General features: G+C 45.5%; 2 protein-coding genes across 8 annotated transcripts in view; both read right to left on the minus strand.

Annotated features, from left to right (window-relative positions):
* The window catches only part of NEIL2 (nei like DNA glycosylase 2), a 15,576-nt gene extending 3,654 nt beyond the window's left edge, over positions 1–11,922 (minus strand). Inside the window, exons 1-3 of one of the 4 annotated variants that reach the window (XM_060653733.3) lie at positions 11,532–11,922; positions 9,703–9,842; positions 4,092–4,444 (exon numbers count right to left, since the gene is read on the minus strand). In XM_060653733.3, coding sequence (XP_060509716.1) covers positions 4,092–4,444; positions 9,703–9,840 — 491 coding nt within the window. In that variant the 5' untranslated portion in view covers positions 9,841–9,842; positions 11,532–11,922. Of the gene's footprint in view, positions 1–4,091; positions 4,445–8,086; positions 8,411–9,702; positions 9,843–11,107; positions 11,197–11,531 lie in introns of those variants that run through there. The other 3 variants (XM_060653732.3, XM_078445594.2, XM_060653736.3) reach the window with 3 other exon arrangements.
* Positions 11,923–20,853: 8,931 nt separating this feature from the next.
* Positions 20,854–100,837, minus strand: GATA4 (GATA binding protein 4). 4 transcript variants are annotated; one of them, XM_060653728.3, is made up of 7 exons: positions 100,679–100,837; positions 69,246–70,370; positions 31,070–31,239; positions 29,207–29,332; positions 25,949–26,036; positions 23,928–24,076; positions 20,854–22,691 (listed from the first exon to the last, which is right to left on the minus strand). In XM_060653728.3, the coding sequence occupies exons 2-7, from the start codon at positions 69,859–69,861 to the stop codon at positions 22,509–22,511; spliced, it is 1,332 nt and encodes a 443-aa protein (XP_060509711.1). In that variant the 5' UTR covers positions 69,862–70,370; positions 100,679–100,837; the 3' UTR covers positions 20,854–22,508. The 4 variants fall into 4 exon arrangements, with proteins under 4 accessions (XP_060509711.1, XP_060509713.1, XP_060509714.1 ...); XM_060653730.3 differs by lacking the exon at positions 100,679–100,837 and adding an exon at positions 74,714–74,877; XM_060653731.3 differs by lacking the exon at positions 100,679–100,837 and adding an exon at positions 74,058–74,208 and having other exon boundaries at positions 31,070–31,236.
* Positions 100,838–144,179: the final 43,342 nt, after the last annotated feature.

Raw genomic sequence — 144,179 nt, forward strand, 5'->3', positions numbered from 1 at the left:
CATGTTCACTGAAGACAATGTGGAACACACAGAAAAGTCTTAAAGCCCAGCAGGTGTGGCTACCTGCACAAAACACAGTTCGTTAAGAAGGACAGAAATGAATGCTAAAGAGGTACCACTCCCAGTCCAGGCAAGATTTACTGAGAAATCCATACCCACACGTACTCCCAGGGGCTTCCTGAATTCCAAGGACAGAGGAGAAACTTTAGGAACTCTGATAAAGAAACAATGGGTTACTTTGTGAGGGCAGATAATCAGACGCAACCGGACTCCACATCTGAAAGGGAATATCCACATATCTGACGTAGCTGGCACCTTATGTGGAAGTAAAGGGACAACTTCAGAGGAAGAGGACTCAGAGACACATCTACCATAGCAACTGAGGTTAACTACTCAAGGAAGACTAACTGTCCAATGGGATGAGAGCAGCAGGGACCTCAAGCCAAGGGGAGATGAAAAGGGGAGGTCATAAGGGTCAGCAGTGGGTTGTGTAATATTTATTGTGAGATCTAAGCGGACACTACAGTAGCACACCGGAGAATTGTAATGTGTTAGGAAGGCATTCTTGAATCAGAAGATACCCATGTTCATGTGTTTTTAATATTAATTTACCTACACATAATTAATACTATTATATAGTTAACAATCTGGAACTAAGGTTCTAAACGATCTCAGCAAACGCAGGAGATAGGGTGGATATGACAGAAAAGCAGCAGTGAAGTAGAAACATTTTAAAGGTCTCCTCTCAGAAGGATGAAGGAGAGTGAGCAAAAAACCAGTTTCAATAATAAGGGACAGGTGTCATTCACTTAATGTTATTAAAAATGCAGTCATTATTAGCTAAGAAAAAACACAGGCCTAATTTAAAGTCAAGATTATTAGCAATAGAAAGGAGATGAACAGAAGCACTTACAAATTAACAGGAGTTAAAAAGAGGAAAAAAAAAACCTTGAAAAATCCAACAGAAGGAAAGAAACAAGATAAAATAAAATGGCAAATGGAAGAAATCCAAATACTGCAGCTACCCCATTCCAAAACACAGTTTCGGTTTGACTTTAAAGAGATACCAAAGCCGGGGCACCTGGGTGGCTCAGTCAGTTGAACATCTGATTCTTGGTTTTGGTTCAGGTCATGATCTCGTGGTTCGTGGGTTGGAGCCCCGTGTCGGGCTCTGGGCTGCTGGGGTGTGGAGCCTGCTTGGGATTCTCTCTCCTTCTCTCTCTCTGCCCCTCCCCTGCATGCTCTCTCTCTCTCAAAATAAATAAGTCAACTTAAAAAGAAATAGATACGAAAGCCAGATGTTCACTGTTTATAAGAAACATACCTAACATCAATGAAAAAGCATGCCTATAACTAAGTGGAAAAAGACCAAATGGGGGGCCAACCAGAGTAGCATTATTCACATCAGGAAAGGCAGAATTCAAGATTAAAGGCAAATAGAATGTATGTTATTATTTAATAATAAAGCTGCAAAGAACCTATGAGAGTCAGAGACTTTGATGCCTTGAACAACAGGGCAGCAAACACATAAACACACTAGAAAGACAAGGAGAAACTTTATAAAACCACAATCACCCTAGAGGATTTTAACACTCTTCTTCCCACATTTGGCATATTAAATAAAAAAAATAAGCAAGGATAGAGAAAATTTGAGTTTTCAAAGCAATAACCTGTTCTTAACAGTTTCATAATGTTTTACTTTGATCTTCATTTATGTACATAAAAATGTAAGCAAAGATCAATGATGTGTTTGGCTACAGATCTTAACAGATGCCTAAAGTAGAAAATTTACAGGCTGACTGTCCTGATCAGAATCCAGTAATAAAATGACAACAAAATGATGACCCCACTCAAACATTTGGAAAATGAGTAGACACTCTTCCCTTATAGAGTATATAAAACTAGTATTATTTATTTGAAAGATGAACAAAGTTGATAAAACTCTGGTAAGCCTAATTAAGAAAAAGAGTAGGGTGGGGGACAAAGGAAAATATAAAACATGAAGAATAAAAAAAACAGATATAACTTGGCAAGAGAAGATTTAAAGAAAAGACCCCTGGGGTGCTGGTGGCTCAGTCAGTTAAGCATCTGACTCTTGATTTTACCTCAGGTCATGGTCTCATGGTTTGTGGGATCGAGCCCCGTGTTCAGGCTCTGTGCTGACAGCATTGGAGCCTGCTTGGGATTCTCTCTCTCCCTCTCTCTGACCCTCCCCTGTGCACAATCTCAATCTATCTCTCAAAATAAATAAATAAAAAGACCCCGAATAGCCAAAGTAATGTTGAAAAAGAAAACCAAAGCTTGGAGGCATCACAATTCCGACTTCAAGCTGTATTACAAAAAGCTGTAATCATCAAGACTATGTACTGGCACAAAAGCAAATATGTTTATTAATGGAACAGAATAGAGAATCCAAAAATGGACCCACAAATGTATGGCCAACTCATCTTCAACAAAGCAGGAAAGAATATCCAATGGAAAAAAGACAGCCTCTTTAGCAAATGGTGTTGGGAAAACTGGGTAGCAACATGCAGAAGAATGAAACTGAACCACTTTCTTACACCATACACAAAAATAAACTCAAAATGGGTGAAAGACCTAAATGTGAGACAGGAAACCATCAAAATCCTAGAGGAGAACACAGGCAGCAACCTCTTTGACCTCAGCTGCAGCAACTTCTTACTTGACATGTCTCCAGAGGCAAGGGAAGCAAAAGCAAAAATGAACTATTGGGACCTCATCAAGATAAAAAACTTCTGCACAGTGAAGGAAACAATCAGCAAAACTAAAAGGTAACCAATGGAATGGGAGAAGGTATTTGCAAATGACATAACAGATAAAGGGTTGTATCCAAATTCTATAAAGAATTTATCAAACTCAACCCCCCCACACACACACACACACAAAAATAATCCAGTGAAGAAATGGGCAGGAGTCATGAATAGACCCTTTTCCAAAGAAGACATCTAGATGGCAAACAGACACATGAAATCTTTTGTTGCGAATTTATTTAGTGGCATTATTTTCCCCGCCATTATCTGCGATTGTGCACATACTGTGTGGCTTAAAATATTGAGACTTGTATAAAGTAAGGGCATCATAATAAGAGTAAACTTAATCTTCACTATCTGTCTTCTGAGAGTGCACAGGGGCTTCAGCCTCAGCCTCAGGACTACCTGGTTGTCCCTTCCCACAGTGCTGAGATGTGCATTCTGATTTGTAAGTTTTCTTTTTTTCTTTTTAAAATTTCTTTGTTTTTAGCGTGTATTTATTTTTGAGACAGAGAGAGACAGAGCATGAACGGGGGAAGGACAGAAAGAGAGGGAGACACAGAATCGGAAGCAGGCTCCAGGCTCTGAGCCATCAGCCCAGAGCCCGACGCGGGGCTTGAACTCACGGACCGTGAGATCGTGACCTGAGCTGAAGTCGGACGCTTAACCAACTGAGCCACCCAGGCACCCCTGATTTGTAAGTTTTCAAGGTCTCAGGACAAATTATCCATTAAACTCTGACCAACATATTTTACCCCCATGGAAAAAAATGTATAATATATACATGCTATATCTATAGATCATATCTACAGATCTATATATCTATAAGCTTTATATATACATATACACATATATATAAATATAAAAGAATCCAGCCAAGTGTGAGCACTTCTGCAAGGCCATGAGAATGTGTGTTCTCCGTGACCAGCAAAGACTCCTTTGGGAATCTGTACTAAGGAAATAATCCTGGAAATGGACAGAGACTTACACACCAAGGCACTGCTCTCACAGTGCACTAGTCAAGCCATAAAATGTCCTTCAGAGCCATCCAGCTTCAGGAGCCACGCCTGTGGGGAAAGTTCTTCCTTTTTTCTAAGCTGCCCCAGTATGTTTCCTCCGCTCTCTGAGTACAGACCACAGACTGCTGTCTACTATGGGTAGACACAGAAGTGTCTTCTCTCTCCTAGGAAGTGTGCAGCTGGAGAGCAGGGAGGATAGCCATGTGAGTGAGCCCACAGAGCCTAACCCCAAGCCTGCACGGGGGCGTTGTGTTAAACACTGCAGAGCCACAGCCCACAGCCCATTCAACCGCTCCATTACCTTGGAATGGGGTCCCTCCAGTCACCCCTCTTGTTTGCTTTCTTCGCTCTGGAGAACTCGTTCATCCAAATGCTGCCAAATAAACCAAAGCTGACCTGCAGCCACCTCTCAGCACCTTCTGCGGGAGTGTCTCCCCGCAAACACTCCAAACCGTTGTCTCCACTGGGAACAACACACTCCAGGGACTGAGAGGACCGGTTGATTTCCCGGCTGCTGGGCCCCAAGGCCTGCTTTTGGTCCTCAGCCTCTTCCTTCTTCTCTCCTTCCTGCAGAGGCTCCGGTAGTGAGTTGTTGCCAAGGGACCCAAGTTCTTCATCTGGATCAAATCTAAGGAATAATTTCTTTCCATGGACCTGAAAAAAATGAAAGTGATCTAAGCCTTTGCTATGGAGTTGTGTTCTCCCCACATTTGTACAGTCAAACTTAACCCACAGTGTGAGGGTATCTGGAAGTGAGGCCTCTGGGAGATAATTAGGTCATGAGAGTGAAGTCTTCATGAATGGGATTAGTGCCCTTAAAAGAGACCCCAGAGAGCTCCCATACCCCTTCCACCAGGTGAGGACAGCAAGAAGGTGGCGGTCTATGAACCAGGAAGCAGGCCCTCGCCAGACACCCAAGCCGCCAGGCTGTCTGATCTTGGATTTCCAGCCTCTGGAACTGTGAGAGATGAATTTCTGTGGTTGATAAGTCACCTCATCTGTGGTATTCTGCTAAAGTAGTCTGAATGGACTGGGACAGGCTTACAGCCCCAAAGAAGGGAAGACGAGAAAAGGGGTATGCAGGTATCTCTCTGAATGCAAATTTATCCCTTTTTGCCTCTTCCATGAAGCTCTCCCAAGTTGAATGTTTTGTACTTGCCTTTTGCTCTCCACTCAAGTGGTGTGGGCAGTTAGCACACAGTTTTCAAAGTGATTGAAAGCAGAAGACTTAGATTAGCAACGACACAGATCCATGCTATACAGCAGGACCACCCTAGAATTCCTGAGGGGAAATGCTTTCACAGATTGGCTAAGAAGTAAATGCAAACTGTCATTCTTGTATTTAATTAATACCTTTCTTTGTTAGAAATAACCAGCACACACACCACACAAATTGACAGCAGCTAAAGTATTGTGTACACTCTAAATATACAATGTATTTTACACATTGTAAAAATTGGTACTTCTCAGCTCACTGAAATTGGATTCAGAAGAAACCACAAGAGAACTCACAATAAAAAACTATAATCAATAAAAATTGAGTATCGATCAACAAAAACTGATCCATGAATCAAACCATAAAATGTATATAAAATGTAATAAGAATTCACCTCATCCCAATGAAAATGATTTCAGTAAAAGAGGAGAAAGGGAAACGTATGTAAAAGAATGTTCCAGCTGCTTCGTATTCTATTTTCATATTGCTAGCCCTAGTATGTGATATGCATGTCCAGATTCCAGGATGAGCCAGATCTGCATGATTTGAAATTCAGGCAAAACCAAAACACCTGGCATCAATAATGGAATCGCCTATGTCGCTTTTTCAGCCACCCAAAGTACGTACTTAGAGATCACACAGTTCTGATGTCACCTCCAATTTGTCAGTGAGTATACACATTATAACTGTAGTTCTTCGAAATCCTCTCCCTAAAAGAGGGCATTACCTTTCTAAATAATTCCAGAATAACTCATCTGCAAGTCTGAGCACGGCAGTTTGCTGCCACATATTAGAAACAGCTTTAACTGAGCTACATAAAAAAGTGAGCAAGAATTAAGTGGGCAAAAACAGGCTTTGTTCCAGAAAACACCCTCTTGATGAAAATTCACCAATGTTGGTATAATGCTGTATCTGTGAAATGCCCCTGAGGATCAAAACATTCATCAGGTCAAAAAATGCCTAGGTCAAGACACTGTTGGCAATTTCTACTGTCCCTCTTTTAAATTCCTGTGAAATTGTTGTTACTTCAATTAACTGACCATTAATTGAACTTATACAATGTGCCAGGCAGTGCGCTAGGCTCTGAGGGGCATACAGATGAGTAAGTCTCCACTCTTTCCCTCTGGAAACTCATTATTTCAAAAGGAAATTCTTTTTTTTTTTTTTTTCAACGTTTTTTATTTATTTTTGAGACAGAGAGAGACAGAGCATGAATGGGGGAGGGGCAGAGAGAGAGGGAGACACAGAATTGGAAACAGGCTCCAGGCTCCGAGCCATCAGCCCAGAGCCTGACGCGGGGCTCGAACTCACGGACCGTGAGATCGTGACCTGGCTGAAGTCGGACGCTTAACCGACTGCGCCACCCAGGCGCCCCTTCAAAAGGAAATTCTTGACACATGCTACAACATGGATGAACCTTGAAAACATTATGCTCAGTAAAAGCAGTCACAAAAGAATACATGTTGCATGATTCCAAATATGTGAAATGTTTAAAAAAAAGGAAACAGAGAATAGATTAATGGTTGTTTAGGGCTAGGGGTGGAAAGTTGGGGTGAAATGGGGAGTGACTGCTAACAGGCACAGGGTTTCTTCCTGGGGAGATGATAATGTTCTCAAATCAATTGTGGTGATGGCTGTAAAACTATGTGAAGATACTAAACACTACCAAATTGCACATTTTAAATGGCTGAATTGTATGTTATGTCAATTATATCTCAGTAAGGCTGCTACAGATTTTTTTTTAATTAGAGGATTGGTTAAAAGTCTAAGTATGTAAGGGGGTTGGATTAGATCTCCCACTCCACCCAAAAAGGATGGAATAGAAACATTAACAGCCATGTAAGGACTCAATACTTATCCCCCATGCACTCTTTCTCAGGCAGCTCCTGGAGTGTGTGCTTTGCAAAATGAGAGGGAAAAACAAAGAAGATACGGAACCTGGTGTAGGGAGACTGTTGACTGCCTCCCAAGCTCCCTCTCTCCTCTTCCCTACTGACAAACCTGCTGAATTATGGGAACCTCAATATTCTCAGCTAAAAATCTGTCTCCCAGACTCCCTTAGAGATGGGGCAGCCAGTGATACACAAGCAGGAGTGGTCAAATGTGGTTTCCAGAAAAGCTCTTTAAATCAGGAGAACCATGGAGAGCCTGGGTGTCTCAGTCAGTTAAATGTCTGACTCTTGGTTTCAGCTAAGGTCATGATCTCACAGTTTGTGGGATGGAGCCCTGCATCAGGCACCGCACTGTTAGTGAGGGGGCCTGCTTGGGATCTCTCTCTCCTCTCTCTGCCCCTCCCCCACTCTCTCTCTCAAAACAAATAAACTTAAAAAAAAATAGTAAAATAAAACAGGTGAACAAGCAGCTTTCAGGTCCCTTCTGCCCTATTCCTTTCTTCCTGCCTAGAATGTAATGGCTGGAATTCCAGCAGCCATGTTATCATCATGAGGATGAGGGTCACACCCCAGGGAGGGGAAGGCAGAGAACCTGATGCCTAATGATCTTGTGTTGTTCCCATACCACTCTGGACTGCCTCCTCTAGACTTCCCATTATGTCAAGGAAGTGAAGGGGGAAGCGGGGGGCGGGGGGTGGCAGGGAGAAACCTCCAGACATGAATAAGCTGTTCTTCTGAATCTGTCATGAGTCATCAAACACAATTCCAGATATAGAAACTGGAGAACAAACAAGGAAAGACAGGGAAAGTGACATGCCAGAAAAACAGGTGGCACAGAGTGGGGCCAATCTTTTCCCTGCTTCATCAGCCCACTGTGCTCATTCCTGTCTGTAACTGCTTCAGAAACCTGAAATGTCCTTCTTTTCCTTTTGGTCCATCAAAATTCCTACATCCTTCAAGGTCCAACTCAAATCCCACCTCCTTCATGAAGTCTTTTACTCTAGGCCCCAAGGACTTCTTCTCTGTTGAGGCCCTCAAATGGGGCTTAATCATATGCTCTTCTCCTTCCTGTTCACTGTTACCTAACAGTTTCCTCTGTTGTCCATCCAGGTCTTACTTTCCAAATTCGACTCCTGGACCCTTAGGAGGGAGACGTGCAGAGAAGGAAGTGCAGTGATGAGAACTTACCACCCACATGCCAGGCTGTTCCCCAAGGCCATGTCCCGCAGGGTTCTCAGGCTTCCACAACACCCAATTTCTACCTTGGTTTTCTAGGAAACTGGCTCCCAGCTCCGTCTCAAGATTTCCTTTTCCACACATTCTTCAGTCCACTCAGCCATTTCATATATATTCTCGGAGAGCTAGTTCTGTGGCGGGCACAGGCTAAGTGCTAGTGATCCAGAGGTGAAAGGATATAATCCTGCCCCTGCAAACCTTGCAGTGTAGCATCTGGTCAAAGAGTCCAAAGGCTCCCGTGGGAGGAGCACAGACCTGGAAGTCAGGGGACCTGGCTTCCAGGTAGCTATGTCAACTTGGGTTGAGAGTTCTACCTCTCTGAGCCCCCATCTCCAAACGTTGAAAATATACATGAAGCTCTAGAAGACCTCTTTCAGTTCTAACCAAGAATGGTTTTATAACCTGAGGGGGGTGTGTGAAGGGTAAGGTGGAAAAAAGAGAATTAGCATTTATGGAACACCTATCTGTGCCAGGCATAAAGTCGGTTTAAAACAATTTTAACTGGTAAGTGATTTATCCCCATTTTACGATTGCAGAAACTAGAGCTAAGAGATTAAGCAATTTGCTTAGGAGCACACAGCTAAACACCAGAGCTAATTTATTTTTTCTATAGGTAATTACCATATATATGCCTCCTAAGAGCAGGCACTCAGCTTAGTGCTAGGCATACAATACTGACGAGGGCACAGGCCCTGACCTACTTATCTGTCGCCTCTATTCAACAAGTAAAACAAATTTAATTGGAGGACCCCCCACCTCCCCCCCCCCCCCCCCGCCTTTCAGGGTGGGGGGGCCTGGAAGCACAGAGAAGTCTCTCCCCAGCTTTAGAGCAGGCAGGCCAGGCTTCTCAGAGGATGTGATGGCAAGGCTGAATCCTGAAAATAAGGAATTACCATGGTCACATGAAGGGATAGGAATGGGACAGATTTGGGGAAAAAAGGAAGACTTGCCCAAGCAGGGGAGCAGCATGTCAAAACCCTGAGCAAGAAGGATTGGTAGAGGAGCTCCAGATAGTTCAATATGATTGGAAGTGAGATTTATGGCAGGGTAAGAAGCAGGCCTAGAGGAAGAGCCACGAGTCAGACCACAGGAGCCCTGGGACCCTCCTTGAGGCAATTCTGACTTATGCTCAGGGCAAGGATGAGCCAACCGGAATCTAGATCAGAAGGCCATGCTCTTTCAGAGGAGAGGCTGCATGGGGTCTTAGCGTGGCTGTCTTGGGCTCAAGGAAGCGACAGCAAGTCTGGAGATAAATTCTTTTTTTTTTTTTTTTTTTTTTAATGTTTATTTATTTTCGACAGAGAGAGAGAGACAGGCATGAGCAGGGGAGGGGCAGAGAGAGAGGCGGAGAGAGAGAATGGGAAGCAGGCTCCAGGCTCCTAGATGTCAGCGCAGAGCCTGACGTGGGGCTCGGACTCACAGACCGCGAGATCATAACCTGAGCCGAAGTCGGACACACAACCAACTGAGCCACCCAGGTGCTCCTAGAGATAAATTCTATGGGAGTCACAGGACATGCTGATGGAGCCAGCCCATGTATGTGAGGTATCAAGCCCAAATCAACTCACCTGGTTGTCTAGGAGCCACAGGGACTGAAAGCTGGCAGGGTTTAGCTTCTTACTGCTGCCCCCTGTCTTGACCACCTGCTGCCCCACAAAGGGGGAGACCAAGTGGTGGAACTTCCTCACAGATGGTCCTTCTGGCATCCCTGCAGGCAGAAGTGGGGAAAAGAAGCTAGCTTTTCTCTAGCATTTTTTATGGGTGCCAAGTTCCAAGCAGCTGTGTTTTGCCATCAGCTTGAAGAGTATAGATGGCCAAAAAGAGAGTGTGGCTGAGAAGAAGGGTCAGATCAAAGAGAAGGACAAGCTGTGCCAGGGTGTGGGCCAGTTCCCCAGTAATGGCCCAGTTTCCTTCTCCAGCCCCTCTCACCTTTCTTCATGCAACAAACTTGTTTACACACCAACAGCATGCTAGGCATCACGTCATGGGAGCCTCCACTTTGCTCCTGTGGCGGCTTGGACGGGAGCTGGCCCTAGGTAATTTGCCTGCACTGTGGGCCCCAGACTCCTCTCCACACTTTCCCTGTCCTCCCCCTTCAGCAAAACCAATTATTCCAACCCACTGCTGCTTTCTCTCCCCACTTTTAGGGGAGAAATGGTGATGGAAGAGAAAGCTGTAAGGGACACAGAGACACAGATGTGGATGTGGTCTTCCCAGGACCACCCCACTAGTAGGGGTTCTGTGTGTTTGTGATGACAAATACAGAGCTCAGAACCATGACAAGTGCAGACAGGGGGTCATGTTCGTTCCGAGCAGGGAGAGGCCACATCCAGCTTAACTACAGATAATTATTCCTGGTAACTGCAAACAGCTGGGGTTGTCTTAACCCTGATCCATGGTTATCTGTGACCCCCATCTCTCTCTGCCCCCAATCACCCAAGTTCACTCAGAGTTTACGTATAAGCATTCAGATGTTTGAGTCTGAGTGGCCTGTACCCAGGCTTCCTGCAACTAGGAGTCCCTCCCCACCCCACCCCTCCCCTTAACCAGGGCACACTACTTAACCATCCATTTCCTCACCTGCACAAGACTGTAAGTTATGACAAAACCCCAAAGAACTACGTAGGTACCTGGCATGGTGGGAGCTATCGTATTTCAGCAGTTCTAAAAAACATTTAAAGTTTTCCAAAATGGGGATGCCTCTTACTATATGCACACTTTCTCATAGTTTAATTAGCAGCACGTTCAATAATGTGTATTTTAAATTTGATGGTGCTTTAGATTCGCTAAAAAGTAGTGCTATTTCCCTTAATCAGCCTTCAAGATACTGGAGAGGCTTTACTGACAAAAAGTTCTGGATTGCAAGGAGACCTGCCAGACTGGAGCGGACCTAAACCAAAACCAGCTCTCTGTACCCAGGCCATCTCCAACGGAGGAAGTTTCTGGAAAAGCGTCCATCTGAAATGCACTTACCCTTTGAAATTTCTTGACACAGGGGCGTATTTCTTTTAGGTATACTTATGGAGATGTAAAACTGGGCAGCAAGTTACCTCTGCCATAGCCTGAAGGGACCAGAAGGGGAAAGGACAAAGATTTGATGGGGACATCTTGCCTACTCTCAAGGCCCCTCCTTAGAGAGGCTAACCGCCGTTAGGCTGGTTAATGGCTTCGTAGTGGCCACGCCGAAATCGGCAGAGGAGAGGGGCTTCAGGGCGTCCTCCCTTCTTGAGGTAAACCACTCACTCCCCGAGGGTGGCTCTAAAATGGCTACTTTTCCCTAAGTCTCCCAGGGTGAGGCAGGGAGACGGGCAGCCGCAGAGACAGTGCTGAAGAGCACGGGGGGGAGGGGAACCTCCCAGGGGTAAATGCAGGGACTCACAGCGGTAAACAAACCAACCAAAAAATTGGGCCGCGGGTGCGGATTCCGGAAAGGATGCTTCTAAAACTGTCGGTCACTGCGTCGTCGCGCAAGTAGCTGGTGACGACCCCGCGCAGGCCGCGGGAAAACCGGGCACTCCGGCCGCAGGAGCTCCGCGCACCGCTGCGCAGGGGGCCTGCGCCGTCCCGGCCTGCTCCTCCCTCCCCGCAGGCGCGGGCCACGGCGGGGGCGGCCGGCGGAACTCACCGGCTGCGGCCCACACCCCTCAGCCCGCCCCAGGACCGCGGCGCCGCTTCCGAGCACAGGACAGAGAGGACGCGGAGGCAGGCGTGCGCCCAGCTCTACCCGCGGAACAGCCCCGGGAGAAGCAGGTCCAGATCCCGAGGCGGGGAGGGGCCGGGTAGCGCCAGGCTCCTCCCCCAGGGGGCAGGGCTCCGGTGTTCGGCCGGGGCGTGGGGTGGAGCGGGACTCCGCCCCCGAGAGTGGGGTGGGTGGAGAGCGCAGGGGGCGGGGCCCTGCTCTGGCTGGAGAGGGCGCGAGGCTCCTCCCCTGAGGGGGTGGTCGCGTGTTGGGCGTAAAGGGCGGGAGAAAGGGAGAGAAGGGCCCAGAGAGGCAGAGATTGAGCACCTGGTGGAGACCAGAAAACCGCGTTTGGGAACGTTTATTGTCTAATGGAGACAGGCAACTATAGTGAAAAGTTAAATTCCTGAATAGGAGAACTTTGGGTGGTTCGGGCAAAACCTTTTTTGAGTTGATTTCGCACGGCGTCCAAGCTTAGCTCATTTTGGAAAGGAAACAAGTTTCAAGAAAGTCTCATGAAATTTTTAAAGGGTGGGATCTTTCACTTTATATTATTTGAATATTATTATTTAATTTTTGCCCTAAGCAAATTTTGCTTTAAAATTAATATTTAAATTTTTATTTCAGAGAGTAATAAAGATAAAATGGTAGATTATTTAAAAATGAATGTTCCTTTGTTAGTTCTCCAAAGGGGATGGGGAGCCAGCACTTTCCAAGAAGACAGCAGGGAAGTTTGGGGAAGAGCCAGAGCAGGTGTTCTGGAAACTATCCAGGATAGCAGGCACCACAGACCCTGGCCAAAAGGATCCTGAGGAGGACTTGGCCAGCACAGGAGACAGGCCCAGTCCCTTACCAGATGGTGTCTTTCTGACTGAGAGGGAATGGAACAGGTGGCCTTCTACTAAAGGGGATGAGGCAGGAAGTGAGGAGAGGAGGGGTAGGGAGGCTTGGGATACTGAAGTTCCTCAGCATGGAGGGACCCTGGAGACGGGATGAGGTTTACAGGTGCTGAATTTCCAGGTTGGAAACTGGGATCCCCTGAGAACCTTCTAGTCTCCCTCTTTGTATATCTGGCCTCTTCTGGAGAACAGCCTCACCATCAGGATGCCCCCTGCTATAGGATCTGGACAAACAGTAGCTTCTGGAGCCCCTAAATCCCCATTCTCTAGACTCTGGCTGAGTTAGGAAGGAAGACAGAATGCAATCATTGCCTCAGCTCTTGGAATGAATGGTGCCTAAGAAGGCTCTGCTGAGGCCAAAGGGCTATAGAGTTAAGAAACCAGGAGCACCTGGCTGACTCAGTTGAGCTTTGTATCAGGTCATGATGTCACGGTTCATGAGTTCAAGCCCCACATCGGGTCACTGCTGTCAGTGCAGAGCCTGCTTTGGATCCTCTGTCCATCCCCCACTTGCACTCTCTCGAAAGTAAATAAACATTAAAAAAAAAAAGAAACCAAATGTTTCACAGCTTGACTATCATTTATAATAGCTATTTGTTGAGCGGATACTATATGTGAGATACTGTTGTAAGCTCTTTACATTATATTGCCTTGTTATTAGCTACGGGAAGACAAGCAAGTCACAATAGATCTTTGAATCTTTAATTTAAGTGAGATATATATGGCTTTATTATGGACAGGGTTTCTCAAACTTTAATATGCCTATGAATCACCTAAGAATCTTGTTTACATGAAGATTCTGACTCTGGTTTCTAGCAGGGCCCAAGACTGCCTTTCCAGCAGCTCCCTCCTGCTGGACCAGGGACCACACCTGGGGTAGCAAGGGCTTAGAACGTAGTGGTTGGCAGTTGGTAGGCACTCAATAATAAATATTCTTTGAATGATTAAATGAGATATTAGATGCAAAACACTCATGAACTGTAAAGCGCTGTGCAAGGGTATGTAACCATCATTCCAAGAGAGTAAGGCTGGGGAAGGACAAACCCCTAGAAGTGCAGCTCTGTAGAATAGCAGCAAAGAACACTATTTCTGTAACTGACTACCTGGGTCCAGATCTCGCCACTCAGTGGGCAGAGCTTGGGCAAGTAATTTACCTTTCTGTACCTCAGTTTCTTCATCTATGGAATGAAATGAAATGCCTACCTCCCTGGGATACTGTGGGATTTATTGAGACGATTTCCCTACATCTCTGAGCACTGGGCCCGGCTCCATATGTTTAGTTATTATTATTTGTCTCCTGGATTGGGGGCAACCCCAAAGCTCACAGGAGCCTGGGCCTCAGCACCTAGCTTTCTAAGGGCCATCGAGCCAATTCCTCCTTCTTCCTTTGTGGCCCTGATTTCTCCAACAGCATTAAAGTTACAGTGCACATGAAAATCAGTTAGAATACAATCAGTTAGAATATAGAATAGAATAGTTAGAATATAGTTAGAATAGAATCAGAAAATCAGTTAGAATATAGAATAGAATAGTTAGAATATAGTTAGAATAGAATCAGTTAGAAAATCAGTTAGAATACAGCCACCTCAAAGATAGCAAGAAAGGACATGAAGGAGAAAAGCAGAAGGATCTGGTGAGGAATCAAACTGCCAGTGAAAGAGTATGGGATTCTGAACCACCCTGAGAAGGTTCAGAATATGCCTGGAGGCATATTCATTCTGTGACCTACAGTGGGTTACTTAAAATCCATGGGCAGTATCTTCCTGGTGTTCAAAACATGATTGTGAGGATATAGACATGTTTTATGTAGATATATAAAGCTACTAGCGGCGTCCTACGTGCAGAAATGCTCAATAAGCAGTAGGCACTTTTTTTAGCAGAAGTTCTGGGCTGACCTCAGATTGCTTGAAAATCAGGCTTTTTTATATTCCGGTGGCCACAAGAGAGTAGGAGGATGCTGGTGCCCCCATATGGTGAGTGCATTAACTGCAAGGATGGTACTTTTATGCCAATTTCTGAGCCTTCCTTGAGGTTAGGTGCTAAGTGTGGCTCCAGGTCAGCTCCATGGCTTTGGGCAGGTTCCCTCAACAATGGCGGGAGACAAGAGGGTTTGGACCAGATGATCTCTGAGACCCTTCATGATCTGTAAATGAATCAGGCATGGTCTCTCAATCCAGGTATCTATCCTTTGTTCCTAGCAGGGTTCAGTTTTCTTTCTGTTCGACTCTCCTGGTCGAACAGTGGTTGGCAGTTGGTAGGCACTCAATAATAAATATTCTTTGAATGATTAAATGTTGAGCGGATCTTAATGTTGAGGCCCGCTATCGGAAACCTTAGCAATGTTAACTTCCCCAAATCCTTAGCAGCTTGTGTCCTGTAACCCCATCGCGTTCCCACGACTCCAGACCCATACCATCCTGTAAGGTTGAACTACCCGGAATTCCTCGGCCCTGTCCTTGTGCAAACAGCTGGATTTTAGGCTGCAGGGCCTCCTGGGAGTCTAGAGCAGCACCAGGGCCCCTGGGATTGATAGATTGCTTGACTTCATAGCTAAATAGGAAGGTTTACTCTGAGCCAACGTGTCCTACCAAGTGCCAGGACACCCTAGATGGAGCTGACCTGGCCTTGCAGCACTGGACCAAACCAGAGCCTGAGAGCAGGAGTTCTTAACCTGGGTTATATGGAGAAGTTTCCAGAGTCCGTGAAACCCCTAAAATGATGAATAGCGGGTAAAATCTCAGGGTGTGGGTACCTTTCTGGGCAAGTAGACCTGGCTTTTATTATATTTTCAGAATACTTACTTAGAATGTTCTAAATAAGTAATGTTCTAAGTAAGTAATGTTCCTCTGGAAACCTCAGACCAGAATTAGCGCATAGCATGCTTTCTCTGCAGTGTGGCGTCCATAGAAGACCCGAAAATGTCCCCCATTTCCCCTGCTTTCTTTGCTGGGAGTAACTTTCAGAGTCTATAGAACATTCCTCAATAGCTCTTCATTTGATGACAAATTCCTATCCTTTAAAGAGGCAGTTAGAAAGGACTGGTGACAAAATTTGGTCAGGTGATGTAATTCTATTTGGGGCCCCACACTGAATGTGGCTAGGAAGCAATGAGCAATAAGCCTGGTTCTCTTAGGTTGACATGAGCAGATTCTGGAGAGTGTCTAAAGGGAATTCCAACATATATCTCTGCAATGGCTGCAGCATTAAAATAAGTAGTTTCCAAGGTGGGTACTTTGTGAGACAATACTTGCTGGATGTATAGCTTCTGAAACTTTTTTTTTTAAGTGCATTACTTAGAACACAAAAAAGGTATGCGTTTCCATTCGAAGAACATCAGTCTGGAGTCTCTAGACTCCAGGCCCTGAGGTTTCATCTTTACTGACGAGAGTATATAAGACTGAGAGAGAGGTAAGCCACTTTCTTGTAGTTTCAGAGCTGTTGGTCCGAAGTCCTGGATGGTAGATCTAATTCAGTGGGTCTCTGGGGAATAATTTTTCTGTCCTTTCCTGATCATCCTCACAACACGATGGAGTACCAAACAGGAACGGTAGCATGCACTCCTCGTATGATACCAGACGTGGCAAGGATAATTTCAGATTATGGCAGCTGTCACAACTACTTAGAACTCACAGGGGCCTTAAAGATCTGCTGGATCCAAAACATTTTACAGATAAAGATGCTGAGGTGAAGAGCAGTTTGGTAAACTGCCCCAACTCGTGCAGCCAGACAATGGCCAGACCTGGACTACAATTTCTGAACCCTCAAATTCCATTTTTTTTTTAGTTTTTTATGTTTATTTTTCAGAGAGAGAGAGTGAGCAGGAAAGAGGCAGAGAGAGAGAGGGAGACACAGAATCCGAAGCAGGCTCCAGGCTCCGAGCTGTCAGCACAGAGCCCGATGAGGGGCTCAAACCCACAAACCATGAGATCATGACCTAAGCCGTAGTTGGATGCTCCACCGACTGAGCCACCCAGGTGCCCCAAATTCCATTTTTTACTCTTTCCAGTGGACTCTCTCTCCAAGGTTGTGGGATTGAGCTCCTGCACGGACAGTGAGGAGCCTGCTTGGGATTGTCTCTCTCTCCCTCTCTCTCTGTCCCTCCCTCCACTCATGTGTGTGTGCTCTCAGAATAAATAAACTTAAAAAAAATAAACTTCCATTTTTAACTCTTTCTGGCCCTCTCCCTTTTTTGAGGAAGCAGAAGCATGAATGGAGTTGGACACAGAATCCATTCCACGAGTGTGTATATGCCAGCGGCCCCCTTCTAGAGACCCTGAGATTCACCCAACAGGAACCCACAAGTAATTTTTAAATCGTCAAAAAGTCCCAAGGTAACCATCCTCCTAATTGCTTTACCAAGACTGTAAAGCAGACTAAAAATCTGCCTTGAGTGGGAACTCAGTCACTTCAGTGTATCAACTATCTGGTACTTGGTAGCAGAGATTGGCAGTTATGTTTTTGTTCTTTTTAAAATTGAGGTGTAATTTACACATGGTTGTGTTTTTGATCTATGAAAAACGAGGAAAGGCCTAGATTATTATGTAAATAGAACAATTTCAAAACATGCGAATTAACGCAGGGGTGGGCGGGGTAAAGGGGACTCGGGCTGTGGTTAAGGCTGGAAGCCACGTGGAGGAAATCTGCAAGGTGAGCTACACCATGAAGCTACTGTCAAGGATGTCAGAGAGACAGGGAGAAAACAGGTGGATTCCTAAAAGTGTTTCTAACCCCCATCACTACAGCAGTGCTGGGGGGTGCTTGGAATAATACAGCAATGCCTTTAGGATGAAAAGCGTACGAAACGGCATTGCCTATCACTTTGGCAGAGAGTCCTGCTTGTATGCCTGTTTACAATTCTCTTATGTCAGTCTTTTCTTACTACATCTGTGCCCCAACTCAAATGTCTCAGGTTATCAAGAACCCTAGGAATAACAGATATTTCAATTTTTTATTTGCGTTCTAAGGAAAAGAACAAGGGAGGAATGGCTAATCTAAGTGTTTTCACATCTCTAATTACAATCCATTTCATTTGAGCAAATCCATCTTAAAGAGGCAGCACAAGAGACAAGTCATTGTAAGAGGGGTCTACTAGAGTTATCCACTAGTACTGTTTACTACTACTGAGCTGCTTCTGAACCGCTTGCAATCAGAAATTCACTGCTTAGAAACCTCCACTGCTCAGTGATGAGAAGAGCAGGTGCATCTGTTTAAAAAAACCTCTTCTAAACCCAGGGTGGAGGAAGTCACATCTTTGTTTCTCAGGTGAACCAGGGCGACCACAGCTGTACAAGAGAAGACAATCACCAGAGAGCAGGGAGGGGTTGGAGCGTGCGTGATGGGAGTCATGTGCAGGGTGCAGGGGTGGGGGGTGGGGGGACATCTCATTTATCACCCTTCACTCAGGAGGAAAAGCTCCCTGTTCGCATCCATCTGAAGACCTCCCCATTTGGAGCCTGCAATCACTTCTACAGCCTGGGCCCAGGAGCTGTGGGTGCCTTGCAGGCTTTTTCGGATTCCTCTGTTCCTGGTAACCCATAACACAGCTATCGATCACCTCTGTAAATCTCCCAGGCTTCAGCCAGAAGAGTGAACAAGCAACACACAGACTAAAAGAAAACTGACTTTGAAAAACCAGGTCTGTTTTAATGTCACCTTTGCTTGGATTATTTAGTTCTCCTTGTTACAGACTAGTCTGTTTGCAAATGCCATGCCACAGCCACTGGAGGGGAGATAAGAATCACACTCGGGCCAGCAGTTTCCAGGAGGCCAAGAGTGAAATGAAAGCAAGTGCCCAGGAGGCGGGGAGAGCTGGACAAGACTGATTCCACTTCCCAGGCTAAACCCTGAAGCTCTGAGGCTGATCCTTGGTTATGGGATGATTTAAACCTGTGTTGTTATGACATGGCATTTTGGTGGTCTAGCTTCAAGCAAGCCAAGGATACAATCTGAAGATTAGCCTCCAATGTCAGAAAATGATTAAAAAGCCAAAAAACAGTCACCTCCACTCCAAAAGCAGCTTTCCAAATGGCTATTTCTCATGCAGTCGGTATTCATGTATGTCAAGTTCTGGGGGCTCGAGGGGTAGGAGGCTCATCCAAATAACTTCTACCCCAGCTCCATTAGGTGCATCTTCAGGGACTATAAATGTATTCTCACTATTGTCAACTGAAGTCAAGTATAATCACAGATAAATGTGCTACCAATCATTCCCCTAAAGGAATTCAAAAGTCAAACATTAAGGGAGCGCCTGGGTGGCTCAGTTGGTTAAACATTCAACTCTTGATGTTGGCTCAGGTCATGATCTCAGGGGCGTGAGACTGAGCCCCACATCAGGCTCTGTGCTGAGCATGGAGCTTGCTTGAGATTTTCTCTCTCCCTCTACCCCTGCTCACACTCTCTCTCAAAAAAAAATTTTTAAGTCAAATATTAAGGATTAATGCTCTCCCACCATTAATTTAAACTGTGCTTCAAAAGGTTTTATCCTAAGGCCCCCTGGGTGGCTCAGTGGGTCAAACATTTAACCCTTGATTTCGGCTCAGGGTGTGATCCCAGAGTCATGGGATTGAGCCCCATGTTGGGCTCTGAGCTGGCAGTGTGGAGCCTGCTTGGGATTCTCTCTCTTGCTTCCTCTCTCTCTGCCCATCCTCCATTCACGTGCATACACACTCTCTCTCAAAATAAATACACTTAAAAAATAATAACATAAAAAATAATTAAAAATTACAAGACTGTTTTGTCATAGCAAGAGGTGAGACTCTAGGGGAATGTGAAGGATTTTGTAACCTGGACACATGCATTGTTGCTTCACTCACCACGTCAGGCCAGACACTTATTCTAATGACACCATCGTTGCTAGTGACCAACCCCCCGCCCCCCACCCACCCCAATCCTTCCACACCAGCCATTTTCCGACCCTCTGGGAATTGCATCCTTTAGAATATCCTGATTGGTAGTAACTTGACCTCCTCTGAGAATGGATTTCATTTGGGGAAGCAACCAAGTCCAGTGAGCAAGGAAGCTGAATCTAGCTTGATTATACCAACTAGGATGAAGCCCAAGTTATGACTATACAAGGAATGAGGTTGATCCGGTGTTGTATATAATTCTGTTCTGAAAGCCATTCCTAAAGAGAAGTGGCAAATGTCTTCAACAGAGACTTCATCGTCAGAAAACATGTGCTTCCCAGCATAAATCCTGGTAGGTTTTATTTATGGTTTTGAATCTCTTTTGTTACTCTTAATTGTTAGTTATCTGCTCCTTGTCTTTCTGAATGGTAGCTACACTTAATAGGTTTGGCTATTCCTTAGCAAATTTAAGAGCTTTTCTGATTTTATGTAAAATAATGGTTGTTTCCATTTTTTTCTTACCTGCTCAAAAATAACAGGGGTGCTGTGAAAGGTCAAAGGCCACCAGTTGCCCAGTGGGTTTGGCATAAGCCAGTTGAGAGAAGGCAGAAGGCACCATGAACAGTTCTGAATGCGGGCAGGTTTGCTTGTCTGGGTCCCATTCCACAGGTACTGCGTCAGAGGGTGGCCTCAGGACCACTGCCCCCACTCCCACCCTGCTTTTAAGATGAAGCAATGAAACAATTCTGTAGCTGAAGATGGTGAAGAAATGGAAAAAGGAGAAGATTTCCTCTCCTCTCTAGAAGCTTGCCTGGATCAAACCATAAAGGAGAAGTGGAAGATGGCAAGAACAACTCAGGTTGACCCCCCAGGACATGTCTTAAACCAGGTGGGCTGGACAGACCACTGCCCTGCACTCTGCTCTATGCCCCAGCCCCTGCTGGCCCTGAGGAAAGCCCTAGAAATGGCTCCCTTCATTGGGCAACAACTGTTGGGCCATAGGAACTTTAATTATTGAGGGCTGGTTGGCCCAACCCTCTCTTGGGAAACCAAAGCCTAGAGGTTACCTGTCAAAGTCGCAAACTAGTCAGTAGCAGGGCTGGGATGAGTGTTCTTTTCACTAGCCACCATCACATACAGAGGAAGTCTTGGCCAACTGCCATAAATGACTGAAGGGAGAAAACGATTTTATGCGGCCTGTGAGCAGATCAGCGAAGGGGCCTCCGTGGCTCAAGATTGCCTGGCAAAGGGCAGCATCGAACCTCCCAGTAATGACTTCTGAGGGAGGAGAAGGAAAAGAGGAGTACAGATAAATTTATTAGTTAAATACTGATTTTACAGCCATTTCACCTTAAGACAATGTTAACAGGTTTGTGGGTCAGGGAAGGTATATGAGGGTGGCCTTCATGGAAGAAAGCAACGTAATGATGATTAAAACAGAATCTTGGTTTAAAAATATTCTCTGCTACAGCCAGTAGGATTTTGGGGTTGGGAGCTGGGGATTTGGGGGAAAGATGTGGTAAGGCCACAGTCAGCTACAGGTCTGTTGACGATGAGGACGAGGAAGGAGAAGTCTTTGCGAGGAGCTCCAGCATCTCGGGCAGAAACGGCAATATGAAGAGGAGAAGAAGGCCAATTCCAGGACAATACAAGGGCTGGACACTCCCTCAAGGCCCACCCTCAGTGACTTCTCTTATCGGTTGTTGTCTTTCCATTAAGTTTTTGTCATGTTGTGTTTGTTTGCTTTGAATGTATGTTGCAAGATCTCTAGCTTTTTGCCTCCTGGACAGAAGATGTCTTCTGGGGAAAGGATGTAGGTAGGTGCAGGGGCTCCGCATCCCTCGGATGAACTCGGCCTGCTGTCTGAACAAGAGACACAGCTCCGCAGAACAAGAGGGTCGTCCACGAGATCCAAGCACAAGAATTCACGGAAACCCCCTGCCCACCCCCGGGGCTGGTGTCCACCAGACACGCTCTTCTGAAGGATCTCAAGTCTTAGGTGAGTGTTTGTCAAACTCGCTTTAGCAGCAGAACTTTTTTTGTACTTACTTGGGACCCACCTGTGTGTGAAGGGGTGGATGAAGGATTTGGGGGGACAGGCGTGGGGGAGGCTGCTGTGTGGCTAAGCTGCCAAGCTCTTGTTTTGTGGAGGGAGAGACATGTTCAAGCTGAAGGCAGAGCTGAATCACTCAGCAGTGGAAGGGATTTTTATTTTCAGAGGCTTTGGGGGTGAGGAGAAGGAGCGGAGGCTTGAGCCTTGGGTCAGGGAAAGGAACTTGGGGGAGGCAAAGTTCCAAGTTGCAATTTTGCCCAAGCCACACATGGCAGTGGGTGAAGTGGCCCTCTCCTCCATCTCCTCCACGAAGCCCTCAGTAGCATGGGCGCTATACGCAATGTTTCAGGAGCCAAGATTCGGTATTGAGGAAAGCAGGAGTATGCCAAACCTGAAGGGGGAGTGCTGGACAAGGGCAGCAGCTGCCCGGAGGGGCTTGTCGCATCCAAATTCAGGCTGGACCAGGGGTCCCAGAGCCTTCACCCACCCTCAGAGCCCCGGTGCTAGGAACACCATGGAAAAGCCACCATCTTAGGTCATGGTGGTAGAAAGGCAGAGGAGAAAGATATCTCGTCTCTTGTAGGGGAGGGGTAGGGCGGAAAATAAGAAAGAAGTCTCTTACTCCACAGAAGGGACTTAAATGTGCTTGTAGTGAAGGGTGGGTTCTTCCAGATCAGAGTCTGGGTTCTTTCCAGTCGCCTACCCTTGAAAAGGCATCCGATAAAATCCAATACCCACTTCCCCTAAGCCAAATTGTCAACTTCAAGTTTCTTCCCGGTTGTTCTTCTGGAGTTATTCCCCAACAGAGCAGGCTGGCCCCTGGGAGCCCAGAGCCTCATCTCTGCTGTCCTCCAAGTCCCAAGTCTGTGCCGAAATCTGAGGAGGGAAGGAGGTGACATTATGCAGTGATTATGTCCCCATGACTGTCAGCCAAGGCCAGGCTGTTCCAAGGGTCCTGCTTGGAGCTGGCCTGCGGTGACTGGCTGACAGAAGATGCATAGCCTTGTGGGGAGAGCTTCAGGGCCGAGAGGACTGGGTGGATGGAGGGCCCGTGGCCAGACATCGCACTGACTGAGAACGTCTGAAAACAAAAAGCGCAAGATGAGCTCAACAGAATCACTCCTGAGGGCTCAGGAGGGGAGGTCCGGGCTGGAGAGAGGAGCCCTGGTGCACAGATGTCCCCCAGCTGGCTCCCACCCCAGGAAAGGGATGAGGGGAGAGGGCCCTAGGACAAGGGCAGGACAAGGCACCAAGCAACATTTCTCTCTGTTTTTCCTAACCCCTGTGCTGTGGGACCCAAAGGGTCTGTGTGATTCACCAGCTTCTGAGCACTGTGACCCAGTAGAGGTTTGTAGATATTCTGGTTTCTCAGATGGCTCGGATAGTTACATGAGACATCTTCCACAATCTTATCACCGTCAGAAGAGGTGATCCAGATCCACGCCAATCTTATCCACACCCAGAAGAGGTTCCTGGCTCTCCTGGTCCTATGGGACCCGGGTTCTTTACCCTGACAGTAAAAAGCTCTTTAGGACACAGACTCCCTCAAGTGCATGCAGACGACAGATCAGAGTTAACGGTAACCAAGCTTAGTTACTGCTTAGAAACCATAACCAAGCTCAGAACTTTCCTAATCCCAAATAGGGGAACCAAAGAGGGAAGGGGTTGGGGAGTAGGAATGCCATCATATTTGAAAGAGGGAAAGGACAGGACTGCTGACTCATCTTCTGGACACACGTGAAGCTGGACCTGTAGCCGACCCTCATTAAATGGCAGCCCGCCTGTGACCTCCTCACCAACCCCCTGCCCATCCACCCTGCCCTCCCCACAGTTTCCACACCTCTGCCCACGCCAGGAGGGTCCTCTTCCATCCCCTCCCAAACTTCAAAGAGAAGGTCACACCACCTCTCACTTAGGAGACAGACTTGCTCAGAAAGCCCATGCGCCGCCTCCTAGAACCTTCTACAGTTGTACCTCCCTCCCCCAAAGCATGCAGTCTGATTCAGGTTGTGGCTGTGCCATAATGTGTCCCTCCCCACTCCTGGTCTCTGAAGGTCCTGGCACAGAGGAGCTGCTAATCATCTGTGTGTTGTAGTTGTACGTCCAAATCACTGTAATGTGATCAGATGTGCTGAAATAGACCCTTGTGCAGATAGCCCCTATAGGGCCTCAGGTAGGACCCCAAAGGCACCAGGCGGCTCCTGCTGCCACCTGCTGGGGCCCTGCTGAAGCGCGTGTTCCAGGGCTGACCCAGCCACCTGGTGGCCTGAGGTGTACTATCCCACAGGCAGCCCTATCTCCCTGCCCAGGGATGTACCTGGGCCATGGAGCTGCTGTGCCCATGGTAGGCCGACAGCCCGGGCTCTGTCTTGATGGGGCGCATCTCTTCGCTGCTGCTGGTGGCTGCGTTGCTGGAGTTGCTGGAAGCACTGGTGGCGGGAGGAAGGCTCTCACTACCCGAGGGACCTAAAATAAGGCAGAGTCAGGACACCTAGACCAGGGACAGGGGCGAATGGATGGTGGTCCTTTGAGACAGCCAGGGTAGGTCTGTGCTAACAGCTTTATTTCTATTTGCTGGGGAATGAAGCAGGGCCCTTCATCAGGGCAGGGCAACAATTCTCAAAATGGGACAACTGAAAATATCAGAATTTAAGCGACAGGCTCACCACCCCTTATTCAAACCCTTGAGACTACATGTTTCAGGACTCAGAAGTTTTTGGATTTTAATACTGTATATTATAGAATACTCCCAGCGGAGTCTGAGACAATACTCCATAACTAAGCACATTAATTGTTCTACAACAAAACATGTGAATATTCACACATGGGATAAATAAAGACTATAAATAGCCTGAGTCTGTTCAGATTAGGTTTTGCTGCCCAATCTAGCTCCCTACACTGGGAATTTCGGATAGGGGGGTGCTGCTCACCTGAACCAAATGCTTGCTCTATCACTGCAACATGTAAAGAGGTGAAGTTACCTAGGGGAATGTGCTGTGCTTCTAAAACAGTGTGGACACAGGGAGAAAGGCTGAAGACCACTGGCATGAGACACAGAAAATAAGATGTAATAATAAATAAGATGTAAAATAAAATACCTAATCAGATATACTGCCAGAAGGGGTAAGCCATGGTTGAATCTGGGAAAGGAGGACTTGGGTCATGTTCTCAGTAGTGGACAAGGAAAATTTATCTGTTTGTCATGCCTTAGATTAGAAGATAAACTTTCCACTGGATCAGCCGATTTATTTTTTCTGCAACTGCAGCATTTCCCAGTGAAATCTCTGATTTGGTAGCAGTACTGAAGAGGGAATGCTCTTGATAGGAGCATAAGTAGTCCTCATCCTTAATCTAGAAACTGAAAAGGCAAAGTGGCATACTGGACAGGATATGGAGCTTGAAGTGGAAAAACCTGGGTTTTAAGTCCAAGTCTATCCACTCACAGCTGTATGACTCCGGTTAAGGCACTGCCTTCTCTGAGCCCCAGTTTGCTCATTAGTAAAATGCAGATAATTGGTCTCAAGGGGGTCTTTAAGGACCAGGGAGATACTAATTGTAGAGCAGCTTTCTAGAATGCTAAGTACTACATGATGTTAACTATACTTTGGCTTACAAATCAATCTGTGGATTGAAATTAATGGAATCCTGTCCTCCTAGATCCCTGTTATCTCAAAGAGAACATAAGGGAGCTGAGTTCTTGAGTGGCCGCAGTACCAAAGATGGAGGGACCAGTAATGTTCTTTTTCTCTCTGGCCCACAACTGGTCCAGCTGGCCCAGTGCAGCCTTTGCAACTGGAAAGAATTGTGCAGCTTGATTTGAGCCTGCTTCAAAAGCTCCCAAAATTTTGCGTGGTGATGTTACTTTTCACTGGGTTATCATTCTCTCCTGAATAGCTGGGATGACGCTTTTTGTGTGTCTCGCGTCCATGAAATACAGCCAGACCAACACTAAACCATCCTACACACCTAGAAAACTGATTGGGAGATTAACACAACAATCTGCACAACCTGAACCACAGGATTCAGCAGGTATGCGACACGAAGAGCTGAACTTGGGGAGCAAGAAGCCCCGAAAGGTAGGGAACCCCTTTTGCGGGCAGAGAGAGGACGGAGACTGGGGAGGGGAGGAGCATACGGGAAAAGCACCCCTCCCCAAAAGCAACTGGAGAGAAAGTGGAAAATTGGAAACAGCCGCAGGGACTAAACTGAATAGCTGGGATGGACAATGCTATCATTATGCCTTGGTAGCCTGAGCTGACCCACTAAGAATACATGACTTTTACATATTCCAAGGGCCACTGAGTTCTTAATATAATTACACACAATGCTTTTACTCACCTGCTGGTGTCTTAGATTTATTAAGGTTCTTGGGCTTCCGTTTTCTGGTTTGAATCCCCTCTTTCCGCATTGCAAGAGGCCTGGGGACCTAGAGAGTTACAAGTCAATACATACGGTTTTCTACTTGCACGTGATCTGCTACCTTATTTAAACACGCACTCACACTATGAGAAGGCAACATCTAAGCAATTCCTCTACAAACCTTAGGGCTGGGACTAAGTGAATCAGCCCCTGGAGCTCCTGCTGAGAAAGAAACCAATGCTGTTCAAATATACTAGCATACTGTACTATATGCTGTGTACTACACTAGCTCTGGAGAAATGGAAGCTTAAAGACACCATTCCTTTCTTCCAGAGCTTCACAGTTTACTGGGAAAGACAGACAAGTAGGAAACAACCAGACTCATAGATGATGTGGGGGAACAGAAAAGAAACACTAAGCTCTGTCCTCTGCCCGGGAGGAGGGGAAGAGGCACATGACCACATCAAGGAAGGCTTCGCTGAGGAGGTGATGCCTAAGTTGTGGGAGGCTGTCGAGTAGACAAGAGGCAGGCATTTCAGGCAGCAGGAGCAGTATGTGCAAAAGCCTTTAGTTTATCAGCAGTATCAGGACACTGTGAAAGTGAAAACGGGGTGCTATTAATAATTATGCCAAGAAAATAGGCAGAAACTGGTGCTGCTCAGTGAATTGAGATGTGAAGTCACTCTAAATAGAGCAGCTCTGCTCTGCACTGCACTGAGTCTGGTTGGAGCAAATCGTGGTGTTTCCATGGGTGGTGGGGAGCAACCAGAGATTATGTTGGGGAGATGGCCCTGAGGCCAGGTCCTGAGATAAACTATCCATCGGCAACACTTTTACGGCACTGACTTCTGATAAACAAGCAGCGACTGTCAAGCATCATGCTCCTGAACCGTTCACAGATGCCTAAATAAGTGTCTGGGGAACAGGCTTGCTGGGTCATCTTTCTAGTATTTTTAAACATGTGCCCTCCTCACAGCTGGTTTCTCTTAGGCCAGGCCAACCCAACTCTTTTAGTTCCTGGTCTGTGCTTTTCTCCTATATGGCACTAATAAAGGCCATCCCTGAAATACTGAAGGAAAGCAATTGCCACTTGAGAGATTAAACATGGAATGGTTAAGAGAGAAGGGTATCAGAGTACGTGAACTTGAACCTGCCTTCTAGTCAACTGAGAGGTCAGTGTTCCCACCTTTGGAGGGAAGTAGCCTCTCCTCCCTCCAGCACCCAGCCCCACACTTTGGCCCACGTGAAGCCCATCCTGACTTCAGAAAAATACAGCCCTCATGTTTATCCCCACCAACCTCAGTACTTGCTTTAAAACAATCATGGTAAAATACACATAACATAAAATTTACCATCTTAACCATTTCCAGTTGTGTTAAGTATATTCACATTGTTGTGCGGTCATCACCACCGTCCACGCCCAGAACACTTCTCATCTTGCAAAACTAACACTCTGTACCCATGAAACACTAACTTCCTATTTCCCCCTCCCCTTGGTCCATGGCAGCCTCCATTCTACTTTCTGTCTCTATGAGTTTGACAGCTCTGGGTACCTCATATGAGTAGAATCGTACAAGATTTGTCCTTTTGTGACTGGCTTCTTTCACTTAGCATAATGACTTCAAGGTTCATCCATCTGGTACTATGTGTCAGAATTTACTTCCTTTTAAAGGCTGGATAATATTCCCTTGTGTGGACAGACCACATTTCACTTATCCATCCATGGACCCTTGGGTTACATTCATATTTGGCTCTTATGAATACTGCTGCTGTGGACATGAGGATACAAGTATCTGTTCAAGACTCTGCTTTCAATTCTTTTTTGGATATATACCCAGAAGTGGGATTGCTCGGTCATATGGTAATTCTGTTTTTAATTTTTTTGAGGACACAATCTGTTTAACACCTGCATAATATTCCTTTATCAGTTTCTTTTACCATTCCCCTATTGAAGAACAAGAATTTCTTTATCCATTTTCTTCCTGAAGGTTTTTTTTCCCCTCAATTTGCACTATTACAGTGATTCAACAAACATCCTTGATACACTTCTTTGCAGAAGGAAGTGTATTTTCTTATGAATGTTCTTAAATATATTTTTGGCTATTTTTTTTCTCACTATAATAAGAAAACATGGTACACTTCTCGCAATGAGCAGTGAATAATGTATAGAAATAATGTATAGAAAGTTGGAAGACAACTATATTGTACACCTAAACTGAATATAACATTGTATGTTAACTACACTGGAATTCAAACTAAGCACCTAATTTAAAAAAAAAAAAGAAAGGAAACATGAAAAAATTCATGTTCATGAAGAATCTTTTCTTAGATTCATGAGACTAAGTTAGTAACAACCCCTCCCACTCCACTACCATCAATCCTGTCCCCATGGGGCGATTGAAATACCAGCCTGTTATGTTTCTTACATTTTAAAACATTCTCAAACATGTGTGCACATGTACATATCTATACACGTATGTATGTGTGTATTCATTCACCCACCCATCTGTATCCGTGTGTGTGTTTCACTCACCCTTACTCCCATAGTAAGGGATCATAGTATGAGGTCATACTATGTACATTACTTTGCAAATCTGTTTTGTTACTCCAGGTCAAGATACATGGTTCTGACTTAATTATTTTTTAAACATCTGCACAATATTTCACACTATAGTTTGTGCCATAGTTTAGTCAACCATTCCTTTAGGAGGCTTTATGACTGTTTCTTGTTTTTGCCACTACAAATACCACAGCAATAAACAGTTCACACATCATTAGGTACTGATTCTTTTATTGTTTTATAGACTACTTTCCCCAAAGCAGAGCTGCCAAAATCAAAAGATATGTGTGTTTCTTGTCCTTAATAAGAACTACTAGGTTAATTTCCTAATGAATACTTGCAGTAATTCACATACAAACCAATGACATAGGAGAGTATTTCCCCAAATCCATACCAGCATTTGACTATGCTGGCACCTGACCTTGGACTTCCAGCCTCTAGGAATGTGGAAATAAATTTCCGTTGTTTATAAGCCATCCAGTCTGTGGTGTTTTGTTACAGCAGCCCCAACGGGCTAACGCAGCCTGGAAGGTCCCTTCTAAATCTAGGTTTCTTTGCTAAGACGGGAAAAATGGATTATGATCTGAAAGTTGGAAGACAAGTAAGAAGTGAATAACGGAAACAAACGTGTGGCTGCTGGTAGGCTGCTCACCCCGCCTGGTGGTGGGGTTACTTACGCCATGGAGCTTCATGTAGAGGCCGCAGGCATTGCACACAGGCTCGCCCTCGGCGTTGCGGCGCCACAGGGTGGTGGTGGTGGTCTGGCAGTTGGCACAGGAGAGGCCCACTCGGCGGGAGGCAGACTGCAACAGAGAAGGCAAACCCTTCAAGTCCAAGTAAAAGGCAAGTGCTGCTGCTTCTACTTCGCAGGGAGCACCGAGGGGCTGGCCCTAAGTGGGTGGCAGGGTCAGCCACTGTAGTCCTGTATAAGAATCCCAGAGCACGGGGGCGGGGAGCCTGGGTGGCTCAGTCGGTTGTGTCCGCCTTCAGCTCAGGTCATGATCTCACGGTTCGTGGGTTCGGGCCCCACATCGGGCTCTATGCAGACAGCTCATAGCCTGAAGCCTGCTTCAGATTCTGTGTCTCCCTCTCTCTCTCTGACCCTCACGCTCTGTTTCTCCTCTAAAAATAAACAAACATTAAAAAAAAAAAAAAAAAAAAGAGAATCCCAGAGCACGAGGCACCTAGGTGGCTCAGTCAACTTCGGCTCAGGTCATGACCTTATGGTTTGTGAGTTCGAGCCCTGCATCAGGCTCTGTGCTTACAGCTCAGAGCCTGGAGCCTGCTTCAGATTCTGTGTCTCCCTCTCTCTCTTCTGTTTCTCTCTCTCAAAAATAAATAAACATTAAAAAAAAAAAGGAAAAAAAAAAGAAAAAAAAAGAACCTAGGGGCGGGGTGGTGAATGAGAACAAGGACTTCAGCTGTAGGAGAAGTAGAGTGAATTCTTTTCCTAACTGTAGCATTAGTGGCATTATCAGTCATTCATGAAAGACCCCAGCAAGCACTGGGCACTGGAGGCAGAAAAGCTTTTCTCAAAAGTAGAATAAATGTGGGCTTCCAGTACCAGGCATGGGTGGTGGGTGAACAATTACTGTATTTGAATACATCAAAGACTGAATGGGCCTTATGACCACAGAGAAGGGAAGCATCAGGACTTAACCCCTCTATTTCTCCCTTCCAAATGTACACGAAAGCTAGTTTGTGGTGGTCAAAAGAAAATTCTACTGGAAAAGACCATGGAGCCACAAGCCAAAAACCCCATTACAAACACTTTTCCAGCCAGAGGGCCTGATACACCCTGCTTAATCTCCCTGGGCTTTGGGTTTTATCAACTGATCAGTTGAAACAGGGTAAGGAAGAGTCCACCTTGCTCATGGGATAGATGAGAAAACAGGAGATGTAGGAGGCAAGGCTGGACTGGGAACAAGGAAGCCTGAGCTCTGGTTCCAGATAGGAGACTCAGTAGCCATGTGACTGTGGGCAAGGCTGTTAGCTTTTCTGAGCCTCACTTTTCACTTCTGCATAATTAAGGTGTTAAAGTAGATGGTCTGGAACATCCTTGTAGCTCAAGCTCACTCTAAAGGGATGAGACATTACTATGTTGCCAACCACCCACCCAACTCCTCAACCCGCTTCCTTTTCAAGAGGACTTGAAAGGGGTGCCTGGGTGGCTCAGTCAGTTGGGCGCCTGACTCCTGGTTTCAGCTCAGGTCATGACCTCACCCTTACGTGAGTTCCAGCCCTGCATCAGCTCTGTGCGGACAGAGCAAAGCCTGCTTAGGATTCTCTCTCTCCCTCCTTCCCTCCCTCCCTCTCACTCTCTCTCTCTCTCTCTCTCTCTCTCTCTCTCTCTGCCCCTCCCCCACTCCTGCTGTCTCTGTCTCCCTCAAAAATAAATAAACAAACTTAAACAAACAAACAAACACGACTCGAAGTCCAGAATTCAAAACCTAGGCATTTCCCATCTAAGTGTGAGCCCGAAAGCCGGGGGCCAAGAGGAGGAGGGAAGGGCAGACTCGAGGAGCCGGGCACTTGCTTACCAGCCGGCGCTGGGGCTTGATAAGGGGCCGGTTGATGCCGTTCATCTTGTGGTAGAGGCCGCAGGCGTTGCACAGGTAATGCCCCGTCCCGTCGCGCCTCCAGAGCGGGGTGGACATGGCCCCACAGTTGACACACTCTCTGCCTTCTGAGAAGTCATCAAACATGTCTACTGGGTGGAGAGTAACACAGAGGATTCATTCTTTGTTGGGGCCCAGAAATCTTACATTGGGAAATCTAGAAATAATGTCTTTTCCTTGCAAGAAGTAAAAAGATGAATCACCTCAGGCTGCCTCCCATTTCCTGACTCTGGCCTCAACCCCTGGAGTGGACAGTTTTACTCCCGGGCATCCCAGACATCACAAGGCTCTCCCCAGTCACGAGAAAAAGAAAAGTCAGGCAGCGACCACCAGCAGCCTGGATTTTGATCCCTATCTCTCTTTCAGAGCCTGTATCCCTGAAGGTCTCACCCAACACTGAATTCTGCCCAGACCTTTTTCCTCACTTTTCCCTTCAAAATGGAGATCCCTTTCCATTTCAATTAAAAAAAGAAAAAATTTACTCTGGGAAATTAGAAAATAAAATGTGTAAAGAAAATACAAATCATATGTAATCCTATGACTGCAAGATCACCAGTGTTATTAACATTTTGTTCTATTATATCCTTTGCAGTACTTTATATATTGACGTATATTTGTGCCTAGTCAAGGTCAAGCTATATAATTTTGAGCCAACTGTTTTCACTTAATACCAAGGCATTTCCCACATTAGACTTCTTCATAAACTTGGGGTGCCTGGGTGGCTCAGTCAGTTAAGCGTCCAACTATTGGTTTCAGCTCAGGTCATGATCCCAGGGTCATGGAACTGAGCCCCTCGTTGGGCTCTGTGCTGGGCGTAAGCCTGCTTTGGATTCTCTCTCTCTCTCTCTCTCTCTCTCTCTCTCTCTCTCTCTCTCTCCCTCTCTTCTTTCTCTCTCTCCCTCTGCCCCTCTCCCCTGCTCTTGCTCTCTCTCTCTCAAATAAAACACATGAAAGTTTTTAAAAATTCTTTGTAAACTCATTTAGCACAGTATATTATCATCATACAAATGTGCCATCCTTTATTATTATTATTAAACTTTTACTCAATCACTATCCAGCTTCCGATTTTTGTTTTGTAAACACAGCTCATTTAGTGCACAAATCTTAGCATTTCTGCTTATTCTTTTAGGGTGCTCCCCTAGAAGTAGAATTACTGAACCAAAGGGACTACATTGTTTGAAATTTTGAAATCATTTTCATCATTTCATCATTTCAGTATCTGTTTGATATGCTGGATCCTGGTCTGACATGTTTTCCTGCCTACTGCATAAAATGAAGGCCCGCACTGCAAGCAACTGTGACTTAGTGTTGCTCACACTCCCACAGGCACGTTGCCATCATGGTCAGTCTCCTGCAGTCATTGACAAACCCGCTGCATCACCATCTTTACCGTCCAGGTCTAAAGAATTTGACAATCGACAAATTTCACTCCTGCCCATTTCAGTTGCCCTGGTGAGATAGGCTGGGGTGGGCTTCTTATTCCCTATGATCTGTATAAAGCCTGGCTCAGAACTTCCAGAAGTCTCTCTGATTCCATGTACCTGCTTCCTATTTTGAAAAATATTTTACATCCTATCCCGATTTTTCATCCCTAAGTACAGCTACCCTGGTATTAGGGTAATTCTTGTCCTACCTCCAGAGGTGGGAGTGGGATCTTGTCTAGTAACGGGGTGGGGGGGGGGATATTTGGAAGGGAGGGTTTTTAAGAGCTCTCCCTCCACCAGGACCTAGCACTGGGGTTTAAGGTCCCACATTCTCTAGCTCTGTGGCCCAGCTACTTGCTCTAAGGGAATGCGGGCTGAAGAAGAGCATGGTGGGGGGCCCTCTCCTCAAGTCTGGGTACACAAACAGTCATTTGCACCTGCAAACAAGTAGCTGTGTGTCCACAACGAGTCAACAATGTGCAGGTGTGAGGGGCTATTTGCTCAAGCCAGGGAGCTGAGCACACACAGTCACAAGAGAGGCTATTTTTGCACCTGGGTCACACTGAGAACCCTCCAGCAAGGTCACCTGCTTTCAGAGCCACACACAAAAAGGCAACTGCTGTCCACAGTTTGCTTCCCCATGCCTGGGGGAGGCAAGCAATGAGACCGCACACCACCCTCACTACCATCACCGCCAACACAGCCACCACCACCTGCAAACTGGCATGTGCTGATCTTGCCCTGAGCCAGTAAGCCCTGTTCCCTTGGCCCAGGCCTTCCCACAAGGGAACTGGGAAGGCCAAGGGAGTTCACAGAAGGACCTTCAAACAAGGAGGGGCTTTGGCAATGTCATCCTTTTGGTGGGGATCTGCTGTAAACACTAGATGGCGCTACAGCCTCACAATTGAACCAAGACAGTCGTCTAGCCTAAACCATGCCTGGGAGTGGAGGACTTTTCTAGATCATTTTTCCAGTCCAAACCTAATGCAACCCTCTTACTCTATTTTTTTTTTTTTTTTTATCACGGAAAGAGCTAAACATACTCAAAAGTGGACAGAACGAATTCTTATTTAATCATCAGCCAGCTTCCAACAAGCTGTGGCCAGTCTGGTCTCATGTATCTCTCTACTGACTTTCCTCTGTCTTGTATAACTAAAGAAAATCCCAGACACTCTACCATTTCGCTCATAAATATTCCAGTATGCAGCTCTCACAGATAAAGATGCACTCTCCTCCTTTTAAAGATAGGCAAACCAGCTTCTTTCCTATGTTTTAGTTTATCTAAAGAAGCCTCTACAGACAAAAATCTCATAATTTGTTCTCTTGGAGGGGAGATGTCCTCTTCTCATCACACTTAAGGTATTACATGCAGGGACAGAATCTCATTGAAGGAACCATCCTTGAAATTATAGGTCTCTTAGGTGGTGGTTACTGGCCTTATGCTGCATTGAGACCCCAACACAAAAGTTTGCCTTAGAAATTCCTTCACATTTGCCTCACAGAATTGGTTACACACTTGAGCAACTATTTTACTAGCCAGGGAAAGGCACTGGAGGTTGGCAAATAACGTATTTACCACCAACAAATGTTTACTGAGCATCGGCTTTTTAAGCCCTCTGATAGATGTCACAGATGCTAAGAGGGAAACTTATTCTCAGAATGCTAATAACCTAGTTGGGCAAATTGAGCCAAAATATCGATAATGGGTAACAATATTACTCAACTCATATTCAGAACATACCTTAACCTAATTGGGGATTTGGATGGCAAATACTTCTTGCCTAGGGTAGGAAATGCAGAAGTCAGACCCAGACTGAAGGGTCAGGTGTTAACAACGGTAGCCAAAGGAAGAGAATGGATAGGAGGTCAAGGCCATGCTTCCTAAAGATACGCTCTCAGACATCCCATGTCTCTCTACAATCCACTACACCTCCAAATCTACAGAGATTTCCCTATTTTCTACCAGAAAGTCTTGTACCATCCAACCTACTCAATAAGATGTTATAAAATTTTAGATGATTATTGCAAAGACAATGTAACAATAAAGGAAAAGGAAAACCCTGCATGTTAAATGAAAAATGCAGTACAACAAAATGCCATATCCATTGTGATGGCAGCTAAGCCCACCAGGAAGGAAGTTTTTCTTGGGCCAGTTATTATGATATGGGCTTTTCTTTCTTTTTTTTTATTTAAAAAAAATTTTTTTAAATATATGAAATTTATTGTCAAATTGGTTTCCATACAACACCCAGTGCTCATCCCAAAAGATGCCCTCTTCAATACCCATCACCCACCCTCCCCTCCCTCCCCCGCTCCATCAGCCCTCAGTTTGTTCTCAGTTTTTAAGAGTCTCTTATGCTTTGGCTCTCTCCCACTCTAACCTCTCTCTGGGCTTCTCTTTCTTAAAAATGCCATTCTGGGTGGCTCAGTTGGTTAAGTGCCCAACTCTTGGATTCAGTTCAGGTCATGATCTCATGGTTTCATGAGTTCAAGCCCTGTATCAGGCTCTGTGCTGGTAGCACAGAGCCTGCTTGGGATTCTCTTTCTGTCTCTCTCTCTCTCTCTCTCCACCCCTCCCTACTCATACTATCTTTGTCTCTCTCCAAATGAATAAACTTAAAAATTAAAAAAACTCACCATTCTGTAATGTCATATTGCCTATTTTTAAAAATCTGATTTAAAATAAACAAAACCAGGGGTGCCTGGGTGGCTCAGTTGGTTAAACCTCCGACTTAGGCTCAGGTCATGACCTCACAGTTCATGAGTTCGAGCCCCAAGTAGGGCTGTGTGCTGACAGTTCAGAGCCTGGAGCCTGCTTCAGATGCTGTGTCTCCATCTTTCTCTGCCCCCACTTATTCTCTCTCTCTCTCTCTCAAAAAATAAAATAAATATTAAAAACAAAAAACAGAAAACAAAACCAGAAAAATTTTTGATCACGTTAAGCAGCTCCCAGTCCGCTATGGGGGTGGGGTGGAGGTGGGGACTATTCTCTCTTGCATCTGACACACACACACACACACACACACACACACACACACCCTACCTGGGACAGAAGGAAGGAGAGAACGGAGTTCAAACCTTGCTGCTTAGCAGCCAGGCTGCCATAAATAGGAGGTAATAGGCAGTGAGGGAGCCCCACACCAGCCTGAACATCTGGCAGCATGGACCCTGGTAACAACCATCTCTTATTCCTTCATTAGAAGTGCACTGGGGGGTGGGGTGCCTGGCTGACTCAGCCAGCAAAGCCTGCAACTCTTGATCTCAGGGTTGTGAGTTGAGCGGAGAGATTACTTAAAAAATCTTGGAAAAAAAATTAAGAAATGCACTGGGTGAAACTTCCCATAGGGCCAGCAGGCGGTGGTCTGAAGCCAGTTTATAAGCCAGATTTCCAAGGGCATAGCTATGACCTTCACTTACGAAAGTCCCACCTACCCAGTGCTGAGCATCATGGGAATGTGTCCAATCACTTAGAGGGCAGTGGGAATTCAACTCTCTCGGAAGTGGGTCAGCATTACCCCACATTGGAGAAAAGACTTGTAATAATAGTTGTAAAGTACTTTGCAAATGAGAGGAAAAACTCACAACAATGGCTGTAAAGTGATTTGTAAACACCAAATGAGATAACAATGATGGATGATTGTTAGGTTTGGAGGGGTGGAGAAGGAGTGGGAAGGCCAGGGACAAATCTTCAGGAGGGATTTTTGCAGGAGGGAGGGGATAGATAAAAGAGCTAGGAGATTTGGGAATCTGACCTTTTCTCAAACCACTGGGGCCATGCTCAGAATTGTAAACTGTGCATCACTCCCAGACTTGACCAAGTTGGAGGCTGGTGGGCAGGGAACGAACTGGCAACGTGGTTCACAAGGGACACTTATGAGGTCACAAGGCTGCTGTTCACAGGCAATAGTAATTAATGACTCTTATCAATCAGAAACACAAAATGAATTGGGTCCTAACCCCGAGAAAGGGGATCTAACTCCTCACCTCCATCCATGACCCACTTCAGAAAACATTGTTTTTAAAGAGGGCAACAAACTCAGCCTGATGTCGTAGACATCCAATTTATTACGGGTGTTCCTAGGAATCACTTCTCCCCAAGTGCCTGAAAGAAAAATGTGGGCCAGGAGGTTGAAGGATCCCACCCCTGACTTCCCCCACAGAGAACTGACACAATCAAAGGCAAAGGCTTCGACCTCTCCCCTGACCTGCTCCATCCATCTTGGGGAACCCACCCACAGGCAGGGCTAAGCAAGCCAGGGCTGGTGAGAGAGGGTTTCGGCTGCCTCCATTTTGACCTCAAACTTTTTAGTTGGATTCTTCTTTCCAGCTTGTCTCTAGACTCAGGCAGAAGACCCTGAGGGTAACGCATCCCTGCTGGGAACTCAAAGGACCCCCTCCTCAGGGACTACCCTCAGCCAGCAAGACCCTGCCCAGGACTGACTCCAAGACAGCGATCGGTCTGACTTTCACTGCCCACCTGCACAGACCCACGGACCTTTGCCCCACGTTTTCCTTATATAAACCTGGAAGTGTATTCAGCACTTTGGAGACCGCCTTTCAGATGCTAGTCCACTGTCTTCCCGGGTTGGCCTCACGGAAAGAAATTCCTTTCTGGTTTTGCCACCATTGGTCTCTCTGCCTCTGGATTTTGTCAGTGGGGAGTGGCCAAACCTGGTCTGTTTGGGGCCCCCAGAGTCAGGTGAGCTTGCACCCCCGTGCCCTAGGTACACTGGGAGAAAGAAAAAAGGAAGAGGGAGAGGGGCAAAGTAGGAGGAACAAGGAAAAGGAATCAGAGGTCGGGGTCATGGTTGGCAGCACTAGGTAAGCACTGCCCGAAAGCTGGCTTTGTCCCCCAAATGCCAGAGGTCAAGCTCAGGCCGGTGGGCACTGCCACATGAATGCCAGCCCACCGGGTTGGTGCCACAGAGCCTGGTTCTGCTCTGCTGTAGAGGTGCCCCTCAGGCTTCCGTCTTTTGAGGGATTTCTCTTGCTAGAGAAAGCTGGGTCTTGAGCCAGAGCCCATGTTGAGCCCCTTCCTTCACCCTCAGATGCGGAGACTATCTGACCTCAGGCCCTCTACTATTTCCATGGGGGGCACTGAAGCCCCAAACATTTGCCATCTGTCTACTCTACTGACCCCTGTAGCAAGTGCTGGACATAGAGATCTAGCAGACACAACTGGGGCAAGACCCCTGCCCAAAGTTGTTTTGGTCTGGCTGGGGATACACAATTCAAAACAAGGAATTCTATTAAATGTGACAAACTGCAACGGCACCTAGGCTTTTTCACTCACCCCCACCTCTCCGCCCTCCATTACACATCTTTAGCTGTCCTAGATCACTCCACAATCTGAGGAGAGAAGACACATAAACACAATGGAAACTGCCCATGCTCTGGGCAGCCATTCAATGCTACAAAACTGCAACCAGAGGGGATCCAAGGCCTGGGCGATGCCAGAGGAGGTACCCGTCCAGAGACCTCCCCCAGAGCCAAAGGGGCTTCAAGAACAAAGTCCCTAGCCCCACCCATATGTCCCTTGCTGAACCCCAGCCCTGCTGTCCCATCCAAAGTTCACCAGAGATTGTGTATGGATTTCCTGACAGGCCTGGATCTGTCCCTGGGACTGGCGCCTGGGTCTGGGGCACAAGGAGCAAACAGATCCTGAGGTTTTTCTGGCAGCCTGAGCCTTTGGTCTTCTGGGCTTCGTCAGGCTTGGCCTGTGACAGGAGGCTGCCAAGGGGAAGGCGGACACAGCTCCAGCAGCATCCAGGCTGGCAGGGATTAGGGCACCTATTCTGAAAGCTGAACAGAAACGGTTCCCGCCAGGCCTGGCAAGAGTGGGCCATTAGCGTCTGCGGCCTCTGCTTCAGAGCGCTGAAGGACAAAGACGTCAGCGATTCACAGAGATAATCAACTACATTCTGACTGCGGTTTCATGAGATGCGTAACATCGTTAGAATCTTACAAACAAGGAAATGGAAAATAATCTATATGAAACATTTAGCGTGCTACATTTCTTAATAGTGGCTGAATAATAGGAGAGAGAGACCTTTAAACTTTTCTCCAGGCGAATATTGTAATTGCACTGGAAATAAACTTTCACCTTTACACACACATATACACACAAACAAAAAACACTGTTGTTCTTCTAGGAGCCTGGCTTCAGGTTTAGAAGGAAAGTTAAAGAACGTGACTCAGGTTAAAAAAAAAAAAAAAAAAAAAAAGGAGAAAGAACATTCTGAGAGGAAGGAAAAAGCATCAAAAACAAAAAGGGAGGAAGAGAGAAAGAAAGAGAAAGCAAAAGGAAGGGGTTGAAGAACAAATGAGACTGAAGAAAAATATTTAGAGCATGTTGCCAAGAGTTAATACCTCCCTCATACGCTAAGAGAAATTGCAAATTACAAACAGAAGGATGAGAAGAAGGCTCTACTCGGTGATTGGTGCCCCATCACTGAAGGGATTATATGGAAAGAGTCAACCATTTGTCCTCCTTTCTGTGACCAACTGGCCCTCCCCTGAGATCTAGAAGCCCCCAAATATCCACCTCCAGGTCTACCTGGTGTGTGTTCCTAGTAGGGGCAGAGTGGAAGGTTGGCCCAGGAGGGCAGGCAATAGAAGAATGTTAACATGGTTCCCGTGGTTCGGAAAAGATCTTACTGAATCAATAGCAGAACTGGGATTACAAACCCACGCTGACTGACCAGCTGTCTCTTAACCGTGGGCCTAGAATCCCATGAGCTCCAGCTCCGGACTTCACCATCCTGCTGGGGACCCAATCCTTCCCCCAGAAGCAGACGGTGTCAACATAAACAGTTCAAAAATCGGTACATGAAAGATCGTTTAGGGTCACAATATAACACGTCAGCAGCAAGGGCTCTAAGAAGTCCAGGACCCACATATGCTCTGTCTTCCTGACTCATATGATCACAGAAGCATCTGAAGGCGCATCTGATTCAATGCTCTTTGGCATACCAATTGAGAAATGCTCCCTAGCCTTCATCTTTGGGAAGATTAGATGTTGAGACCTTCAAGAATCCCCACATGGGAGACTGTAATTACAGTATTAAAGATTTCCCGATGAAATGCAGGGTCACTCACTAGCTCCAGGAGAAATTTCTTGGTGCTTTACAATTCAAAGTTAATCCTCAGCGATGACTAGGTCCTGGGCCTTCAGCATTGTACAAAGTTAGGTCCATTAATGATGTAGATTGCTAGGAAAAGTTCTATGGTGTTAGGTGCTGAGAATATGACTTCCTTTGCCACATCTGGAAATGAAACATACGCACGTAGACTCCCAGGAGAGGGTCCCCACAGCCCCTTCCCACCTACAGGTGATCTACAGGCTGGAATAGCATCTTTAAAGTAGGCAAATAGGGGGCGCCCGGGTGTCTCAGTCAGTTAAGCGTCCAGCTCTTGATTTCAGCTCTGGTCATAGATCTCACGGTTTGCGCTCTGACATCGCAGAGCTTGCTTGGGATTCTCTCTCCCCTTCTCTTCCTGCCCCTCCCCGCTGGTGCTTTCTCTTTCTCTCAAAAATGGATAAACATTAAAAAAAAAAAAAAAGAAAGCAGGCAAATGGACAAAGCAAAGAAGGCAATGCTCAAAGGCAGGGTTGTGTTATCATTTCTATTTATAAAACTTAACCAAATGTTGATATTTTGTCCTTCTAACAGTAAATGCTTTTGCAAACGCTGTTTTGCCCAGTTGTCTCCTCGCATTATCTGGGTTCCCTCTCTGGGCTTCCCTCTCCCTGCCTCCTGTCCATTACCCCTCGGTGAAGGAGAAGTCTAGGCTCTTCCCTGTGGGTCCTCAGAAAGAAGCCTGCGGAGCGTGAGCTCACGCTACTTAGCATGCAGAAGCCTGAGTCTCTACAGGCTGCCGTGTCCAGTGGACTCCCCGTCCTGAAGCACACCCCCCCATACCGACCCTCTGAAACCTGGAACCACTGGTGCTCCTCTCTTCTGCCAGGTCTGACCAGGATGCCACATAATTCATCCTCCAGGATGGGGCGCTTCTGAGGGAAAGGGGCATATTGCTAATTACTCTGGAACAACAGATTTAAAATCAGGATGTGTGGCCACTCTAGGCAGAACTCTGGCTGTGAGACCTGCATCACTGATCCTTATGCCCTCTGCGGTCCCCTACAGCCATTTCTCTCCAGTGTCACCAAGTGACTTTAAACTGGGCTGATTTACCACCTCCCAGACAGGGTGCATGCAGGATGCAAGGAGAGGAGTGTGTAAAATCACTCTAAAGACTGGGTTTTCTAGTTGGCCACTGCTATCTCACAGCTCCCTGGCTTCCGCCTTTGGCTCAGTGACAGCCACGGGAGCCCTGACAGGGCACCAGCAATTGAAAATGTTTGCCACTTTCTGGACTCCGGGTACTGAGTCCAAATTGTACCCTTCCTTCTCTGGACCCTGCCTTATATAGCAACTATAGCCGCTGCTTAGCTCTGGACATCCCCTAATCATTGGTCCCCTGTGTGCTGACTTGTCTCAGTTAAGACTCTAAGTCTCCTGGAGGGCAGGTGGCACACAGTCATCTTAAAGACTGGAAGCAATGTTTGGGTGATTCCATGAACATTCAGGAGAAGAAACCAAGGTCCAGAGAAGGTGAGTGACTCACGTAAGATTCCAGAACATTCTGTGACTTGATCCTTGCCCTCCCCAGCACCACGCTGCTCTTAGGCTGAATCACTCTATTGTGCTGGGCATACAACGGAAACTCAATGCACATTCATGATCAGATTTCAACAAAATGCAGAGCCCTAAAGTGTCTAACAAGGCAGCAATAGTGCCCATGGAATGGTATTAATCTGAGCGCTCTGCCTGACAGCCTGGCCACCGAGATGCCATGTTCCTGGACACATATAATTCAACTGAGAGTTAACTATGCAGGGCCAGAGGCTTCTCATATGTGTACCGTGTGTGTGTGTGTATAATTATATATAACAGATGGATGAGATATGGAAAACTACTCCATGATTCAGTGACAAAACTGCTCTAATAATACCCTGAAACACATCAAAAGGACACCCCCGTCCCCCCCAGAAAGAAAGAAAGAAAGAAAATGTTCATTGTTAAGATGTTCATGGCAAAATACTGGTAACAAGCCAAATGTCCATAGATAGGGAAATGAGTAAGAAAACTGAGCTGCAGTAAAAAAAATAGGAAAATTTGAGTTGATTTTTAAAATGACAATTATACGAACTATGTTAAGATCTCCCCCTCCTTTAACACAGCTTAAGTTCGTTAATTAAGCATTTAATTAAACAAGCATCTCTGTATCTGGGGAATATGTAGGAGACCCTGGGAACAGCAGTGCAAAGGCACTAAACTTGGGGGGAAATGAATGGTTAAAAATAACGTCGGAGTTAACAAAACAAAACAAAACAAAACAACTAAAAACAAAAAAAAGCCCGCCTGGGTAGCTCAGTCAGTTGAGGATCCAACTCTTGATTTCAGCTCAGCTCTTGACTCCAGGGTTGTGGGATCGAGCCCTGTGTCAGGCTCCAAGCTGAGTGTGGAGCCTGCTTAAGATTCTCTTTCTCTCTTCTCTCTCTGCCCTTCCCACACTCACTCATGAGTGTGCGCCCTCTCTCTCTCTCTCGCTAAAAAAACAAATAACAAAAAAAGTTATAAAAATAACACCATGCACCCCGAAAGGCGGCAGTCCAAGAAACCACTGAGCGTGTGGTTCCATTTATATGAAATATCCAGAATGGGCAAATCCATAGACAGGAAGGACATAGACGGTGGTTGCCAAGGGCAGGAGGAAAGGGAATTGGGAGACTGTTAGTAGGCAGAGGTTCTCTTTGGAATGATGAAAATGCTCTTAAGGGTTCGGGAGATGCACGCACAACTGAGTATACTAAAATCCACTGCATAGTACGCTTTTTATTTTCTAAGTAGGCTCCACGCCCAAATGTGGGGCTTGAACCCGCGACCCCCAGATCAAGAGTCACATGCTCTCCCGACTCAGCCAGCCAGGCACCCCTGAAGAAGTTCACTTTAAATAAGTGAACTTTACAGAATATAAAGTATATATTAATAAAGGTGTTACAAAATAACTAATAAAAAATTAAGTTAAATTTTGAAAAGCCATCTCTGCCTAAGAGTCAGAGGAATGGAGAAGTCTACTTAATTTCTTCCACTTCCTGGGATCCTCTCATTCCAAAAAAAAAAAACAAAGTGCCTTCTCTATCTTGGGCCCAACTGCCTCCCCTTCCACAGGGGAGCCTCCTCTAAGCTCAGGTATCCAGCCTGGCACCGACTATTCTTTCTACCCCACAGAAGGAAAGAGAAAGGCTCTTTCCAGGGTGGAGGACCAGAAAGTGTGAGGATGTACATGATGAGCTAATCAAAAGCTGTCTGCTAGTCACACTGTGGGCAAAGTCCAACGCTGGTCCTGCATCCTCCCTCTGAGTCAGGAGTCACGGAGGGGAGGGATGAGTCAATGTCCCTCTCTAGGCCTCCTGCCAACCTGCCTCTGTCATTTAAATGTCAGTCCCCACATTGTGGGTGAGGGTGACATGGTTCAGCACGGGGCTGGGGCTGGGGGCAATCTGACCATATCTTAGCGAAAGCGTGGGCCATTTGATCTAGAAATTCCACTCCCAGGAATTTATCCTACAGATTCACTGGCACTTGTGTAAAATGGCTCACATATAAGAATATTCATTGTGGGTTTTTTGTTTTTGTTTTTTTTTTTACAATAGCAGAAGATTGAAAACAACTTGTACGTTCATTGGTATGGAACTGGTTAACTCAATTAAAGTACACTATGTCGCCATGAAGAATAAAGATCTTTCGTATACTAATATGGAATTTTTCCCAAAATATGCTGTGAAATATTAGAAGCAAGGTACAGAATGGTACATATGATATTCTCTTACAAAAAGAAGGGGTGAAGAGTCTGTACACACATTTATTTGTATATATAATAAATATCTCTAGAAGGACAGACAAAAAACAGGTAATATTGATTGCTGCCAGGGAAACATCCCGGTGGCTCAGGGATGCTTTTGACCACATGTTCATATGAATCTTTTGAAGACTGAACTATGTTAATTTATTTCCTATTTGCAATAAATAATTCTTTTGTATGTAAAATAAATAAATAAATATGCCCTAACATCACCACTGTTTCATGTACACTATTATTATTTTTTTTGTTGTTATTTTATTTTTTATTGGGGGGGGGCACCAGGGAAGATGAGCTGAGGGAGAGAGAGAATCTTAAGCAGGCTCCACACTCAGTGCTCAATCCCATGACCCCGGGTTCATGACCTGGGCCAAAATCAAGGGTCGGGGGCTCAACTACGCCAGCTATGCAAGTGGCCCTGTAGTACTATATTTAATTTAGAGAAGGTTCCATTTTCTGATTTCCCACAAAGGCATCTTATGGCCTCCCATTTTCCAAGTGGGTTCTCAGCCTCACTGACCCACGGTCTTCTCTCACAGTGCCCTAGTTCCTGTATCAAGGGGTCCCCAGACAGGCTTTCACAGGCAGGCTCAGGCTCCAGCCTCCACTGCATCTGGCTTGGTTTCTAATACACAGTTAACACACACACACACACACACACACACACACACACACACACACACACACTGCCTGTTTAGACTTCATTCTTTTATTGTAATTAGGAAGACTGAGCGGGAGCTTTGGCCAGACCCTCTATCAGGGCCATTTGAGAAGACTTAACCCAGGTCAGTCTGGGCCTGTTGGACTCTGAAACCCCTCTCCAGCTTGTTATAAGCTGGCGGGATAGAAAGGAAACACTGAACAAATTGCCAGACCAGCTCCCTCAGGGACCAAGACAATGGGTCTGGAGGGAAAAGGCTTTTTCCTTCCAGCCCAGTGGCTGTCAAGAGGAAACAACTTCCCTTTCGCCTCCTGGAATGGCAGCAGCCAGCCAGCCAGTCAGCCAGGGAGATTTATGGAGTTATAATGTGACCTCTTTATTGCTCTGAATGCTAGGGAGGCATTTCAGGGGAGATTTACGCCTTTTAGAAGGGGAGGGGAGCAAAGGTATAGAAACATATACACGGGGACTATTTTCCCCTCTGGGGGTTTCTTGAGGATTAATCAATCCACGGTTAAATTCAATCACCACCACTTTACATCTTCTGCTAATCCACCTAGTTTTCCTGCAAGCTTTTTGCATGAAGTGTGAAGTCTAAGGAGAATCAGAAGGGCTCTGCTTTGAATCCAGTTAAGACAAAACAACACGGAAAACCAGGGTGAAGACCACATAGAGCAGGGCTAGGAGACTGTACCTGCCTATAACGGACCCTGGGCTATACACATTTTACCTGCCCATGCCTAGGATCTTCTTTGTAAATGAGGGTGTTAGACCAGATAATCTAGGTCCTTCCTACTTTGAAAATTATCCAGATTAATTTCAGATCAAATGTATGAATTACTCTGCACTAGTGATTTTTCTGTCATTTGCTGTTTTGAGCAGTCTTCAAAGAAAATTTATTTGAGGAAGCCAGACATAGAAAGGCAGAACAGTGCAGCTAATTAGGTGAAAAGATATCCCAGACGCTCCCCAAATCCCCCTCTATGGGCTGACATCCATACCCTGTGGTCTTGAGGAAGGTCCTCCAGCCACTAGAGGGAGCTGGAGCATAGCTGTAGGAGTGTTAAGGGTCCATCCATTGCTTCAATATCACAAACCTACATTTACCAAACTTAAAGGCTGGGAGCAATAAGAAACAATTTCACAAGCTATCAGGAATGGAAATGTTTACCAAAGTAATGCTACCTCTTTTGCTCTGGTCTCCACAATTCAAAAATGGAGTATTTGGACAAGATGATTTCGAGCTCCCTCCTTTCAAAATCATCCAGTTTGGCACTACATTGTAATTCTTCCCATTTATGTATGTTAAGAAATTTCCCCCCTAGTTTAAGTTGTATAATTCATAACTGCTATAAAAATTCAAACACTACCGGAGTATGTCACATGAAGAATAAAGTCTCCACCATTACCGATACCATGCTCTCTAGAGGCAATGATGGCTAGCAAATTTTCTACATTTTTAGACATTTTGTATCTTGTTAATTATGATTTTTAGAAATTTAGAAATTACATAAAATACCAAGAAAAATATAATAATCCCTTGTATTCCCTGTCACGGTCTCTTACCCAATCACTATTTTGAATTTAGAAGATACTCTTCCAATTCATTCTTGTATTTTTACACACATGTATATGCACCTCTGAACTTTATTAAGTCTGGTTTTGTGTTTTTTTTAATTTACTTGAATGCCTTCACACTGTAAATCACATGTACAAATTTACTTTATTACAAATATGAAGTATTTCAGTAACTGAGAAAAAAAGAATATAACAACACTCTTAGACTCACCACCTAGCTTTGTCAAATCTTAATATCTTACCATATTTGCTTCAGATATTTTTTAAAGAAAAAGACATTGCAAATACAGTTGATTCCTCTGTGGGATTCTCTCTCTGCCCCTTCCCCTGCACAAAATAAATAAATGAACATTTCTTTTTTAAAAAAATTCATAAATAGAGAGTAAACTATAAAAATTCTCTCTCCTCAAGACCACATTCTATAGCCTTCTCTGAAGGTGTAAGCAGTATTAACGTAATAACCGCTAGTACTGTCCCTCCTGAGTTTATTGTTTAAGATTGTTTTTCTGCAGCAGCTTTACACTTTTCCTAAGATGTCTGCCAAGTAAGTGAAAGCTGTAAACAGATGGATTGAACTACGAGACCTTTATTATCAAATATGCTTGAGAAGTGCGGGGACTCAACCGTGGTATTGTGTGGGGATGGGAGGAAGACAGGCTGAGAGCCAGGCTCTGTACAGTCTCCGATGCAGGGAATCTCCACTCCTAGACTAGAGTGAAAAAGGACAGAGAAAATAAAACTAACTGAATAAACAAGGTGTGAAATGTACCCTTATCTCTACGTGCTTATAGTTTGGCTTAGGAGCAAAATGGAGTTTGGTGGGAAAGAATAAAATAACACTGAATGATCTAAATGATATTCCATGACAAGGATAAAGTAGATAAAATTCGGTACCAATGTGATTAATTTCCAAGTATACCCATGGAAACACTGGGTTAGGCTAGAAAGGCTAGTGAGAGGAAGAGGGACAGGTGACAGGATTTGAGAAGGGTGTATGGTGAAGAAGGGGGTGGACACTTCCTGTGAAAGCAGAGGAAAGGGATGCTTTCTCCTGGACCTCCCTGAACACCAATCAAATTAAGAAAAATAGAAACAAAAATAAAAACCAAACTCCCAAAAATAAAAGTTTCATCTCCAGTGAAACAAGGAAACAATTCTTACCCTCATCTACAGAGATACTGTCCAATACGATGGAAATTCAGATCACATTGAAGAGCCATACCTCTCAGACCTCCAGCAGGTTGTAAATTTCCCAGGTAAGAAAATAAATGGGATTGGAAAGAAACAGGCAACGTTTTCATTATTTGCAGATGAAAGAATGGTCAACTTTGGTAAACAAATTTGTAAGACCGCTATGGAGAAAGTTATCAAAACTTTGCTACAGGATGTATAAGATGACATGACTAAATGGGAAAAGATACTCTATTCTTGGATTGGAAAATAGAGCAGTATTCTTTCTTCCAAACATCCTGAGCAAATCTCTCATTTTAATGCAGTCCCAGCAAACTTCCCAATAGGATTTCTTAAATGCAACTGGTCAGGCTGAGTGGCAAATTTATAAGGAAGAGTTATTGTATAAGAATATCCAGGTTAATTTTTATAGAAAAAGAGGAGAGGTTGCCCTGTCGGAAATCAGAACAAATGAAAGTAAGCAGGTAATGGCACAGAAATTAATGAAATGATGTTCATTACAGCCTTCTCATGTGCAGTAGTGAAAAACTACCTGCAGAAATACAGCCAAGGCATAAGAAACGGGAAGCTGTAGTATAAAAAGACTGGCATTAAGCATTAAATCCTTTCAAATATCAAAGTACAGCTAAACAACTGTAGGAATTATGAAATAGAATGTAAGTATCACATACTTTTTTTTTTTTAAACAAACTCTACGCCCAACATGGGACTCTAACTCACAACTCTAAGATCAAAAGTCACATGCTCTACCAATTGAGCCAGCCAGGTGCCCCATAAGTGTCATGTACCTTTAAAATGTAGAACTAATAAATCTTCTTAAGAGAGTGAGGTAGATCTGTACTGATATGGGAGAATATCCAAACAGATGTGCTTCCACGGAGAAACTAAGCTGCAGAAGAGTTCTTATGGTATGATCCCATTTGTGTGCAGGCAAATGGCACTGTTCTTCCTGGGAGGCCCTTCCTGGGGGAGGATCATATCATAAACTTAAACATAAGCTTGCCTGTGATACTTGCTTTGATTAATGACATGTGACTAGAAGTGTATAAGCTACTTACACAGCTTCCAAGCATAGGCTTCAAAGGCCACCATGTGGTTCTGACCTAGCTTTTTGCCCCTGCCATGAGGCTGGCATGACCCAGGTAGAGGTTGCACATTTAGCCTGGACCCAGAGCGAAGCACACACATATGACAGACTTGTAGCTGACACGTAATGTGCAAGAGCAAAAAATACATCTCTAAGATAGTAAGCCATGAGATTTGGTGATATGGAGCAAAAGCTAACTGTAACATTGTTAAACAGAACCAAAAGCAAACATCAGTGTTTTATAAATATATCTTTGAACGTATCAATAACATGTCTAATATATCCTAGAGAAACTTTTCTTATGTATATAAACAGATATGTACAAGGATGCCTATTGCAGCATTGATTATAGCAAAAATTAAAAACAACCTGAATATATATCAATAAGGAAATTAAAAATTGAATATGATATATTAGTGTAATTGGAAAGTTATAAAGGTAACTCAAAGTACCTCCACATTTATCAACATAATTAAAACTCAGAAACATATTAATAGTCAAAAATAAAACTTGGAGAAAATTACATAGCATGTTGTTTCTTTTTTTTTCAAGTTTTTTTAAAAGCTTATTTATTTATTTTGAGAGAGAGCAAGCAAGCAAGCATGCGAGCTTGAGTGGGGGAGAAGTAGAGAAAAGGGGAGAGAGAGAGAGAGAGACAGAGAGAGTCCCAAGCAGGCTCTGTGCTGTCAGTGTGAGCCCGATATGGGGCTCGAACTCACGAACCGTGAGATCATGACCTGAGTCAAAATCAAGAGTCAGAAGCTCAACTGACTGAGCCACCCAGGTGCCCCTGGCAAAGCTTCTGCATGGTCTCTTTCTTTATTTTTATTTTTAGCTGCAGTAAAATATATGTGACATAAAATTACCATTTAATCTTTTTTAAATGTACAATCCAACAGTGTTAAGTATATTCATACTGCTGTGTAACCATCTTTAATCTTCCTAAACTGAAACCCTGTTCACATTAAACAACTCCCTTCTCCCTGTAGCCCCTCGTTACCCCCATTCTACTTTCTGTCTCTGTGGATCTGACCACTCTAGGTATCTCACACAAGTGGAATCATACAGAATTTATCTTTGTGACAGGCTTATGTCACTTAGCATAATGTTCTCAAGGTTCATCCACTTTGTAGAATAGAATACGTCAGCATTTCCTTCCTTTCTGAACAAATACTCCATTCTATGTACATATATACTTCATTTTATTCATCCATGGGTCCGTCTATGGATGCCTGAGTTGCTTCCACCTTTTAGCTACTGTCTCTCTCTGTCTCTTTTTAATCAATAATGTATTCGTCTTTACAAAAAATAAAAAATAAAAAATCAGGAACAAACGCAGAGCTGTGCATTAAATAGCAAAACAAAACAATCAGATCTTGACCCCTATGGCTGCTATTTATTGACCCAGCTGGGGAGATTCCTCAGGGCATAGTCTTTGTAAGACTCAGTCTTCTAGGAAGAAGCTCAGAGGTAGCAGTAGCTGCAGAAAAGCCAGACTGAAAGGAAAATCCTGCGGCAGCAAGGTCCTAAGGGAAAGAAGACTACCCAAGCAGCCCAGACCTGACAGAGCTGTTCAGGAGCATGTCTGGTGGCCTCCGTGCATACAGTTCCTTGAAATGGGAGGACTCGTACCATCGTACCATCGGTGACACAGGGAATGGGAAGGGCACCGGCCCAGGCAGTCAGGCTGACCTGAGTCCCACCAGCCTCAGCCCCTTTGTGGCCTTGCACATCCCACAGCCTCAGTTTCTCCACCTGCTAATGGACATTGCAACCCCTTCCTGCAGGACAGTTCTGGGAATAAATAATAAAACAATGCCGGAAGACAGCAGGGAGTGTTTGCTGGGCCTTGATGCTACCACAAATCTCTCCAAACTGCCCAATAGCTGGGCAGGCTGGACAAAGCTGTGAATGGAGACCTAGGCTTCGTTTTCTGCCTATATTTCTAACCAGCTGCCATCCTCAGCCCCTAATTGAGGACCAAACAAAGGCCTCTGCTCCTGATAATAATAGCACAAGTAATTCCCTTGTTTCTGTTTTTCACATTCTATTCCTATTTTTGGTAGAGTCATTAAAACAACCTCACAAGTGTTCACCCTCCCTGACTCTCACAGATGGGCAGAGCTGGAAGGGCCCATAGATATAAGAGGTGTCCCATTCCCAATTCATTCATTTTCACAAAAGAACTGGAAGCCCAAAAAGCCCATATGGACAGTGCAGCATCCACCAGTACTCCTGAAAAGACAGCCTGATCACTTCTGCTAAGACGGGCACCAAGTCCACGCCACTCCTCCAGGAGAGACAGAGGCATAAAGAAACCTAGATCTGTCTCCAGAGCATAACACACGCCAGAGAGGAATGCCCAGGAAGGCATATATGTTGGGTTATTACAACAACAACAAAACAAACTAATAAGCAACTCCTCCTTTTCTTCATAGCTTTCTCCAAACCCTCTCACACTGTGGCAGCCACCAAGGATTAGATACCTTGTCTGGCAGAAACCCACAATGCAATCGATTTGCCCCCTGCTTCTCAGCAAACACGATATAGCACCATGAGAATGTTAACCATTTGGTTAACAGTCGGACCCTAGGAAAGACCCTAGGAAGCAATTCATGGTGAAAGGGGGGTGTCCCTTATTCTCAGAGATTCCCAGGCACAGTCCTTGTCAGGGCTTTCTCAGAACATGCACACCCTCCCCTACAGCAGCCATACCACAACCGTTTCTTTCTGAGCACAACCCAGTGGTTATTTTTCCTTTTGTTTAGATCTCACTGGACGCAGACAGCTGGTTCCAACTCCCTTAGAACGAGTTTTAAAATGTTCTAAAGCTATGACAAAAGTCACTCTTAAGGTATCTACAACCCTAATTAGCCTCTGCTTATGTAAAGGGCCCCCCTATGTAGAAGGAATTATAGACACTAAGTTGGATGTAGAGTATATGTTCCTGAATATAGATGAATACTGAGAATGAGAGCAAATTCTAATACAAAAACCCTCATTTAATTCAACTTGGTAGCCACCTAACCCTCTATTAGTGGAACCAACAAGATCCTATTTGAATGATCCCTTTAATGATAACACCAAGCGTTTACTAATGAATGACTAATGGCTAACATTTAAAAGATACTCCCTGCATGTCAAATACGATGGTTTATGAACATTTTTTCCTATTTCTCACAGTAACACTACGAAGTAGCTTCTATTCAATCATATGGACATGAAAACTGGGGAACACGGCAAGAAGAATGGCTAGAATTTTAAATCAGGTTCTGACTCTCGATCTTAAATACAAGATTCTTCTGCCCCTCCTACTATCAGCTGCCAAATGGTAAAAAGTTGGAGGTCCCAACAAGGAACATAAGCAATAGTTCTGGAGTGCCTGGGTGGCTCAGTTGGTTGGGCGTCCAACTTTGGCTCAGGTCAAGATCTCACAGTTTGGGAGTTCGAGCCCCGCATCAGGCTCTGTGCCGACAGCTCAGAGCCTGGAGCCTGCTTTGGATTCTGTGTCTCCCTCTCTCTCTGCCCCTCCTCCGCTCATGCCCTGTCTCTCAGAAATAAATAAAAATGAAAAAAAAAGTATTAGTATTATAAGCAATAGTTCTGAAAATGATGGAAGTAAGCCGGGCTAATGGGCTCTGCCTTCACCACGAACAGCTGGTTAGATGGTCATCTCTCCCCTCCCCAGCAGATCTGTCTTCTTTGTCCTTTTCCCCCCTTACTACCCCTTCTGTTTTGTCCTGGGGAAAGGGTCCCCTTTATTAATGCCATTCCTGGAGATGTGTTTACACAGGGCAGGAAACTTAATATCAACATTCCCCGAAGGAAAGTGTCTTGTCACTTCTGTGAAGCACTTCAGGCAGGGAGAGACCAACCTCCTGCCCAAATCAAAAGGCACTTACACCCTTTAAACAGAGTCTGACGGGAGAGTTTGTTTCTACAGAGACTCTTTGAGTTCCTGAGCTTGTGTGTTAGGGTGAGGTTGAGAGGCAGTTACTCATATACACAAAACTCTCCCTGGTGCCTCAAGAGGCTCTTTAAGAAGGATCTTAGGAATCTATGTAAAGTGGGGAGGAGGGAAAACAGTGGATTCAGGACAAACTCGATAACCAAAATTCTACAAGTGTCTGTAAACTGGCAGGGAAAGATTATAATCGGTCTGGCTCTGAGGCCAGAACACTGATAGGGTGTGAAGACTTTGGGGGGTCCTTAGGAAGCCCAAAGGGGCACCATCAGGGCCCAGCAGAGCACCACAGGATCAAGGAAACGAGCCCAGGTGGCTTTTACAAAGTAAAACATGGAGGGCACCTAACCATGTTTTCAGCTTCCTTTCTTGGCATCTGTTATGCTGGACTGCCCCTCACTCCCCTCCTGCCTTCAGTAGAGCTTCTCTGCCTCTATCACTCTCCCTAATAACCCAAGGGCTCTCTCCTGTTCCCAAGTCTTCAGTAAGAGTGATGACCCCATAGATTTGAGCTCATACAACCTGCCTCCTGGAAATCTCACCTGTATGTCCCTCACTCAGGCTTCAGACCCACCATATCCAAAATAATGGTCGCACCTCTATGTGCTCTGTTTCCTTGTTGTTAGCTCCGAGAAAACCATTGGGGTCTTCTGTGCTCTTCTCTCTCCTGGCCTTCTAGGTTTTGGCTGCCTTTGCAAGATTCTTACAACCCCTCAATCTCCTCAGTTCCCCTCCAACCCATCCCGGGTCCCTCTCCCTATAAAATTGGACATGCTCATTCCTAGACTTCTGTCTCTCAGATTCCTTTTACAGGGATGCCTCCTCTCCTCCTACTCTAAGTCTCAGTAGGGCCAGCCTGCAGGTATGAGTATGTGAGCCTGAGGGCCCACACATATAATTTTTGATGAATTCCAGGCTTTGTCTTTTCAGATAATGAACATTTATTATCTACTATGTCATTGTAACTTGGGCCCCAAAATGAATGACGTATATCCTGAAAACACTTCCAGGCTACTGAACTATAATCCAAATAAAAAGATAGTACCATAAGATACAGGGAGAACACTGGCCCTGTTTGAACACTGACAGTTCTGCCCAGAGACATATCAAAGGCTGCCTGAAGAGATAAGCCCACTGCAGAGATTCCAAAGAGAGATCCCACTCCAGATTTCACACATTCACAAGATCGACCTTCTGCTCCCTCTTTGCTTCCAACAGGCAGTACGAACCTGCATTCTTGTTTGTTTCCAGTTCTTCCACAGGCAAGTGAGTGAGAACAAGAGAAAAAAGTTGTCTGCATAAAAAGCCATTAGGGAATTATTAGGGTAGGAAGAAAAAAATTAGCCCACCAGATAACTACATGGTTGCCAAGGTGCTGAGTAAGAATCGCTAGCCATTGTGACACTCTCAGTGTGCCAGGGCTCCGGTGTCTATGCTCTTCATCACCATTACAGAGAACAGCAAGGCTGCCCCTCCAGAGTCAAGAGCTCGGTTCAAATGCTCCAATTATCCTGGCCTTCCCGTCAAAGACCAAGACCTACTGAGCCTAAGCGGTAAAACCCAAGGGACTTTCCAGAAAGACAGAATTTGCTCTTCTCTCCATAGGAAAGCAATCAAATAAGAGACTCCCAGTTCCTGCCCAGTGCCCTTCCTAGAAGTGCCATTTATTTTCCAGGCTGACCCAGCAGTCAGAGGCTGCCAGGCAGAAGGGGAAAGTGATGAATCAGATTCCCCAGTCCCTGGGCCACGAAGGAGGCTTAAATGGGACTATGGGGTGAGGAATTGTACTCAACAGTTTACTGACTTTTTCAATCCAGCAAATCAAGGTACTGGGCAAACAACAACAACAGCAACAACAACAGCAACAAAATGGTATGTGTTTCTGATGGGAAGTAGACCCCAAAGAAATAAAGGAATGACTAGACTTGGTCCACATGACTGGTCAGTGATGTGAGACCTCAAATCCAGGATTTCTGCCTTGATCTTGTGTCCCATATGCTACTATGTGTCCCCTCCTTCCCACCCCCACCCCCCACCCCCAGCAGGAGATTATCAGCTAAGCAGAAAGGATATACAGCAGGAGTGACCCTCTATGACAACAACATGGAAGAACAGCTCAAAATCCAAAATAAATGAGGCAAACTCAAATTCAATTTCCAGGTGGGTTCAAGATGACCACCCCCGAGGTACATGGAAGTAGGCTTACACATACTTCTCACACCTCTTTCTCCTCGAACTATGGCTACAGAGACTCAAAAGAAAGGTAATGACCACTGTTTTCCCCCATACCCTTCTTCGGCCAATTCGGCCTGGTGATTTCCTCTTGCCTTTCTTTCCATGTCTTTTGCCTCTACTCACTCATTCTCCAGGCTAGAGAGTACTTCTGACAGCTTCTCACCGAGTCACCTTTTTGTCTCCATACTAGCCAGCCAACACACACACACACACACACACACACACACACACACGTGTGTGTGCACACACGTACACATACACACACCCCTCTGTGTGTATTCTCAATTTACTGATTCAATATATTTGCCCTCTATTCATAAAGCCCCAAACTCCTCTGCCTAGATTTCAAGGCCCTGCATATCTGGTCCCAACTGTGTCAACCTTATCAATCCCTAAAATGGAAGCAGGCTGCCAGAGTGCTGGGAAAAGTTTTGAGATATGGGTGATAACGTCCAAAATGTTTAACGTGGCCATCTAGGGTGGAGCCCTGTATCAAGAGGCAACAGGAAGGGGGAGTCTACCAGGAGTAACACAGCTCATGTAGTTGAAGAGGAGCACAAAGCCAAAAGCTAGAAACACTCGAGGTAACCCTGAAGTCAAAAGGCAAGGAATGACCAAACAGACAAAACTGGTTTCGGTAACAGATTGCCAGTCAAAGTGTCGATGTTCTTTTTCTGAGACTCTGTGGATGTCGTGGCATAAATAAAGCAAATGTGAAATGATGTTGGGTTGTTGAGAATGTAATTTTTGGTGTGGATGAAAAGATTTACAGCTATAAAGATGCATGAAAGATGTAAAAAGCTACAGCTTCCAGGGAAAACAGTATGGTGGTTCCCCAAACCGTAGGGAATTACCATATGATCCAGAAATTCCACTGCTGCGTATCTGCCCAAAAGAACTAAAAACAGGGACTCGAACAGATATTTGCGTGCCATGTTCACAGCAGCGTTGGTTCACAATGGCCAAAAGGCAGAAGCAACCCACGTGTCCATCACAGAGGGATGGATAAACAAAATGTGGTATATACATACAATAGGATATGATTCAGCCATTAAAGGAAGGAAATTCTGACACAGGCGACAGCATGGATGAACCTGGAGAACATTATGCAAAGTGAAATAAACCAGACGCAAAAGGACAAATATTGGATGAGTCCACTTACATGAGGTAACTAGTATCAAATTCATAGGGAAAGGAGAATGGTGGCCCACAGGGGCTGGAGACAGGGGGAATGGATACACAGTTTCAGATGGGGAAGAAGTTCTGGAGATGGTTGGTGATGATAGCTGCACAACAATGCGGATGCACTTAATGCTGCTGAACTGTACACTTGAAAACGGTTAAAAGGGTCAATTTCATGGTGTGTATATTTTAGCACAGGTTAAAAAAAAAAAGATGCATAAAAGGAAGTGAAAACTTTTTTTAGTCCTTAATTTCAATCCGAAGTATGGTACCGACACGTGACTTTTTTATCTTATCTTTGGGTGGGATGAGGGAAGTTTTTCCAGACTTTCTACTGAATGACTAACCCAATAACAAAGAGCACAACCAGCAGAGCTGGCTCTAGGAGTGGTGTCCAAATTAAAAGGAGCCAGGGCTTCCTAGGGAAATGGCTACAGCAAGGTCTAGGGGGAGAAAACACTAAGAAGAGCTTGGAGTATTTTGTGGTATGGAAAGCACAAAAGGATTAAACTACGATTTTGTCTGGGGCGCCTGGGTGGCTTAGTCAGTTAAGCGGCCGACTTCAGCTCAGGTCATGATCTCGCGGTCCTTGGGTTCGAGCCCCGCGTTGGGCTCTGTGCTGACAGCTCAGAGCCTGGAGCCTGTTTCAGATTCTGTGTCTCCCTCTCTCTGACCCTCCCCCGTACATGCTCTGTCTCTCTCTGTCTCAAAAATAAATGAACATTAAAAAAAAATTAAAAAAAAAAAAAAACTACGATTTTGTCAAAAGAACTCAGGAGCCCAATTTAGACAGGTTCCCACTGGCAAAGACGGAAAAATCTGAGCATCAATTAGGACACTAGCTAACATGGATTACAACACATCATATACATTTAAATCTCTGAATTCTTAACAACACTAAAAAAAAAAGTCACTGGTCAGGGAACTAATTCATTATTTTGAACACTGAAAAGTAAAGTGAAAGAAACAAGCATTCATCCTGCCTTTCCGACACAAGCTGTATCTCAGGGTGACCAAATAATTGGGAAACTGAAGTATTTTTTAGTTGTTACAGATATATTCCAGCTAGTAAATGAAGAAGGAATGAGAGCATTAGAATGTTACCCTTTGCAAGCACTAATGGAATCATGGACTTAGGCACTGTCCATCAATGGCTGCTGAATGTGATCAAGACTATTTTTCCAATTACAGATTTACATGAAAAACAGGGCAGAGGGGTGCCTGGCTGGCTCAGTCGGTTAAGCATCCAACTTCAGCTCAGGTCATGATCTCGAGGTTCATGAGTTCGAGCCCTGCTTCCGGCTCCACATTGTCAGCGGAATTCTTCCTCTCTCTCTGCCCCTCCCCAACTTACGCGCGGGCTCTCTCAACATTAAAAAACAAAAACAAAAACAAAAACAAAAAAAGCCAGGACAGAGGAACATGTTAAATGTCGTGAAGGAAATGCAATCAACAGAATCTAGGCTGGAGAGTGGGAAAACTCTACGGCAAGAGCCTAGTTTCTTCAGCGAATATACCATAAGAAAAAGAAGAAAGGATGAAAGGAGAACGTACAGATTAAAAGAACTTGACAGACATATTAACAGAGGCAACATATGGACCGGATCTGAGCAAACAATCTAAGAAAGTTAGACAAGCGGAAAATCTGAACACTGGATAGTTAATGATATTAAGGAGTGACAGTTAATTCAAATCAGAGTGATACTGGCATTGGAGCTACATGTATTTTTAAGTTTTATCATATCTTTTAGAGATACATACAGAAGTATTTATAGATGAAGTGATAAGTTATCTAGAATTTCCTTCAAAATAACATAGTATGGAGGGAACGGGGGGGGGGGGGCATACAGATGAAATACAGCTTGTCATGAGGTGATATTGTTGAAGCTGAGGGCTGAACAGTGACCCTCTACTTCTGCATACATTTGAAACTTAACATTACAAAATTTGTTTAAAAGGCAAGAATTGAAGTTAAAATCTTCATCTTCACCTCTAAACTTCCTGGGAGGTAGGTGCTCTGGCTAATCCATCCTTATGGGGTCTAGTGATGCATACCTGCATAAACAGTGTTGTTCTGTGGAATTATCCATATTCTTATTGGAGGCCACTCCTGGCACCCACTTCTCTAGGGATAATACCAGAAGCAGGCAGGCGGGATTACAAAAGAGGGTGGGGACCCCGCCTCCAGGGGCAGAGTAGCCTAGTCCCTCTTCTTCCCAGGGCAGGGAGGGATCTGGCTTAGGAACTAGAGCTGGCCTGGCATTTTGCCCTTCTTTCCACCTCAGCCCAGACACAAACCATACAGCCACGCTGTGCCCTGCTGCTAACACACATACACGTAACTCCTCCAAACCATCCTGCTAGCATGTACCGCCTTCCCATCAGAGTTCCTTCTCTAACTGGGAATGGGTGCAAAAACACAGAGGGAAGGCAGCCATCACCTTGCCACAGTGAGGCAAAAACAAAACTAAGAGCCACTATTTTCAACCTTTCTACACTATAACTGAAGCGATACATCCAAGATGCTACTCGGGTCCTGCCTCTGTGCTGCTTTCCTTTCAAGTCTGCTCTAACCCAGGCCAAGTTCAAACTCTACACGCCTCAGCTACTTCCTGGCTTCCTGGCCTCCTGGCCTCCCACCTACATGGCCGAATAGCCAGACTCCAGACACATCCTCAGCTTGTACTATCCTTCCCTGCTATGTAGCACCCCCCTAATCACTGTTTAGGACACAACACAGGAGTTCCCTCCACCAGGAAGCCTGGTCTGAGGTGACAGGGCCACTTTCGGTACCCTAAGGGCTCCCAGGGAACCCAGATTTACTCCACTAGAGCTCTCCCTACACTGAAAGGGCACAGTCACTTCTTACCTCTCCCTACCACACTGTAAGTGGCTGGAATGCAGAGACCATCTTGTTCACTTTTTATCTCCAATGCCTAACGAGTGCCCTGCTCTCAGGAGGCAGGCAAAAATATCGGCTAGCTGGTTCACTGGTGTTTGAAATAGAGCCCTACCTTCTGTGGATCTCCACAGGCTCCTAGAAACTCAGACACGGGCATGGGTTTAGTAATAACAGAAAAGCAAAACCAAAGGAACAATAAACTAAGACCAACTCTGAGGTAACTTAACCCATGGTTTCCAAAAGTTGTTTTACATCTTAGTAGTTAAGTATTTTATTATGTATAATAAAAAATAAAACTGCCCATCAAACCCCAAATGTCACAGATACTGTTGCTTAAAATGAGGCAGGTAACCATGGAAACCTATGTTACAGAGACTGCATGCATTTGAGTTTGATGCCCAGGCAAGCTCGGGAAGGTTACGAGTTACTATGATAGCTTTGGTATGATAAAGACAAAGTCAACATGAACTATTATCCTGGGGGCTGCTGTAATACCCAGGATTTTAAATACCCCAAAGGGCGCCAGAGGCAGCCCTTCTCACCACTCCTTCCCCTGGCCTGATATCTTAGTCTTATAATGCAGGTACTCAAGCGGAGAGAGGCACAGTAAGCTGTTCACACTTGTACAGCAGGAAAAGAGAGCACAGGACAGAATCCTAGGGGCCCTTGGTGCCAGACTCATGTGCTTTCACCTCGTTGATTTCCCTTTCTAAAAAAATGGGTTGAAAGCTACTGCTCACATTTATTATACACAAAAATCAGAAGACTGAAAAACTAAATTTTTACACACAGCTCTCCCATTTGATTGGCTAGCGGTTCTTTTTACCAATTTCCCATTGTTGCTCTACTTCAGGGGTCTGACTTGAGGAGTCAGTCTGGATCACTGATCTTTAAAAACTTTTTTCAATGCTGGAATAACTAAACACTAACTTTTATGACTGTTTAAGTATATACGTATACACATGCCTGCATATGTATGGTAACTAAGAAGTCAAGGATTAATGCCTAACAGTGGTTATCTCTGGGTGCTAAGATTACAAACTATTTGTGCACTGGTTTATATGAGTTTTTCATTTTTCCATATTACATGGAGTTTAATAAAAGAAGGATAATTTTTACTGATACTATTTGAAAAAAAAAAAAAAAAAAAAAAAAAACAAAACAAAACCAAAACTATTTGCTTTTCTGAGGCCAACTTTGACCTGGAAAACAATTTGCTTTTTTCAAATCAGCTGTATTTTCCTATTAAGTGTGTATTCCGTGAGAACCACATTCTTTATTTAGGGTCAAGTTAAGTTCTTTCTGTATGCTAGGGAAAGGTTTTATTTGTTGTTTGTTTTCTCCCCGCCTAGTCAATTTCGAGGGGTAACTTGTATTATTGCCTCTCTTTACCAGGTTTGATTTATGATCTTGGAAGTCAGGTCATTCTTTGCTAGGTCGAAGAGAGAAAGAAAGAAAAAAAAAAAAAAAAAAGGTTCCTCCACCTAATACCTGATAAAATATCTGAAAAGGTCATTGCAGACCTTGACAGAAACATACAATTTCAACCTGATCTGATAAAACAACAACCAGAAAACTTTTATCAGAAGAAAACATAACTTGCCATTTCCCAGCTCAATTGACTGAACTTTTTTTTATCTGCAATGACAGACCTCGTAAGATAGGAAAAGCTGCAGATAAGAAACCAAATTGAGTTGTCTTGAATCAGATCCGATTGTCTGCCCCTGGTTCAAACTCCCACACCTGCTCTGAATGGGTCAATGAGAGTCTCTTGGCACGGTCCCCGAGGGGTTTGGAAACATTGCAAAAGTAGTGAACTTTGAGACTTCAGCGTTTATTCTGCGATTATAATTAACCTGCTCACCAGTGGCTATTGATCAATTCTGAATGGAGGTGATAAAGTTTGACTGGATTTCTAGAAGTAAAAATGGAGCTTTAAATCGGGAGGAAAAAGGGAAGATTCCAAAATAATTTAAGGACCAAATTCAGCTTTAAGATCTGCAATTAGGAAATCCCAACGCCTATGGTTTAACAATCCACCGAATTCTGGTGGTATCTCCTTGATTTCTCATCCACCAAAATAAAGTATATCTGGGACAATTCAACACAGAGTGAAAAACTCACAATCCACTTGGAACAGCTCTTCAATGACTTTACAAGAATGGAATGGCTTACCTGTCTGGATTATATTCCTCCTTAGGCAGAAAAAAAGATACTCTGAGCCATGAAGTCAATTTTGGGACTCCTGCAAAATGCTGAAGACCAGAAAACCAAATTCCCTTCATTCAGATAAGAGGCTTGAATATCCTGGCTTAATTCTGATTACAGAGCAGTAATAGATAAAACCATAGGCCCCCTGCCAGAAATGAGAAGGCTTCCACTGGCGGCTTCTGTGTTCAGCTCAGCCCAACTCCATGGGGCTCTTCCAGCCTGAGGTTTTATTCACTGTCCTCATCCATCCCCCTATCCCCTATTCTCATCTTCACTAAAAACATAATTACTATAGTGCTTTTCTCCTGTCCTTTCTCTGCTCCTACCACAAATACATTTGAATCTTCAGAGAAAAGGGAATATGGAGATGGTTCTGGAGATGGTTCCCCTAAAAGGGGAAGGATTTTTGAGAAAGCCATATGGTTTTGCTCTTCTTTTGCAGCCAGCAATCCCCACTCCTGCCCCAGAATAGGAGAATCCTCTAGTTTGGAGGGTCTGAATTCTGGGAAATGTCTCTTCAATTCTCTGCACAAGAGAATCAGGAGCCTGAAAAGGGAGTTGATGCAAGGCAGGGGTTCCTAACAAGTGCAAGGTGGGCTGTATCAGAATGAGATGGAAAGCCACTAGAGAAGATGTTGTACCTGGAGAAGCATTGAGGAAAAACTACACTGGGGAGAGGGAGCAGGGGGAGACCAAGTCACAGAAAATACTAACATCTGAGTCCTTCAAACACAACACACCTTCTCGTCCTGAAGGGATAAGCGCCCTCATCTTGACAAATGCAAGAGGTAAATGAAAGGAAAACATGGAAGTCCTGGAAGTGGGACTTACCTGAATTCTAAGCCAGAACTGTTGCTTACTACTATGGGGAACTTGGGCAGATTACTTCATTTTTCTGAGGATCAGTTACCTCTTCTGCAAAATGGAGATTATGTCTGCCCTCTCAAGGACTTAAAAGTCCCTATCACAACTTCCCCATTTACCCTTGATAAAGGATCCAACTCACTATCCATAAATTGCATTTATATAGTGCAAGATTACAGGCATATATGTAGCACAAGACATAAGCTACTGTCCCTAAAAAGTTAACTAGTTTCCAAACATTAATGTATCCAAACTTGTAAATTTATTTTGTACAAATTAAAAGAGATCAGAGGCCATTCCTATTATAATCCCACTCATATTATCTTCTCTACTTTCTTTAGAAGGAGACAAAGAAATAGCTATATAGATAGCCAATAAAATGTTTAAATAATCCTTCATGGAATGTGTTACATGAGCCCAGGTCATGGTCCTTGGAAGGTCAATAGAACAGAGCGATACCTATTCCCAAACCACGAGAGGGCTTTATCACCCGCACCTTATTCAGGATGAGCAGACCAAAAAAGTCACCAGCAGACAAATACTTTCAGGTGTCAAAAAGGCCCCTTCAAGTTCTTAAAGTAGCAGTATCCAGAGGCCAGCAAGAATTGCCCTTTGCTAAGAGCAAGGCAATGGAAAAACCAGCACACCTTCCTCTTCCGTATGCAAACAAAAGCAGCATGCATTTGCAACTGGCTTCAGATCTAAATTCAGAACAACTCAATCTCCTTAAAAGGACAGGCAGAAAAGAATTGGTTAAAAGACTTACCTTGCCTGGGGGGGAAGGTAATTTATTTTTCTAACATAATCCCTATCACTGCCAAGGTTGTTTCTGGTTCTAGTCCCAAGATAACCTGAGGGAGAACTACCATACCAGCCAAGAGCACCTATGTATGTGCCCCCAAGGCCAGCCTGACAATTGCTGAGATTTGCTACCAAGAGACATTACTGAGAGTGGAATAAGCTTTTTTTTTTGTCCCTTCAGTAAAGCAATCTCCTGTTGGATGAGCAAAAACCAAAAGCTAAATTCAATAAACAACAATTTATATCATAAAGTACTTTTCCTGGACATCCATAACTCTAAATATAGAACCCTGTTTTAGACAAAAAGAGGGAGAGAGACTCTCAGGAAGTTAATTCATGAATGCTGTATGTCTCTTTAATAACTGGTTTAATATGTTTTAATTGGTAATATATTCACATGGCTCAAAATTCAAAAGGTTCATTTTCACATCAGTATTCACAGCAACATTATTCACAAGTGAGGGAAACAACTCAAGTGTCCATGGTGGATGAATGGATTGAAAAATGTGATATATACATCATTCAGTGTTAGAAAGGAAGGAAACCATATGACATGTTACAACATGGATGAACCTTGAGGACATTATGCCAAGTGTAATCAACCATAAAAAGATGAATACTATATTATTTCACTTATATGAGGTACCTAAAGTAGTCAAATTCATACAGACAAAAACTAAAATGGCAGTTACCAGGGGCTGGGGAAGAGGAAATAGAAAGCTGTTGTTTAATTGGTTTAGAGTTTCAGTTTTGCAAAATGAAAAGTGTTTTCACTGAAAACCTGTTTCACAATGATGTGAATACACTTAACGCTACTGAACTGTATACTTAAAAATGGCTAAGACGGTAAAGAATAAAATGAAATAAAACTAGGGATGCCTGGGTGGCTCAGTCCGTTAAGCATCTGACTTTGGCTCAGGTGATGATCTCACAGTTCATGGGTTCGAGCCTCACATAGATAGGGCCGTGTGCTGGCAGCCCAGAGCCTGGAGCCTGCTTCGGATTCTGTGTCTCCCTCTCTCTCTGCTCCTCCCCCACTCGGGTTCTGTCTCTCTATCTCTCCAAAAATAAACATTAAAACATTTTTTAATAATAAAAAATAAAATGAAACTTAACCTTAACCTCCCTATATTTTTTTAACTTCCCTATGTTTTAAATATATTTTCTTATTATTTAAATGGCTAATAAAGAAGCATAGAAGTGACTATTAAAAAGTGGTTAAGTTGGTTAAAAATTCAAAAGGCTCTAAGGCATATGTGGTAAAAATGCTTTCCCCACCCTTATCTTTCACCTACCCAGTTATCCCTTCCATGGGCAAATGACGTTACAAATTCCTTGCAAATATTTCCAAAGATAAATTAAATATGTTCAAATGCATACACTCCTTTCTTCTCTTTTTAATGTTTGTTTATTTTTGAGGGGGGGGGGGTAGAGTGAGAGGGAGACAGAGAATATGAAACAGGCTCAGGCACTGAGCTGTCAGCACAGAGCCCAGTGTGGGGCTCAACCCCACAAACCATGAGATCATGACCTGAGCCAAAGTCAGACACTTAACTGAATAAGCCACTCAGGCACCTCTTCCCCCCTCTCTTTTTTTTTTTTTTTTTTTTACACAAGTAACATGCAATATACATATCCTGTACTTCTCTTGGAGACAACTCTATTACCATTACATAATGAATTTCCTAATTTTTAAAGCCTACGTGATATCCTATTGTTTGCACATACAGTATGTATACAAACACTCCCCTGATAATGCACATTTAGGTTATTTCCAATTTCTGTTATTACAAACAGGGCTGTAACTGTGCCGGTACATTTGCAGAATAAATTCCTAGAAATTAAATTTCTGGGTCAAGGGTATCTACTTTGTAATTTGTTGGATACCATCAAGGGCTCTCCAGAAAGGTTGTACCAATTTACACTCCCACCCACAGGTATCAGAGTTCCTGTTTCCCTACACCTCTGAGTATGTTTGTTTTCTTAGCTCATTAGAGTTTAAAAAAAAAAAAAGGAAAGGATACAGAAGAAAGTGTTATCTAAAACTGTCTCCTGTGCATCATTCCACCTGAGTGCTTAGAAAGAAAGTGCCTAGCAAATGTGGCCTGACCTTTTGATGGGACACAATTGGGCAGGTGACAGATCTCACTGGAAGCAGTGACACACCCCTGGCCACCCCACACACACCTTCCCCATTTAATTGGTCCTCAATCTAGCACCACAGACCAGCCCCAACTCGGACTGACCTGCTCAGGGTGGTAACCGGAAAGTTAAACAACTTTGGTTTTCTCAAAGACTGACAAATCATTCTGTGGCCAAACAAGCTTACTTAAGAGTTGATCTCACAAAGTTCCCTACATAAATGAACTGGCTCTGAAAGAAACTGGCTTAATTGATAAGCAGTCCCCAGAAGATCCAGAAAACACTTTAGAGTTTCCTACCAACCTATATAATAAACAAACTCTCGAAACACCACAAATGAGGCAAAGCTTTTAAAGAAACCATTCGGGTAACACTGGGTGATATACATTTTTTCACTGTGTTATTTTTTTAACCCTTAAAATTATTTAACAATTTTGAGATCCTTTGATAATATTATAATTGCGTGTTTCTTTATTACCCAAAGGAATTATTTCATAATAAAACATATTTTCACAGCTTTCCAGTAACATCTACCACAATCTATTTGCTTCATCGCATATTTACACATAATTCCCATTGTCCCCTTTCTGCCTTAAATATTTGCAAGCATTAATATAAAAGTCAACTTTATTGTGGTATAATGTACATACAAAAAAGTACTCCTGCTTTTTAATTTTTTTTTTAAAGATTTTATTTTTAAACAACCTCTGCATCACACATGGGGCTCAAACCCACAACCCCAAGATCAAGAGTCACAGACTCTTCCCACTGAGCCAGCTGGGCGCCCCCATGCTCATTTGAATAGTACATTTCCATCCTGAGTTTTGAAAAATTGATACACCTGCGTAACTACCCTCATTGGGTTCTTTAAAAGGAGACAGTCATCTTACCTGCTCTAGCCATTTCATGTGCACACAAACAATGGACCCTAGCCCTTGAAATGCAAGAAATTCCCTGCCCAGCTCCACTGGCAGATGGCAACACCATACCTCCTTAAGCCCTTTCAGTGCCCAGGGGGTGTTATTAAGATAAGTCATATTCCAGATTCCATATTCCATTTCAACAACTACAATCACGTGTGAAAAAGTGTTCTTGCCAAACCTAATGTCCGCTCGCCTGGAGGAACACAACGTTAAATAAAAGGCCTTTAAACGTTAAAGTACCTTTTAGGTTTTTTTACACGGTCCTTCTCTCTCTCTCAACCACCCTGTGACTTCTCCTCCCTAAACAGTTCTGGGTGGGGGGGGGAGCGCGCAGGTGGTCACAAGGGTTGCAGAACCCTCTCCCACCCTGCTCACTGTACCCAGAGGCTCTCCAATGGACCTCTGAAGCAGCCACTGAGTGTGTGTGTGTGTGTTGACCTGGGCTGAGTACTGTGGTGAGTACCTCCTAGATCTCTACTCAAATAAATATTTGCCAAGTGCTCAGCATGTGCCTGGCACTTAAATATGAGTAAGACTCTGTACCTGCCCTCAGTAAGGTCACATAATTCCATTAATGCAGCCTCATTAATGATTTCAACAATTGTTTCAGGGTCAGGTTCATATTGAACTTGGAATGAATTGAAGTTCATATACATTGCCGTCAAGGCAGAATAATTCCTTTCAACCTAAGTGCAGGTCTTTATTGAGGCCCTTGGTAGCTTTCATCACTTTGATTTTTGTCTTTTCCAGTAACCAACATAAGATACTAACTCTTATTAAAACTGAGGCAATTAATACCTCATGAAAAAAATAAAGCTGTTCTCTTAGTTCTCTTCATTGAAATTGAAAGCAGTTTCTGAGGTGAAGAGTGAGTTAGTCTCTGTGGTTTTACCTCTGGTCGTAAATATATTATTTACACAAAAACCAAGCTGTGTTGGGTCATTTCATGGTACCACAAAATGTGATGGCAAATGAGGGTATAACTTTTTTCCTTTTTTTTCAAAAAGCAGGTGCCTGGCTTTTCCTGGCAAACTCCTATTTACCCTTCCAGACCAAATGCAGATGGCACCACTTGGGTGAAGACTTCCAGATTCCTAGACAGAAGAAAGAACCACTTCTGTCTTCTCTCCTTTTCTCTCAGCTCATTCCTGCAGCATGTTACTGGGTCATTTACCCATTTTCATGTCTTTAGGGTGACCAACCATCCCCATTTATTGGGGACTGTCCTAGGTTTAGCACTAAAAATCCCAAGTCCTGGGAAACCCCTCAGTCCTAAGAAAATCAGAAAAATACATCCCTCTGCATGATAGTGAGTAGCTATTTAATAAAATAGCCATCACTTATGAGGAGCCAAAACCAACTACTTCACAAACACTGCCTTATTTTTCGAATTTAAGACAACACCGAAAGCAGTTATGATTATCACATTTTATAGAACAAGAGAGGAAACTGAGAGGTAAGTAACTTGCCCAGGATCACAAGGGTACCTGGAATGGAATCCAGGCTTGCCTGTCCCATACCACCACACTGTATTACCGTTTGAGAGTCCAATGGCAGCTCCATACAGCAAGCTCTCGATAAATCTCATGGAATCAGTAATCACTTATCACCATGCTCCTATCACTCAGCATCAGCTAATGTGCCAGTGTTGGTCCTTGAGACAGCTACCAGGCATTTACAGGAGGGTCCATGTGATAGGAGGGACATATATAAAAAGCATATTTATTTACATGCACTGCTTTTAACTTAGCTGGCTTTTATGTAAGTGCCACCTGCAGAACACGCTGAAGACGTGCATGCCAACATGCTCTGCATGCCTCATGTTCCCTCACAAAGATAACAGGGAAGCTTTCCTGACTTGACCATTTAACACACTTGGCTCTGTCCAGGCGAGCCAATCCAGCTGCTAGGCCAGACCCAAGGGCTGTCTTCAGGTGGGACCTCCTGAACCAATGGCACAGAGCAGAGTACTGGGAAGACAGGCCACACTTCTCCATGATGAGGTGCTCCGTGGAGGTCAGCTTACCATTTGTTGATCCTTTAATTTGGGAAACATTACTGACTTCAGCACCTTCCTAGCTGGTATGGGTTACATTTTAGAATTTAAGTACTGTGTGCATTCACACAGTGTGTGTGTGTGTGTGTGTGTGTGTGTGTGTGTGTGTGTGTATTTTTAACATTGTTGCGGTTGTAACTCTCCTGATCAGAAAAGCATCCTCCATCTTTGTCTTTTGACTCCAGGTGATAGGGGTTAGAAAGCAACCTCTCCACTCCCTCCCACAAGTTCAAAAAGCAGAACTATGGGGAGGGACCATTTCTCCCTGTTTTAAAACATAAGTTCTAAAGAAAGTTTTATTTCTAATATAATTTATTGTCAAACTGGCTAGCATACAGTGGGTACAGTGCGCTCTTAGAGTTTCAGAGAGAACGCAAGAGTTCGAGAACGCGGGGCCACAGCGCCCCACCCCCTCCCCAACACGCCCACCTCGAGCTGCCATTGTATGGAGATACTTCAGGCCGGCTATCTCACTCTGCGCCTCCCGAAAGGCTCCGGAGCCAGTTGCCCCTCCTCCCCCAGGGGGTGCCGTCTGGCTCCCCTGAGAGGGGGAGGGGGAAACTAGGAGCTATAGACCCAGCCCCGGCGCCACTTCCACGGTTAATCAGTTTACCTGGGATGTGTATTTGGCTGCACCCCCCTGGGGACCTTCCCTGGCCACCCAGGGTCAGAGGATAATTTAAAAAACTCTTCAAAGCCGGGACCCTTCTCGGAGCCAGCTTAAGACTGGAAACCTGGGAGGGACAGGCTTTACTCTTCAAAGTGAGAACAAATGCGAAAAGATTTAGCACTTAGTAGGTAGTCAGTAAACGTTAACTTTGTTTCTCGGGTCTGGACTTCACCTCCCCGCCAGAAGCCATCTCCAACCAACCCGATCCTGTCCCTTCCTGAAATTCGACAAGACCAGAGGTGTTGTTTTGTTTTTTTCCATTTTGAACTAGTGGTTGCCACTTCCTTTTCTCTCCCAGCGCAAAGCACCCGGACCTTTTCTCAGGCTTCATTTTGTTCAACTGTAAATCGGAGCGGGGTAGCACAGGCTTGCCGTCCTTGCCGGGTCTGACATTCACAGGAAATATTCAGTCGTGCCCGTTAGATTATTTCTAACCCCGGCCCTCCGAACAAGAGGACGCTCCACTTACGGAAGCTGCTGCAAAGTGTCTATTTAAGTCAGGTCTTACAAAGAAGCCCCTCTGCGCTTCCCGAGTTCCTGGACGCTGACCAGGCATGCGCTTTCAGTACACCCCTCACAAGCGCGGGGGCATACCAGCCGCAGTGCACAATAAGTGCACAGAACGCCGTGGCCCCGAGGCACCCACAAGGTGCTAGCCTCCGTTCAACCCATCTCCGCTGCTCCAGTCCCTCCTTTGTTCCAGGTGTGAAATCCCGACAGGAAAATCATCTGCCACTCCGAAGGATCTTCCAACTGGGCCGCCAAATGGCCCAGAAGATCTTGGGCCCTAGCCAATGTAATCAGTTCCCTGCTGAGGACCCTAAGGGAGGGCCGAGAGGAAATGCGAACAGAAACCCCGCGACCGCTAGTGCTGTCCATCAAGGGCTGCCGGGGCTGCTCCTCCCAGCTCTTCGTGGAGCCTGTCGGCCGCCAGCGCTCACCTACGGCGCACAGACATACCCGACGTCGGGGCTGCTTGGGGACACACTCAGACCCTGCACCCTGCAGTCCTCTCTCTTTCAGAAAAGCATTTAGGAAGCAGGCCTGCCCTCACCTAACAGAATATGGGCTTCTTGGGGCTGTGACCTTCACCACCACCAAACGTGCCGCGGCCGCCAGCTTGTCTTCCACTTTCCTTTCCTTGGAAATTCACGCATCCTGCCCCCTCCCCACCGCTCCCCACCATACGCACACTTGTGGAAAATTAAACGCCCCCAAGCAGTGTTCGGGACAGCCTGTTCCGGGAGCCAACGGGCCCGGGTACTTGCGCTCAGTACTCACCGAGGTTGGGGTGTCGAGCGGCGGGGTTGGCCCTGCCGGGCAGGCTGTGCAGCACCGGGCTGTCGAAGGGACCGGCGGAGGCGGCGGCAGCCGCGGCCCAGGACGCGCCCACGTCGGCCATGTAGGCTGGGTAGGGGCTGGAGTAGGAGCCTGCGAAGCCCGCACGCCCGTACTGCTCGCGGCCGGGGAGGCCCGCGCCCGCCGCTCCGCCACCACTGCTGTAGGCCGCGGCTTCCCGGGCGGCTGCGGCGGCGGCGGCGGCGGCCAGGGACCCGGTGGTTCCCGGGAAGGAGAAGCGCGGGGACACAGGCGGGGGCGTGTAGGCCGCTCCCTCGGCCCCCGCCTGGCTCCAGCCCGGGCTGCTCTGCTGGGTTCCGGGCCCGGCGCCCGCCGGGGCCCCGCCGGAGCTGCCGCCAGAGGTGGCTCCGGACGCGGCACTCCCGCCTCCGCCCTGGAGATAGGACAGGCCCAGCACCGAGGAGGGCACCCGCGGCGTGGGCACGTAGACGGGAGACGAGGCAGCGCCCGCGCTGTGCATGAAGGCGCCAGGGCCGCCCGCCTCGTAGGCCCCGGGAGGCGGGCCGTGGTTGGCGGCCATGGCCAAGCTCTGGTACATGGCCTCTGGGAGCTCTCCGCCTCCGAGTCCTCTCTCTCACTCGCGAGTCAAGGCGCAAGGCGGGGAGAGAATAATAATAATAATAATAATAATAATAATAATAATAATAATATACAGGTGACGGCTGTCACGTAAATGAAGATCCAAAATCAAAAGTAAAAATGCAAATCCCTCAAAAATATATACGTATTAAATCCAGCATCGAGCAAAACACTCTAGGCTCTTGTTTACAGGAAAATCCCAAATTGAACTTTTGGTTCTTCCCGGAGGTGCTGGAGAAGGGGCGGGATCTACCCCAGGGCCTAGAGGTCCTGAGCGCCTACACGAGTGGCAGAAGACACGGGGTAGTGCCTGGGCGCCGGTACGGGGCACGGGCCTTCGGGTCACGCCGGTGGCTGTGGCTGCGCACCCTCTTCAGGACACCCGCAGACTCCGGCTCTGGGTGCGGTAGGCTGGCTCCGATGCGGAGGGTTGGGTTGGCTCCTGTCCTCCTCGCCGCAGCCGCGGTCCTAGAAGAACGACAAAAAGGGACACAAGTTCACCCGGAGCCCACTTTCCTTGTGCTCGGCTGCTTCTCCCGCACCGCAAACCAAAGAAATCGCCACTTTCGGCGCCCAGCCTTGGAGGCCACGAAGTTCCGAAGGAAGCTGCGGTCTTTGTTTTTCTCAGCCCGCGGGGTCTGACTGCCCCAGGGAAGCCTAGGCAGGGGAGCCTTAGAGAAGTGGGGCTTCACGGTTATTAGACATGTAATTATTGACTGTGACCTAGTCAATTTTTTTTGGTATTGCTTGTCAGGAAAGACTCTTGTCACAGATAAGTTTAAGGGTTTCAGTTTTCGCCGGAATGCCTGGGACCCAAGAAATATCGCTCATCTTTGTTCCCTGACCCAACCCTAAGCGTCCCTGGCCATGAAAAAACTTTAGATTGCCCATGAAACACAATGACAAACTTTAAAAAAACCAGCAACTTAAGAAAATTTTGTTTGCAATCTTTTTATTAAAACTAGAGGTAGAGTCTAAATGTTTACACATGAGCATAGTGTCTGCTAAATCTCTGTGAAAAGGATTGTGAAATCTCTTATCCATCCACACTACCATATGGAAGTCAAATCAGACGAGACATTTGTTTCTGGCAAATAGTTATATTTTAGTGATTTTGCAGATTGGATATTAAAACCGGAATAGTGAGGGAAATGTACAATTCACTTTGTGGAACTACTCACTGGACCATTCAGATTCACTGAATGGGTTTTTTCCCATATAGAATCACTGGTCCACCCGTGGAGGGAAATCAGAACACCAATGACAAACTGAAGGGGAAGAACAGTTCGTAGGGCTTGGTTATGCCCTTGTATCCTGTGTTTCTATTTTCTCAGGCAATTTTTCTGATAAAATAAGAGCTCAGTGTTCTGAAGCACCTGCTCTGTCTCAGGTCTTTTTTTTCTCCACAGCTCCTCAAATAAAAGTGTGTCTCCTCATTTTACAAAAGAGGGAACCGAAGCATCGTAAAGTTTTGAAACCTGCCAAAGATCAAAGTACAATTAAAGGAGCTGGGGGACAGAATCCGTGGGTCTCCAGGGATTTGAGGCTGACCACTACATTCCCGCTTGTCTCCTTAAGAGACAGCCACTTTTTAACACTGGTTTCTTTTTCATTGCCACAGAATTACAAAAACATCAATTGACCTTTATTATACTAAACCCAGGCTCTGTCACTTACTGAATAAATGACTTTAGACACATTACTTAACTTCTGTGCCTCAGTTTCCTCATTTGCAAAAATGCAAATGTTAAAGGTACCTATCTTGTGGAGTCATGGTGAGGACTGTAAGGATTGTAAACTAATATATGTAAAGCAAGTATAATAGGGTTTTATAAAACTTGTAACAGGTACAAAGTTCTATATAATTGTTGGCTATTGTTATTATTATTACAGATCTCTAATGTACCATAAGACAATGCCTCAGATATAATCATACTATAATGAATGGTCATCTTAATTATTGTAAAAAATTCTGAAAATCTAATCTACACTACATCTGATATACCTATATAATGCTTTTAACCATCTTTGCAGCATCACTAATGATAATGGAGTTAATAGAACTGTATTCTATAGTCACATGTCAACTTCTAGATGGTTTATTATTTGCTTTCAAAACTATACAACAAATTATTGGTTTGTTGGACATTTCCTTCCAGGAAGAAGTTTGGCTAGAGGGTAGATACAAAAAATTTGATCTGAGGGGCACATGGCTGGCTCGGCCAGTAGAGCATGCAACTCATGATCTCAGGGTTGTGAGTTCGAGCCCCACAGTTGGGTATAGAGATTACTTAAAACTAAAATATTACAAAAAATTTTTTATCTGAAATCACCAACTTCACTCTTTGAAAATGAAGGCAAAAAATTAGTAACTTATAGGAATCTGTGCGCTTCAATAAGTAAACACATAGGCTTACCTTGATAAAATATTCAGGATTTAATTTTTAAATAAAATAGTTCACCTATTTCATTGTATTTTCTGTAATACTCAACTTCTGTAGTTCTAATGCATAACATCATACTTTTTTCTCACATAACTGCAGAGAAGGAAGATTTATAATTTTGCAAGCCAACTTACACACAGATGCTAATTTACCAGCTTTAAAATGTAAATGCTAAAAATGCCATAAATCTAACACTCATCTTTACTAAATTCTCGGCCTTTTTAAAATGGCTGGTACATTACCTGGGCATTGGATTACTGAACAAAAGAAGGTGGAGAAAATACCCCTCTACACCTTTCTGAAAAGACAAGAAATTCTGCTTGCTTCTGTTATTAAGCCTCGGTTCAGGCGTCTGGCCGTGGAGGAAGCAGAGAGAGCTACTGAGAATGGCAGAAGAGATCTGGCCTCATCATGGGGACTCAGGCCTGATCCCCAATTTTTCACTCTCCTCCAGATCACTCATTTCGGTTCACCTCCAATTCACAGACCAAATAGGAGATGCTTTCTTCGTGATTTAGCCCACGGCCCTTTTCCGATCTATTTCTGATAGTGGGAGAATCGAAAACTTGCCCTAATGTCTGTGTTTATTTACAGGTCACTCCTGCTCTTTGGGCTCAGCCTCTCGCCTTCACTCTCGGCCTGCTGCGCAGAAAACTGTCACACACGAACGCACACACTAGCCAGCAGTAATATAGCTGTCCGCTGCTGGGGAACGTGGAGACTCAGAAGTTTAGGAGGGGGGAGGAGGCACCACTCCGTTATCCCAAATGAAACCCTACTTTAAAAGCCTGAAACCTGCTCTTGGCTGTCCATTCCATTTCTGAGAAACACAGGAAATACTTGCCTTCGGCGCTTCCCCAACCTTCCCCGAAAAGCCATCCGTGCGGCCCCAAATCCCTCCAGCCTTGGGTCCTCCACCCTGCTCCCCAACCGAAAGGCCTCCTCGTTCCCCCTCCTCCTACCTGAAGGACCCCCCAACCCAAAGCCAAGGGACATAATACTGTGGATCGGGCAGCTAACCGTGGCCAGCGGAGGAACATCACTGCCTTCCTCCCGGGTTCCGGCCTTCAGCTACTTTTACCCAGAAGCAGTGTGGGTGGGTGGGGTTGTTAGCTTCGTGGGTGGCGTTCTGACTCTCTGGACCCCAGTCAGGAAGGCTAGAAGGCTAGCCAGAAGGGCATAAAACGTCCGGGCGCTAAGTAGCCATTCCCGGCTTCGAAGCGCCTCCCCGGGGCCCAAGGCCCAGTTACGCAGCCTCCCACAGCCACTCTGAGTCCCCGGAGTCACCGACCGGCGACACTCCTCGCCTGAGTCCCTCCGTGCGACCTGTCCCGGGTCAGTTGATCAGTGTGATTCCGCACGGCCATCATCACCATCCAGGCCCTGGCCTGGGGAGGTGCAAACAAGGGCTGGAGAATATATACGCTGGGGCAGGGATTAAAAACGTTCAAGTTCACACACACACAAAAAATCCAAAAGCACTTCGAATATCCCTCTCCGCTTTCCCCGCAAATCTTAACTTTGCTTTAAAGAAGCTGTTAAGCCAAAGCGAAAAGTTAAGCGGGCTTTGGCCAGTTTGGGGAGGAGGGAGTGATCAACGTCTCCTTTCCACCCACTAGTTACCTCTCCACTCCCAGGCAAACAAGCGCGGAGGAGCTCTGGGTTTCTCAAACGGTGGGAAAGAGCAAGGAGAAGACAGAAAACGCAGTACCTGGCGGGACTTGAGCTTCTTGGAGGGCCGGCGCACGCTCCCCTGAGCGCCCTGGGAGCTTTGGCAGCGGCGGTGCCTCTCGCGGCCACTGTGCCGGCCGCCTCCGAGTCCCCCACCTCCCGGCGCTAGTCCCCTCGCCCCTGCGCTCCAGCTCCCGAGCGCTGACTGGCCTGTGGGAGTCACGTGCAAGGGCGGGGGGCGGGGGTGCGCCGCAGAGGCTGCACCTCCGCTCGGCGCCGGGCTTCGGGGCTGTTCAAAAGACTCCCCCAGCAGGCAAAGTCCAGGCGCTCGGATCTCGGAAAATGCTAAAGTGCCACCGGTCGGGGCGCAGGGCTTCACCCACCGCCCTGCCAGAGGTCAATCCGGTTTGCAGTTTTGCCCAGGGTCGGCTTTATTCAGGAGTCCCCCCCCCCCACCTCCTCCCTCCACCCCACCCCCCCACCCCGCCTCCCGGTGGTCCTGGTCCAGCCCCAGCCCAGGACTCGCGGGGCAAGGGGCGGCGCTGATAGACGGGAAGGTGACCTTTTGGGCGAGACCCCTGATCGGCTGTGTAGCACAGGGTTACCAGGGGTGCCCGGCTAGCTGCGAGTCTCCAGGAGGTAATGGATAGCGGGGTTCCTGCTAGCCCCGAAGTGCCGGTGGAAAAGACACCAAACCTGGGACTGGCCCACTCAAGTCAGAGCGCAGAGACCAAAGTTTCCCTTCCGCCTTCCCAGCAGCCTGGGGAGTCCGCAAGGCGGCCCTCCAGCCCTCAGTTTTATGTATTTATGCAAAACGTGCACCCCTTCCTGGCGACGCTTCCCATCTCCTGTGGCCTCTTCCCTTCAGATCTTTCCGTTTTCCCAGCAGCTTTCGGCGCCGCTGCACCAATCCTAGGGACGTGGCGGGGTCCTGGGAGGCTTGGCAGTCCAGCGGGAGCAGGCTTTCCCAGCCGAGAGGGCTCTTCCAAGGCTCAGCCCCCTAGGACTGGGGGCGGGGAGGGTGGCAGGCCTGAGTCTGTAGTCGGCGTCAGTGCCTAGAGGCCCCAGCTCAGCGGGGCTGCGATCCGGAGAGTCCCTCAGACAGGTCTAAAGGTTAATAGAGCAATCACAGGGCCCTATTACCGCGTAAAAATAACCCATCGATTACCGCAGCCTTCAGCCCCAGATAACACCCGGCCGGTGGCTCTCACCCTTTCGGTTAAACTCCCCCCACCCCGCCCCACTAAGGCCGAGTTTCTTTCCCTAGAGCAGGTTTTTCATACCAGATTAGAGGGGTCGGGAGGGGGCCGGGGTACCATCCTACACGAAACTTGTGCGTCTGCGAAGGAAGGGTAAGGGGCTACGCCAGCTTCAGCTGTTGGTAATCAGTGGTGGATTCCTGGCCTGCGCGAGGGCAACCTGAGCGCTGAGGACGAGAGTAGGACGCAGGGCTGATTGGAAGGAAAACCCCACAGGGATCGTGGCCAACTCGTGGGGATTCTCAGGAAAATCCCGGAGGAAGGACTGAGCGCGGCTGCGCGGGGAGTTCTCTTTCCTGAGCTCAACGTTCGGAGGTCCAGAGGGGCCGGAGCCTAGGAGAGAAAACTGAGGCGCCCGGCGGAGCGACGTAAGGTCTGCGCTGCGGCTGGACGCACCCACGCCTCCCCGTCCCACCCCTAGGAGCTGCTGGCCCAGGACCCTTCGAGCCCCGGAAGCTTAGGGCGGTGTGTTTAGGAACCCTTCTCCAGCTTCCCTCAACTCCTCGCCAGCGCCTCTGCAGAATTTGGCGCAGCAGATCCCAGGTGTCTAGGAACTTAAGAGGGAGGGTGTTCTGAGGACCCCGGAGGCTGGAGCTGGGGAGAGGCGGTTTGGGGGAGGACACTCGGCGGGCGCACGCATATTCAGCCGAATGGTGGAGAAGGGTGCTCGATCTCTGCGCAGTCTGAAACAACATCCCCATTGGCCTACGAGGGCTTTCTGGAGAGTTAAAAGTCTGGGCTAGTCGAGCGGCAAGTTGTTCTGGCCTTTCTTTTCTCAGTGGGGATTTGTGGCTCCAGCGATGCCTTAGGTCTCAGAGCTGCCTTCCACACGCGGTCCTCAGCGCTGAGCCTTCGGCCTGGGCAGTGAATTTTCTTAGCAACAAGCCTTGGGCTTGGGGCTTAGCGTCTGGCCATCCAAGCGTCCTCACCAAAGCCAAGGACGCAGGCCACTCCTAGGCAGACTTCTTCCAGCAGCGCAGGATGTGTGCTGAGTTTCACATTAGCTGGGTGCCCAGGGGCGAGCCTCCCACATCACTGCCCCCACACCAGAGCTCTCGGACCTTCAGTCTCCTGGGGGGGGGGGGGGGGGGGAAGGAAGGGTGCACAACAGGCCCTGCCTGCTTTTTGTGGCTGTTGTGAGACCCTAGATAGAAAAGCCTGCTTTTCTTAAGCGCTCGCTTGCTAGGAACCCCGGATTCACGGCTGTGGGGCGGGGTGGGGGCGAATCTTCTGACAAGGGACATGACAGCTCTTTTACCCACGCCCCCCCCCCCACCCCGCTGGCGCTCTTCAGGTGTGCTGAGGTCTGGGAATCTTGAAAGATTCCTTGATTCTAAGAATGCGCCTGGGATGGAGAAGTTTGTGTCTCTTTCCGGTGGCCTTTTTCTCTGGGCCCGGTGCTCCAAATTTTCTCCCCAAAGGGCTCAGCTCAAGGATGGCCCAGAAGGTGGTTGGCTAGCGGTCTGTTCCTTTGGGGGTGTTTCATTTTGCCTCATTCCCTGCCTCCATTTTCGCCCGGCCCCCTCCCTCTCCCCTCTCTAGGACAAGGCGGGAGCCCCCGCGGCCGGCCGCTGCGCGTTGCCAGGAGCGGGGAGCATTTCAAGGCCTCGCTGGCCCGCCGGCTGGAGGAGGTTTATCGGCTGCCGCTAAGTTCCCAGGCTTCTCTCTAGCTCAGGAGGCCGCTGGGAAGGGGAGGGGGTGCTTTGAGGTTCGGAGTCTTGGCTATTTTTAAGGACATGTCCCTGGGCTGGCCTGGGATGGTGGCCCAACACCACTCACGTTCTCTTTTCTTTTCTTTCCCATAGTCAAGAGGGAAAATTTGACACTGCAAATTTTTTTTTTACTAAGGGCCTGGGTCTAATGAAGAGTCAAGTCCTGAGATTTTAGACAAATAAGAATTATTTAGATGTACTGCACTCTTAAAAACAAACAAACAAAAAGTCTCCCCGGGGCCCCTGGATGGCTCAGTCGGTTAAGCGTCCGACTGCGGCTCAGGTCATGATCTCACTGTTCGTGGGTTCGTGGGTTCGTGGGTTCGTGGGTTCGTGGGTTTGAGCCCCGAGTAGGCTCTGTGCTGACAGCTAGGAGCCTGGAGCCTGCTTCAGATTGTGTTTCCCTTTCTCTTTGCCCCTCCCCTGCTCACACTCTGTTTCTCAAAAATAAATGAATGTAAATTAAAAAAAATTTTTTTTTAATCTCCCCAGGACACAAGAATAGATTGCATTTTCTTGCTCCACTAAGGTCTCCCGGACATGAGCTGGTCCAAACCCTGGTACAGTTGTGTTTGGACATAGTGTACAGAGGAAGCTGAACTCTAGTTCCCTGAACAAAAGGGTTAATAAACTGGGCGATGGAATTCACGGTGACACCAGCGAGGGTCTACCCTCACGGGGTAACCGGATTTCCTAGCCGGAGCCGAGCCAGCTTATTTTAAACGGAGCTCAACCTCAGGTGCCACAATCTCAGATTTGGGTTAGTAAGCCGTTTGGCAACCTGCGGCCATCAGCCTCCGCGGACAGCCACCCGAAAACCAACCGTGTCTGAAGAAACACGGAGCCCCCAAAGTCTTCTAATCGGAACAAGAGACCCCCATAGGGAGAGAGAACCAGAGGGGCGACAGGAGTCTCCCCTCGCCCTTTATAACGAATCCCTCCCAGATGTAGACGCTTCTTATGGACTAGAGCGCCAGGGCTCATGACAAGACATGCAAAGTGACCCGCGCTGAACGTAGGCTGGCTCGGGTCCCCACAGGGCCCTCGAATTCCCCCACCGGGTCCATACGTTTCCTCCTCCCTCTGCGACTCCCGGGCCTTGCTCGTGTGGCCCACCTTGCTCCCAGGGCAAACCCACGCCCCCACAAGCGGGCGGAGCTGGGAGAACCAAATTGCGGAGCAGGGCCGTTCAGCTGATGCAAACATGCAGAACGAATTAAGCTGCAAAGCTACGGAGACCTTCTTTCCCTCCTAGAGCCCGGTGTTCCACACCCAGAATTCTTTGTGAGGGGCGGGGAGGGAAGGGCGTCGGGGACCTAGAGACCCTTGCCCCCTCCCACCGGGAACCGAGCTCTGCACCCCAGGAAGTGATCATCACCCGCTGGCAGATGTAACGGAGCAAAGGCAGCAACGCTTTCCGATTCTGTCTTGTTTTTAAAAATACTATTCGGTGTTGCAAAGTGAAGCCATGATGTCGTTCACAGACCGTGGCGAACGCCTCCTTGGTGCTTCGGGCTGTGAGGATTGGAGTTTTTGGCACAGCTCCTAATATTTTATAGTCATTTCAAGATTATAGAACGCTCCCAGATTTCATTTTTTTTCTCTCGAGGAAACAACATCGACGAGCGAGAGGGAGGAAGAGAAGGTGTTACTGTCTCATAGGAACAGGAACTCAGAGACCGGAGAGGTTAAGACACCTGTCCCAGGTGGCAAAGACTGTGCACTCGGCAGCAGGTCTTGAATCTAGATTCCTGAGTCTCAGTTCTTTTTTCCACTCTAGTTAATATTGAGTTTATATCTATAATGAAACTTTTTTAAACCTGCATTTTGTTTTTCAAATATTTCTAAATTTGCTTTAATGAATACGCCCGACACTTAAAAATTAAAATCAATTTAAAACAAAGCAGGTCGTGTCTCATAACCTAACAGCCCGTGGGAAGGGAAAGAAAAACAAAAACGAGGCCCCACATTTTCATTAAATTCGGGAAGGATGCCAGCGACTTTTTAAATGGGGAGGGCGCTCCTTAGGTCCCGGGGCCGCAGAGGGCAGAACTGAAACCCAGTCTCTGCGGCGCCCGAAAGTCCGGGCACTTGGGCCAGCAGGCTGCGGATCCCGGATCGTTCAACTCACTGCGGCCACGCTGACGCCTTTGCACAGGCCCCTTTCCCCCTTCCCAGCCTGGCTCCTTCTCTCCCTCCTCACCCAAGAACCTTATGAAAACAGCAGCAAACGGGAGCTTCCTGTACCCACTGTCCAAGCTCCATGGAGACTCCTTGCCTGCAGACTCTGAGCTGAGGGGAGGGCCTCTACCCTTTGGGGACCAAAACTGTCACCTCTGGGATCTCTCTTGGTGACATGGGCCTCAATATGTTTACTTGTGGGTCCTCCCCACTCCCTCCCTGGCAGAGACTTTTAGAAACTACAGTGCTGACAACACCGAGTCCATAACAAGAACTCCATAAATGTTCTTGGAATACATAGAATATTAATTTGCTTTATCCACAGGCCTTATGTTCCCTGGAGTTATAAATTCATTTATCTGTGGTTGGTTATACACAGCCCTCCCCACACACACCCCAGAAGGTAAGCTCCACGAGGGCCGCGACTGTGGCTGGCACACAGTAGTTGCTCAATAAATGTTTGTTGAATGATTAAAACTACAAAAGGGATTGCTAATGGCATCTCCCAGGGCTGCTGGCAGTTGGAGAATGGAGCACTCCCCTCAAAGGGGAATGTGTCTCCTGGCACATAGTAGGTGCCCAGGGTCACCACCAGTTCACAAAGTAAGTCACTGAGGTCCAGGCTGGACACCAAGAGAGTAGCACAGTCTGGGTTACTGGAGAGCATTTATCTGCAATGCTCAGCCCCACCCTGGCCAACTACAAATCTGCCCAAATCTAGGCTGCCCCTAGGGAAACCCAGGAGTCCCTGGACTCCGGAATCTGCAGGAAGAAGGGATTTCCGGGCACAGAGCGCAGTCAGGATTTTGGAAGTTGAGTTAAACTGAAGAACCCGATTAGGCGCTGAGGCGGTGGCGATTGGCAAGGGAGGCCTAGGGACTCCCCGGAACAAAGAGCAAAGACGGACAAGGGTGCCGGGTGTACCGTCTCCGGAGCACGGAGGGCCCAGACCCACAACTCCTGAAAAGATGGAGAGAGCCAGGCAGACACTAGGACCCAGAAAAAATGAAGGGGGGCTATGGAAAGAGTCAGAAATAGGAGAAAGGAGAGAATGGGGGGGAGGTAGACAAGGGAAGGCAGGCCCAGAGGAGCACAGAGAAAAAGTAGGGGGCAGCAACTGAGAGTGAGAGGGGCCTTAGCAAGCCGGAGAGGGACGGGATCACTCATGCATTCCTCCCTTCCTCCTTTCCATATTCATTGAGCACCTACTCTGTGCCAGGAACTTTCCCGGCACTCGGATTCAGCATGGAACAAAATAGAGAAAACTCTGTTTCCAGGAGATTACATTCTATAAGAGGAAGACAGACAATAAAAAATTCAAATATATTGAGTATTAATGGTGGAGGGTTATGGGAAAAACAGCAGGGAATAGACACGCAGAGAGAGCAGAGAGGAATTAAAGACGGAGACCAGAGAAAAGAGGGAGGGGAAGATGGGAGAGAAAAGCACAAATCTAGAGAAAGAAGATGAAATGGGAATCAAGAGACCTGGCGACAGAAATAGAGACAGCTCGAGAAAAAGCCAGCAAGGGAAATGGGAAGGAAAGCGCCAGGCCTCCATCGGAGGAGAGGGACCAGATAGGGACGAGGTCAATCCGGAGTCGAGGGCTTACCCCGCCCCCCACTCCCATCCCCCGCCCAGCTGCCAGGGAGGGCAGTGGTGGTGACGAGGACACCAGCGGCTGGAGCGCTGCCAGTTGTCAGACCCCAACGCACATATCGGGGGACTTGTGAGGCCACCAGAGACGTGATGTTCCGATCGCCAGCTCGGGCGCGTTTCCGCACAGGCTGCCCCCTCCTCCGTCAGCCCCTGCACCCTTCCCCTGGCCACGGAGCCCGAGGTGACCCGGAGTTGGAGAAGACGCCCAGGCAGGCGCCGCGACCTGGCGCGGCAGAGCGAGAGACAGGAAAGTGTCAAGGAAGCGCGAAGCCCAAGTGCGAAAACAGCGGCAGGGGTGGGGGGCGGGGCGGGGGCGGCTGGAGGCCTTGAGGTCCTTCACGCCTGTGAGGACCCACTCCAGACAGGCCTGGGCTTCCCTGTAAAGGACAGTAACGTGGCTTTACGTGCCACCAACCCACAGTTGTAGCAGGTGCCCATAGAGAGTGCTCTGTTCATTCTTGTAACACCCATCTGGGCTTGGAGGTACTCATTGTTTGGAAATAATTGGTTTCTTGCAACAGCAGGAGAAAAGCAGAGGCATGCAGCTTGCAATAACTACACCCATCTATCTCCCTCCAAGGGTATGTACTATACTCTGACCTGAGAGAGTATGAAGACTGGAAGATCCCTGGCATTCCTTGTCTTTTCTACTAGTTTCAACTCCCCCCCCCCACCCCATTCATTTGGTATCTGTGAGTTTGGTTGGAAGACACAGGTGCTCTAGATTTCAAGTTTGCTTTCTTCCACAGCCCCAGGCCCTCTTCAGCAGAAGCACTAATAAACAGCAAATTGCCACAGGGCAAGAAACTACAGGGAGACAGAGCATGAAGCAAAGGTCTGAGTGAAATGGAATAATCAGCACCTAGAAGAAGGGGAGCTTTTCACTCTTGGAGGTGCAGAGCTAACCCCAGGAGTCTCTGCTAACCTCCCATACTCCCTCGGCCATCTCCTACCACCTCACCTCAGGAGCTGGAGCCTTTCCCTGGTGAGGGGAACGAATCTCCCACCCACCCCCTTACAAAGTCTCTGGAGAAGTCCCCACTCTGCTTGGGGGGTGTGGTGGGGATAAGGCAGAAGGCTGAGAGCAGATAGTATAAGACAGAGCCTCATCAATCAAAAGTGATCAATTTCTCAATCACCATGTGAGAAATGTCTTTAGTCCACTTCAAAAGCCCTAAATTTTCATCCCCTCTCTCTCCCCTCCCCCAACCCCTCCCTGCTTCAGTAGTTAGCACACACTCATTCCTCACCAGATTTATTCATTCATTTCTTTATTTTCTGCTCTCTTCCTCCCCCACCCCACACCTCCATATACCACTATTGTTAGGGACTCTGACATCCTCACCCCAAACTTGTTGAACGTGGCTCCTGAGCAGATGTATTGTTCCCAGTATGCTTCAGGATAAGAACAGCTAAATCTAAGTTAGCCTTTAATCTGTAAAAGAGGATTGCTGGGATCTTCAAGCCCTACAGTTGTATACATGACTGATCCAAACTTGAAATCACATACATGATCCTCAACTGGGGAATAGATACAGGGATATGTATCCACACAACAGAATACTACTTGGGAACAAAAGACAATGAGATGCAAACACGTGCAGCAACATGAGTGAATCTCGGGCACTGGGGCTGCACGAAAGAGGCCAGACTCAAAAGACTAAGTGAATCCATTCATATGACACAGTCACACTGGCAAAACCATAGGGACAGAAAACAGATCAGTGGTTGTTGCCAGGGGCAGGGGGGTGAGGAAGAGGTGGCTACAAAAGGGGAGAAGGGAATTTTGGGGAGTGCTGGTACTGTTCTATATTTTGATTGTGGGAGTAGTTACACCATTTGTGTGTTTGTCAAAACTCAAAGAACTGTACACTAAAAAGGATAAATTTACTGGAAGTAAACTTCATCTCAATAAATTAGTTTTCTCAAAAAGCAAGGGGGAAACAGTATGGCTGGGGTAGGATAAGATTCTTCAGCCCTTATTTTATCTCTCTCCCTGCCCTCCCCCCCCACCCCTGTGCGTGCAGCCATCCCCAGTCCTTAGCGAGACACCACATCCCTGGTACATGTTCAACTCCCACCTAAAACACTTCAGAAGAGTGATTTATATACAAAAGAAAGCCTTGCATCTCTTTCAAAAGGATCCAGTTTCCAAGGCTGATCCTCCCTATTGCTCATCCTTCCTCCAGATCCACGGGAAATGCTATGGCAGTTCCAGTGCCTGCTTCCTACATGTCCCACACTTGCACTCAGTTTTCACAGTGGGCTGCAAGGAGGGTGGCGCATGAGGATGGGTTATTCTGTTTTCTCATCCCAAGAGTCCTGGAGCCAGTCATCAGAAGCTCAGAAATTTCAAAGTCACTTCCCAGGCAACCTGCTGGCAGTGGAAGATGCAGCGACCCAGCTGACCAGAGCCCGGTCTCCCCAGGCAGACTGGGTTTCCTCCAGCTAGTCCCATGAGGCAAGAGGAAGCCAAGGCCTGGCCTTGAAAAATTGAGTGTACCCCTGAGAGGAGGGCTGTATTTCTGAATGGACTAAAGGGAAAGCATTTGCTGGACCGGGGCCTTTCCTGCACATGATTGTAGTCAACCCTCCCAACAGCTCTGCAGGTTAAGTTGTTTTGACTCTGACTCTCACATCAATTTTCATTACACTTAGCTGCAGTTTATGATGTGCACATGGATTGGCAACCATCGGGTGGATGGTAATGGGAAGAAAGAGTGCCCGGTGCCAGATAAAACCACACTTTGTACCTGTATTTACAGAAATCATAGTCTAGTGGACGGACATCACAGGGGAACCCAAGTGCCACTGATTACCTCGGCCATAGAACGGCTCTGCTACATTTCCTGCTCAATAAAAGTGTGTGTATTGATTTCTATCCTTTCCCAGAGTTGTGGATAATATCCTTGTTTCCAACTACAGTCAAAGCACTGTGGTCAAGGAGGGAAAATGAATAATGTTAAGGTTAACAGACACCCATTGCCATGGGCTTTAATCTTATCCTTTTCACTTGAATTAAAAAACCAACAATACCATCATAACACCATAATATAGAAAAACAGAACAAAACCCCACAAAATATTTTGTTTCCTATTAGAACCAGAGCAAACAGTTTGGTTTTGTGGATTTCCCTGTTACTGTCATCCCCATCCTTGGAGAGCTTGCTAATTAATCAGTGGAAGAACCAAAAAGTGGGAAGGCAAGGAAAGAAGTGAAAAGGGCGCAGGAATCACAACTAGGAGAGCATGATGGCAGGCAATGAAAAAAAAGGAAGGGAACCCTGGGAACCACCAAGCATCGACTTTACCCCCTGGGAAGCCTTAGGTAAATCAAGGACAGGGTTGTGGACCAGTCTTCCTCTTATGAAAGGAACACCATGATCTGATAGTTCTTTCAGCCTTGATGTCTTCTGAACTGGAATTATTTAAATTCTCTTACAAGTGTTGAAATTCATAGATCAAACATTTGGCACATACTATGTGCCAGGCACCCTGCAAACTTTGGAGAGATATAAGGAGGAACACAACGAAGTCTCTACACTCAAACTATTCAGATCAGTGAGAAAGAGTCCAGCAAACAGGCAACGGGGAGAAAGTTCTGGAAATAGATGAATGCATGAAGAGAAACCATGTAAACTCCTTGTGGGGGGGGGGGGAGGGTAGGTGGGAGGAGGAAGTAAATAGATTCAAGGAACTACATTATTTGTATGTGTAGGTGTCTCCCACTCCCCATACTTTTGCCTCATTAACTATTCTCTTTGCAGACCTAGGGATGCGGTGGCCTCGCTTGGGAGCAGGGATTGTGAGGACCCTGCATAGTTCCTGCACTGGCAGGCAGACGAAACTTAGAACATGCACGACTTCCCCCATTTCATACATTGGAAGCCACACACGCATACGGGTCATGGCTCCTGCAGAGTTCCACTGTGGCCGGCGGCGCCTGGGCTGGGAGTCCGGGTCAGGCGATGTGGGCTCTAGTTTCTACCATCACCCGGTCGTGTGACCTCCCGCATGTCCAGCCTCCCACACGCCCCACCTGGTTCTCAGTTTCCTCATCTGTGAAATGGACAGGTTGCGCTACATCATTTCTAAGCTCCCTTACAGCTCTTTAAAAACAAATGAACACATCCTAAAAAGACAACTAGGATTAAGGGGTGGACTAACGTCAAATATTTGTTGATTGATAGACAAATGCTTCCCGCGACCACGCGGTTCTGTTTGGGGCTTGCACGAAATCCCCCGGCCCCTCGGCGAACACCGGCCCATCCCGGGTCTGGCTCTTCCGGGGGGGGGCCGCCGGCTCCCGGCCCCCCCCCCCCCGCTCCCGCCCCCCGCGCGGGTGCCCTTGCGCCTCCGCCCGCGCAGCCCGCGCCGGGCCCGCGTGATGGATGGCCGCGGAGCCGGCGGCCTGTCAGGCCTTATTGATGAGGTGCGCGCTGACGGCCGCCGCGTAACCCGAGGCGGCAGGAGGCGAGCGCGGCGCGGCCGGCGGCCGCAGACTCGGCGGCGCTCGGGGTCAGCCCCCGGCCGGCCGCGCCCGCCCCTCCGGCGCGCCCCGGCCCGGCTCCGCAGAGGGGGCGGCGGGTGCGGAAGCGTCTCCGGGGCCTGGCGCCCGAAGCGCGGAGCCCGCTTCCTCCCCGCGGCCGCCGCGCTTCCCGCCCCCCGCACCCCTGCCCTCGGGGCCGCGGCCGCACACCTCCCCTGGGGGCCCCTCCTCTCTCCCGCTCGGCCGCTGCCGGGACCTCCGCTCTTACCCGGGAGAGGCCGGCGCGGGCGTCCGGGGCCGCGGTGTCCGCCGGCGCTGCTCGGGGAGAGGAGCGCCTTTCCCGAGCGAAGGGGCCGCGCCCTGCGAGGCGGGACTCGGCCGCCGCCGCCAGTCTCACGTGCAGCACAGTTTAGAAGGAGTTTCACGGCAGCCACGCGGGGCGTGAGAAAAGCCGGGACACCGGCGACTATTCCATTCGTGTTCTTTAGAAACGTATACAGTGATCGATAAGAAGATAAGTAGATAAAGAAAAGTACACCTACGGGTAAAGTTGGTGATGCCCCACGTGGCATTTCCCCCATTTTTGTACGCTTACTTTCTGATTGAGCAAGTATTCGTTTCCAACAGCAAAGGCATTTTACTTGCTCCTTTGGGATACACTGGAGCTGAGTTCATTCTCGCGCTCCCCTCCTAATTCCTCCCAGTTCCTCCTTCTCCCACCTTGCTTTGCCCCTTTTTCTTCTCGGAAGGAGAAGAAGGCCTGCCCGGCCAATGTGGGAGCGCCTGACGGGCTGCAGAACACGGGCAGGGTGCCTTAGCTCCTCCGCCTTTCTAGCGAAAGCCCCCAAGGCCACCTTTTCTGTTGGTGACACTAACGTGAGAACCGAGAACGTAACCTGCAAAGCGCTTTACTTCATAAGGATGAAAGGAGCAAGGCAATACCGGAGACAACTTAACTCCTAGCGCTAAGGGGTACACGCTGTTGTTTTCCCCACTTGGAGCACGGGCTAGCCCTGACAGGTAAAGGGCCCTACTTCTGCGTTCGATGAGACTTAAGAACCAAAAAACAAGGCAGTCTTTTCTCGGGGGCCCAGTAGAGAGAGTGGATGTTGGTGTGGCTCAAGACACTCATTGGAGAGTGCAACTTAGGCCAGGAAGGGCAGGATCTGGGCAGCCAATGGTGGAAGCTCATTGATCTGGGAGTCAGAAGTCTTGGGTTCTAATCCCGGACACTTCCACGAGTGGCAGGACCACAGGCAAATCACTTAACTTGTCTAAGCTTTAATTTCCTGTCTGTCAGATGAAGAGAATGGACACCTTCTTACATCAACGTTTGTAACCTAGGGGGGGTCCCCAAGTGGATAGCACCAAATCATGCCATTCTGTGCCCCCCAAAGATCCGATACCAAGAGGTTCAATCCTGGTCCTGCACAGTGGAAGGGCGGGAATGCCAGGCCTCTAAGTCTGAACCTAATCTTAGCCGCAGATAATGAGCGTGTTCAGCAAGGAACCCAAAATATGAGGCCCGACTGAGTGTGTATGATAAAAGACTTGGACTGCAGATGAAAACTTCAATCCATTTACTAGGCAAACATTTATTGAGGAACAGCTAACACTGGGCACTTACTATATGCCAGGCATGCTGCCAAGTATGTTGCATGGATAGATTAGCTCATTTAGCCACACAATCACTCTGTTTCCATTTTACAGATGAAGAAACTGAGGCACAAAGCTATTAAGTAACTCACCCAGCTTGATAGGTGACAGCCGAGATTTATAGGCAAGTAGTTTGCTTTCAAAATCCAAACACTACCCCTATGAACAAGGCATTGGTACCAGGAGGGATATAAAAGGGGAAAAGCAAGGACTTCCTTCTTATGTATCCTCCTTTAATTTTTTAAAAATATATTTTAACCCCCCATTCCCAGAATCAATCCCTTTTCTCCCTCTGGTTTCACAGCCTTTTAACACATTGTATTTCAGTGTAATATCTCCATGTGCCTGCCTGTCTCCGCATCCCTCTCTCCCAAACTTCACTCTTCTTGAGGGCAGAAAGCCTATATTTGGTGCCTTTGTATTTTCCATAGTTTCTAGCATGTAGTTGATGTTTTAAGAAGTTTGTTGAATTAAATTCAGAAAATTGGAGTTTCAACTTGTCCTTATACAGTGTAAAATCCCTGTCCTTTATGACTGAAGATGTACTATCAGGGATGTGGCTGAAACACATGTGCCATGGTCCCTTCCACTGAGTGCGAACAGAAAAACGCACATACAGGAGATGCCATGTGATGCCTCACTAGCGTCTTAGCTCTAGTGCACCTGTTGGTGGCGTAATTAAGGCTCCATGTATGTACCTTTGGCTCAGTTATTGGTCACAGGATGGCCTCTCTCTGACTGATATCGATGTAGTGTGCTGGAGTTGCAAGGCATCACAGAGATTCTGGTCCAAGGACCCTGAAAGGTCTACATACTTACTCAGAGTCGCACAGCTATTTCATGGCAAAGCTGGCAGCAGGGGATCTGGGACCCTGGTCATACCCTGTTCTTCTATTTCAACATGCTGCTATAGGAACTGCTATCTCCCCTCTATAAATCTGAACCCCAAGGCCAAGCTTTCCTCACCCTGATACAATCACCAGGGTGAGAAGATTAGCGATAAGGCAGCACTGAGCTCTGGGGTAATCTGGGAACCTGGTTAGCACTGCTCAGCCTGCCCTTTGTAGGAAGGTGGAAACAGTCACCCTGGCTCAGCCCCAGTGGGGGGCCGGTGGGGGTATGAGGATGTGACACAGGGTCTCAAGGAATCATAGACATTCAAAACTCTAGTCACTCCATGCCCCTCTTAAACCAAGGACAAACCAAGCCAAAAGGGGCACTCGCTATATATTATATTTCTAGACTGAATATCTTCCACATATCCTGTGGACTCATAAATATTCCAGCCTTCCAAATAAAGAAAATAAGACAGAAAAGTTGGAGGGCACATAATGGGCGGAGTTCTGGACTTTATCGTTGTTCCAATTCTCATCATTTCATAGGGTGATCCCGTGTTCCAGTTTATGCCTGCTGTCCTGGGTAATTATTAGCAGCGCACACAATCAGTTTCACACGAATTAAATGGTCACTCTTTGTCACTTGAACTCTCTGAGCCTTGGTTCCCCATCTACAAAATAAAGGGTTTTGAGCATATATCTTTCAAGTTTTCTTTTCAATGTTTTGAAAATGCTTCAATTTTTTGAATGTGGGGCTGCAAGAGAAGCTTCACGGCTTCTTTTGTCTGGGCAGCTGAGAGCAAAGTCACTAATGGATTGGTGATTGCTCTGTTATTGACATTGAACTTTGGGCTTCAGGTTCACCATTGACAAACTGGGATTGATTAAAAATAATAAAATAAGCCAGCCCTTCTGAATAATATGTGGGAATTAATTAGCACTCACCTCCCAAATAAGCAGATCACGTTAATATTACTCATTAGAACTGTATTACAAATATTACAACTGCTGTTCAACCTATCAGTTCTCCTTTCTCTTCTCCACCAGTTTGTTTGTATTTAATACCTAGCTAAATGGAAGAGACAGGATTTGTTTTATGTGGTTCTCAATTGGGGCCATTAATTCACCGTCTCTTTTTATCCTCCCCCCCCCCCATCCCATAGTGTTTCCCAACACCATTCTCATGATAAAGAAATGCTGTTGGGGAGAAGGTTGTGGCAAGGCCACCTCCTCAGTGTGGTCCTTGTTGTGGCTACCCCAACAGTCAGGCAGTCTCCTCTTTCCTCCTATTTCCACATAAACATTCCCTTTATACCGGCTGACTCTGAAATTCAAGTGTGTGTGTGTGTGTGTGTGTGTGTGTGTGCACGTTATTTTGTCACTTTGTTAAACTTAAAAAAATCCCTGATGTCTGCAATAGTATTTAGGAATTCTCCAGATCCCCCACAATGCCCGGCACATAGTAGGTGCTCAACACACACTCAAAAGAATGAATTAGTGACTGAACGAATAAATCTAGAAACTGAATCTGGAGTTCTGTATAAGAAATTTCCTATTTTTGAAATGCAATAATTTGCCCAAATTTCTTTCTCTTTTCACACTTCAGGAAACCTCAGTCACAGCCACATTGTAAAAATTTGGCTTTGTAAACCACTTTATTTTCACTGTTTTGATCTCATATGTGGGGGGGCTCTTAAAGTGCTATTTGCTTCACTTTATAGCTTGCACCTTGGAGAGGCTGGTTGATAAATGAGAGATGAATAATTCCTTATTGCTACTTATCTGCTAAATCTATAAACTAGTGTCAGCATTTACTCAGTTGGGTTTAAAGCTATGTCTGGTATACTTATTAACTTGCTTAAAATAAGCCATAAAAATGGGCTTGGTAGGCAGTTTTTTAAACTAATTTTTAAAAATCACATTGGTCATTTTCCACTAACTCATGAGATGACCTTTGGCAAATCACTTAACCTCCTTGGGCCTCACCTGCAGAAGGAAGATGGTGGGCGGGGGGTGCTAGATCAGCTCTAAGAGCTTTGCTGGTCTTAGAGCCCTTGATTCTATGATTTTCAAAAGAGGAAATTAAGGGATCCTGATAATACCTATTAGAGCAATTACAAATCAGTTCGTATAGACTATCTCATGAATCCTTGGCATATCCCTGGTGGGCGGGGAAGGCAGCACTTGGTAGTTAGAGCAGGGCATTCTGAGTTGTATTCTGTTACTTATTAGTGGTGTGACCTTTGGCAATGCAACACTTCTGAGTCTCAGTTTCCTCATCTATAAAACGGGCACAATACTCCAGTAATACAATGATTACTCCAAAGAGCAATAAAATGTGAAGATCAAATGTGACATACATGTGAAAGCACTTTGATAAATGTTATTCATTGGCCCCAATTTAGAGATGAGAGGACCATTCAAGGTACCGTTTAGTTAATCAGTTTGTAGCAGAGCCAAGGGAAGGATTGTTTGACCTCTCTTGTTCTATTTGGATTACATATTGAAATTTATTTAAAAATTATATAAATAGATTATATAATCTTTATACAAAGATTATATAAAGATTGAGTGTTCAAAAGAAACCTGTGCCTGATGAGAAATTTCTGGGAATGCTAAATGACATATTGATAAGAAAATCAGTTAATATCTTACTGGCCCACAAACCTAGGAACTCCCAGCTAATAGAAAATAAAGCATCTTCCGAAGCCTTTGAAAATATGCACCCTTTCCAGCTCTGGTTCTCCTTGCGTCTCAGACCCCTTGCTTTGGGGTTCACCCTGGCCATGTGAAAAGTACTTACCGTCTGCCCAAGGCTTTGGGTTTAATTCCCTAGAGAGATGTGTGCAGAGAAAGCAGTTGTTGCTGAGAATTTTTGTTGTAAAGAAGTCAGCAAAAGTGTCTGGAACACAGCCCTGTGAGAATTATTCTTCAAGACAGCACTCCCACCATGTCTGTACAGTGCAGGGGGCTAGCAAATGTGGCCTGACGATAAATATGTTGCTTGACTGGGTCCTGCTTACCTTGTAGTGGAGAAGGTCAGAGATGAACAGTCAACAAAACTGTAATTCTACAAAAACTAAAATTCTGTGGTTCTACCAAAATTCTATTCATATTTCCTACTGCCAAACAGTCAACCAACCAACCAACCAACCAAATAGACAAAGGCTGACCTCAAAGTTAAAAAAAAAAAAGTATAGAGCACAGAGAAAGAGAATAAGAGTGGTATTGTAAGTCTATACTTCCTACGGTACTCAGACTACAAGTTTTCATTTGCTAAATGTTTATTTGCTAATTAACAATGATGAAACTGATCTTTAGTTTGATGTTACTTTTACCTTCTCATGACCAAATGTGTTACATTAAGTTAAAAATTTCAGTGCAAAGGTTTTTGAAGCTTCCTTAAGTTTTAACTTTTTTTTTTTAAGATTTTATCTTGGGGTGCCTGGGTGGCTCAGTCGGTTAAGCAGCCGACTTCAGCTCAGGTCATGATTTCGCCATCCGTGAGTTCGAGCCCCGCGTCGGGCTCTGTGCTGACAGCTCAGAGCCTGGAGCCTGTTTCAGATTCTGTGTCTCCCTCTCTCTGACCCTCCCCCGTTCATGCTCTGTCTCTCTCTGTCTCAAAAATAAATAAACATTAAAAAAAATTTTAACGATTTTATCTTTAAGTAATCCCTGTATCCAATGTGGGGCTCGAACTTACAACTTGGAGTTCAAGCATCACATGCTCCAGCCACAGAGCCAGCCAGGCTCCTCAAGCCTCCTTAATTTTATGGTGGGATTTTGTTTCTTTTTGTTACCATTCTCTCCCTCACCCCATCTCACACCTGCTTATAAAGGGGGAGGAAGCAACCTTCATCTTTATAAACTGCTACTTATTTATGTACAAATTAAAATGATTTCAGTTTCAATAATGGCACCTGACATTCATTAATACTTGTCTTGTAATTCATTTGATCTTCAGTCCCATTCTTAGTGATTAACTTTCTTGCTTTCACAAAGGTCTTTTCTTTTGAACACCCTCTCCAACTTTTGGGCCACCACTAAATGTCTGTCTTCCCTCCCCTGTCCAAGCTCTCCTCCTCTTCTCCCTAGTCTGAATAATCAGCTTTTATTTGCAGCTGGACCAGCACCTGGCCTTACATTCCAGCACATCCTTCTGTCAGCAAAGGGAGTTTTGAGAAGAGGAAAAGTTACAAGAACTTAGACTTGTTTTCAATTTCAGAAACACTCAAGGTTACAAGTGAAATTCTGAGACAACTGTGAAAACATTTTCGAAAGGGACATGAGGGGACCTCTTTGTGGAAAACTCACTCCCACCAATTGTAAATGTATTTAGCCAGGAATCAAGAGTCCAGGGCTATTCTTGGAGTTTTAGGAAGTCTAAAGCTGAATTCTCTAAAATGGATAAGCTTTTATCAGAAGCACAATAGTCATGAAATCTTAGGAAGAAACAGATCTTGGATTTGGTCAATCTTCCCCACCCCTCTCAAAACATCTCATTTTCTAATTTCAAAGAGACAGGAACTCCTTGTAGTTCATTTGGAAAATACAGGAAAGTATATCAAGAAAAAGAAAATCTGTCCTAATCACACCGCCCAGAAAGAACCCCTGAGAACATTAGTGTTCTCCCTTCCCCAAACTCTCTCCAACAGTTTCACACTGAATAGAGTGCTTTTGCAATTTACTTTTTATTTTTTAAAAATATGAGACATTTCTAGGTCATTAAATATTTCAAGGAAACAATATGATGGCTACATACATTGCACTGTTTATGTACATAAATTCTTACTGTTCAGAGTTCATGTTATTTTCTACCTTTCACTGTTATAAATAGAAGTTTGATGTGTCCTTGTCAAATTGACATAAATTTTGGTAAGTAAAGCACCTTGTAAACCTCTGACTATTTCCTTGGGGTAAATTTCTATTACTGGAAAAAGTGAGTCAAAGAATATGAACACTAGTAGGGTTTTGCATCCATACTGCAACGTTGCTTTCTAGAATTTTTGCATCCAAAATTCCTACTACCACCAGCAGCACTCAATTTTGGGTAAGATAACTTAAAAATAGATCTGACAAAGTGTCAGGTAAATTTCCATCCCTTATTAGGGAAATTTAATTTCTGGAGCCACAGGTAAGAAACAAAACAAAATGCCAAATGAAACCAAGGGGAACATTGATGCCAAACTGAATGAATCACACTTTGGAGATTATTTCAGGGACTGGTGAGAGGTCCTGTCTGTCCTCTAAAGTTTGTAACCACTTCAAAATATAAGAAACTGAAGCACAAAAATGTTAAGAAAGTTTCCCAAAATAACATAGCCAGTAAGTAGTACAGATGGGATTCAAATCATATTATTATCACATTGGAGTCCAAACTCTTACCACTGACCAAATTTGAATGTAGTATCTCAGCAAATCTAAAGTCTCCAGAATGTTCTTTGTCATGAGTTCCACTGCCCAGAAGTTGCCTTTTGTAGCTTTTAAGGTTTTAACCAGTAAATGAGAATAATCTCAGATTATCTATGAAGGGAAGATTTATCTGTGAAGAAGGTGACACTCAACTATTAAGAAGCACATTCATACATCTTATTTCTAGGATATGCCAGAAATAGAAGAGAAATAACTTGCCTGAGGTCATCCAGTTTGTGGGGAGTTGCATTGGGACTAGAATCCAAGCTCTTGTGATTCTTTGGCTACTGCCTGTAGTGTTTCCTCTGCCAGCAAATATCCTCTGTGGGCAAATGAGGATTGACTAAGACCCATAGAGCCTTAAAGTTTCACGGGGGTTCCTGTCCAGCACCCGGGATCTCCCTTTCCAAGAGAAGTCTGAAGGGGAAGTGACACAGCTGGGTTGGTGGGGATATTGTGGGTCACAGCAGCATAAGGGACTTAGCACCCTGAGCTTAGGTATGGGCAAGCAGAGGTGGTCTTCTCCCAGGGAAAGACCTGCCAGTCCTATGAGCCACACTCAAGTGGAAAGCTTAGGCAGGAGCGATTGTCACTGCACCAGTAGAGGGTAGAGACTGTTGCTGGCCTTCTGGGGAGGGGATTCCTGCACTGAATGGAAGGCTGAACCAGATAACCTCTGGGCCCTTCTAGCTCCCGACGTCTCTGATTTGTATGTGTTGGAGTAAAGAAGTGAGCAGTCACGGGACTGGAATAGTTGATTTAGGGTCCCACCCCGGTCACCAGTGAAGTTCTCATCTTGGGCAAATAATTTAACCTGTCAGTACAAGGCACAATGCCCGGTGCAGAGAAAAGCTTTGTAAATGTTTGCTGAATGAATGACCGAAAGAATGGTGGATGGATTTAAGCCTCCCAAGTCCCAAGGAATATTGGTGATTATTGGATTCTTACAGTGCCCTTTGACTGGTGTAGAGTTTGAATGAGATAATGTAAAAATATTCTGAACTTCTTAAAAGGAAATGTGATCTGCCAAACCCAAAGGGATTCTAGTTCGTCCTTACACTGACAATGGGTAGAGTTATAATTTACCAGCATCAGTAAGCGTATTATTCAGTGGTCAGTTTTGAGTCCACACAAAACTCTCTATTTCATTAATCCCTCCTGTCGCCGATGGGTTAGCTCCAAGCCTCCCAGAACCGGGTGGGGCAGCCAGACCGCATCCCTCCCTCCACCCCCGCCCCGGATAAATGCTGAGGTCTAATGGATTGTTCATGCTGCTGTCCAGATTAGATAGCAAGCCCCTCCGTTATCGTGGCTGGAGCAAACCCGGGCGGCCACTCTGGTGAGAGCTTTCTAAGGCAGCCCCGAGAAGCCTGGGGAATCTAGAAGGCAAGGGAGAGCAGAGAGCTGCTAACAAATCCTGGGGCCCCAAGGCTGTTTCCACATAGCGCCTCTTCTCAGAACTTGCTCTGGACCCTAAATTCTTCACTCCCTCCCCCTATAGCATTTAAGTAACTACTGAAGTGGCCGGTAGTTACTATTTGCTGAATTCTAGGGAGCAGTTCTAAGACAGTAACTCATAGATTCTTCTTGTCAACTTCTGAGAAGCTGGAAACACTTTGACGATAACACCCTCCCTCCCCTTAATACCAGAGAGATGCTTTTGCACAGCGACTGCTGCATGAGACCAGGAAGGCTGTACCTTTCCTAATTTTTGTTGTCCTTGCATCATTGCAGAGGAAACATAGCTGACTTTCTCACCTCCCTTCCTAATTCTCCATGGTCAAGTTTTTACCTGTTAATGATCCTGTTTGTTAAGGAAAAGTTTCTTTAGAGTTTTCTTTAAGTTCCTTAAATAAACCTTAAGGATTTTTTCCCCTACAAGTGATTTTTTTTTTGTCTCCAGTCATTATCTAAAACCAAAAAAGGATCTACTATTTATCAACATTATTATAAAAAAGTAAGAATTTCATGTATGCTCTAACAACAAATTCTACATAAAACAATGATAAATGCTCAAAATCATTATTTATCTACAAGGAGAGGCTAATTGTTCTATCATTATTATGATAGAAGTACTGTGATATAACAGAAAGCAAATAAAGTCTTAGCTGGTGAACAAGGAAAAGTTATCTATTTATACCATATCAATTTCCTGTTAAATCTTGCAGTTAGTGAAAAGCCATAATAAATGGTGTGGCAGGACAAATCATCTGGCTCAGTAGGAAATGTTTCTACAACATTAAAAAAAAAAAACAACAAAAAACCCTGCATCATGTTTTGTAGTGAATCAATCTTGGTAGAGTTCCACTTAGCCACTGGAAAATGACTTTATAGTATGCTATTTATTTAGAGGTGGAAATTCAAGAAATTTCGTAAGGACAAACGGCACAGCTACTGTGTAGATTAATATCCAGACATTAAAATAATTCGCCAACAGAAGGCTTCTGATTCACCCAAGGAGACATCTTTATCCAGTAAGTTCTGCATGCAAGTGGTACACCCAAATTAATAAAAACGAGTTTTTCACGAGGGGGAAGGGTCTATGGTTGGGATGAGAAAAGATCAAGCCAGACACAGGGAAATTTTAAATGTGGGACGTGTGTCTGGAAGCATCCTGCGGTTACTAAGATCAGCCTGGTCTGCAGCCGCCAAGGACCGGGCAAATAGAAAGACACGCAGTTAAAAAAGAAGAGCACGTTTTATAGATAAAGAACAAAGTAAGGGGGAAAGATTTTGATTAAGCAAGAAAAGGAAACTCAGGAATTGAATTGGAGGGGAACGAGAATCAGAGAGGGAGGTGGGGATGGGTGGGGATGAACGAAGGAAAGGAGAAAACAGGCAAAGCTAAGACAATACTAAACGAATAAAGAAAATCCCTAAGACCGGTGGGTAGGGTGGATGAGGGAGAAACGACACATCACGGCATCTAAGAAAAAGCAGCAGCCATTCCAAACTCCGCCCTGCCAAACACCGACCCGGTAAAAGCCGCGCCCGGCGCCTGGACACCGGCCCCCCGGGGCGGGCATCTGTGCGCAGGATTGCCACTACTGACCCTGGGTTTAGCGAAATGTGATTTGGGAAAGGTCTGCCAGGAGTCTTTTCTAGGCTCAGAAAGAGGGGCGCTGAGGAACTGTCGAGTCTGCGGCCAAGAAATGATAAAAAGGCAGTGCCCTTCCCCAGAACTTCAGCTTGCCCAGGCCTGGGAATCCGGTGGCCTCTCCACAAGTCCCAGGTGCCGAAGCTTCGAGAAATCTCTGCTTCCGGCCTCCGCGCCGGCAGGAACTGTGCATGAAATATTAAGGCTCTTTGAACGCGGCTGAGGGAGACTCTGAACTCTGCGTCCGTAGCCACCAAGCCCGCGAGCCAGATCCGGGTGCCATCCAAGTCCCTTAGGAACCCTCCAAACCCGGCCAAGGAAAGGATTGAACCAGTGCTTTGCGGACTGGAGTCGGGTTCGCTGCGCCCTCGACTAGGATGGGAAGGAGGTGTCTATCTGCAGGGGGATGTTGAAATGCGGAACAGCCTAACTGGGGGTGGGTGTGTGCATGTAAAAATACACGTTTTGATGAAACTTCTACTGTAATTCTTGGCCTGTTTAGGGACCTTACGTGGGAGTTAGAGACTGGAACGACAGCGGAAGGACGCGGCTTCGCTCCCCTAGTCGCTGCCCAGACCGTGAGGGCAGCGGCGTTGGGGCGAGCGGGTCCAGGGTCGCGCCAGCCCCTGCCCTTGGAACAGCGCGCGCAGGCGGATCTCCTCGGCTCCCGGGTCCATCTGTGCGTTGAGCATTCCCGGGGTCTGAGCTCCCCAAGCTCAGATCTGGGAGAGGGCGATCCGGGACGCGTTCTGAGCAGCACCAGGCCCCGGCACGAGGTCACACGACTGACCGCGACCTGGACTCTGCTGTCTGCGGCCTGGGCTTTCTCGCCCATTACCCCCGCTCGGGAGGCTGGGGGCCGCCGGAGCGACACCCGTGTGAGGTTATCTGGCCTATGTGGCGCCCTAATGGTTGAATGCGTCCAAACCAACCTAACCTCAGCCTCGCCAGGAATAGAAACGATAAGAGGAGGTTCCGCTGCAAAGTGGCCAAGAACTCAAGCGGTCTAGTTGTTTCTTTGCAAAGATCCGCTGGTCTAGAAGGTGTGGTCGCGCGCTCGGGGTTTCCTCCGGCCTCCTGTTGCTGCAGGAGCCGTCTCCACCACCACCGATTCGTTTTCCCACCTGGCCACTCGGACTGTGCACGAGCGGCTCTCCCAGAGGGACCAGGGACTCGGGACGTTAACCCACCCTACGGGAGAGCAGTGTCCCTTCGGGTTTCCATTGCCCGGGTTTCCGCGAGGGCTGCGTGCTTCTCACAGGGCTTGCTCCCGGGAAGATCGCTCCTGATGAGGAGTTGTTTGGCAAAGGGTTCGAGCCCCTTTGCGGTGCACCCAGGCGATGTAACTTTGGGCAGAGTAACTGCTCCCAACCTTTCTTCCCGTCATGTAAGGTGTGGGAGAAACAACACCTCGATGTGAAGTGAATTTGTAAACTTTTAAGCTCCACCCAAAAGGGATTAATATTGATCACTAATTAATACGGTCTTCTTCCTCCCCCCCCCACCCCCTTTAGGGGCATTTCTTTGCCTCTTTGAGGGGTCCCTGAGGCTTTATTGAGTGTTCCCATTATTTGGGAATCTCCATCGCCCCTTCCTCCCTTAAATAAAAAAAAATTACTTTTCGTTTCCTTCACCAAACTCTCCACGGGGTTAGGACTGTTCGCCCCAGACTCGTCCCACTAAGGCCTCCCCGGGGACACTTTTAAGGTCATCGCTATTCTCGTTGGGCCGCGCCACGGGGACCCCACCCAGTCCGCCTGGCCGGCTCCCTTTCCCCGGCTGCGCGCCCGCACTGAGACCCAGGGTTCCGGCCCCGCGCTCGTCACTGGCGCCCAGATTTGGAACTCAGCCGTCCTCGGTTCCTTTTCATTTTTCCGGCAACCTTAAGCCTGCTCCCTTTTCTCTCCTGTCCCTTCCTACCCTCCGCCAGAGCCTGACGCCACTTGGTTTATTGACCTTAGATCTGCTACGCGGCTTTATCAGGCCCCGCGGAGCGTCCCGCGGGGCACGTTTCCCCCCCCCTCACCCCCCAGTGGCGCGGTGGGAGCCCTTTTTAAGCTTCTCTAGAAACCTCTCATTCGGGCCCCATCCCGACTCCGCTCCCAGAACCTACAGAAACATCGCCCCAATTCCCGTGATCATGGAGAGAACCGAGGCAGGGCCTTCAGGGCCACGAATATTTGCCTGTGTCGCCCCTTTATCTAGATAAGGTAGGTGAAAGTGCCCGCCTCCCCCCTCGCAATTATTCGGATAATTGTCTCGAATCTCCACTTGGTGCTGTGTTTAGACAGTTGGAGATTGATCGTTTGAATTTATTCAGTGTCTGCGCTGCCCCAGCCCTCAACGCCGTCTTCTCTACTGTCCCCAGCCTTAACACATCTCTGGACTTACACATGCAAACTGTAACTTTACGTCCTATAAATCACTTGGCAAATATAACTAGGCATTAGAAAGTCATTTGAAATGGATATTTTATTGGGCTTGAGAAATAGAGCAGGGATAAAGAGCAACTTATTCCCATTTCCTCAATACCAACCTCACAAAACTGTCTAAACGTCCCACCCCCGCCCCTTGAACTCGTCAATGAAAAATCACTTTCACAAATTCTTTAGAAGAAAGAGGAAATGTCTACATCACTAAAAATGAACTCCAATGTATTCTGTAAAAAAAAAAAAAAAAAAAAACAACTTCATAAATTGGGACTTTCAAATATCTTTTTACTCTAGGCCCATTTATCCAAATAAGACTAACAGAGACAAAACACTTAATCACTACTACTAATAAAAGAGCCAAACCAGTTTTGTGATGATAGGTTGTGGGATTCTAGCAGACTTTCACAGTCATGCTTCCCCTCATTTCAGATATTGGCACTTCCTTAATCCTGCCCAGCTAAAAGCCTTCCAGTTTCCCTCCATCTTGGTGAATCCGCAGGAGAGTGAGTGTGTGGGGACTCGGGGAAATGAGGAGGGCCAAGGCAAGCTGGAGCTGGGCAGGGGGAAAATAAAGTTTGAGACAGCTTTTGAATTTATCCTTGAGGAAGCCAGCAAGGCTTTGGGAGAGGGAAGCATACACCAAGGAACAATTTTCCATTCTCTGTTTTGCAGAACTGATATTTGTAGTAAGTGCACAGACACCAAGAGACTGCACTAAATCCTACCCGATTCCAAAAAAGGGCTCACCCAGTCCTCCCTAAGGCTGCAAGGTTAAAATATGCCCTTGTCTGTTTTCAACCTTTGGGCAAGGGGAGGAACTCAGACAAACCGGCTGCCTTCAAACTCTCCCAGAGCCTTAGCTGTTAAGTAACGCTTCACTCTGGACTCAGGATCTTCTCACTTTCCACCTGTGTTTTCTCAAAGCTGCCCCTCTTTCTTCACCTGTGTCTCTCCTTTTGGACTCGGCTCTTTTCTCAGCTACAAATAAGATTCAAAGCTCATTTGCCCAAACTCAGGATTTATAGAAAGGGGAGGTCATTTTATCTTGTATGCAAAAGCATATGCAACCAAGCTCTTCAAAGCACACAGTGGGCTTGGGGAAGAAAACCACAATCATTACAGTGCACCTGCAAAACCCACCTCCACTCCTCCTTCCCATCACATGTCTGGCTCCAGAATAAATGAAAAATTAAACCCTACACCTAGCCTGGCTGACCCTTGGCCTGTAAATAGGCAAAGAAAAGTATCAGATCCCGAGGGCCCTGAGGCCTATTCGCTAATTCACTAATGAAGCCATAGGAAACACGGCTGAGACTTTCTGGCCTGAGAGCCTACCCGGCTGGTCTGACAGGGGTCAGGAAGGGTTTTCCTGAGCTTTCTCAAGGGGTTCTCAAGACTGAGCATCAGCAGCGTGGACCCAGGGGAAAGGCATGGATCTGTGTTGGAGCGAGCAAAGACAAGCGGGCCCAGGGGCACCTGGTCAGATCCGTTGGCATTTTTGTGTGGTATGTATTTATTTACTTTTTACTGAGAGACTGACCATCCCCACCAATTTCTGATTGTTGGAGTAGGAGGCTGAACCCGGAAATAGAGACACTACACGCTACCAAGTTGGGAGAAAGGGAAACAGAGAGAAAATGTAGCACAGGGAAGAAGTGGGAAAGGAAGCCTTGTATCTGCGGTTTGGTCTGTCAAGAATCTCATCCTTTCTTCCTGTCCTCAAAGGTCTGAGAGCCTCTTGCCCATCCTCACTGGCAGGTCTTCTCCCTGCCCCTATCCCCGCACCTCCCCTCTGCCCACAGCCTGAGAGAGCTCACTCGGCCTTCTCTTCCTTCCGCCCTGCTGCTCCTGGCCTTCCTGGCCTCCCAGCTCCCTGCCTCTCTCTCTTCCCGGGTGGAGGGTCCCCAGGAAGGCCAGGAAAGGACTCACCCTCGGTGGGAGCAGTGTCCCTGCAGCTCCTTGAGGCTGGTGTGAGGCAGTCTCTCAGGAACGGTTGGTCTCCGTCCCTCCCTCAGTCTCAGGGATTCCAGGCTGTTCTCAGCGGGGTGGGAGGGAGGCGTTGTGAGCCGAGTCTCCCAGCTCCCTCAGAGCTCCCAGCTTTCCCCTCAGAATTAGATAACAGGAAAAATAGATAAGAGAAGTGGTTCATTAATTCAGCAAGCCTTTTTTTTTTTTTTTTTCGGTATGTGTACAAGTGGAAGGAAACCCTGTTAGGGAATGAAGCCCTAGTTGGACGTTTTTTTAATAAGTCAGTGTTCACAAGGTTCCAGAGATGCTTCCGGAAGGTCACTCAGAAGGACTGAGACCTACAGGAAACAAACTTAAGGAGTCACCATTTGTGGGGGAAAAATGCTGACTTCACAGCATGCGACTTCTTCACCCCAAGTCTCTCTCAGAGGCTAGTCCAGACTTTGGTGGTGCTTGCCTAGGTGACATCGTCCTCTGAGGGCAGAAATAACAATAACAGCAGCACTGCTCTTCCAGTAGGCAATAAAAAATAACACTTGTTCATGTAGTATTTCCTGGGCTCCTCACAACAGGAGCAGCAGGCAGCTTCTAAAACAGTATGAGATCCTTGAGCTTGGAGAGGTTAGAAATGTGCCGGTGGCCCAGTCACACAGCCTGGAAAAGGATAGAGCCCATGTTGGATTCTAGATGAATTGCTCTCTAATGTAGCAGTAAAGAAATCAGTGAATTCTTAGGATTGGAAGATACCTCAGAATTCCAATCTCTTACCCAAAGCAGGAATCCCCATGAGGTGATTAGCTGTACTCTGTTTGAATACTCCTGCTATGGGGAGCTCATCACTCTACAGGGCATGGAGGTACAGCTCTACTGGCCACCATACTTCCCTGCCCCACAAATGACCCAAGATTGCAGGGCTGTGCCAGGCACACGGGAAGCAACAGGGAGCTGCGGCCGCGGCCTGATTGGAGTCATCAGGCGAATGAGCTGCATGGAATTCTTTCCTCTCAGGCCCGGCCTTATTTAGGGCGAGTCTCCTCTGTGGAATCAGCATCTCCCAGAGGCGGTTCTTAATAATAAGAAGAACAACAATACCTTTATACTTTAACATATTTCCCGCTTCCCAGACTCCCAGGATCCTTACAACGGTCTCTGCCAAGTGAGGAGAGGACATACAACCTACTACCTTTTTTCCGTATGTAGACCAGGAACCTGAAACAGAAAAGGGAACTGAACTGCCAGAAATCAAAGAGCAAATGTGTAGTGGAAAAGAAATTAGAGAGATGAAGGCCTGGGGAAAAAAGGAAAAACAAGGGGAAAATGAATATTTTTCCCTTCTAAAAATTTTTAGTTACGAATATTTTTATAAGTGATGAATAAGGTGTCTATTACTGTTATCTGCCTCTACACTCTTCCCCCTGCCAAATAGCTTGTAAAAACTATGCCACAGGAAGATTTTAGTGTAAAACTCCCTGTGGTGTCAGATCATTAAAATTCCTAAAGAGTGAGCTGAACAGTATAAGACAAGGACGTAGAAGCTTGGGTCCACCTTCTTTCTCCAGGGGAGCAGCGTGTCCGATATTTCACCAGAGGACTGTCTTGCTCTCAAGTAGCTTCCCTTTATGGACTTTATAAAAAATTATTATGGTCTGGAGGGGTGTTGGGGGGTGTGATGGGCTAAATGGGTGAGGGACATTAAGGAGGGCACTTATTGGGATGAGCACTGTGTGTTATATATAAGTGATGAATCACTAAATTCTATTCCTAAAAAAAAAAAAATTATTATGGTAAGGGGCACCTGGGTGGCTCAGTCAGTTAAGCGTTTGACTCTTGATATCAGCTCAGGTCATGATCTCACGGTTCCTGGGATCGAGCCCCGTGTTGGGCTCCGTGCTGACATCGTGGAGCCTGCTTGGGATTCTCTCTCTCTCTATCTCTCTCTCTCTCTCTCTCTCTCTCTCTCTCTGCCCCTCCCCCACTTGCGCACACATGCTTTCTCTCTCTCAAAATAAATAAACACTAAAAATTATGGTAGGGGCGCCTGGGTGGCTCGGTCAGTTAAGCATCCGACTTCGGCTCAGGTCATGGTCTCGCGGTCCGTGAGTTCGAGCCCCACGTCGGGCTCTGGGCTGACAGCTCAGAGCCTGGAGCCTGTATCAGATTCTGTGTCTCCCTCTCTCTCTGCCCCTCCCCCGTTCATGCTCTGTCTCTCTCTATCTCAAAAATAAATAAACATTAAAAAAAAAAATAAAAATAAAAAATAAAAATTATGGTAAACTATGTATAACATAAAATTTACCATCTTATGGCCACTTTTAGGTATACAATTCGGTGTATCCATATTGTGCAACCATCACTACCACCCAGCTCCAGAAATTGTTCATTTTCCCAAACTGAAACTCTGCCCCCTTGAGCCCCAACTCCCATACCTCTTCCCCCAGCCTCTGGCAACCCCCATTCTACTTTCGGTTTCTATGAATTTGACTACTCTAGGTACCTCATTTAAGCGGAAACGTGCAGCACGTGTCCTTTTATGACTGGCTTATTTCACTTAGCGTAATGTCTTCAAGGTTCATCCATGTTGCAGCATGTGTCAGAATATCCTTCCTTTTTTAAGGCTGAATAATATTCTATTGCATAGAGAAACCACTTTGGTGCACCCATTCACCCCCGGATGGACGATTTGGCTCTTGTAAACAATGCTGCTCTGAGCATGGGTGTGTGAATACTGTGTCTCGTTCCCGCTGTCAGGAAGTGGTATTGCCGGATCATAAAGCAGGCTGTGTTTAATTTTCTGAGGAACCGCCATGCTGTTTTCCGCTCCTTATGGAGTTCTGATCTAAAATTTGGAGAAGAGGCAACTTCCACTTTTCCTACTTAGGGTTCTATTCAGGGGCAGATTACCCTGCCTGCTCAGAAGCTTGTAAGAGAGAATGATTTTGCAGTAGGAAAGAAGGGAGTCCATGAGGTTCTCTTGGGAGTTACATTGGAGCAGAGACAGCACTCATAGAAATGCTTCCTTATTAAAAGATTAAGGGAGGTAACTTCTGATTAAGGTGCAGAGACAGCAGCACCTGTGTTGGAGTCCCAGCACTGACATCTCCTTGCCTCGGTCTTCTACATGTGACCACAAGAATCTGGGAGCCTCACAGCATAATGGTCAGGGCTAGCTAGGGATGCCCAGGGAAGAAATGTGCAAGCTATAGATTGCACATGTTTTCTGTGTTCGGAAATTTGAAAACTTAAAACAATCACGGGGGAGTTAAGGAAACTTTATGTATTTTCATTTCTCCCTACGTTCCAGAATTTTTTGTGAGGTGGAGGGAAGCCCATTTTTGTCCCCTGTGGTTTCAAACTTTCCAGAGGTCTGAAGATATTTTGGGGAACCTGAAACTTCGCCATCCTGAGGCCTAACTTGGGGCTCTATCCGTCAGGTCCAGGCTAGCACCAGCCTTTCCTGGGAGGGATAGGAGCCCTGGGCCCCTCACTGACCAGAATGGTGACGGGTGAGGTGATGAGACCCCAGGGACCCCAGGTGTGCTTTGGGCCCAGTTAGCAGAGCCTCCTGCCGGCTCCTGCTTAGTGTGCTGGTCCGGAAAAGGGCTGAACGTCATATGTGCTCACATGCTTGTCCTACTTGGTCAGAAGGTAACCCCCAGAGATGAAGATGAGGGTGCTGCTGATAAAAGCAGCCAGAACTCTCTAAAAATCACTCAAAACCCACACCCGGGAGACAGCTAGAGAGAGACTTTCTGAGGAACACTTGGCTTTTGGTGTGTTTTCCCTATTCTTTATTTTTTTAATTTTTTAAAATTTTGATCATTATTTATTTGTTTATTTATTTATTCAATATATGAAATTTATTGTCAAATTGGTTTCCATACAACACCCAGTGCTCATCCCAAAAGGTCCCCTCCTCCATGCCCATCACCCACACCCCCCTCCCTCCCACCCCCCATCAACCCTCAGTTCTCAGTTTTTAAGAGTCTCTTATGCTTTGGCTCTCTTCCACTCTAACCTCTTTTTTTTTTTTTTTTCCTTCCCCTCCCCCATGGGTTTCTGTTAAGTTTCTCAGGATCCACATAAGAGTGAAAACATATGGTATCTGTCTTTCTCTGTATGGCTTATTTCACTTAGTATCACACTCTCCAGTTCCATCCACATTGCTACAAAGGGCCATATTTTGTTCTTACTCATTGCCATGTAGTACTCCATTGTGTATATAAACCACAATTTCTTTATCCATTCATCAGTTGATGGACATTTAGGCTCTTTCCATAATTTGGCTATTGTTGAGAGTGCTGCTATAAACATTGGGGTACAAGTGCCCCTATGCATCAGTACTCCTGTATCCTGTGTGGCTGAACCAATTTGCATCTCCACCAACAGTGCAAGAGGGTTCCCGTTTCTCCACATCCTCTCCAGCATCTATAGTCTCCTGATTTGTTCATTTTGGCCACTCTGACTGGCGTGAGGTGATATCTGAGTGTGGTTTTGATTTGTATTTCCCTGATAAGGAGCGACGTTGAGCATCTTTTCATGTGCCTGTTGGCCATCTGGATGTCTTCTTTAGAGAAGTGTCTATTCGTGTTTTCTGCCCATTTCTTCACTGGGTTATTTGTTTTTCGGGTGTGGAGTTTGGTGAGCTCTTTATAGATTTTGGATACTAGCCCTTTATCTGATATGTCATTTGCAAATATCTTTTCCCATTCCGTTGGTTGCCTTTTAGTTTTGTTGGTTGTTTCCTTTGCTGTGCAGAAGCTTTTTATCTTCATAAGGTCCCAGTAATTCATTTTTACTTTTAATTCCCTTGCCTTTGGGGATGTGTCGAGTAAGAGATTGCTACGGCTGAGGTCAGAGAGGTCTTTTCCTGCTTTCTCCTCTAGGGTTTTGATGGTTTCCTGTCTCACATTCAGGTCCTTTATCCATTTTGAGTTTATTTTTGTGAATGGTGTGAGAAAGTGGTCTAGTTTCAACCTTCTGCATGTTGCTGTCCAGTTCTCCCAGCACCATTTGTTAAAGAGACTGTCTTTTTTCCATTGGATGTTCTTTCCTGCTTTGTCAAAGATGAGTTGGCCATACGTTTGTGGGTCTAGTTCTGGGGTTTCTATTCTATTCCATTGGTCTATGTGTCTGTTTTTGTGCCAATACCATGCTGTCTTGATGATGACAGCTTTGTAGTAGAGGCTAAAGTCTGGGATTGTGATGCCTCCTACTTTGGTCTTCTTCTTCAAAATTACTTTGGCTATTCGGGGCCTTTTGTGGTTCCATATGAATTTTAGGATTGCTACTTATTTATTTTTTTAATATGAAATTTATTGTCAAATTGGTTTCCATACAACACCCAGTGCCCATCCCAACAGGTGCCCTCCTCAATGCCCATCACCCACCCTCTTCTCTCTCCCATCCCCCATCAACCCTCAGTTTGTTCTTAGTTTCTAAGAGTCTCTTATGGTTTGGCTCCCTCCCTCTCTAATTTTTTTTCCCCTTCCCCTCCCCCATGGTCTTCTGTTAAGTTTCTCAGGATCCACATAAGAGTGAAAACATATGGTATCTGTCTTTCTCTGTAGTTCCCTATTCTTTTTTCTTTAATGTTTATTTTTGACAGAGAGAGAGAGAGACAGAGCTTGAGCGCGGCAGGGGCAGAGAGAGAGGGAGACGCAGAATCCAAAGCAGGCTCCAGGCTCTGAGCTGTCAGCACAGAGCCCGATGCGGGGCTCCAACTCACAAACTGCGAGATCATGACTTGAGCCAAAGTCAGACGCTCAACCGACTGAGCCACCCGGGCGCCCCTGTAGTTCTCTATTCTTTAAAGCACATATACACACACACAGACACACACACACACACACACACAGTTTTATTCATTTTTTTATTATCAAAGTGTCACATATTTATTGCTAAAATTAAAAGTACTATAGAAGGTAGAAAACGACAGTCTTTCTTACCACCTGCCCCCCTCCTCTCACCAAATAACTCTTAAATTCTCACTTCCCTTCTGAAGCCTGTTCTTTCTCTGAGATGTTTAACATCGAGCATATGATTAAGAGATAGTCTCCAGAAATTACATTTCTTCCTCTTGTGTGAGCAAATTAATTAGCATCTTTAAGCCTCAATTTTCAAATTTGTAAAATGGGCAGAATAACAATTCTTATCGCATAAGTTCAATGAGATGGGAATCACTGAGTGTGAAGCCTGGCATTAAATGAATGAATGAAAAGAGGCACCTGGGTGGCTCAGTTGGTTAAACGGCCAACTCTAGATTTGGGCTCAGGTCATGATCTCACGGTAATGGGATCAAGCCCTTGGTCAGCCTCTGCTCTGAGGGCTGCTTGGAGCCTGCTTGGAACTCTCACTCCCTCTCTAGCTCTGCCCTCCCCCCTCTCTTTCTCTCTCAAAGTAAATAAATAAACGTTTAATTAAAATGACTGGGGCGCCTGGGTGGCGCAGTCGGTTGGGCGTCCGACTTCAGCCAGGTCACGATCTCGCGGTCCATGAGTTCGAGCCCCGCGTCAGGCTCTGGGCTGATGGCTCGGAGCCTGGAGCCTGTTTCCGATTCTGTGTCTCCCTCTCTCTCTGCCCCTCCCCCGTTCATGCTCTGTCTCTCTCTGTCCCAAAAATAAATAAACGTTGAAAAAAAAAATTAAAAAAAAAAATGACTGGATGGATAAATACATAAATACACTGTTTTTAATATTATTAACTGGGGGCAGAAGAGGAGGCTTGCATTTCACCCAGTGACCCTGCTCTAACCACCTGTGCCAACCTGTGTCCAGGCAGGAAATCCGTGGACAATTGCCTGGCAAGTGTCGGCCAGCTGTCCAAGAACTCTTCCAGGATCAGGAGCTCATGGCTGTGCCATGCTTAGCAGGTAGCAGCCCCTTCTCTTGTGGTGACATAACTGTAGATAAGTATCCCCTTGGGACCAGGAAGCCCTAGGGTGACTAGCTTTAGGTAAGGGTGGGCACTTTATGTGGGCCTGGGTCTTAAGAAGAACTCATTGACTCTAGAAGTCCCTCAAGTCCCTGTGGCATGGGCAGAGGTAAAGACAGAAACAAGTGGCCTGGGCGGCAGGGGGGAGGGGGGAGCAGGTTCTGACTTAATTGCATTTCCACCCTGTTTTGACCTCTTTCTCTTCTCTAGCCTGTCAGGTTTCAATTTATTAAAAAAAATTAATATATAATTCACATATCGTAAAATTCTCTCTTGTAAAATGTGCAGTTCAGTGGCTTTTAGTATATTCACAAGGCTGTGCAATCATCACCGCTAAGTCCAGAACATTTCCATCACCCTGGCTGCAATTTGATTGGATTCAATAGACGTTTCCTAAAAGTTCCTTAAATAAAATCCCAAGGTCTCTAGCTAGAGCAGTCCTTGGGGCTTTGTTAGTTTCACTTCATTCTAGCTTCATCTTCTGTGTCTGCACCCGCAGCTCAGTCACACTCTCTCCCTCTTGCTCTGCACATGGACCTGATGAACCAGGACCATAGCTATGAATGGTGACCATTGCTTGGGCTCTCATCGTGTGCCAAGCACGACACTGAACACTTTATGTGCATTTTCCCTTATCCTTTTATCTTTTTTTTTTAAATTTTTTTTTAAATTTATTTTTGAGAGAGAGAGAGACAGAGCATGAATGGGGGAGGGGCAGAGAGAGAGGGAGACACAGAATCAGAAGCAGGCTCCAGGCTCTGAGCCATCAGCCCAGAGCCTGACGCGGGGCTTGAACTCACAAACCATGAGATCGTGACCTGAGCCGAAGTCGGACGCTCAACCGACTGAGCCACCCAGGCGCCCCCCCTTATCCTTTTATCTAATGTCACAGAAGGGCCTTGAACTCAGGTCTGTTAGCTTCAACCCTGGTATTCTTCTTGATGGGCCAATGGACTCTGAACCGCGCATTGGGCTCTTCCTCAAGTTTGGGATGTTCTCCCCATGTTGTCTGCTAAATAATACTTGTGTAAGTAGTTTACAGTTCAGCAAGCATTCGCCTCTGTTCTCTCATTTGACCCATTAACCTTGTGTGTTCAGGAGCCAAAATGCTTCCCTTCCTTTGAAATTAGATCCCCCCCCCATACCAGATCCATCAGATTCCAGGCCCTCCACTCATGTCCAAGACCAGGGCAGCAGTTTGTTATTCACACTTTCCTGATATCCTACTCAGATCAGTCTTTTAGGAAGTTGGGGTTCAATGCATACATATTTGTAAGCCCCTGTCTCTTGTGTTGATATACAACTTGGACATTTGGGCTTATCTTATTTCTCCTTGTGGAACATAAAGTCTTCAGAAGCACAGACTGCCTGAAAATTCCCTTTTTAAGGGCAGAGAGGGCTTTTTAGGAAGGATGGTCCCAGCACTTGGCCTTTCTCATCCCTTCTTCAAGTGGCAGAATCCTCTTTCCTCTGGGACATCTATTTTTTGGTGGCTTAGTTGGAACAAGTGTCCCAAGTTGGCCAATTTGAAGATGCACTCAGGGTTTTCCTGGGATTTTCCAGCCAAGGCTAATGATGAAAAACAAGCCATGTGTCCACTGGGGCTCCAAAGTTGGTGGGATGTGTATCTTCAGGCTCCACATGTGAAATAAATCTGGGAGGTAATGAGGGCCCTGATGACATATTTTGAACCCCTAGATTCAGCTATACCCTTATTAAGCTAATATGATTTTTTTTAGACACTTGCAATGGAGGAATACCAACAAAGGGCTGCACACACAGAATAATCTGTAATTCCATTGACTGGCTGGCCTGTATAAATGAGGAGACTATGGAACTGAAGAAACTGTATCCCTTCTTCTCTCATGGTTTGACAGTTTCTACAAAATTCTTTTATTATTAATTAATTAATTTTATTTTGCACTTGATCTTAGCCAAAAGGCTGAGAAGTGATTATTTTTATTTATTTTCAGAGAGAGGTAGAGGGCAAGTAGGGGAGGGGCAGAGAGGGAGACAGAGTACCAAGCAGGCTCCGCTCTGTCATGACCGTGAGATCATGACCTGAGCCGAAGTCAAGAGTTGGCTGCTTAACCGACTGAGGCACCCAGGCACCCCTCAAATTCTTTTTTTGAAAAAATAAAACTTGTTTATTTATTTTAGTAATCTCCACACCCACTGTGGGACTTGAACTCACAACCTTGAGATCAAGAGTCGCATGCTCTTCTGACTGAGCCAGCCAGGTGCCCCAATTTCTATTAAATTCTAAGTGATTAAGCCTTCCTTTGACATTACATACTTTAAAAGGAAGACGGTGTGGGGCACCTGGGCAGCTCAGTTGGTTAAGCAACGACTTCAGCTGAGGTCAGGATCTCTCTGCTGCCAGTGCAGAACCTGCTTTGCTTTGAATCCTCTGTCCTCCTCTCTCTCTGTTCCTACCTCACTCTTGTGCGGACATGCTCTCCCTGTCTCAAAAATAAAAGGAAGGCAGTGCAATCATTGTTCTTATCCCTGACCATCGTCCATAGCTTGTTAAAAGAGATGTGTGCAATTAAGATATGAGGAAAGGACTCATTATAACCCAAATGCTCTTCCCTTTACAGGTCTTATTCATAGGAAGGTCTCTTGGCTGCTAATACACCACTGAGTATATATAATAATGTAATGTATTAATATAATACACACACACACACATATTCACAGAAAGAAGCAAAGACAGTACAGAGACATTCCATATGCTCTACCCAGTTTCCCTCCCTCAGTGATTACATCTTTCATGGTTATGGCACAGTATCAAATTCAGGAACATGGTACAATGTACGTGTATAGTTCTGTGCCATTTTATCATATGTAGATTCGTGTAACCATCGCTGCAGTCAAGATACAGAACTATTCCATTACCACAAAGACTCCCTCCCCCTGTACTACTCCTTTATAGTCACACCCACCCCCCTCCCTAACCCCTGGCAACCACCAATTTTGTCCATCTCTGTAATTTAGTTATTTTGAGAATGTAATATAAAGAGAATCATACAGTATGTGACCTTGTGAGAGTGGCTTTTTATTTTTATTTATTTTATTTTTTAAATGTGCATTTAGTTTTGAGAGAGAAGGGCAAAGAGACAGAGAGCGCGAGAGAGAATCACAAGCAGGCTCTGTGCTGTCCACGCAGATCACATCATGGGGCTCAAACCCACTAACCGTGAGATCATGACTTAAGCTGAAGTCAAGATCAGATGCTTAACCAACCGGCTGAGCCACCTAGGCACCCTGAAATTGGCTTTTGAAAATCAGCATAATGTTCTTGAGATTCATTCAAGTTGTTGCAGGTGTCATTAGTTCATTTCTTTTCATTGCTGAGTAGAATCCCATGGTATGGATGCTCCAGTCTTTATTTAACCATTAACCTGTTGAGGGGTATTTTGGTTATTTCCAGTTCTTGGCTATTACAAATGAAGCTGCTAAAAGTAATTGTGTATAGGTTTTTGTGTGGACATAGGTTTTTATTTTTCTTGGATGAATGCCGAGAATGTGATTTCTGGGTCACATGGTAACGGTATATTTAGTTTTGTAAGAAACTGCCGTACTGTCTTCCAGAGTGACAGTATCATTTTATATTCTGCCACCAATGTGTGAGAGATCCAGTTTTTCCACATCCTTGTGGAGTATTTGGTCTCTCACTATTTTCAATTTTAGCTCTTCTGATTGGTTTACAGTGATATTTATCATGGTCTTAGTTTGCATTTTCCTGATGGCTAGTGACGTTTATTGAAAATCTTTCCATGTGCTTATTTGCAATTGTATATTCTCTTCAGTGAAATGTCTCTTTGTGTCTTTTGCCCATTTTCTAATTGGGTTGTTTCTTTTTTCACTGTTGAGTTTGAGTGTTCTTGATATATTCTAGATGGGAATCTTTTGTCAGATTATTATACGAATATTTGCACTATTATTACAACTAATTATTGCAAATATTTCAAATATTTTCTCCTTGTCTCTGACTTATTTTTTAATCTTCTTAGGAGGGTCTTTCACTGAGAAAAGTTTTCAATTTTTATAAATTTCAAGTTATTAATTTTTCTTTTATGGATCATACTTTGGGTGTCGTGTCTAAGAAACATTCACCAAACCCTAGCTTCTGAAGATTTTCTGTTATGCTTTCTTCTAAAAGTTTTGGGGCGCCTGGGTGGCTCAGTCGGTTAAGGGTCCAACTTCAGCTCAGGTCACGATCTCACGGTCCGTGAATTCGAGCCCCGCATCGGGCTCTGGGCTGATGGCTCAGAGCCTGGAGCCTGCTTCCGATTCTGTGTCTCCCTCTCTCTCTGCCCCTCCCCCGTTCATGCTCTGTCTCTCTCTGTCTCAAAAATAAAAAATAAACGTTAAAAAAAATAAAATAAAAGTTTTATACCTGTATATTTTACATTTAAATCTATGATAATTAATTTTGATAATTAATTATTAATTATGATAATTAGTTTTGTATAAGGTGTGAGTTTAGTTCAAAGTTTATTTATTTGTTTTACCTATGGACATCCAGTTGCTCCAGCACCATTTGTTGAAAGACTATCCTTCCTCCATTGAATTGGACCTTTGTCAAAAATCAGCTGGATGTACTTGTGTGAGTCTCTTTCTTGGTTCTTCATTCTGTTTCAATGGTCTTTGTAACTATTTCTTTAAAAATACTATGCTTTCTTGGGGCGCCAGGGTGGCTCAGTCGGTTAAGCGTCTGACTTCGGCTCAGGTCATGATCTTGCGGTCTGTGAGTTCAAGCCCTGTGTCGAGCCCTGTGTCAGGCTCTGTGCTGACAGCTCAGAGGCTGGAGCCTGCTTCGGATTCTGCGTCTCCCTCTCTCTCTGCTCCTCCCCCACTCATGCTCTATCTCTCTCTCTCTCTCAAAAATAAATAAACATTAAAAAATTAAAAAAATACTATACATTCTTGATGACTATAGCTATATAATAAGTCTTAAAATCAAGCAAAATGATTTCTCCTATTTTATTCTGCTTTTTCAAAATCATTTTAACTACTCTAATTCTTTTCCCTACCTACATAAATTTTAAAATAATCTTGTCTGTAGTTATAAAAAGGTCTTACTGAGAGTTTCACAAGAGTTGCATTAAATCTATATATGAATTTTGGGAGAATTGACATCTTTACTATGTTGAGTCTTTCAATCCATGGACATGGTATATCTCTCTATTTATTTAAATATTTCTTGATTTCTTTCAATAGTGTTTTATAATTTTTAGTATATAGTCCTATACATGTTTTGTTAGACTTACTCTTAAGTATTTATTTTTTGAGCAGTTGTATATATTATACTTTTAATTTCAGTTTTCTCATATTTGTTGCTAGCATATAAAAACATAATTGTTGATCTTGTGTCCTGCAACCTTGTTGAACTCATTTTTTAGTTCTAGAAATCTTTTTTGGTGATTCCTTGGGTTTTTTTATGTAGATGATCATGTCGTCTGCTAATAGGCATACTTTTATTTCTTTCTTTCTTATTTGCATTACTTTTATTTTCTTTATTTGTCTCATTGTTCTGACTAACCTTCTAGTACTGTGTTGAACAGAAGTAATGAGAGTGGATATCCTTCTCTAATTCTCAATCTTAAGGAGAAAGCATTCAGTCTTTCACCATTAAGTATAATGTTAGCTATAAGTCTTTTGTAAATAATCTTAATCAAGCTGAGGAAATTCTCCTCTTCCTAGTTTTCAGAGAGTTTTCTTTGTGAATAGGTGTCAAATTTTGTCAAAAGCTTTTTTTCTGTACCAATTGATATGATCATATAATTTATCTTTTTTGGCTTATTAATGTGGTGGGTTACACTGATTGATTTTCAAATATTTGACCAGATTTGTATCCCTGGAATAAATCTCTCTAGTCATGATGAGCAATTCCTTTTATATATTGCTGTATTCTATTTACTAATATTTTGTTAAGGATTTTGCATTTATATAAAAAGATATTGGTCTGTAATGTTCTTTTTGTGTGTTTCTTGGTGTTGCTTTGGTAGCAGGGTAATACTGGCCTTACAAAATACATTGGGAAATGTTTCCTCCATTTCTGTTTTTAGGAAGAGATTGTATAGAATTGCTGTTATTTCTTCACATTCATAATATTTGGTAGAAGTATCCAATAAAATAATCTGTGCCTGGATATTTCCTTTTTGGGAATTTAAATTACAAATGTAATATTCTCAGGAGTTACAGGGTTATTAAAATGATCTATTTCATATTAAGTAAGTTGTGGTAGTTTGTTTTTTGAGGAATTGGTCAATTTCATCTAAGCTGTCAAACTTATGTGTGTAGAATAGATCACAGTACTCCTTTTTTGTCTTATGATGCCTGGAGGGTCTGAAATAATATTCCTTGTTTCATACCTGATCTTGGCAATTTGTATCTTTGCTTTCCTTTTAAAATTTTCAATTTTGCTAGAGTTTTGTCAATTTTATTGATCTTTTCAACCAGCTTTTTGTTTCCTTGATTTTTCTCTATCATTTTTTCTGTTTTCAAATTCATTGATATCTATTATTGCCTTTTTAATTTCTTTCCTTCTACTTACTTTGGATTTATTTCACTCTGACTTTTCTAGCTTTTTGAGGTGGGAGCTTAGATTATTTAGTTGAGACTTTTTCCCTTTTCTAATAGAACGATTTAGTGTTATAAATTTCCTTCTTAGCACTGCCTCAACTATGTCTCTCAAAATTTAAAAAATTTTTTTAATGTTTACTTATTTTTGAAAGAGAGAGACAGAGCACAAATCGGGGAGGGGCAGAGAGAGGGAGACACAGAATCCGAAGTAGGTTCCAGGCTCCAAGCTGTCAGCACGGAGCCCTATACAGGGCTTGAACCCACAAACCAAGAGATCATGACCTAAGCTGAAGTTGGATGCTTAGCAAACTGAGCCACCCAGGTGCCCCCCACATTTAAAAAAATTATGTCCTCCTTTACAGATTGCAAAGCTAAGTCAGAACAAGATTATATGTTCAAAGAACACAACTAGGCAGTGGTACAGAAATCCCTGTCTCCTTGTGGTTGGTATAATTGAGATATAATGTATGTTTCATGTCAACAATGTAAGAATTTGGTATTTGTATATATTGTGAAATGATCACCATAAATAAGTCTAGTTAACATCCATCACCATACATAGTTACACTTATTTTCTTGTGATAACAACTTTTAAGATTTACTCTCCAAGCAACTTTCAAGTATGCAATATAGTATTATTAACTGTAGTCATCATGCTGTACATTACATTGCATGACTTACTTATTTTATAACTAAAAATTTGTACCTTTTGACCATCTTCACTCATTTTGCCCACCCTTCATCCCCTGCCTCTGGCAACCACCAATCTGTTCTTTGTACCTATGAGTTTATTAAAAAAAAAATCCATTATAAGTGAGATCATATGGCATTTATCTTTCTTTTTCTGACTTATTTCACTTAGCATAATGCCCTCAAGGTCCATCCATGTTGTCTCAAATGGCAATATTTTATTCTTTTTTTATGGCTGAGCAATATTCCATTGTACAAATACCATACCTTCTTTATCCATTCATTTGTTGGTGGGCAGAGGTTTTTTCCATGTTTTGGCTATTGTAAATAATGCTGTAACAAACATGGGATTGCATATATCTTTTTTTATGTTTATTTATTTTGAGAGAGAGCTAGAGAATACAAATGGAGGGAGGGGCAGAGAGAGAGAGAGAGCAGAGAGAGAAAGAGAATACCAAACAGGCTCTGCACTATTAGCATGGAGCCCAACCTGGGGCTCAGACTCACTAACTATGAGATCATGACCTGAGCTGAAATCAAGAGTCAGATGCTTAACTGACTGAGCCACCAGGTGCCCCAGGATTGCATATATCTTTTTGAATTAGTATTTTCACCCCTCAAATTTTTTATGTTGTATTTTGATACCGTTTTATATATTTTATGATTTTCCTTTAAACTTACTCTTTGAACCATGTATTATTTAGAAGTGAATTGCTTAGTTTCCAAGAGTCTACAGATTTTCCAGTTCTTTTTCAGCTATTGATTTCTTATTTTCACTTTATTGTGGTCAAAGAACACATCCTGTATGATTTCAATTCTTTTAAATTTATTCAAGTTTGTTTTATGAGCCAGGACATGATCTGTATCAGTTCCATGGATATTTGAAAAAAATGTGTATTTTGCTGTTGTTGGGTGGAATGTTGTACCAATATTGATTATTTTTTGTTGGTTGATGGTGTTCTTACAGTGTTTTTGAATGTGTCTCTTTGTACAGCTTTTTTAGTGACATAAGCTATCACTATCAACTGGTATTGATACCACTTTGAGTGAAGGAATGAAGTGTAGGAATCTTACCTCCCTTTATGTTCCTCTCCTATTTACAGTGTAATTGTCTTAAGCATTTCCTCTGCATACATTGAGAACCGTATCAATGTTAAAATTGTTGCTTCAGAGGCCAACTATAATTTTAGGAATTCAAAAAGAGAAGGAAAATCTATTTTATTTACCAATATTTTCCCATTTATGTTGTTCTCTCTCCCTTCCTGATGTTCCAAGATTTTTTCTTTTATTGTTTCTTTTCTGTTTAGAGAATTTCCTTTAGCCATTCTTTTAATGTAGGTCTTTAGCAACAAGTTCTATTAATTTTATTTCATTTGAGCATGACTTGGTTTACCCTCATTCCTGATAGATATTTTTGCTGAGTGTAGAATTCTGAGCTGGCAATTTTTTTTCTTTTAGCACTTAGAAAATATTATGCTACTTTCTTCTGGCCCCCATGGTTTCTGCTGAGAAATATGCTGTGATTCCAATTATTTTTCCTCATAGGTGGGGTGTCATTTTTCTCTCACTGCTTTCAAGACTTTTCCTTTTTCTTTATTTTCCCAGAGTTTGGTTATAATGAGTTTTGAGGTGAATTTCTTTAAATTTATCCTGTTTTGAGGTTTACTCAGTTTTTTTTAATCTCTAAGTTTATGTATTTTGGCAAATTTGGAAATTTTAAGTCTTTTTTTTCTTTTTTAATACTTTTTTAACCTTGATCTCTTCTGGGATTCCAGTGACTTGTTATTTTTTTGTTATCATCTCATTATCTCTGAAGTTCTCTTCATTTTTAAGTCTATTTTCTCTCCGTTGTTTAGACTGGGTAATGATTTCTACTGTTCTATTTTTTGTCTTATATATTTTATTTTTAAGTGATCTCTATACCCAACATGAGGTTTGAGCCCACAATCCCAAGATCAAGAGTTGTGTGCTCCACCAACCGAGCCAGCCAGGTGCTCCTTGTGTTCTATTTTCAAGTTCACTGATTCTTACCCTTGTATTCTTCATTCTGCTGTTGAATCTATCTACTGAATTTTTAATTTTGGTTACTGTATTTTTTTAGTTCTAAAATTTCCATTTGGCTCTTCTTTCTCTGTTCTTCCTTGCTAAGAGTTTCTGCTTTTTCATTTGTTTCAAGTGTGTTTGTAATTGCTTCTTGAAACACTTCTATTATGGCTTCTAGAAAACCTTTCTCAGATAATTCTAACACATGTGTCATCTTGGTTGAATGTCTTTTCTTATCAGGATGAATTTTCCCTGGTTCTCAGTATAAGGAATGACTTTCAGTTGAAACCTAGACATTTTGCATATTACATGACAAGACTGGATCTTATTTAAACCTTCTGTTATAGTAGGTTTCTGACACTACTGGAAATTCAGGCTCCCCACTAAGCCTCTACTGATGCAACTCTCCCTGAGATCATCGGAGGCGTCTTGTTTCTCTCTGTGTGGCCTCTACTTATGCCATGAGAAGAAGGATGGCCTCATTATCAAAGTGTGGTGGTGAAAGTCCTGACTCCATTAGGTTTCTCTAACACCATTCCAGCTGAGAGTGTGGTTGCTACGTTGCTACTGGGTGGGGTTGTGAGACCAGGCTTCCTATGTGGTTTTCACTGACAATGCAGAGTGAAGGATTTCACAAAAAAAATGTTAAACTTTATTGAGAGAGAAGGAAGAGGTGGAATAAATAGAGAAACACACTATTCTGTTAGATGAGAAGACTCAATATTGAAAGATACACTGATATTTTAGAACTTCATAAATTTATCCTAATATTTATTTAAAACAATAAAGGGATGAAAATAGCCATGAAAGAAAAGTAATCATAGGGGACTTGACCACTAAATGTTAAAATGTATTATAAAGCTATAATCATAGCACTGTGGCACTGACTTAATAATACTAGATAGATCAATGGAACAGAAATAGGTAGTCCAGAACTATATATAGAAGTTTATTACATTATAATATGCCATTTCAGAAAGAACAGATTATTCAATAAAAGTATTTGGATAACTGCTAACCATATAACAAAGTATAATAACAAATTTTATCTCACACAGTACTGTATGTATAAATTTTAGTTGGATCAAACATATAATTAAAAAAAATAAAACCACACCAAAAACCATAAAATACCTAGGAATAAATCTAACCAAAGAGGTGAAAAATATATACACTGAAAAATATAGAAGCTTATGAAAGAAATTGAAGAAGACACAAAAAAATGGAAAAAGATTCCATGCTCCTGGATAGGAAGAATAAATATTGTTAAAATGTCAATACTACCCAAAGCAATCTACATATTCAATGCAATACCTATCAAAATAACACCAGCATTGTTCACAGAGATAGAACAAACAATCCTAAAATTTGTATGGAACCATAAAAGACCCTGAATAGCCAAAGCAATCTTGAAAAAGAAAACCAAAGCTGGAGGCCTCACAATCTTGGACTTCAAGTTGTATAACAAAGCTGTAATCATCAAGACAGTATGGTACTGGCATAAAAACAGACACTCAGATCAATGGAACAGAATAGAGAACCCAGAAATGGACCCACAAAAGTATGGTCAACTAATCTCTGACAAAGCAGGAAAGAATATCCAATGGAAAAAAAGACAGTCTTTTCAGCAAATGGTGCTGGAAAAACTGGACAGCGACATGTAGGAAAATGAAACTGAACCACTTTCTTACACGATACACAAAAACAAACTCAAAATGGATGAAAGACCTCAATGTAAGACAAGAAGCCATCAAAATTCTTAAGGAGAAAGCAGGCAAAAACCTCTTTGGCCTTGGCCACAGCAACTTCTTACTCAACGCATCTCTGGAGGCAAGGAAAACAAAAGCAAAAATGAACTACTGGGACCTCATCAAAATAAAAAGCTTCTGCACAGCAAAGGAAACAATCAGTAAAACTAAAAGGCAACCGACAGAATGGGAGAAGATATTTGCAAATGACATATCAGATAAAGGGTTAGTATCCAAAATCTGTAAAGAACTTATCAAACTCAACACCCAAAAAACAAATAATCCAGGGAAGAAATGGGCAAAAGACATGAATAGACACTTCTCCAAAGAAAACACTGAGATGGCCATCTGACACGTGAAAAAATGCTCAACATCACTCATCATCAGGGAAATACAAATCAAACCCACAATGAGATACCACCTCACACCAGTCAGAATGGCTCACATTAACAACTCAGGCAGCAACAGATGTTGGCAAGGATGCAGAGAAAGAGGATCTCTTTTGCACTGTTGGTGGGAATGCAAGCTCGTGCAGCCACTCTGGAAAACAGTATGGAGGTTTCTCAAAACACTAAAAATAGAACTACCCTACAACCCAGCAATTGCATTACTAGGCATTTATCCACGGGATACAGTAATGCTGTTTTGAAGGGACACACGTGCCCCAAAGTTTATAACAGCACTATCAACAATAGCGAAAATATGGAAAGAGCCCAAATGTTCATTGATGGATGAATGGATAAAGAAGATGTGGTATATATATACAATGGAGTATTACTCAGCGATCAAAAAGAATGAACTCTTGCCATTTGCAACTATGTGGATGGAACTAGAGGGTATTATGCTAAGCGAAATAAGTCAGTCAGAGAAAGACAAATATCATATGAGTTCACTTATGTGAGGACTTTAAGACACAGAACAGGTGAACATAAGGGAAGGGAAGCAAAAATAATATAAAAACAGGGAGGGGGACAAAACATAAGAGACTCTTAAATACAGAGAACAAACAGGGGTTGTGGAAGAGGGGATGAGCTAAATGGGTAGGGGGCATTAAGGAATCTACTCCTGAAATCATTGTTGCACTATATGATAACTAACTTGGATGTAAATTAAAAAACAAATAAATTATTAAAATAAATAAAAATAAAACCGTAAAGTTGTAGAAAAAAAATATACTGAACATTTACTTATATGATCTCAGGGTAGGAAAGACCATTCAATGCATGACATCAAAGGTAGAAACTATAAAGGAACATATTTATAAACGTAACTAGATAAAAAATTAAAACTCTGTATGGCAAAAAATTACTATGAGACATTGGAAGAAGTTATCTGCAACTTACATGTCAGACAAAGGTCAACTTTTTTTTTTTTTTTACATAGGCTTTACACCCAACATGGGGCCCAATGTGGGGTTTGAACTCACCACCCTGAGATCAAGACCTGAGCTGAGATTAAGAGTCAAACACTTAAACTACTGAGCCACCCAGGCACCCACAAAGTTTTTAATATATAGAAAGCACTTACAAATCAGTAAGAAGAAGACAAGGCTTCAGTAGAAAATTAGATGAAGACTATAACTAGACATTTCACACAAAAAAGAAAAATTGCCAATTAATGTGAAAAAAGTGAAACTTCACTAATAATTTATATAAATGCAAATTAAAACATAAATGCAGCATCATTTTTGTTAATTGAGTTAACAAAGCTGAAAGATGGTCAATGTGGCTGAAGAGCAGAGTAAGGTGGGATGTGATCAGATCAAGACCAGCTTGGGCCACTTCATGGCCTTGCAAGCCATGCTAGGATTTTAGGTTTTATCTCCAGGAAAATGGTAAGTCTTTGAAGAGTTTTAATCAAGAGAATTACATCATCAGATAGATATTTTGAATAGGTCTCTGTAGCTCACATAGATGGATAGATAGATACTATTTATTTAGGTATATACCCATGTTATCTATTTGTGTTGGAAAATGTCTGGAAAGAGATACAGTTAATTCTAACATTTTAAAAGTGGTTGGTTTTGGGTGATGGCATATCTGGTGATTTACATTTTTTTATTTTTCCTTTTTTTTGTTTTAGTGTTTATTTTTAAGAAAGAGAAAGAGGGGCGCCTGGGTGGCTCAGTTGGTTAAGCATCCGACTTCAGCTCAGGTCATGATCTCGCAGTCCGTGAGTTCGAGCCCCGCGTCGGGCTCTGTGCTGACAGCTCAGAACCTGGAGCCTGTTTCGGATTCTGTGTCTCCCTCTCTCTCTGACCCTCCCCCATTCATGCTGTCTCTCCCTGTCTCGAAAATAAATAAACGTTAAAAAATAAAAAAAAAAAAAGAAAGAGAAAGAGAGTGCGCCCCTGAGCAAGCAGGGGAGGGGCAGAGAAAGAGAGAGAAAGAGAGAGGTAGACACAGAATCTAAAGCAGACTCCAGGCTCTGAGCTGTCAGCACAGAGCCCCATGTGGGGCTCGAACTCACAGACTGTGAAATCATGACCTGAGCCGGAGTCAGACACTTAACCGACTGAGCCACCCAGGTGCCCCAATTTTTTTCTTTTTCCTAATCCTTACTTTCCCACTTTTATGGAAATATTATGTATTACTAACTTATTTTTTGCTTTTAGACTAGGGATGTGTGGAGATAAAGAAGCACAGGATTTAGAATTAGATGACCCTGATTTAACACCCGTTTTGGTTTTTTTTTTTCGATTACCAGCTGTTTGGCAATTGAACAAGATACTTATTCCTCTGATCTCCTCTTGTCTGGCAGACGCCCTGTGAATAAAAACAAAAATAATATATCAAAGTTTTACGCTTAAAAATGGTGATGGTAATAAATGGTTACCTCACAGGATATTTATGAGCATTATATTCAATTGCACACATAATTGGTAAGTATTTTATAAACTACTAACTATATAAATGTTAGTTGAGATGATGATGATGTTTAGTATAGCCCACAGGGTTACAACACATGGTTGAAATATGATTGAGATATATCTGTAATTTATTTCAAAGACTAAGTGAGGTACCACTGTACCTGATTAAATGTGCAAAGGAATTATTTTGAGCTTGCACATTAAAAAAATATGTTTATTTACTTTTTTTTTTTTTTTTTTTTTAATTTTTTTTTTTTTCAACGTCTTTTATTTATTTTTGGGACAGAGAGACAGAGCATGAACGGGGGAGGGGCAGTGAGAGAGGGAGACACAGAATCGGAAACAGGCTCCAGGCTCCGAGCCATCAGCCCAGAGCCCGACGCGGGGCTCGAACTCATGGACCGCGAGATCGTGACCTGGCTGAAGTCGGACGCTTAACCGACTGCGCCACCCAGGCGCCCCTGTTTATTTACTTTTGAGAGAGAGAGAGAGAGAGAGAGAGAGAATGCATATGGCAGAGAGAGAGGGACAGGAGATTCGAAGTTGGCTCTGGACCAACAAGCAGAGAGCCCTATGTGGGGTTTGGCTCATGAACTGTGAGATCATGACCTGAGCCGAAGTTGAAAGCTTAACTGACTGAGCCACCCAGGCACCCCAAAATATGATTTGTTGTTTATATGAAATTCAAATTTTACTCAGTATTCTATGTGTTTATTTGCTAAATCTGGCAACTCTAAATATGGAGAGCCCACTACAAGTGTTTTTGGGTCAATAGATGGGGGCATTGATGATGGAGATGGCCTGTGAACGAGGGTGTCCTTATACTTGGAGGGTACTTAGGGCATGGCATTATGAAAGTACCCTGTTCCAGGGGTGCCTGAGTGGCTCAGTTGGTTGAGTGTCTGACTTTATATTTTGGCTCAGGTCACGATCCCAGGGTCGTGGGATTGAGCCCCACGTCAGGCTCCGCACTGAGCTTGCAGCCTGCTTAAGATTCTCTCTCTCTCTCTCTCTCTCTCTCTCTCTCTCTCTCTCTCTCTCTTCCTCCCTCTCTCTCTCCCTCTCCCTTTGCTCCTCCCCCTACTTTGTCTCTCTTTCTCTCACTCAAATATAAATTAAAAAAAAAAGTACCCTGTTTCAAAACTTGTACATTATGTACATTATGACAACCCAGAGTTAAGAATAAATGAATATTTAATGAAAGTTGCATTTGAATTAGGTCATGAAAGATGGTGGATTTACCAGGAATATTACCCATGTACATAACAAAATATGTTGGACATAATGCCTGCCTGCTCCACCTGCTATTCCCATAATTCCTCTTTTATGATTTGTTTTTCCCAAATCACTCACGCACACTGATTCCCTGATGTCTCAGAGCCTCACCTCCATCAAGCTGGCCTGTGACTAAGCTGGTGGGGACTGAGTCCACAGACTAATGCACTTGGTGCTTTCGGGCTGAAGGGGAAGAAGCTGGACCAGGAGGAACCATGCTGAGTTCGTGTTTTTCTGGGAGTAAAGTCTCCTCTTAAGAAGGTGAATGAACTCTTTTCTCATCCTGTTCCACTAGTCACCTTTTCCTGGTCCTTTGGTGGAGAGTGTACCCTCCCCCCCTTTGATGGTTTATAGCCACAGGGCGATTCGTTCTGTTGTTGAGTAGGGTGACACCGAGAGTCACCACCTCACACCATTTTCATTAAAAAAAAAACACACATAAATACAAACATTGTGGTTCAGGTTCGTATCTGAGAAAGGTCTGGAAAGACGCTGCAAATATAAAGGAGTTACCCTGGGAGAATGGAATTAAGAGATTGAGGAGTGAGGGTGGTGTGGGCACTTTTACTTTTTACACCTTATCCATTTTTGTATTGCATGCAAAAAAAAAAATCTTTTACAAAGAATGTAATAATAGACCAGTAACAAAGCGGTGAAATTAGAGACCAAATTCTAAACTAAAACTCACTCCCAAACAATTATTTTCATTCATTTTGAGATATGTATACTGTAGTACACAGTGTGCTAGTTTGTATTCTGCTACGTTGCTCAAAATTTTGTCACAGCTGTTTCTCTGCATTGCTACTGTGTCACTTTTCAGGGCTAGAAGGGTGGACTTTGAGTTACCAGTGATTTGCATCACCAACCTGTCTTCCCCAGGTACTGACCTGACCAGCCAGCTGAGGAAGGTGTGTGTGTGTGTGTGTGTGTGTGTGTGTGTGTGTGGAGGGGGGTGGTGCATGGGGGATGGTTCCCTGTTTTTTTTTCTTTGTTTTTTTTTTTCATCTGGAAATAGAGGTACCGGAAGCAGGTTTTCTCTGGGGTCCCTTCCAGGTCTCATCTATTACCTTCATGAAGCACATCATCAATACTGATCATTTGGACATAATTCTTTGTAAATCTTTATTTAATCCACCAGCCTCTCTGTTTTAAGATCACTCGGTGTAAGGCAGCTCATTTATCCTCATGATAGATACATGGTGGTGGATATAATTTTCCCTTTCGTAGATGGAGAAACTGAGTCCAGAGGTGTGGGATGATTTACCACAGCATTGGCCTCTTATCAGGGCAGCCCCAGGATTCGGCTTCCCCGTGTTATGGGTGATGGATAGCAGACGAGATCTCCGAAGAGCAGACAATTCAAGGCGGCTTAGGTACGATTATTAAATGGATCCATCATTCTCCTGTCGTCTCCCTTTTTTTCTCCTCTTTAGATTCCAAGTCACTATTTTTCTGTGCCATTTCTTTGGGACATATTCATGAATGGACCCTTGGAACACACACACACACACACACACACACACACACACACACACAGCAATTTGGTCACACCTACGAGGCAGATAAAGCTGAAGGGAGCCTGCAAAAGGATCTGTAGATAAAAAGTCTGGTATCTGGGCAGGTAACACCCAATTACAACAGAGCAGTGTTGACTTACACTTTTCCTTATCGGGGGAATCAGGTATTTGTGTAAATCAGAAAAGGATTTGATGGATGCTATTTCAGTGGAGTTTCCAGCCAAAGGACAGGTTTGGTTAAACAAAATATATATTCTCCTTATCTACAGTGGCAACTATCATGCAACTCCCTGTCTCCCTTCTACTCCTCCAAGCCTTATAAAAAAGAGCGCCTTATCTAGAGTTTGTAAGAGCCTAATGTCGAGCAGGGTCTGTGCTAAAATCAGTGACGGCGCTGCACCTCAGGCCCAGCCCGAGCCATTTGGGCAGACAGATGATCTTCGCTTATCTCCGACTGTCTTGGCAATCAGTGTCTTTTTCTTAAGATGCCTGTTTAGACTACCCCAGCGGAAAAGAACAGGTACCATCCCGCTTGAGGGGAGAAGATTTGGAGACTCGCTCTGTGGCGGTCAAGGGCCGTGGTGGGAAAGAGTGTAGTTCAGAGGAGGAGGCTGGCAGTCGCGATGGCTGCCAGCTCATCCAGAAAGGAGGACGCCTCAAACAGTCACGGGGTGGGGAGCCTCCTGCGGGGCAGAAAGCCTGAGTGTTGGTAATAGAGACGTGGGCATGGGGCCAGACGCAGACAGGGAAAGAGGGTCAAAGTGGGGAGAGCGACTTCCATTAAATAAGATGGACTTGCTCAGATTTTGGTGCCACTTGTCGAAAAAGCTGGTGGCCTTCAGGCTTGGCATCAGGCACCAGCTGGGGGCGGTGAGCGGACACAGTGCGGAGTCAAAGACCTGCGTGAGGCTCGGCCTCTGACCTGCTGGGAGGCCTTGAACAAGGCCCTCTCCCTCTCTGGGCTCCCGAACTGGTCCTTTAGAAACGTGTTCCGCGGGGCGCCTGGGTGGCTCAGTCGGTTGAGCGTCCGACTTCGGCTCAGGTCACGATCTCACAGTTCGTGAGTTCGAGCTCCACTTCAGGCTCTGTGCTGACCACTCAGAGCCTGGAGCCTGCTTCGGATTCTGTGTCTCCCTCTGTCTCTGCCCCTTCCCTGCTCGCGCTCTGTCTCCCTCTGTCTCAAAAATAAATAAACATTAAAAGAAAAAATTTAGAAATGTGTTCTGTGGTGCCAGGTGCCCCAAAGTGCAGGAGGGCAGCAACCCCTGCCTGCATTGCCAGGGCTCCAGGTGCGTGGCCCTGGAACTCGCACAGGGTGGGCAGGGAGCCTTTTCCATGGAGCCAACCTGAGTTGGTCTCTCCTTTCGCTTCCAGGTACGCTTGAGTTTTGGATGCAAGTAAGGAGCTTGTCGGTGTGAAAATCCTGGGGCGGCTCCGAGTCACCCAAGAGCATCCTGTACATCATCTCCACCTTTCCCCCTGAGAAAGGTGTCCGTCTAATACTGTGCTTCAGACGCCCCAGTGACACGGATGCCTCGCTCTTCCTGGGAAAGCCGCGTCACAGCTGCACGGGCCTGTCCACGTCGTTCCTCTAGCTGTTTAGTCTGAATGTTTCCCCTTCTCAGTTTTGATTTGCAGGTCCCTAACGATTAGCATCTCTTCGTGTGCTTATTGGCCTTTTCGTATGTCTCTCCTTTCGAGAAGTGCGTATTCAAGTCCTTTGCTCACTTTTCACGGGGTTATTTGTTTTTTCTGTTATGATTGGATTGTAGAAATTCTTGAGATATTCTGGGTATTAACCCTTTATCAGATAGAGGATTTGCAAATGTTCTCTCTCATCCTGTAGAAAGCCTTTTTACTCTGTTGATTGTGTCTGTGGCTGCACAGAAGTTTTAAAGTTTGCTGTAGTCCAATTTCTTTCTTTCTTTCATTGCCTGTGCTTTTAAAACTCACTCTTTTTGGTCTGTAAGGCAATCAGGGCTCGGAACACTGGCCCGGCTTGGAGAGAGGGGCCTTCTGTTGTGTATCTCTGTGACTTACTGCCACGTACGTGGGGGGACAGATGATGACAGCCCAGGACTGTCCTCTCTCAGAAGCCGTGGACAAAATTTGAGATTCACGTTTGGTGTTTATTTCCTCTCTGCTCAGCCAGCTCAGCCTTATTGCAACTATACGCTGTCATCTTTCTTTCAAAAGCCATACTTTTCTGGATTTTGTGACCCCTTGCCCTCCTGAGAGGCACACAGCATAGAGACCATACTTGTAGACAACTTCAGGGTTTTTATGGTGTCAAATGGACAAACTATGAGGGGCACCTGGGTGGCTCAGTCAGTTAAGCAACTGACTCTTGGTTTGGCCCAGGTTAGGATCTCATGGTTCATGAGTTCAAGCCCCGCATCAAGCTCTGCACTGCTGGTGTGGAGTCTGCTTGGGATTCTCTCTCTCTCTTTCTGTTTCTGTGCCTCCCCTGCCCTCTCTTTCTCAAAATAAATAAACTTTAAAGAAAAAATGGACAGACTATAAGATGTGGGCTGGTGTTAGAGAACCAGAGACATGAGATTTTCATGAACACAGGGTCCCAGACAGTGGGGAGAACAAAGCTTCATAGCCCAGTACTCTCCTTGGCTCTGCAGCTCCTGATATGTGTGTGTGTGTGTGTGTGTGTGTGTGTGTGTGTGGTGAAGGTGTGGGGGGAGGGGAGAAAGGGAGCGTTTGTAGCTACTTTGTTCCTTCCTCATGGAAGAGGCAAACCCTTCTGTTCCTATTTGGGTCAGAATCTGCCTTTTCTTTTCAAGGCTGACTCTGGTTTGAGACTCTCTTAACCTGTTATCTAAAGTGACCATTTTGTCTAACTCCAGATACCGGCCTGTAATTCATTTTGTTTTTGCTATGAAAAATTCTATTTTAATTATGAAATTAATTCACTCACTGGACACATTTTGGAAAATATAAGCAATATACAAAGAAGAAAACAGGAGCCTCCCGTAAACCCTCTGTTGAGATGTAGACTCGCATTACATCCAGGCTGCTGTATTTCTGTCCAGGCTGATAGAGGGAGAGGGGGTTGGTATACAGAAAGACAGTTAGACAGACAGACAGACATAGCCACACAAAAATGGGTGTGTGTTTTCATAGTTGATCTCATCCTATATTTCATTCCTTCTCTCTCTCCAGACCTCCGCACCACCTCCTTTTCCTCTCTCTCAGCTTCTTTTTCTTAATGTTTATTTATTTACTTTGAGACACAGAGATAGAGAGTGAGGGGGCAGGGGCAGAGAGAGAGTGAGAGAGAGAATCCCAAGTAAGCTCCACACTGTCAGTGCAGAACCTGATACAGGGCTCAAACTCATGAACCGCGAGACCATGACCTGAGCTGAAATCAAGAGTCATACGTTAAATGACAGAGCCATCCAGGTACCCCATCGACTACTTATCTCACTGAGAAAACAGAAGCCATCCGTGTGCTCCTATCCCAACATCTGCCCACCTACCTTAGGATCTGTCTGGGACTCTCCTTCCCATCTGTGCATGGCCATGCTGCCCTTGTCCATCTGTGAGGCTACTCCCTCTTCTCCTGTGTACCCCATTCCTTCCTGATGCTTGAGGGTGACCTCTACAAATCTCCCCTCTCTCCTTTGACTCATCCATTCTTTCTCTCCTGGATCATTCCTGCTACCCATCAGACACCGCATAATAACTGCTTTCTTTCAAAACCAAATTCTCTCTTAGTTAATTGCACATTCCCCGGAAAGCAGGGGATAAGCCACACACGTTCTATGAAAGAAGAGTATGTTCATTCGATTGTGGTGGAAGGTACTTACACTGAGGTGATTCTGGAAGGGGAGGCTGGGGTCAGAGTGCTCAGGGCTTCGAGTGCTTTGTTCTATAGAAAATAAGGAAGCATTTAGGGTTTTTGAGGAAGGGTGCCATGGAGGCTTCTGGTGTTGACTTGCTGAGGCTGTTCTGTAGCAGTGGGGAGGGGTGGGGAGAGCTGTTGGGTGGTTGGTGTCCCAGCCCAGGCTGGAGAGGACCAGGTCCCTAGTGATGGAGGCAGCTACGGAACCCAGAGGAAATGTGCTGCAAGAGACCTGGTCTAGCATGAATTTTTAAGTCACAAAAAAAGGTTGGGTGTGAGTGGAGGAGGGAGGAGTCAAAGATACCTCCAGTCATGGGACTGAATGTTGGTAAAAAAGGAGTTCTCTCACATTTATTTATTTATTTATTATGTTTATTTTTTTCCAATATATGAAATTTATTGTCAAATTGGTTTTCATACAACACCCAGTGCTCATCCCAAAAGGTGCCCTCCTCAATACCCATCACCCGCCCTCCCCTCCCTCCTACCCCCCCATCAACCCTCAGTTTGTTCTCAGTTTTTAAGAGTCTCTTATGCTTTGGCTCTCTCCCACTCTAACCTCTTTTTTTTTTTCCTTCCCCTCCCCCATGGTCTTCTGTTAAGTTTCTCATGATCCACATAAGAGTGAAAACATATGGTATCTGTCTTTCTCTGTATGGCTTATTTCACTTAGCATCACACCCTCCAGTTCTATCCACGTTGCTACAAACGGCCATATTTCATTGTTTCTCATTGCCACGTAGTACTCCATTGTGTATATAAACCACAATTTCTTTATCCATTCATCAGTTGATGGACATTTAGGCTCTTTCCATAATTTGGCTATTGTTGAGAGTGCTGCTATAAATATAATGTTTATTTTTGAGAGAGAGAGGAGAGAGAGACAGATCGTGAACAGAGGAATGGCAGAGAGAGAGAGAGAGGGGGACAGAGGACCCAAAGCGAGTTCGGCACTGACAGTACAGAGCCCGATGTGGGACCAGAACTCATGAACTGCGAGATCGTGACCTGAGCCAAAATCGAGAGTCAGACGCTCAACTGACTCAACCACCCAGGTGCCCTTCTCACTTTTGAAAATAGGCCTGAGAGGAAGATGAAAAGGCAGGTGATTTCTAAAATGTGGAGCTGGGAAGCCAGAACGCTTCCACCATAGAGAGAAGTGATGAGGGTTTTGTCAGCTGGGCCTTTCCACGTGTCGGCTAGGGTGACTGATGGTGGGTGAGGGGTTGGAAGAGCTCTCTGGGAACTGCAGGCCGGCCCTGCCTCTCATCAGTGGGACTTCCTCTGGGCAGCAGCAGGGACAGGTGGTCTGTGGTGACAGATGGTGCTGAGGAGGTACAGAGGGTGCTTCTGGGGGAGGGTCCTTAGTTTTATTCTCTGTTTACAAATAAGGTGAGAGAGGCCCCATGGAGGGGGTTTGTTGAAGCAGGAACAGGGTTTTGGTGAAGGGAGAAGTCTGGGATCCAGGAGGGAAAATGGACGGTGGTGAAGTGTTCCGGTGGGGATTGGGGGCAGCTCTGGACAGTTACAAGGGAGAGGATGGCTGGGAGTGAGAAGGTGGGAGACAGGATAGGAGATGGGACGAGGTGCAACATGTAGACACATCCAGAAGACATCACTCTGGGAGGAAGGTCTTCTGGAAGCAGACAAGACAGGGCTCAGAGGGCAGCTATCAAGCTCTGCAAGGCCTCTTGGGTTCCTCTCCTTATTTAGGTGAAAGGTGCTATTTTCACTTCTGAACTTGGACAGTAGGACCCCTCCCAACCTCTCCCCAGAAAAGGGAGCGCCAACGGCCAATGGGTTATTTCTTTCTTTCTAATTCTGTAGTTTTATGGGGCCGTAAATGAGGAGAGCAGGGAATTAAAGAAAAAGGTGTAGCCAAGACAAATAGCAGAGTCCTTGCCCATGTGGCACTTGCAGTCTAAAGGTGTGCATGATGCAATCCATGGCCGTGTGTGTTCCCAGGAGGTCAGGGTGAAGCTGCCCTGGGCAGTCTGGGGCAGCCAGCAGGTGGTTAGGAGGGACAGGTTGCCTCAACCCTCAAGGAATGACTGAAGGAAGGTCTTTTCCTGGGGCAGTGAGGGGACAAATGGCAGGTTGGCACAGGTGGGCACAGGCAAGGAGCAGGACGGTGGATGAGCTGGAATGAAGCAGCAGGGGAGGGACCCAGAGGCCAGCTTTATTTTGGGGTTGTAATTGAGTGGGGAGAGCCAGTGAGCAGAAGACCAGAATAAGGCCAGCAGGTGCCCAGCTGTATGGCAGAAACCAAGAACCCCCAGCCCCACGAGGCAGTTGCTGATTCTGGATGTCTTCCCCGAGGGAACCACCCCTGGGCATTTGGGGGGTCTGTCTAACCCTGATGAGATTAGGAGCCTGTGCAGCTGTGACAGGGAAGCATCTCCCAAAACAAGTTAGTGAAAAGTGACCTGGACATCTGGGGACTTTAGCAAGACCCGGAAGTGTAGAAATGGAGAAGATGTTCCCCTAACATGGCTTTACTGGAGGTATGGTCCATGGGCAGAAAGGCCAGTGTGAGTTTGTTAGTGGTTTTCTAGTGCAGACCAATTGGCTTTAGATTCCTCAGCAGAGAGGGGTGACTTACCAGGCCACAACACGTTGTACAAAGGATCTTATAATCCATACATTCAACCTTGAAGACATTATTCTAGGTGACATCGGCCAGCCATTAAAGGACAAACACTATGATGCCACTTACGTGAGGTTCCCGGAGTAGTCAAATCCATAGGGGCAGGAAGCAAAATGGTGGTTGCCAGGGGCCGGGGGCAAGGGAGAGTGGGGAGTTGGAGTTTACTGGGGACAGAATTTCAGTTTGGGAAGATGAAAAAAGTTCCTGAGATGGATGGCAGTGATGGTTGCCCAACGAGGTGGGTGTACTTAATGCCTCTGAACTGTACGCTTAAAAATAGTTAACATAATACATCTTATGTATAGCTTACCTCAATGAAAAATGCATTTAAAACTCCTAAAGTCACTTGGCATGGACTTTCTTCATATCATTCTGGTTCTGAACCTGATTGGACTTCTGGAGTCAGTAGATGGTACCCGATGGGGAGTCAGGCAACGCTTCACCATCTGGTCATAATAAATGGATAAACACTACCCTGTTTTCTTTTTTTCTTAAAAAAAAAAAAAACAAGTTTACTTATTTATTTTGAGAGAGAGAGAGAGAAGGGGAGGAGAAGAGGGACAGGAAGAGAGAGGATCCCCAGCAGGCTCCACACTGTCAGCACAGAGCCTGGCACGGCGCTTAAACTCACAAACCATGAGATCACGACCCAAGCCAAAATCAAGAGTCAGATGTTTAACCAACTGAGCCACGTAGGCGCCCCAACACTACCTTGTTTCCAAGTTGGTCTCCTCTGCATGGTGGTCAACCTTCTGAGCCTGCTCGCCTCTGGGAGGAAGGCGAAGGTCCACCCCAAGCCTGCAAAGTCGAGCCCCAGGGTCTGAAGCCACAGCACCCCATCACCTCCTGTTATTCCCCACCACAGCAAAGAGGCAAGGAAACAGAGGTAGATGATGTCGGGCAGCAGCAGCTGGCTGTGTGGAACCAGTGTCTGGAGTCTGGCATGTCTGGGTTTACATCACCATCACTAATGGGCAAGCTGCTGACCACCTCGCCCCCATAAGCCTTAGTGTCCTGACCTGTAATATGGCCTCAATATTATTTATCTCTCAGGAGTTTGAGAGTTCTGTAATATAAAATATAAAAAACACAGAGCATGGTGCTTGCCCAGAGTAGCTGTTCAACCTATACTATGTACCTTCCCTAGCTTTCTCCCACCTCTTTTTAATGGTATGTGTCTTAGGGGGTTCAGGCTGCTGTAACGGATTATCACAGAAAGGGTGGCTTAAACAACAAACCAACAGACATTTATTTCTGTGAGTTCTGGAGGCTGGAAGGATCACGGTGCCAGCAGATTCAGTGTCTGGTGAAGACACTTCGTCAGAGACAGCCGTCCTCTTGTTTTGTCTTCATATGGCTGAAGGGGTTAGGAAGCTCTTTGGGGTCTCTTTTATAAGGGTACTAATCCCACTTATCACTTCCCAAAGGCTCCACCTCTGCATACCATGCCTTGGAGGGTTGGGATTTCAACATATGGATTTTGAGGAACACAAACATTCAGATCACAGCAGTATAACTTAACGAATACACAGAAACCTCTTTCTTTTCCCTTGAGATTTTTAAGAAGAGGGTAGATGTCTTTCTGCCATGGAGTTTTGGAGGGACGGCAGGGACAGAATATCTTCTGCAGGTCCTTTGACTCTAAAATCCTGATTTTCTTAGAGGTGGCCATTCTGTGTCTGAGTGCTTCTTTGGGACTGTCTTTTTCCGATTGTGCTTATGAATATCTCTGTGAAGCTCCTACCTTCCACCAATGAGCAGCAAGTTTATTTTTTAGCCAATCAGCAGATGAGGTGAAGACCTCACGATAGCCCTTGGCTCTTAGCCAGCCATTAGCCCGGAGGCCCAGGGTTGGTGATCATCGGGACAGGTGTCCTGACCCTCCCGCAGTCAGGTCAAAGTGACCTCCAATCAGCTCCATGCCAGAAGGAGAAGAGGGACAGGAAGCAGGATGAAGAGGAAAGTATTAAGTCATCTGGATTTTATTTTATATGAGGTAAAACATCTGTGCATTGGGAGCTGTACAGAAATTGAGAATTCAGAGGACAAATGCCTTGAGAAGGTTGAACTTTTCCACCTTTCACTCACTTAAGTAGGGAGTGACTGGGAGGAATAGGAAACAGAAAACAGTGAGAGACTGTGGAAAAATTTGGGCTCTTGTGCATTACTGGTGGGAATGTAAAACGGGGCAGCTACTATGGAAAACAGTATGGAAGTTCTAAAAAAAAAAAATTAAGCTTAGAATTGCCATATGATCCAAAAATTCCATTTGGGGGCATATATCCCAAATAATTGAAAGCAGGGTCTCAAAGAAGCATTTGTACACCCACATTCAGAGCCTTATTCACTAGGGCCAAAGGTGGAAGGAAGCAAGCCAAGTGTCCATCAGCGGATGAATGGATAAACGAAACGTGGTCTATTCATACAACGGGATATTATTCAGCCTTAAAAAGGAAGGACACATGCTACAACATGGATGAAGCTTGAGGACATTGTATGAGTAATGTCCTCATACAAACACTATATGATTCCACTTACACGAGGTATCTAGAATGGTCAAAGTCATAACATTCAGAAAATAAAGTGGTGGTTGCCAGGGGCTGGAGGGAGGAGAGAATGAGGAGTTGTTGTTTAATGGCTATAGAATTTCAGTCCAGAAGGACAAAAATGAGTCCTGGAGGTGGATGGTGGTGATGTTTGCACAACAATTAATGCCACTGTACTGTCACACTTAAAAGTGGTTAAGAGGGTAAATTTTATGTTACATGTGTATTTTACCACAGTTAATATTTAAAAATAGAGCTGAGGACCTGGATTGGTGCAGAATTTACTCAGGTGGTGGGGAGGGACGGGTGGCCTCTACTCACGAATGGCTGATAGAGGGTCTTCTCCCTAGAGCAGTGAGGGGACATATGGCAAGTAGGGGCAAGTGGACACAGGCAGGGAGTGAGACGGTGGGGTTTGAGAGAGGAAGGGTGGGGAGGGACCCAAAGTTCAACTCCTTTGTTTTAGAGAAGTAAAGGGAGGGGTTTGTGGTTGAGTGGAGGGAGTAAGTGGACAGAAGCCTCAGTTTCCCCATCTGTAAAATGGGGCTTGTAAGACATCTTCCTTACCAAAAAGTCCTCTAGGCTTTTGGCATGTGGCTAATCCCTTCTGACTCCAGTACACTGGGAGGAGTTCACCGGGACAGTCCTCAGGAGGATTTCTGGGGGACGGGAGAGGATGTGGGCAGAGCCCTGGGCTGATGTTGCCATCAGTCAAGATTCTCTCTGGTGTCCCTCGAGACTCTCTATCATCCCACCTTCTGTGTTGCTGTTCTCGGCTTCCTTGTCTGCCACCCTTTGGCCGCCTTCTGCTGGACACTGTTCCTTTCTTCACGCCCCCAAGCAGCAGAGATGTACCACTTTTGTGTGAGGCTGACTTTTACTGAAGGCCTGGGTGACACGGAGAGGACGTTCACCTCTTGGGACAACACAGCAGACACATTCAAATGCAACATTGGGCAGTATTGCTCTGGGGTTCTGTGGCTACCTCACAAGAGAATTTAGCACCAGTGGCCATATTGTACTCCCTTCCCCCAGACCGTCCTCCTACGCTCGCCTTTCCTCCTGCCTTTATTTATACTATTTCCTTCTCATTAGATTATGCGGAAGCTCAAAATTCCTTTCACCTTATGCAGGGCCAGGCAGCTCTGTGTTTGGCTGCTGTGGTTCCCCAGGGCTGTGCTGGGGGATGAGGCAGGCGCTACTCCCCTTTCTCTTCAGAGAGGCCCCGGTCGGATGTCTCCCGAGAAGAGATAATGCAGGTGAACACTGGAGAGTGCGCAGTGAGGCTCAGACACAAGCGACAAGCCTCATCGTTTACCCCACTGTGGGGCTGCTTCCCTGGTGAGTGGGGCCCAGGGGCTGTAGCAGCAGGGAGGTGCATGGGTGAGAGGGCCGGGGCAGCCCCCACCCTCTCGCATCTGGCTGGGGCTCTGCAACAGCACAGGAGATGTGCTCAGTCCCAGAGCCCTGGGGGACGCGTTCCCAGAGGTGGAGGCCGAAGTCCCGGACGGAGAGCTCAACTTCCAAGTGTGCCGAAAGACACAGATTTTGCATTTGTCACACGCTGGTTCTGGGAGTCGAGGTGAAGGAAGTGCCACAGCGTTGGAGTGAAGAGGTCAGGTCTCAAGCAGGCACGTGAATCCCGATTCTGCCTCGTCTTAGTGGGGCGACTGGGCACGTTAGCCCCTCTGTGTCTTCGGTGAAGCCTGGAGATAATCATGGTCTACCTTACGGGGTTGTTGCAAGCAGTCCGTGAGATACGGTGTGCAAAAGAATTTGGTATAGAGTAGCTGCTCAACAAAATCAGCTGCTGGTATAATGATGACTGTCATGGTTGCCGTGCCCGAGTCCCTGGGTTGAAGAATGTGCAGCCTGGCAGGGAGGCCGGATATGTAAAGTCACTAGAGAAATCTAGCTCGTCTGCACTGAGCCACTTCTGTCCTGCTTTTGAGAGCACTCAGAACACAGATCTGACTCCTCTGCGGCCCTGCCTCCCTATAGGATGCTGACGTGAGCGTAGCAGCTAGAGAGGCTACAGGCTGGGTTCCAGTGACACCACACAAGAGTTGGGGGTGGGTGGGGAGCAGGGCCAGCCAGGAGGCTCTGGCAGGTGATCTGGGGTGGGTGGGCAGGGCCAGGTGGTAAGCTGTGGTTGCCTAAGGAGCTGGACATAACCGAGGAGGCTGTTAGGCACTCTGATGGGCATTTGTGAATCCCCCTTGGAAGGTCTAAACAAAAGGAGGGAGAGGTCTGCCTCTGTGGGCAGATTCAGAAATCACAATTCCTGTTGTTGCAAGGTGGCCAGGACGCTGTCCCGAGTCCTCTGGTTTTGTTTAATGCTCAGCAAAAGATACTCCCTGCCATTGGACACCATCCCTGAGACAAGGCATTTGCAGGGATGTGGACCAAGAGAGACTTCTCAGAAGAAGTGGGTTCTGAAGGATGAATAGGAGTTTGAACGTTGGATGATGCCAGAGGAGGGCATCCTGGACACAGAGACCAGTGCCTGCGAGTGTCTCCTTGGTGATTTATCCTATCTCTTCTGTTGCTGTTACCACTGCACTGTTTGCTGCAGCCCATGTCCCTCTAGTCCTGCTGGTTTATTTCCAGCTGCTGAGGCCCGGTCTTTTGTTCCAGGCAACATCACCAGGGTTGTCTCCATGGCAGAGCTTACTAGAAAAGGGTACTAGAGTTCCCTTCCCTCTTATAATCTACAAATCCTGATGCTGAAGGTTTTGGGGAGGAGTGGAGCGGGGGCAGGGGGGAAATGATCGGAATACAGGTGCCTCCACAAACAGGTATGTGGAGAATTTGGGGGATGATGAATATGTTCATTCTTGCAACTCTGCTGATGGGCTCATACATGTGTCAAAACATCAAATTGTATACTTAAGTGGCTCAGCTTATTACATAGGGGTTATGCTTCCATAAGGCTGTTAAAAAGAGGGGGTGCCTGGGTGGATCAGTCAGTTAAACGTCCAACTCTAGATTTCCGCTCAGGTCATGATCTTACGGTTCATGAGATCGAGTTCCATGTCAAGCTCTGTGCTGACAGCGTGGAGCCTGCTTGGGATTCTTTCTCTCCTTTTCTCTCTGCCCCTCCCCCCTCATGCACGAGCTTGTTTTCTCTCTCTCACAACAAATAATAAAAATAATAAAATAATAAAAATAAAAAATAAACTTAAAAAAAGAAGCTGCTAAAAAGAGGATACTGATGCCTCAAAAATTTCAGTTCCTTTTTTAACATGTTTATTTTCCAGTGTAAAACTAGTATAGGATCACAAGAGAAAGGTAGAAATTCACGAGAGCAGGAAAAACCAAGTAAACCACACAATGTTTTCCTTTTCTTTTTTTTTTAAGTGGGGGGATCATTATTACCAAAACCAAAATATGCACATGAAACTCACTAGAGAGCCAGGCTCCTGCCCCAGCATGATCAGTCATACTGAGTGAAGAGTCCCCTGGGGACTTATGTCCTACAGTAGTAATACTGAATGGTAAAACAGCTAACATTTGTTGAGCACTTAATACATCCAAGGCACTGTTTTAAGAGCTCTCCATGTGTTATTTCAGTGCTAGTGGTTACGAGCAAGTTGCCACAGTTAGATGTTTGGGTGTGAACTTCACCCTGCCACCACAAGTTCCATAGCCTCGGGTGAGTTACTTAAAAGTCTTAAGTTTCACATTCTCCAGAGAAGATGTACGGATGCTCAACATCCATCACTGAGACACTGAGACACCACTTCACTCACACCCAGTTGGATGGCTCCCATCAGAAAAGCAGAAAATCGGCGTTGGTGACGCTATGAAGAAAATCAGAACCATCATGCACTGCTGGTGGGAATGGTTGGTGCAGCCGCGGTGGAAAACAGGATGGGAGATCCTCAAAAAGTTAAACATAAAATTACCCCTCGATCCAGAAATTCCACTTCTGGATATATACACGAAAGACTTGAAGGCAGAGACTCAGATGGGTATTTATACGCCACATCCATGGCATTATTCGCAACAGCCAAAAGATGGAAACTACCCAAGGGTTCGTTGCTGGTAAATGAAATGTGGGATATGCGTACAATAGAGTCTACTACTCAGCCTTAGAAAGGAAGGACGTTGTGACACCTGCCACAACGCAGACGAACCTTGAGGAAGTTACGCTAAGTGAAATAAGCCCGTCCCAAAAAGACAAATACCGTACGATTCCTCATAGATGAGGTACAGAGAGTAGTCAGACTCACAGAGGCAGAGCAGAAAGGTGGTTGCCAGGGGCTGGGGGAAGGTGGTAAAGGGAAATCATGGTTCAATGTCACTTTGGGAAGATGCAAATGTTCTGGAGATGGACGGGGGTGGTGGTTGCACAACAGTGTGAATATACTTAATGCCTCTGAACCACTTAAAAATGGCTACGATGAGGGGCGCCTGGGTGGCTCAGTCGGTTAAGCACCCAACTTCAGCTCAGGTCATGATCTCGCGGTCTGCGAGTTCGAGTCCCGCATCAGGCTCTGTGCTGACAGCTCAGAGCCTGGAGCCTGTTTCAGATTCTGTGTCTCCCTCTCTCTCTGACCCTCCCCCGTTCATGCTGTCTCTCCCTGTCTCAAAAATAAGTAAATATTAAAAAAAATGGTTACGATGATAAATTTTGTGTTACATGTATTTTATAATTTAAAAAAAGGGGGGGGGGCTGGGGTGCCTGGATGGCTCAGTCAGTTAAGCGTCCGTCTTCGGCTTGGGTCATGGTCTCGCAGTTCGTGGTTTCGAACCCTGCGTCAGGCTCTGTGCTGACAGCTCAGAGCCCGGAGCCTGCTTTGGATTTTGTGTCTCCCTCTCTCTCTGCCCCTCACCCACTTGTGCTCTGTTCCTCTCTCTCTCAAAAATAGAAATAAATAAACATCAAAAAGCTTTAAAAAAGGGGGGGAGAAAAAGTTTGTTTCTTCCTTTCTAAAATTGGTCAAACCCCCTCCCCCACCTCCGAGGATGTGAGGGTTGAGTGTGAACACTTCTAACCCCCAAGAAGAGCAGCGGGCCCACAGTGATGATCAGCGACGCTCACTGTTGAGATGGTTGTTAGTGTCGTTTTGCTGGCCGGTGCTTGGGATGGTCAACCCTTTTCTGGGTGACCTTAGGCACATCCCTTCTCTGGGCCTCAGTTTCCCCACACCGAAAAGAGGCGCTGGGATCACTGCCAAGGTCCCTTTCCTCCCCTAACTGTGATGTTCCATGTAGGCTTCCCATTGGAATCACGCTCCCAGATCCTGGAACCGACATCTCAGGGGCAGGACTAGCACCTTTATTCTGCCGGCAGCGAGGGCTGAGACTGCTCAGCTGAGACTGTCAATGCTGGGGTGATGTGGGGTAAACCAAGGTTTGTGACTCATGATCCCCCATCTGGAGAAGTCCCAGAAAACCTCGTGCGTGATGGGTCTTAATCCTACGGGCTTATGACAAGTGGTCCTGGTATGTGCGTGCCTATGCCCGATGGCACGTGGACATCCAGGCATAAATGCGTTGTCTGTATGAGGAGAAGACAGCGGTGGGACTATGGAGGGGAGGGGTTCTGTGCTGCATGTCACGCACCTCAGGGACAAGAGACAAGTGGAGCCTCCATCACATTGTAGATCGCAGCAGGTTTTCAGTCTTGCCTGCACACTGGGGAGGCTTATAAGAAAGAACACTGGTGCCTGGGTCTCTCTCCCCAGGCGCTCATTTCCTTAGTCTGGGCATGGCTTGGGCCCTAGGATTTTTCAAAGCTCCCTTGGGAGGTTTGCTCTATAGCCAGGTAGGGAGCCATTGCTTCCAGGGCCAAGGAGAGGAGGACCCAGCCCTGACTTGCTGGGCTGGGCCCAGTCCAAGGGCTGTGTGATGTGTGAGGGAGGCTACCTGTAAGCTGTTTATTGCCTGCTTGAATTACTGGGTAAATATTGACCCGAGGCTCTGGTGTCCCAGGAGCTACCTGTTGTTTTCACGGGCATGTCTCTGGTGCGGTGGGGACACCCTAGGCTTGGGCTTTGCCAACCAAGAGATGGGTAACACAGAGGTGAAGCATCTCCCCGAGGGACCCAGTGCCAGGTCCTCAGTGGAGGCTGGGCTTTGTGGGCAGGCACTTCGGTGTGCAGGAGAAGACCCAGGGGTGGCGTCAGGCCAACGTTGCTCATAGGAGCTGTGAGAACTTTGGCAAGTGTTTTGGGCTGTCTGGACCCCAGTCTCCCCACTTATACAACAAGGACAACTGTACCTACCTGTAGAGTTATTGTGCGAATAAAATGGCATGCCACATGTAACATGCCCATCACATAGTAGTTGCTCAAGAAATGGGCTTTTTAATTGTTCTGGACTAGAGAAGCAGCTGGCTGCCCAGTCCACGGGAAGCTCCTGCGGTTTCTTTGCCAGCAGGTTGGCATGTTAACCAGTGTGAAGTTGACGGCCCCTGGGCTGAAAGAGACAGAGGTCATTCCCTCCTGTTGTGGACTGACTTGTGGCCCTTCATCCCCAAAGTCCTATTTTGAAGTCCTAACCCTCAGCACCTCAGAATTGTGACTGTATTAGGAGATGGGTCTTTTAAAGAGGCAATTAAATTAAAATGAAGTCATTGGGGTGGGCCCTAACCGAATATGGTTGGCGTTTTTATAAGAAGAGGAGATTAGGACAAGGACATGTACCGAGAGAAGCCACGTGAGGACCCAGGGAGAAGATAGCTGCCTGCAGGCCAAGAGAGAGAGGCCTCAGGAGAAACCAACCGTGCGGATACCTTGATCTTGGACTTCCAGCCTCCAGAGCGGTGAGGAAATACACTTCCGGTGTGTGGTACTTTGTGATGGCAGCCTTAGCAAGCTAATATGAGTCCCCACAGCAAAATCGCTCCAGATCCCACTCTTCTCCAACCACACCGGCATTCACCCTCTTCTTACAACTTCTAAATCCCGGACCCCTTTCTCTGCCCCCCATAGCATCTGTCGCTAAGTTCTAAAGTCTCCCAGCTTTATCCATCGCTGTCATAACTCCTCAGCCACCTTCGCCCTCTGCATTATTATCACGTCATCCTCTCGCCCTTGTCTCTGCCCCAGACCATCCTCCATACAAAGTTAATTTTTCAAGCTCGGATGTGATGACTTGACTGGACCCCTCCCCGCCTGGTTGGCCCCACTCCTCTCCTTCATTACACCCGAGCTGCATGGAACTCCTTACAGAGTTTCTGGAATGTGCTGCGTTACTCTTACACCCTTGGGCCTCTGAGCCTTGGGGCCCACTGCCTGAGTACTTCTCCTCCCTTTCCTGCTGTCAACCTCCTATTCATTCATTACAGCCCTTTTTTAATGTTCCCTTCTTAGAAGCCCTTCTGACCTTCCAGGGTCAGGATTACCCCCTCCTCTTCTCTCTGAGCTCCTAGCCTTGTGCACAACTGCTGTTACATGCAGTTTAGAGATGCTCTGTTTCTGTGTCTTTCTTCCCACTCAGAGTGTGAGCTGATGAAATCAAGGACCATGCTTTATTTATCTCACATTCCAAGCATCTAGCCCCTTGTCATGGTTGGTGCTAAGTAGCTGCTTCTCAAACGAAGGGATTAAATGTGTAGGTTAGGCCGGGGTTTCTGGAGGATAATTCCTTGCTGTGGGGGCTGTCCTGTGCATTGTAGAATGTTTAGCAGCATTGCTGGCCTCTACATGCTGGAGGCCAGTAGTATCTCCCTTTCTCAAGTTACAACAACCCAAAGTATCTCCAGACATCATCAAATGTCCCCAGGGGACAAAATCACCCCAGTTGAGAACCACTGTTAGGCTTGAAGAGATCTTGAACCTGTTGTGAGAAACACTGTTGGTGCCTCCAAGGTTGGAGTGACATTCATATTGATTTTGCTAGGACACTAATCAGAGGTAAAGGGCAACCTTGGGGGCTTTGTGCTGAAGGGGGTCCTATGAGAAAATGCCCGGGGGACCGGGAATCCTTTTCCAGGAGTAAGGTTGAGGAGGCTGTTTTTTTCTGGAATTTTGGCTTGAGTTTCCTATAAATCGGGTGCAGACCCAATGGGAGAGGATACACTTTTATGAAGCAGACGGGCTGATGCCGGTCAGGATTACAATTTTCAGAAATCAGAGCGGCACCCGTTCCACCTCCCTCCAAATTAAATGCCCTTTTTCCTTTACTGATTTTCTTCAAAATTGCTTTGGCCCTGAAGCTTCCTCAACTCCCCCAGTTTGCATCAGTGTCCTCATTTTATTGGACTTATCCACCCGCCTCTGGGTGCCCCTCCACATCTCTGCTGTCCATCTGTGTCTCTCCTGTGCCCAGCGTGGCGGCTTGAGGAACAGCATGTTCCTGCCTGTGTTGACCTTGGCCGACTCTGGTGACCTCTCTTCAGGGTGAACTAGGCATATTTTCTGATTTCTCTGCATTTTATTTCCTCTTTTGTAAAAATGGGGTCATAATACCCACCTCGCTGTGAGTGTACAGTGATAAGTGCTCAGTAATGGCAGCTCCTAGCAGTCCCACAGGTCACGACACAAAGCTTTATCATTTAGTGACAAGGTAGGAGATAGCTGGATGAGCAGCCTTGTCTATACAAAGCAAGTTTGGGGGCAAGGAAGGCCTCTTACCTGGCAAAGTAGCACAGCCCCTCAGTTCCTCCTTTCTAACCACATCATTGTCTACTCAAGTCCCTGTTAAAGATCAAATTCCCTTGGGGGCGCCTGGGTGGCTCAGTCGGTTGAGCGTCTGGCTTCGGCTCAGGTCATGATCTCATGGTTCATGGTTCAAGCCCAACGCTGGGCTCTGTGCTGACAGCTCAGAGCCTCGAGCCTGCTTTGGATTCTGTGTCTCCCTCTCTCTCTCTGCCCCTCCCTCACTCATGCTCTGTCTCTCTGTCTCTCAAGAATGAATAAACTTAAAAAAAAAATTAAAAAATCAAATTCCCTCGAAATGGTAGCATATTGAGTTTTACCAATAGGCTTGTAAGATAAAATACAGGATGCTCAGTTAAATTTTACTTTCAGATAGACAATGAGTATCTTTCAGCATAAGTATGTTCCAAATACTGCATGAGATATAATTTTTTATTAAAATTAAAAAAAAATGTTTATTTTTGAGAGACAGAGACAGAGCACAAGCTGGGGAGTGGCAGAGAGAGGAAGACACAGAATCTGAAATAGGCTCCAGGCTCTGAGCTGTCAGCACAGAGCCCGACATGGGGGCTCGAATTCACTGACTGTGAGATCATGACCTGAACTGAAGTCAGATGCTTAACCAACTGAGCCATCCAGGCACCCCCTTTTTTAATTTTAGAGAGAGGAAGAGTGAATGGAGGAGAGGAGCAGAGGGAGGGGCAGAGGGAAAAAATTTTTTTTCAATGTTGATTTAGCTTTTGAGAGAGAAACAGAGAGAAGAATGTGAGCAGGGGAGGGGCAGAGAGAGAGGGAGACACAGAATTCGAAGCAGGTTCCAGGTTCTGAGCTGTCAGCACAGAGTCTGACGCAGGGCTCAAACTCACAAACTGAGATCATGACCTGAGCTGAAGTCAGATGCTCAACTGAATAAGCCACCCAGGTGCCCAGAGAGAGAGAGAGAGAATATTAAGTAGGCTCCACACTTGGTGCCGAGCCTGATGTGGGGCTCCATCCCACAACCCTGGGATCATAACCTGAGCTGAAATCAAGAGTTGGATGCTGAACCGCCTGAGGCACCCAGGCACCCTGGGACATACTTATGATAAATATTATTCATTGTTCATCTGAAATTCAAATTTAACTGAGTGTTCTGTATTTTTTCATGCTGAATCTGGCAACCCCACTTACCAGCCTTTGACACCTTAGCTAAATGCATTTGTTAGACCCTTGTCAGAGAAGTTTGGTTAGGAAGAGAATATGAAGCTCATGGAACTACCTCTTGGTGGTAACCAGTGGCAAAAGATTCTTTGCTTGACAGAACTTTAGTTAGGCACCTGACTCTTCTCGTAGGCTCATCTGTACACTTCCTTGTAAAATCTAGTTTTAGCAAGAACCCTGCTAAATCAGTTTCACTAGAACACCCTCATCCTCAACATCTGATCAGGATCCTAGGTGCCCTCCACCTCCAGGTGATGTTTGATTGTCCTGGCCTGTCTTCAACAGGAATATCATTAGATGGGTTTTTAGCCAGGCGTGAGAGGTATTTCTCACCCCTGATGTTTCCACTTACTTTTCTGTTTGCTGACTGCCATGCTGGCTATAAATCCCAACTTGCCCATGCTATATTCAAGGTTGAGCTCAATCATTCTCTCCCACCATAAAATCCAATTTCGGTGGTCCCTACACCTATCCTGATGGTCCTGAATAAAGTCTGTGTCACCATCTTCAACAAGTGTCATTAATTTCTTTTTTTAATACCAGTGTCGTAGTCCTGATGGGTCATCTTATAGAGATTGGCTCACCATCTGAGTTTTATCTGTCATGAACACCTTAAAAAAACTATAAAAAAAAAGCCTAATTTCCACTGTTCCTATGGCTTTTACATGAAACATGCATGTAAGGCTTCTGTGCTGGCCCTTCTTCTCAAAATTTTTGGCAAAGGTGACCAAAAAAATAGCTTCTGTGGAAATTATTTATTTAGTATTAATGGAGCAAAGTTAGATCTTGGCTAGACATTTCAAGTAAACAGGATCACTCCACATAGCCTTGTTTGAAACCAGAGATTTCCTGTGACCCCTAGAGTTTTAACAAGAGCCAGAGAAGCTATATTTATAGAAACCCCGTTAATTTTACCCCCCACCACTGCGTTTAATCCCAAA

Source organism: Panthera onca, chromosome B1 (genome assembly GCF_046562875.1).
Source record: "Panthera onca isolate mPanOnc1 chromosome B1, mPanOnc1 haplotype 2, whole genome shotgun sequence".
Taxonomy (NCBI): Eukaryota; Metazoa; Chordata; class Mammalia; order Carnivora; family Felidae; genus Panthera; species Panthera onca.

Coding starts and splice junctions, on each gene's coding strand:
- GATA4 (XM_060653728.3), bottom strand. CDS start 69,861: ATGTACCAGAGCTTGGCCATGGCCGCCAACCACGGCCCGCCTCCCGGG. Junction 31,240..69,245: donor CGCTCGACACCCCAACCTCG/GTGAGTACTGAG, acceptor CTCTCCACCCAG/TAGACATGTTTGATGACTTC. Junction 22,692..23,927: donor ACAGCAGCTCCATGGCCCAG/GTACATCCCTGG, acceptor TTTTGTTTTCAG/ACGTTCTCAGTCAGTGCGAT.